Source organism: Hippopotamus amphibius, chromosome 1 (assembly GCF_030028045.1).
Source record: "Hippopotamus amphibius kiboko isolate mHipAmp2 chromosome 1, mHipAmp2.hap2, whole genome shotgun sequence".
Lineage (NCBI taxonomy): Eukaryota > Metazoa > Chordata > Mammalia > Artiodactyla > Hippopotamidae > Hippopotamus > Hippopotamus amphibius.
Genome location: NC_080186.1, coordinates 32113467 through 32227818, shown reverse-complemented (window position 1 = coordinate 32227818; position 114352 = coordinate 32113467). Strand labels below are relative to the sequence as shown.

General features: G+C 38.0%; 2 protein-coding genes across 2 annotated transcripts; both read right to left on the bottom strand.

Annotated features, from left to right (window-relative positions):
* Positions 1–5064: 5064 nt before the first annotated feature.
* On the bottom strand, positions 5065–7866 carry TMCO2 (transmembrane and coiled-coil domains 2). Its single transcript, XM_057706713.1, has 2 exons — positions 7452–7866; positions 5065–5458 (listed from the first exon to the last, which is right to left on the bottom strand). Exons 1-2 carry the CDS (start codon positions 7680–7682, stop codon positions 5144–5146), a joined length of 546 nt encoding a protein of 181 aa, XP_057562696.1. The 5' UTR covers positions 7683–7866; the 3' UTR covers positions 5065–5143.
* A 6480-nt stretch (positions 7867–14346) lies between these two features.
* On the bottom strand, positions 14347–103304 carry RLF (RLF zinc finger). The gene is made up of 8 exons (XM_057706701.1): positions 103052–103304; positions 69995–70149; positions 68977–69058; positions 65246–65378; positions 58372–58574; positions 29250–29386; positions 23934–24075; positions 14347–19469 (listed from the first exon to the last, which is right to left on the bottom strand). Exons 1-8 carry the CDS (start codon positions 103286–103288, stop codon positions 14823–14825), a joined length of 5736 nt encoding a protein of 1911 aa, XP_057562684.1. The 5' UTR covers positions 103289–103304; the 3' UTR covers positions 14347–14822.
* Positions 103305–114352: the final 11048 nt, after the last annotated feature.

Here is a 114352-nt window from a genome sequence, read left to right as displayed (position 1 = left end):
AAGTGCCCAACAAAGATTACCTACTAGCTCACCATACTTGAGAGAATTGTGCCATAATTGACCTGTCACCATGTGTTTGAGGAGATAGGGGATCAGGTATGAAGTTTCTAAAAGTCAAAACTGGAATTAACTAATTTATTCAACAAATATTGTGTGTCTGCTAAGTACCAGACAGTGTTCTAGGTGCTGGGGATATAACAGTGAACCAAAAAGAGCCCCTTCCTCTCCTGAAACTTGATGTTCTTAGTGGGCTGGGGTGGATGAGAAGTTAAGAGATAAGAAGCGTTTATGTAACAGTAAAAGCAGAGGAGGTGATAAGTGCTATGAAGAAAAAGCAGGGAAAGAAGGATGCTGTGTGTTGAGAGGGGCACTATTTTATATAAGATGGTCAAGGAAGACCTCTCAGGTTGTTACTCAAAGACTAGGTCACCTCTTCATGGATATCAAGCCAAAAAACACAACAGTGGGAATTCCCTGGTGGTCCAGTGGTTAGGACTCCATGCTTTCACTAGCGAGGGCCTGGGTTCGATCCCTGGTCGGGGAACTAAGATCCCACAAGCTGCATGACATTGCCACAAATAAAAACAAAAGACACAACCTAGCCAAAGAGTGGGAGAAGGAAGGATTTATTACTTGCAGCAACTAAGAAGATCACCAAGGATCATTCCCAAAGCAGTGTCTCCCGGAATAGCACAGTTTGGGAAGTTTCGAGCTAAGGGTACATGCATATTCATGAAGGGGCTCAAGCAGAAGAGAATTCAGCACGGAACTGGGGCAAATGTTGCCAGAGCCCAAGCTTTAGTTGACTGAAGTCACGGAGGTCAGAAAATGTCAACATCATCATTCCTTAGGTTCCACCCAGTTTGGGATTTTTGCATGTAGTGACCATCCTCCACCTGGGTGGGGACCTTAATTCTTTCTTTTTTTTTTTTTTTTAAGATTTATTTATTGATTTATCTTTGGCTGCGTTGGGTCTTTGCTGCTGTGCGCGGGCTTCTTCTAGTTGTGGCGAGTAGGGCACTCTTTGTTGTAGTGCACGGGCTTCTCACTGGTGTGACTTCTCTTGTTGTGGAGCATGGGCTCTAGGCACTCGGGCTTCAGTAGCTGTGGTGCGTGGGCTCAGTAGTTGTGGTGCATGGGCTTTGTTGCTCTGCAGCATGGGGGATCTTCCCAGACCAGGGATCAAACCCGTGTCCCCTGCATTAGCAGGTGGATTCTTAACCACCGTGCCACCAGGGAAGTCCCACTGATGTGTTACAATGAGCATATACTGAGGCTCACGGTCTAGTGAAAGTGGACTTGTAAGCCATCCTGGAGCCATTTGGTTCTAATCAGTTTATGTCACGTCCTAGGGCTATGTCATTCTTTCAAAGTTGTGCCCTGCTCCCTTCCCTCCTGTTTCAGGTTGGTCTGTGTGGAGACTGACCTGGGAGCTTCAAAACAGGCTATTGTCAGAGTTTTGCCAAAGAAGAGAGACTGAATTTGGTGGCTAAGGATTCTCCTCCCTAGAGTGGTGGCCACTGGTGTAAAGTTGTTCATCTACCCCATCTAACCTGAATGATAAAATGGCTTTCAAACCTTTTTCCTATTTTGTCTTGATTCTCTGCTTGCCAAGCATCTGAGATCTCTTAGTTGATGCCTTGGACATAAGTGATCTGATCTCAAGAAAAGAACGATCCCCCACTAGGAATGAATACTTGGTATCAATCGCTTATGATTGTGGTGTGAATCACATATCTATTCTGGGGAACTGAGAGCCAGGAACAAGCCCCAAAACTGATGCCAAAAGCTCAGCTTCTCTGTAAACAGGTGCTGAATCAAATCTTGGAGAAAAGAGTTTTGGGTGAAGTAGAAAAGGATAACTTTATTACTTTGCCAGGCAAACAGGGAACACAGTAGGCTAGCGCCTCAAGAACGGTGCCCCACCCCCCCCCCACCCCCCCCCCCCCGCCCCAGGGAATAGGAAGAGATCTTATAGTCAGGGCTCCTGGTTGGGGGTAGGTGATAAAGATCAAAGCAGTAGCAGTCTTACATTCTTCTAATGGGCGGGTGGTGAGGTAAGTAGGAGTCGGCATCATCCACCTTCAAGTCCAACTGGTCTGGGGTCTACATGCTTGCGGGCAGCACACCATCATTAATCTTAACTTCTCCCACCTGGAGGGGGTTTCAACATCTGCAAAATAGCTCAAAGATATTGTTGTGGGTATTGTTGCTGGGGAAACAGGACCTGCCCCAAGGCTGCTCTTGCCTGTTTCTGCCAGGTCTCATGCATCCCCTCCCTTCCCTAATGAACAACTGCTTGAATCTGCCTATTGGAACTCAGGGGAGGTCATGGAGGCTGAATGAAGGCTGTTTCCTATAATCAAAGACATAGGGGACACAGAAAGTCTTTGTGCCCAGGAGCCCTACAGGGTCCTGCTCCGTATCAAAACCATGTAACTCAGACTGGGACCTTTTTTTTTTTTTTTTTTTAATTGGTCACATTGGGTCTTCGTTGCTGCGAGAGGGCTTTCTCTAGTTGTGGCGAGCAGGGGCTACTCTTTGTTGCAGTGCACAGGCTTCTCATTGCAGTGGCTTCTCTTGTTGTGGAGCATGGGCCCTAGGCACTCAGGCTTCAGTAGTTGTGGCTCACAGGCTTAGTTGCTCTGTGGCATGTGGGACCTTCCCAGCCCAGGGATCGAACCCATGTCCCCCTGCATTGGCAGGCGGATTCTTAGCCACTGAGCCACCAGGGAAGTCCCTAGATTGGGACTTGAACCCACAGTCTTTTAACTGAGATCACATCTGTTCTCAGGACTTAATGAAGCTTAGGTTCTTGATGTCCCATTACAGAAAAAATTCAGTGAGAGACGAAGTGATAGGTAAGAAGTGGATTTACACACTCCACAGACAGAGGGTGGGCCATTTCAGAAGGCAAGAGCAGCCCCAGGGTATGGGATTCTCAGTTTTCATAGGGGTGGGTAATTTCATAGGCTAATGAGTGGGAGGAGTATTCCAGCTATTTTGGGGAAGGGGTGGGAATTTCCAGGAATTGGGCCACTACCCAATTTTGACCTTTCGGCCTTGAAACTGTCATGGCGCCACGGGTGTGTCATTTAGCATGCTGATGTGTTACAATGTGCATATGATGAAGTATCAAGGTCTAGTGGAAGTTGACTCCTCTGACACTTTGGACCTATTTGGTTCTAACTGGTTTGCATTGTGTCCTTGGGCTATGTCATTCTTATAAATGTTGTGCCCTGCCCCCTTCCTTCCTGTTTCAACCCCATCAGTTTCTTTTGAATCTAGCTCATTCTCTCCTCTGTCTCTCACACAGACTACCAAATCTGTTACTCCCCTGTTTAAAAACCTTCACTGGGCCATTCCCAACAGTATGGCATGAACTTGAAGGCCCTTCATTACCTGACATCACTCTACTCTTCTAAGCCCTTCTTCTGACACTTTCCTTTGATATACCCCAGAGCGGTAACCAAGACAAGAAGACTGGAACTATGCAGGAAGACACTGAAATTTAGCACAAAAAATTGAGACAGAGACTTTAAAAGATTTCACAGCACTCCTTCAGCAGCACAGTTAAAAACCTTCCCACCCACACTGTCATATAATGCACATTGTCGATAACTGCCAACTGTTCTGTTCACATCATGAATTAAAGCTGATTTGAAGATGAGGTTAATGTGTCCTTCCCTGAAGCCAAAATCCTTCATTGTAGCTCTGCTAGAGTTCTCAGTCACCCTGAAACTCTCCTTGCTCTCCACGTAAGCCATCCTCTTTTTCACATGGCTCCATAATAACCCCACCAGCAGAACTACTTTCCATTCCGTTGTCTGCTTCTGTAACCCTTTGCGGGACAACTCAATGTCATTTCCTCAGCAAAGCCCTCCTGGCCCCACCCTGTATTCACCAGCCTGTTTTTGCACTATATAGTGAAGTCTCATCTTTATTCAGGGGTTGCATTTTAACTCCCATGCAGTGGACAAAAATTATGATCAGAATTACCTACAGAAATCCCTTAGGAAGATGCCACTTGGGAGACTGCTATATTGTCTCCTGTGGAACAAGGCAGCTAGTTTTTCTCCAGCATGGCAACTAATAACTGTTTATTTGCACACCAAATAAAATCTTTCATTTAGGTGTCAGATAGTTACAAAGTGTTTCAACTATCATAATCACATTTATTGTGGCAAAATGCACACACTAGAAGGCTTGTGGAATCTGAGACCCACTGAGAGGACCATCTACCACCATCTCCCCAGTAAACCATCTTTCTCAACAGGTGGTCACACTCATTGAGTAGAATAGCGGGTAGGTGCCTCCTTCCCTTCTTCCTTCCCTGCTAAGCTAGGATTCACATGAGGAGAGTTCACCTAAGTTAAGAAGATATGATCCTTGTTCTGTCCTTTTTTTTGGTTGCGTGGCTTGCCGGATCTTAGTTCCCTGACCAGGGATTGAACTCACGACCTCGGCAGTGAAAGCGTGAGGGTTCTAACCACTGGACCGCCAGGGAATTCCCTGTATTATTTTTATTATTCCTTGTTCTGAAATGATCTGTCCAACCAGCCAAACTGAGTGCTCCGGAAGCTCTCAGGACAGATTCCCAAGGATGATCACAATGCTTTTTCAGCACAGAGTAAGAATTAGTAAAAGTCGGATAAAATCAAAGTCTCCTTTATGTCCAGCCCCACCCTTGCCCACGTCTGAATAATTAATTCAGGGAGACTCCAGGCCACATATTTACCTTTCGGCCAAGACCAGCACAAGGGCCAGCCTCCTCTCTATAGGGTAGTCCACAGCATCACCCTTAACAGTACTTTCTTGCTGTTTTTATTATATCTAATCCAACCTCTTTGGCATGGAGCTCAAGGCCACATCCCTGACCACTCTCCCTTCTTCTCCCACTCCCGTGAATCCTTTTCTATATGGCTGCTTGGGGTCTCCAGCCTGCCAAGTTGGCACCACGGTCTCAAACATTTTTAACCACCATGATCCCCCACATGACCCCACCACACACAAGTGAAAGCTGGGCCCTGCTGAATAGACAGCCAGTCCTGGCCGGGTGATTTTAATATAGTTCTCTGTCTTTATTGATGCACCACTGCACACATGAGGGAAACAGTGCTTTTCTAGAAAAGATTGGAGTCCATCACATTTCAGATGTGGATGTAAACCCTGAAGTAAGCAAGGGACTCTGGCAGTCGGAGCAGCTGCAGTAGCGCTCGGAGGAGCAATCCCTCTTTGTGGTAGGTTTTTGGGAAATGATCATCCCTTCCAGGTCCTTCACTTTTTTTTCCACCATCTGAAGTTTTTTCAGAATTTTCTCTTGCAGACCCAAAGATAGGAAGATATTATTGTCTTGAAGTGGGAGACCTTCCCCTTCTGGGTTGACCAGCAAAGCCTGAAAAAAATCTGAGCCTTTCTTGTAAAGTTTGTAGAGTGTGATTGCAAACAACAATATTTTCTAAAATAAAACAACAGAAGTTGAGCGTTACTTGTTTATTCATGTGAAACGCCACAGTTTACTGTAGATGCAAAAACAAAACACAACTCTAATAGTAATGATAATCCCTCATTCCTATGCCAAGCCTTCTGGCTAACAAACCATCTTCACACCTATTTTGTCTTTTCATCTTTAACCACAAAATGGAGTGGTAGGCAGATCAGGGATTATTATTTGCATTTAATTGATAAAGATTATAATAGTAGATACTGTTTGCTGAAAGTTTGCCTCATGCAAGGCTCTGTGCTAGGAGTTTCCTTGCCTATATGGGACCTATTTATATAGAAAAAAACATAACCAGATAATATTTAGATACCTTCCAGTTTGGACCCTGTCATTGTCCAAGGTCATATACTTGGAAATGATAGAGCCAGGACTGGAATCCAGGAATTCTGATTTTCTCTTAGGATGCAACAGTCTGAAGCACTGGGTTTCCCAGTCATAGAAAAAAAAATTTAATATGCTAGGACAGAGTTCTGCTAGGAAAAGAAAAAAAATCTTTTTTCCTTATAACATCAAAAACTAGCACTGCTTATTGAGAACTACTATGTGCTAAGCTTTATACATACAAGATCTTCTTTAATCCTCACAAAAAACCCTGAGGGAGGCACCATTAGCAAACCCATTTTACAGATAAGGAAATAGGTTTAGAGGCTAAGTGGTTGCTCTCAGGTCACACAGCATGTGGTGAAACCAAGAAGCCCCTGTAATCTGATTCCAGAGCTCATTAACCACTCTGTTAATACTACTTTTTTTTCTTGGCTGAGATGTCTGGAGGGCTGTGAATTCATCTTTCTGATTGAATTAAACAATAACCAAAGAAGAGCACAACCAAGAAGTACAGACGAGAGTTTGGTGTTTTGCCTTCTATTCTTCTATTAGCTAATTGAAATGCATGTATATGAATATGTAGAACACAAATCCCTGTTAGGGACTTAGGTCAGTTGGACTATATTAAATGAGATTTTTGGAGAAGAATTTAATTTGGAATCCTAAAAACTGGGTTCATATCTCAGCTCTGCCAGCTTTTACAATCTATGTCACCTTGGGTCGGCAATAACCAAGTTCCCTCACCTACAAAATGGAGATAATAATCCCTACCCTGCCTACCAGGCAAGGTTTTGAGAGGTTAAGGGAATGCATGTGACTGATTTCTCAACAGTAGTGACATGAAAATAAGCGAATGCTACAAAATAATCCAGTAATAACTTATCTCAGCATTTACTAAGTAAACCAGTCACTCTTTAACAAAGCTCTCTTTAAATCCCGTCTCCTTAAATTTAGGCTGAAACCTCGATGCACCTCAGTTCCCTTGTTTGTCATATGAAAATAACCTCTATCCATTTCATGAAATTGTTGGGATTCTCAAAGCATTTTAACTATATTGTAAATATAGCTATTATTATTGGTAATTAAATAGAAGTATGTAAAATCCTAAAGGTTTCTCATAATCCCAGCCAATTATACTCCTATTCCCAAAAAGAGCCCCTGTATATTCATTGTGATGACTAAACAAATACACGTGCTTCCTCATCTGTTACAGAGCAAAGGCACAGTATGAACAGAAAGGCGAAACCCAAGATCCCAGTTATACTTGTGGTGCTACTCTATAAGAGGTACTCCACATGGTGTCTGGCACACGGTTAGGCACTCAAAGATGAATACAAATACGGGATCAAATAAATTTGGAGGTAAGGCTGCCTTCTCAGGTTATGAATACCTTTCATCTGTTTATAAGACAAGCCAAAGATCACTGTGAGAAAGAGCATTGTTATGCCAAAAACATAATTGATGGAAGTTTTTAAGGATAACCTAGTTTTAACCAACTTCAGAGACAAAGGCTCACTCTTCTTCATCTGCGTGGTCTTAAAACTGGGTGGCAGCAATAGGGGAGAGAACTAACCAAATTTCAATGTATAACTATTTAAATTTCTCTGTAATAAAAGAGTATAACCTGAACGGACTGAACACTGCGTTTCCATAAGGCATATACTCCTATTCCCAGTAAAATCAAAAAGGAAATCCCCAGGATAACTTGCACAGCCGGCGCAAGATTATCTAGTAGCCCCGAATTTGTTTGCTGAGGTGCACTAGTCTCCCCCAGAAGAGTTGCTTGTAGATAATTCCACATCGAGCTCAGAGAGAGATAATCTATGATGTCCCAGATAGACGATGAAGATGACATTTTAATGTAACAGCAGCTCCAGGAACTGCATGTGCAGAGGCTTCAGGAACCTAGATGTGAGTTAGGAAGAGTGGTCTGGGAGTCCAGGTTTTCTGAGGCCATTGTGAGCTGTGCTTTGTGATGTCACTATCCTGAAGGTCAGCTTGCTTCCCACTCATCCAGTGAACCTTCTCACTCAAAACCAGCAGGGAGTTTCCTGAGTTTTCAGTTCGGTCATATCACTTTCTCCGATCTTTGGCAAGTCCTAGCTGCTAACACAGCACCGTCCGACAGAACTTTCTGCAATGATGGAAATGTTTTGTTTCTGCTCTGTCCAACATGGAAGCCACTAATCACCTGAAATGTGGGCAGTGTGGCTGAGGAACTGAATTTTACATTTTATTAAATTTTAATTAAAATGAAGTACCCACATATGGCTAGTGGTTACCCTCTTAGACAGTGTATAGAACATTTCCAACAATTTATGGGATGGAGAGCAATTATCTTCACATTCCAACTGAGAAAATTGAGGTTAAGTGGAGATTTGAGGAGACAGGATTTAAAGAGGGCTTTCCTAAAGGGCGAATAGTTTACTTGGTAAATGTGGAGGGAGGTTATTACTGGATCATTTTGTAGCATTTCCTTTTTCGTATATCACTATTGCTTAGAAATCGTGATCTTTGGCATATTTGAGCCTCGTTTTGCTCATCTGCTTACATCTCCTTCACAAGATTTATATTAGGAAAAAATGGTACACTTTCCTAAGCATTTTGTAAACAGTAGCATGCTGTACCATAACCTATATGCCACGTTATCAAATCCATTATTTACTAATACCTATCTACTCAACAAGAGGGTATGAAAATATAAAATATAAGGTCTGTTTCCAAAAATCTTATGTGAAAAAAGGTAGTTCATACACAAGTGTATAATATAGATTGTGAGATCAGTTACAAAGACAGCAAGAATCCAAAAGCGGATTTGCACCAAGAGGAGGGGAAGGGCACAGGAAGGAAGGAGAGAAAGGGTCAGTTATGACAACTTTTAGAAAAATATTGTCTGATGCCATTCCGATTTGTTCATCTGGTTGCCTGAAAGAAAACGAATAGGGAAGCCTGACAGAGAAGGAATAACTGTTTTGTTCTTGCAGGAAGGGGAGGTATGGCAAGTTGCTTGCAGTGTCAGGGACACATCTAGAAAGCGGAGTTTGGAATGTTATATGTAGCACCAACTCAGGGCGAAATGACCTACTGATTTAGGAGTGACTGTTACTGCTGTTAAAGCCATAGTCTGCTAGTGACTGACCACATTTCTAGAAAGGAATACAAATTGCTCAGATAAGACTTAGGATTTTACTATAACAAGTTAAACATAGATCAGAAACCATAAAAGAATGATAGCCAGAAACTTTTTGGAGACAAATATGGTGTGATACCTGAATCATTACCCAAGACTTCCTACACTAGATTAGATCCCTGTTACATGGTACCTGATACTTTACTTTCAAAGCACTTAACACAATTATGGTTATTTGTGCAATTTTGGGTTTAATATGTCTTCCCTATTGTAAACTCAAGGAAGACAGGGACCATGTCCATTTTATGACTACTGTATCCCTTAGCAGGGCATTCGAATATTTTTAAGTAAATACAAAGTCCCCTAGAAGAATTCCAAATATCTTTATAGCCTAAACCGTTCAATCATCAAGTGACTATCACCATATTTGTATACTTGTTGCTATAGAAGCTCTATAGAGTAGCTGTGAAGAGGATAGGCCTTTGGGAGTATAATGGATCTGGGTTCAAATTTTGGCTGTACTATTCACTAACCTTGTTACCTCAGGCACGTTACTTGAGGCTCAATGTATTCATTGGTAAAGTGAGAGTGATTCCTACCTTGTAGGGCTACTGTAATGAACATTTGATAATTTGCGTAAAAGAACATAGATACGGGTAACTTTTATTTACAGTCATGTTTATGACCAAGTGCAAGGTATTGCAGATCTCAATAACATAAAGTCCCTCAAAGAGAATCTAGTCCGAAAATCCATTTGTTTGACTTCCCTCTCGGACACCTGAACACCTCCAATGATGAAGAATTTATCACTATGGAAGGTATCTAAGCCCACCTTCAGTGTCATCCATCCATCCATCCATCCAACCATCCATCCATCCATCCATCCATCCATCCAACCATCCATCCATCCATCCATCCATCCATCCATCCACCCATCCATCCATCCATCTCTTAGTCACTTTCACATTGTGCCCTATTAGGACTTCTTGACTTACCCACGCTGCAGCTTATGATTTATACAGTGCCTACTTTCAAACCATCACTAGGTTCTTCATTGTCTTTCAAACAAAATCCAAAATCTAGATCATGGTTACAGGCATTAAAATACCTGGTTCCTGCTGACCTATCCAATCTCCTATCCCTTTTGCATTTATTCTCCGAACTCTAGCTCTACTAGACTTGTCAATGTCACTAACACACCAAGCCGTTGCACCACAAAGCCTTGGCACATAACTGGATTAACCCGACTCCTAATGCTTCTTCAGGTTTAAACATTGCTTCCTTTAAGGAAGCTTTTCCTGTCCTCTTTTTTGGTTCTCTCAGTCAGGGCATCTTTTGTAGCAATTTTATATAACAAATTATTTGTAGTGTTTTGTTTAATGTCTGTCTTCCTGACTAGACTCTAATCTCCATGATGCGTGAAACTTACTGTGTCATGTTCAACACTCTTCTCCCCAGGAGCTGGGAGAAGGTGTGTGCTTAGTATATGTTTGGCTATAGCTTTCCTATGCCTCTCGTCTTCTCTTTTCAAGGCTAAACCTGCCAAATACAGGTTGACAGGTTTTTAAATCTCCTGACTATCCCGGTTACTTCCTCAAACAGGTTCAGGCCTCCAAATGCAGGCTATCACGGACTATATTTCTGCAAGTGTAGACCACGCAGGCCTGCTAGCTCAGTGGGCCACTCTTTGTAGACTCAGGTTTACAAAATAGGAGGCTGTGTCCCAAATCAGGAGTATAAAGCCGCAAGGTCTCACAGCCTACCATGGGGGTGAAGAGGGGACTGAGCAATGTTTCTGACTTTTAGAAGTTCCTTTCAGAAAGAAAAACTGACTTTTTCATATGTCACATGTTATTTGCAGAAACAATAGTTTCCGTTTTCCACCCTTCTCAAATGAGTAACTGTCAGCGCTGGACGTATGACTGGAGTTGGAGCTGCATGACCTGGCTTTTACCTATACTTCCAACTTTATTTCCCACTACTCACTTTCACAGAAAATACAGCTTAATTACAGCACTGTGGTACTTTTGGTACTTTAAATACCACCTGCAACTTTCCATCTTTCTTCCTTCAAATTAAGTTCCCCTCCCTGATATTTTTCCAGTCAGATGAGATTGGAAACTGGGCTCCACCTCTTCCTAGGCAAGACACTTCATCTCTATCTTAAGTTTTTATCTGTCAGATAAGAATACTAACAGTACTGACTTCACGGAGTTATGCAAATTCAACAAGACAATTTTATGTAAAGTGCTAAAAAAAAAAAAGTGTACTTATCCTGCATTCTCACAGCACTTCCCACTTTGTATTCTGGGCCACTGCTTCTAGAACTTTTCTGTGCCTATGAATCATCTGGAGATCTTACTGAAATGCAGATTTTGGTCCAGAAGGTCTGGACTTGATATTCTACATTTTGAATAAGCTCCTAGGCGATGTCCATGCTGCTGGCCCACGGCCACACTTTAAAATGTTTAAGCGACCCCAGCCCTCATTAAAGCTCCATGATAGCAGATCCCCTAACAAATTTGCGTTGTTATTTTTAATTTCCCAAAATATCTGGAATGATCTTTAAATACCTGGCTAATGACTAACTCTGTTCTCCAATGACTGTCCTTGGCAGTGCAGCTCAGAAGTAGGCAACCTGGGACCGAGAGGATAGGTTGGGGATGAAATTCCTAGGAAGGCTAATCAAAACCTTTTTCTTCTCCATTGCTCCCCACTCACTTTCACACATGTGCTCATGAACGTGGGGAACCACAGATGCAAGAGAATTCTGGGTAAAATTCAAGAATCAAAGTGTCTGGCATTCAACTTCCACCTTTCATTTTAGGGGGCACAAACTCAGTGCTTCCAGGTCTGTGTCATGGCTTGGGGATAAACCCCAAAGAGACATCAAGTAAAAACGCTAGTATTAAATGCTTCAAAAATAACCCTCTGACCTGTATTATCATATAATCACACATGCTGGTTTTAACAAAACACTGCCTTCAATAAAGATCAAACAGGGACTTGCCTGGTGGCACAGTGGTTAAGAATCCACCTCCCAATGCAGGGGACACGGGTTCGATCCCTAGTCCAGGAAGATGCCACATACTGTGGAGCAGCTAAGCTTGTGCGCCACAGCTACTGGGCCTGCACTCTAATGCCCACGAGCCACAACTATTGAGCCTGAGTGCCACAACTACTGAAGCCCTCAAGTCTAGAGCCCATGCTCTTCAAGAGAAGCTATTGCAATGAGAAACCCTCGCACTGCAGCAAAGAGTAGCCCCCACTCGCCACAACTAGAGAAAGCCCACATGCAGCAATGAAGACCCAACACAGCCAATCAATCGGTCAATCAATAAAATAAAGTGAAATCCATGTCCCTCCTTAAAAAAAAAAAAGATCAAATATGAAGCAAGCCGCTGCAACTGGAAAATGATCTTAGAGCAGATTTTCAATTGGGTTCTGAAAATTAGGGTTTGGTTCCACTGCAAATGGGCTCACTCGGTCCTTCCAGAGTGAGGAGTTAGGGGTGGTCGAATGGATAGTTTTTTTTCTTTTGGCTGCATCTCGCGGCATGCAGGATCTTACTTCCCCGACCAGGGGTCGAATCCATGCCCCCCTGCATTGGGAGCCCGGAGCCCTAAGCACTGGACTGCCAGGGACCCTTTATTTTTTTACTTTAAATTTTTTGGGGGCTGGATATAGTTGAGTCTTAAATTAGCAGCTTTCTCTTGGTCTGGTCTAAAAACCTCTAGTGTGAGGAATTTTTAAAATGAGGCCACTGGTTATTTCTCATGCTCAGATCACAGATAAGGATCTTTCAAAATGATCACCTACACCTCCTCACTTCATAAATGAGGAAACTGAAGCCCACAGAAGAAATTAGCTCGATATCCCAAAAGAGTCAGTAGTGACCTCAAACTAAGATGTTCCACTGTTTCTGCCACTTTTTCTTTCAACAGAATCTTGTTTGAGAATCCTGTTACCTACTAGGAGCTGATCCAAGAAATGACTTGGGCTTGGGGAGTGCTTTAGACTCTCAGGGTGAGGAGGTGGCAGAATGAGATTCCTTAAGAGCTGACAAAACAAGGTTTAAGGGTCAGAGAAAAGATCTTAAAATCTTAACCAGAGGCATAAGAAAGGGATGTTAGGAGTATCCGAGTCATTTCATTGCTAGCTAATGAAAGCAGCTGAAAACTACAAGAACAGAGTGTAAAGCTGCTGTATTTATAAGAATACATTGCTTTCCTTGTCATCAGACATGGATGTCCCAATCTGCTGAAACTTAACACATCCAAAGACCAAACTCACCTTGGCTTTCCATCCTCTTCCCCAAATCCATTTTTCCCTTTTGTAGTCCCACCTCAATTGGTTGCATCACTACTGAATCTTAAGTTTTCCTCAGAACATCTTCTTCACCCTCCAACGCCCAATAATCTTGAATTTTTCAATTTCATCTACTCGTCCCTCTGTTGCTGTTGTATGTCTCACCAAGTTTGCCTCTATTACCTCAACAATCTTAATATCTACCGTTTCCATTTTCAGCCCCTCAAATCACACTCATTTCAAGTGATCTACAGATTTCTTTTTATAAATTTATTTTTATTTATTTTATTTATCTATTTGCTGCGTTGGGTCCTCATTGCTGCACACAGGACTTCTCCAGTTATTGCGGGCGGGGGCTACTCTTCATTGTGGTGCGCAGGCTCCTCACTGTAGTGGCTTCTCTTGTTGTGGAGCATGGGCCCTAGGCACGTGGGCTTCAATAGTTGCGGCACATGGGCTCAGCAGCTGTGACTCACGGGCTCTAGAGCACAGGCTCAATAGTTGTGGCGCACAGGCTTAGCTGCTCTGTGGCATGTGGAATCTTCCCAGGGCAGGGCTCGAACCCACGTCCCCTGCATTGGCAGGCAGATTCTTTACCACTGTGCCACCTAGGAAGTCCCTATAAATTATTAATATTAATGTTTTGTTTAAAGTTCTTCAAAGACTCTCAGCTGCCGACAGACTCAAGTCCAAAGTCCTTAGTGTTCATGGTTTGGTTCCTGCCTATCTACCTCTACAATAATCTCATTCGCTCCAGTGCTCCCCTTTTACTGCCAGCCTATCAAGTTATTTGTAGTTGCCTGGAAACATGACTTTACATCCCTGAGTTTGCTGTGCCCTTCACGTTATGCTTGGCATACCCTCTCCTTTCTACCTAGACAACTCCTGGACATCCTCTTCTGGGAGCTATCTTGGCTCCCAGAGCTAACTTACTCTATCTCAGAATTTTCTTTCCACAAAACTAAGACAACAGTCATTCAAAAGGAAGCTTCTGGGGTAAAATATAAGTGCACATTCCAGAAAATATAAGTGCAATTCCAATTTATGTGTGGCATGAAAACTCATTATGAATAAACAAAAAATGGGTGAAAAATTGTAATTTATTGAAACTCAACTCAAAAAATATAAGATGCTGTAGTGTACAATATATTACACAAAGCACCCTCAGGTGCACATTCAAGTCAAGTAAGAACTCCATATCCCTTTCCCTAGCCCTCCCACCCTGGGATCTTAGTATTTGTTCCATATACAATCATGCACACTTAATTTGAAAAAGGAAGCCCCAATATATTTTGATGTATTAATTAGCACCAAACAAGAATACAGTTCCATTTTTTTTAATAAACAAACAAAAAGAAAAAAAACCCAATCAATAAACCAACTGGAGAGCTAATGGACTCAGCCAATACTGCTGACATAGATATTATACATTCATGTAAATACACAGCCTATTCTACCCTAAACAACAGTGTGGCTGGTTCTCAGCCTTTGTTCGAGTTGGCAATTGTCCCCATGTTGCAGTGTTGGAGCCAGTCTGTTCTAAAACAAAATTGCTATTTAGGAACTTCCTACACAAAGTTCATCTGTCTTTTTTGTTGGAAACAAGTCTAAAATTGGTGTGGAAAACTTAGATCTTTCAAGGACAACCACTGGCCGAAGATAATGAAGCTGTTTTAAGGCAAGTTCTCCACAGTCTGTTAATGCTTTGTCCAATACAACCCTCAGGTTTTCCAAGGGAGGAACTGTTGTCGTCTCAGCTACTATTAAAGGTGGGATTGCAGTCAGGTTCTCATGAATTGCAGAGTCACTGGAAGAATGAGGTATGTCAACTTCAGGGTCATTGTCATTCATCATATTATTTGCCATAACACTCCCTGTTAAGTCATTACTGGGTTGTGAAGAATTACTTAATGTTAAGTGCTCTGAAGGCTCCCAATCATCAAAATCATCTTCTTTCTCTTCACTTTCCTGAATAAATTTCAGAAATGAAGATTCAAATCCCATAGGTTTATAAGTCTTCAAATCAAATGACCTGGACTGTGCATGCTTCCTAAAATTCTCTTTTGGGACATGGGTTGCATTTTTTACAGTGTTTTCTTGCCCTGAACTTTGCCGCCCGGTTTCTGAGTCTTTGATCCTTGGTAAAGGCAGCTGGAAACTTGTGAAATAAGTCCCACTTTCAGTCCCATCAGGATTAGGTATGGAATTTTCTATTTTACAAGGAGGAGGCTGAACTATATTACATTGTTCCAAAGAAGTGGTTTCTGAACTATGGTTACATTTCAGAGTTCCTCTGTAGAGCAGAGTATCTGCATCAAAAGCTGGACTGCTTTCTGTACATCCCTTCTGACCTCCATCCCTTTCACCTGGATGAAGGGAATCGGTGGTCTGGACAGGTATGCTACTGTCACCTGGGGAATGGCTGTGCTTTGTAAGCTCTGATTCACACCTTCTATCTTCTTCTTTCTTTATACAGGGCTCCGCTTCAGAAGGGGGCTCCTCCTTAATTTTGGTACCGTACTTCACACAAACAACAAGATTTTCCATCTGTTGCTCTAAATAGGCACTGCTCATCTGATGGGTACGTTTGTAATGCCTCACTATGCTGCTCTCCAACTTCACCACAGATAAGCATCCTTGAATCATGCAGGGGTACTGCGTGTGCTCAGAATGCTCCACACACATATGGAGGGCTTCAGCTCTTGTTTTAAAACTAATCGGAGCTTTCTTTTCTTTGATTAAACCACATTTCTTAGCCTTAGCGTTAAACGATCTCCTGGTAGTCTGATGTTCATGCCCCTGAGTGTGAGTTTGACACACCTTTTCACTCCTTAGTAACCTTTCATTTGCCACTTTCTGGCTTCTAAACAGATCATCATAATAGTCCTTATGCCGATAATATACATGTTGAGAATAATTACTGCGATGGGTGAAAATCTGGCCACAGCCATTAAGATCACAATGAATTTCATAATCTGAATGTATTTCTCCTTCAATATTATGCTGTTCCATCAAGTGGTGCTTCAACTTGCTGAATGTATAAAAAACAGCAGGGCACTGAGGCTGGTTACAGGAAAACCTGGCCGCTGACTCAGCTTCAGAAAGCATTTTCGGCTCTTCAATGTGATCTAGGTTATGAGAGTCACTACAGTGCTTAGCAAGGGCTTTGGAACACAGGAAACGTTTGTTACATTCCTTATATTTGCAAGCAAATATCTTTTTACATTTGACAAGTTCCCTTTTGGTTCTCGCTTTGTCTTTCTCTAAACATAACTGTTCTTTGTTGTACTGATGTACAGTCCTGTAATGGCGAATCAAGCCTTTTAAATTGGTGAATGAGGAGTTGCAAGTTTTATGGATACAATGGAATGGTTTGTGGTATTTATTCAAAATATAGCAGAGATTTCCTTTAGCAACAGTTCTCCTGCTACCTCTCCCCTCCCTTCCTTCTCCTTCTTCTCTGTGGCCACCTATTGGTGATGAAATATCAGATGTTTTACTTTCTGTTTCTTCGCAGGATGATTCCAGATCTGTTTCTGAACTGCATTCATCCTTCTTAGAGTGACAGTGTGGCTTCTCAGAGTTACTGTTGGGGTCACCTCCAAGTTCTGCAGAACAATCACCTTTCAACCTGTCTACTGAGCATGGGCCTTCATGATCACATTTTTCATTGTCTAACAGTTTCTGAGTTACTCTGTCACTGCCAATTTGATGTTTATTTTTATAATGAATCCGAAGGTGTGTTTTTCTTGTAAATGACCTTTGGCAGATATGACACTGGAATGGGGAATACCGATGTTGAAACATGGTTAACTGAAGGACCTTTTCTTTTGAATAATTATGCTTTTTAAGATAATGCATTAACAAAGCCTCTCTGGTCACAAATTCATATTTGCATCCTTGAAGCTCACAGAAAAAAGGCTTGGCTGCCAACTGTGCCAGGTACTGACTTGGCATATTTTCATCTTGATTCTGAAAATTAAGGTCTGAGATGGTAGGTGAAACGGCTTGAAGAGACTTAGCACCACTGGATGGGTACCCCTGCAATGACCCTGAGAAAGATCCATGTGTTATTGAGTTTTTCAAGCTTAAATGCTTCAAGCGTAACAGAAGTTCCAACATGGTATCCTCCGTACATGGCCTTTTAGAAGCACAAATGGAGGCTTCTGAGGAATAACCCTGATGTTCTCGTTTACACTTAGTATGAATATTGTGATCTAGACCTTCATCTGGGGAGTCACTGTTTGTATCTGAGCTAGGTTTAGGTTCTGCATCAAACTTTTCAGTTGTTGGATTATGTTCATTAGCCAAACAGGGAAAAAGATCTTTCGTCTTTATCTTTTTGGGTTTGAAATGGTATGGATGGACCTTCCTTAGATGCTTCTGCATGCCTCTTGCGTTTTTGTACGTGGAACCACAGCCATCAAAACCACAGGTAAACTTAGTCCCATCAAAACAAACTGCCATATTGGAACATTTTTCTTTTAAACCGGAGGGCACAAAGACTTTCTCGTGAGATAATAATATATCCTGCATGGTTTCAGAGTGATCCAGTGTGTCAATTAACTCTTCATTCATGGAAGCTGAAGAGCTATGACTTAACTGATCACTAGAATTACTGTCACTGTTTTCTTTCAAATTTTCTGCAGTTTCTATTTGAGAACTAGCTGATCCAGCACAGAAAAGAAGATCCTCTGGTAAATGTGATTTCTCGGTTTGGTCAAGTAGAGGGGGCTGATCAATACAATCTTGCTTTTCACCTGCTGCAGGCTCAAGTTTCACTGATTTCTTCACATCTCCATTTGAGCTTTCAACATTATGCACTGAGAGGTGATTTTGGTATTCAATTTTGGAATAATAAAACTTTTTACAGCCAACGAAGTTGCATGTGTAAGATGCATCCCTAAAGTGTTGTGCTTCATGGTGGTAAAGCTGTCCCAAGTCACTGAAAACAATATTACAGCCATTTAATTCACATTTATAACGCAGGTCATCATGTTTTTGTTTATGGTTAAGCAGTTCATTCACTGATCCAAACCTGGCATAGCAATCTATAGATACACACATATAAGGCTGAGGACCACAATGCACTTGTTCATGCTCTCGCAGGTGAAAAGCAGACATGAAATGTCGTCGACAATAGGTACACTTCTCTCTTCTATTCTTCATATCTAAGTAGTGCTTGGCATTTTCATCATTATTTTGGTGTTCAGCTTTAAGATGCACACTTAAGTATTTAAACTGCTTAAACACACGGGAACAGTCTGTGCCAGGACATGGGTACAAATCTCTGTCTTGCAGGTGGCAATCTTCTAATTTGCTGAATGTGACATATTCATGTGACTCTCCTTTGGCTTGTTCATTCAAAGACTGACCTTGCTCCAGGGTTGCAGAGGGGCTCTTGGGACAAATTCCCTTTTGAGAGCCTTTCAACAGTAATTTCTTTCTAGAGCGGTCCCTTCTGCTTGGTGGCATTTTAACATGTTCCATCACATGAGGAACAAATATCTCTTTTCTCTTGAATTTTTTAATACAAACCGGACAAGTGTAAACTCCATCTTCCATATGCATCTTAGAATGATGAAGAATCCTGGCCTCTATACATTCTCGCTTACACAGCAAACAGAAAAATTTATACTGAAGCCACCTCTGGTATCTTTCAGAAGAACCAATGGGTTTTTTGTCTCTTTTCTCCTTATGCTGATCTGTCAAATCTCTTCTTCTATATTGTTTATCTTCTTTACTTTCCTCATAGTCGCTGAGAAATGACTCTAAAACATCCGTGTCATTTATAGACATTTCATAGCCACTCAGATCGTCATCAGAATCTGAGGCTTCCTGTCCGAGAAGTTGGTGGCAGTGCCGTTTTAAAGTTTTCCAGTCCCAAAACTCAGGATCAAAAGGCCAGTGGGCTTTTAAAGCTAGTAAAAGCTCACATCGGAGAGAATTCGGAACTGGTGCATTTTCTTCATCAAATTTTTGATCTGGTTGGGAATACAGTTCTTCCAACATATTAAATCCATCCAAACTGGGTTCAATTAAGAATTCTGTAAGCTGACAGGCTCGTCTAACTTCTAAATCTTCTGGTAAAAGACAAGCAATTGTTTTACAAACTGATGCCTTCATTTCTTCATCCTCACTTGATCTGAGTTGAAGAGCTCGGACACAGAGTAAAATCGACACCCCGAGACCAGCATCTTGTGCCTGTTCAGAAAAACAGGGAAGAAAAGTTTTTTTTTCCCCAGTTTGTAAACATTAACTTTCACCGATAAGACACACACACACAAATACACACAACTTTCTTCTTAAAACTTTTAAAGTTCTTAAATTTTATCTTAAATCTTTCCTCCTGCAAGTTACATTTAGATATTCCTTGTTTCAACATGCAAAGGACTGGATTAGATGTTACAACCATGAACAACAACAATGTACATGTAAAGAATATCCAACTTTATAAGGCACTGCATGTTACAAGCCGTCCCTAACCCTCAAGGAATTTATCTATGTGCCAAATGTATACATAATAACGGCACATAAATTCAAAGGCATTCAGGATAAATAAGGTCACTGAAGGAATCAAAAAAAAAGAATTATCTCAAGCTGGGTAGGAAGGATAGGGCTTAAATGGGTGTAAGAGGAAACATATGTATAAAAGTGAGTCTAAAATTGAATTCAATTTAAAAAACTCCTATGTCATGAACGGTTAGGTGTCATCAAAACCTCAAGGCTAAAATAAATGATTCTGTACATTTCCTCCTAAAAGAACTGGTATTCTACAGTCACAGGTGTACTGAATCTCAGTTTCCCAGGGAAAAACAATAGAAAATTTCTCTATAGTGACAGGTTCTCAGTAATCAGTCAAAAATCATGAAAAAGATATGGTCGTATTTGATAAAAGGCAAGTGTGTTTACGATGATTCTTTCATGTGAGAGACTGAAAGGATACGTGAAAATAATAGGAACAGAGAAAAGCAGGACCTTATGGCAGAGTGGCTTAAAATACAGTACTTAAGAGCACAGAATTTTGAGTCACTACAGTGACAAGTTCTTAACTCCTCTAAGCCTCAGCTTCCTCATCTGTAAAATGTTAATTATAGTGGCAGTATTAGATTTTCCTCCTATTGTTGTTATAAAAATGAAATAAAGTAACATAAAGTGATTACTACAATGTTGGCACACAGTAAATATTCAATAGAACCCCATATAAAATATTTGAAGATAAACTCCACTGTTCAAACGTCAATTTGCTAAGCAATTATTCTGTGTTGGGCACCATTCTAAATGCTGAAAACACAAAGAAATAATTGCCCTCAATTTACAGAATCCTTACTACATCCTAGGCACTATTCTAAATAAACTTTTTGCAAACATTATTCTCATTTTATAGATGAAGAAACCAAGGCTCAGAAAGTTAGTTGCCCAATGTCACCAGCTAATGAGCAGAGAAGCAAGAATTCAAACTTTAAGCATCTTTTCCCAGCACCTGAGTCTTAACCACTTTACACTCTATACTGACTCCAAAGCTGAATTGACTTGGCTATATCCCATGTGCTCTTGATGCAATATGCCAGCCAAGCCACTTCTTCAGCTTCCTGGTTTTAAAACCTATCAAATTATTCATATCTATCAGTTTCTTCAAAATTCAGCTCCACATTCCATATCTTAATTCTAATTTATTCAACACTCCTTTAATAAGTAACTTCTTGGTATATCTGTTCAGAATGTATAATGGTATAGTTATTAATTTTTTTTGGAAAAGTGTTCTTAGTGATTTCACAAATTATACCATCTCAACTAGATTAGGCTGTTTAAGAAAAAACAGACATTCTTTGCTGTTTATCTCACAGTCTTCCAAAACAGGTTAAGTAACTTGTTGAGAACCTATGAATGATTTTAAAACTTAACAGACTTTCTCCAAGTTCTCTGTGTTCTGACTTGCAAATGATAACCTTAAATCACACTATGCCACTTGTCAAGATACCCATGGTCTAGATCCTTACAAGTCACACATCTCTAATTTTCAGCTTCTTTATTACTAAAGAGAAGGTATTAAACTAGCCAAGGTCATGTTTTGCAAAGCAGTACTACTTGTATGTTCCACCAAAAAGTGCCCTATGGCCAAATAAACTGGCTTCAAGATTATCCCTCTTCTTATGCCTTTCACTTCAAATATAAACAGGTCTACATCCATTTTTCTTTCATACTATTTTTAAAGTCTTGAGAGAGACCCTGGATTCTCTAAAGTCATCCCTTCCACTATGACTTCCTGAAGTCACAGAACCAAAGTTTAACAAAACATAACATCTGGTTTTATCTGGTTACAAAGTCACCTGGAGTAATCAATATATCTCCTAGCTCCCTCCCTGCAGCTAGATGTGAGTAAGTGAGTGAGTGAGTGAGTGAGTGTGTGTGTGTGCGCGCACGCACATGCTGGAAGGAGTGAGGGAAAAAGTGCGTCATAGTGTAGTTTACTCTCCACCCCACTTCTTGCTATCTGGAATGCAGACATTATAGCTGGGACTGGAATAGCTAGGTCTTAGAACATGAGATGGAAGCTAAGTATTAACAGCAGATAAAAAGAACCTGGGTTTCTGATACGTGGAGCTATGAGAGCAACCCTGGCCTGTCTTCCTGGGTTATCTACCTGTATAAGAGAGGGCGAAACTTCCATCTTCTTTATACCACTACCATTCACAGTAGAACTAGATCCCAAATGATTAGGTTAGATCTCCTCTCTTTTAAAAAGTTAGAGGTGAGTCTCTCAATTAGAAAGGAATTCCACATTCACTCCCCTTCCACCTACCAGTCCATATCTTTTCTGCCCTTCAGGACAAATATTATAAATATGGATTACAGTGGAAAACGTCCTAGACTGGGATGAAAAAGAAATGGGTCCTGGTTATACAAATGGACAGCAAATTCCCTGGTCTGTGTCAGAAACCCACCTTCCCTAATCCTCTAGAAGCCTTCTTATTTTCTGTGGTTCCTTGAGGTAAACAGAAATCTAAGATGACCCCCGCTAACCTTCACTTTTGTATAATCTCCTCACTTTAAGTATAAGCAGAACCTATAAATATGATATCATTCCTATGGTTATGTTATATTACATGGCAAAAGGGACTTTGCAGATGTAACTAAAGCCCCAAATCCACTGATCTTAAGTAGATCACCTAGAGCTGACCTAATCACTCAAGCCCTTTAAATCTAGTTCTGGAAGTCAGAGGTGGAAAAGGTCAGATATGAAAAATTCCTGCAGTGCCTTTGCTGGATTGAAAAGAAGGCATGGAATGAGGGTGGCTTCTAGGAGTTGAAAACAGACTGTGGCTGACAGCCAGCAAGAAAAAATGAGGACTTCAGCCCTGCAACTGAAAGGAACTAAATTCTGTCAACAATAAAAATGAGCTTAGAAGTGGATTTTCCACAGAGCCTCCAGATAAAAACTCAGCCTGGCCAACAACTCAATTTCAGCCTTGTGATACTGAGCAGTGAACCATGCCACACTGTGCTGGACTTCTGCCCTATGAAACTGTGAGCTAATAAGTGGGTGCTGACTGAAGTGCTAAGTTGTGGTAATCTGTTTTGCAGCAACAGAAAACTCATACTTCCCTTAAAGATTAAAACAAAACAAAACAAAAACACCCACAACTTTTTAAAGGCCAGTTGTACCACTAATTTTTTTAAACAAGGCAAGTTCTGTAATTACTTGAACATATTCTTTCTGAGATAGGAGACACAACTTCATTTGCAGTGATTGGAAATAATTATCACCTAGCTTATCTGACAGTGAATTTGCTTCTGATAACTTTTACCTTCTCCTATCTTCACTAAAGAAGACCAGATACACGTATTTTAAATAAAGTATAGGCTATGGAAGGTTACATCAAAGGAGATAGGAAGTATCAAAGATAGAACTGTGCCTTGACTTTAGTATAAAAAATTCTTGGATGTTGTCAAAGAAGTAAGCCATAAAACATACCCATAAACCATTATAGATATGGGTATATAAGGATCTCAGTCATAAGTAGATATTAAAAACAAAACAGAAACAGAGCATATAGCATAAGAATCATCCCAAATCTCCAGGCTGCCAGTCTTAGCATACATTTCTGGGGCTGAACTCAAAAAACAAGGCACTTCATTTCATTTTAGAAAATATTCTTTAAAAAAAACCAAAAACAGCAAACAACCCCCCCCCCAAAAAAACCAAAAAAACCCCTAACTTGTTTCCTAATTTGGCATGGAAGTTTACAGTTTATGTATAGTCAATTCTGGAACTGTTCTATTACTCCAAAACCCAGAGAATCTATCACTCTATACTGAAGGATATACTTTATTTATAATTATCATGTTAATTTGCAAAAGAAATATGCCTATATAAAATACAGAACACTGTTCTAGGAAAAGCAGATACAGGGTGGTTGAGGTGACAACCAAGAAACATAATCTTTCCTTCCTTCAGTGGTCTGTCACGTCAATCACTATTTTCCATGAAGAAAAATTGTAGATTCCTAGGAAGTAAGTCTGCAGAAACAGCTAGTTATGTCCAATTCCATAATCTTATTAAACCCCATTATTCCTCATTTTCCATTATTTAAAAGGAGTTGCCTGAAAATGCCCCACTCATTTTTCCCTCCACAACAATCAGCATAAAAAGCATAAATTACTCACTTCAGTTTGTATAACTCTAATCAGGCAAAATAAATGCTGCTGTGTTTTAGCTATGACACCAAACTGACGACAGCGCTCCAAAAAAGTGTCCACAGAAGGATCAATTCTTCTTTGCAGTTTACTCCAAAAGAGAGTCAATTCCCTATAAAAAGAAAGATTATGGTAAAACACTTAAAGCAACTAGTATTTGCTACCCCAATTTTTTGGTTTTTGAAAATAAGTTGACAGTAAACAACAACTAGAAGAAAAACTGTCTACATTCCCTATTGCTTCCTCTCAAACTGATAAAATTGTTAAGAATCCTCCTTGAAAATTCCCCCACTTCTTTATTCTTTGTACCTGGGCAAAAGTAAAACAACAAAAGACTACTTCCTTTATGCTGACATTTTCAAAGACTTATTTAGATCCCATCTTGTTTCAAAAGGTTTTACACCTTACACTGGTAATTATACTGACTGAATTAATAAGCCCTATCCAAGCGGGCAGGGCTTATCAGTCATTACCCTGCTGCCAACAAAGTGCATACCACTATGAAATATTCTAATGGTATAGTACTTCTCCACATTAATCTCATGGACCCTTTCCATCTCTAAAGTGTCATAATGCTACTTAGGCTTGTGTCTTCGAATGTTTAAATATTACTAATAAAATTATTAAAATGGCACTCTTGGAAATGGCTAAAATACAAGAATCCCACAAATATTATTATGAAAACAAAGAAAAGTTTGAAAAGAATAAGTTAAATAAAAGTGCTGAATGGGTTAAGAGAAAACTCTCAAGGAAAACCACTAGAAACTCAAAAATGCCCAGGATAGAAATGCTAATGTGAATATAAAATGTAAACGTAAGGAAAGTTCCTTAGCAAAACAGAAGAGAATGTCATCGCTTTAAAAAATGTGACTCTTTTCTGTACAACCTCAAAGGACACTGTGTATTTGTTAAATGATTTCCATTAAAAAATATTATTTTCACGAGCCAGTTTTAGAACACTAATATCTTATTATTGCTGTTAATACAGACTATCCCAGGAAACTGGGTACAAATCCAAAGCTTAAGAAATGAATACACCTCTTTTTATAATAGATTTAAAACACAGTTAACAGAACTTATTTTCTTATACTTTTAAGGAGGTAACTGGGATTCCCATATGGTAAAATTCTTACATAGATATAAAACTTGCTTCAAAGATTGAAGTGAATATAAGTTTCAAAAGATATATGATTAAAGCTTATAATATTTAATGATGAAAAATTTGAGCTATAGCAAGTAAAATTAACTTAAAATGCCTTTAAATATTTGTGTTTGGTGACTAGCATTGCTTTCCTAACTAGAAAAAGTAAAAACTGAGATAGGTTGGCTTTGAAAATAGGTATCAGGCAGGCAAGTAGTTGGGATGACTGTTCCTTTTTAAACTTAGATTGCTTCATTCAGATGTACGCATCTTACTCTTAAAACTTTGGAGAATAATGCAAAATTCCACATAACAAAGGAAATGGAGAATTACATATGCCCAGAGATAAAAAGGAGTACCTACCAAAATAACGTATGTGAAATCTGAGCTATTTGAAAAGAACAAAATTATCAAAACTAGTAAAACCTGATTATGAAGATAAAAGGGTAAAGAATATCTACTATCTAAAATTCATCAACTAGCTATAAGTTTAAAGTTAGGCAAATCTGATAAAACGATAAAAGGCAGGTTGAGAATTAAAGTCTCTCAAAATAATTTAAAAAAAAATCAGCGTATCCAGGGCTTGACTTATTCCAAATTAAGTATTTCAAACTCTAGTTATCAACTCCAAATAACCATGATCAAAAAAGAGCATTTCTATCATGTATTTTATATTTATACACATATTTCCACAGTTACAATTCAATGACCTAAAACTATTACCAAAAAAAAAAACCAAACAAAACAAACAAAAAAAGCTATTACCCACCTAAACATACAAACATGCCTGAAACCATGACAACCAGCAGATTACTAGTGAGAATGCCAAGATGTCACTTTAATCATCCATTCAAATCTGCACACTGGAACAATGAAACCACCAACAGCAACTTACAGCCTCGGGGATCATACACGCACTAGGACAATACTCCTTCAAACACTACAATGATGTGATTTTTAAAATAATGGACAAGCATTAAAGAATATACTGAAAATGATTCTACTATATGGATGCTTCCAATGTTCAGATGATTTACTGCACCCTCAAATTAGCCCACTGCCTACCTCAAGACAACAATTATATACAGATTTATAAAAATGGGAAAGGAAATTTAGTTCTATTAATAGTAGGAAACACATTTAGCAGACAACTAGCTACCAAGCAAGAACTTTAAACTGCACTGTGTTTCTGCAAAGCAGGAGGCCCACGATGTCACACTGTGATCCAGAATTTAGGCACTTTAGAAATGAGGCAAAGAAAATTTTGTGGAATTAAAGAATAACCACCCACTTAAAGAGGGCTCCTGCAAATATAGTTGATTCTCATGACCTCTTTTTTTCCTCTAAAAAATTCAGTTAAATAAAACACGAGTGGATATCTGCATCTGGTCTTCACCAGGTGCTGGGGACTGAACTGTAAATTAGACAATATACCTGACGACCCTGGTATGTCACAGTCTAGTTGGAGAGAACAGACCCGCAATCACATCTGAAGAAACACAAATATGCAACATACAAGATTTAAGCTCAGAGGTGTTACAGAAACCAAAGGTCAACCTATCAAATACTCACTGAAAGCTTAGTGTGGAGGTTTAAGGTTCAACTGTATGATTTTATTTTTAAAGAAGCAGCTGTAATTACACATCTGTTATATACAACTGTTCCATTCAAAATGGTTATCTTTCTCACTTGCATGGCTACTCTATGTTACCATCGCCAGACATATATAGGGAAGTCATTCCTCCAGCACTTCTTTGATTTTTGCAAACAGCCAAAAATCTTTTGGGGCCAAGCTTAATGAATAAGCTAAGTAATATACCTTTTAAGATCAGTAATACAGTAATTGCTATAAAGTAATAAGACTTTATTTTGTAAATGTCTCTGAAGGAAATTTATAAAATAAAAAACTGTTTTGGGTGATAGGTACATAGTTTATCTTTCAAATATCTTCAAGATTGACCAAATTCTAGAATGACACAATAAATAAATTCTAGTATATGTATTTAAAAATAAGTGACTGCTTTTATAATCATATTCCAACTTTACTGTCATCAATAAAATACCAATTAATAATTCTTTTTTCTTTTCTAGACAAATATTCCCATATAGCCTACTATCTTCAACACAGGACATCTCTAGCACAACAAAAGAATCTAACCTATTTGAACAGAATTCCTGGGATTCATTTTCCTTAGTAAAATTCACTCTTTTTATGTTATAGCTATTCTAACGCCAATATCCCACTACCAGTGCCTCCACCCCGCCCCCCAACCCCAAAGACTTTGAAAACAACAGAAGGGTGAAAAAAATGTTTTAAAATTCTAAAATTTTATATTCTACTTCCCTCTGAATTGCTTGGAAGAAGCTTACTTTTAAAAAAGTGTGAAGTGATTTAAAATTTTCTTTCCTTCCCTTTACTCATTATAGCTCCTCAGGAGGCCAATAAGAGGGAAATCCCTGTTAATCCCTTCCTCCTGCAGGAGAACAGCATTAATCCTAGACTCACTAAATACAGGGAAGCTGTATCAAGAATATTAAAAGAACTATGTGTATATAGTTTTAAAAACACTTTATAATCTGTAACACATCCCATATGTGACTTAATGTATTCTTTGCACTAAAAACCTAGCTATAACTAGCATGTATTTTTTCATTGTAAGCAAAGAAAATAACTGTAAAAAGAAAAAATGGGGGTTATTCCACAAGCAAATACACCTGCTTTACTGAGGTTAAATCTCTAACTCTAATGCATGAAAAACAAATTCTTCTACTTGACAGTGTTCAAAAATCTTACTGCTCTGCTAAAATTCTTTTTACTTATATCACTTTTTTTTTTTCCGGTTAGCTAACAAAATGCCCACAGTGATATTTAAGCCCCTATCCCACTATCTCCTTTCCCATAGGAGGTATAACTCTGGCATAGAGGACTTGATGGCAGAAGACTGCAATTTGAATTCTGGCCTTGTGGCAGGAAAACAACTGTATAGAAGAAAAGCACTGTATTAGGAGTCAAAACCCCTGGGCTTTTTACTCTACCACTTCAGCTCTGAGACCTTGGGCAACTGTAAGACTTCTCAGATCCCTTTGATCCTCCGTTGCCTCATCTGTACAATGATTATTATGAGGATTGGAAGAGAGAATTTACAGAATGCAAATAATATTTCTATAAAAATTAGTAAATTAAAATACAGTAACATAAAATGTTAGTAACTATAAAACTTTACAAACGCTCACAGATGCTCCAGAGGGAGATCAATAAGGGCTGAAGTATATGAAAGGCTTTACCAGGTTTTCCTATAAACAAAATGCTTATTTCCAACTTCAAGCCATCCTTAGAAGCTCCTCTAATCACGATTATGCAAACCCAACCCATTCTTTGAATTAAAACTCAAATACTACCTCCTCCCTGATACCTTCCTTAAACACTGCTGTACAATGAGCACCTTTCTCTAATCTCTTATAATCTTATCCATACCACTTAAACTGATACTTATTGACAGAATCTTGCATTTTTGAGGTTTCCTGTGTACCAGGTTTGTCCTGCTGCTCTAAGTAGTTTCAATAGAATTAGAATGAAAGAGCCATGGGTTACACTTACTGCTTCCTTTTAAGCAACTAAGTACTCTGTAGGCAAATAAGATATAAACTGAAGTAAAACCAAATAATGCGATTTTGCTAAACAGTACTATAGCTGCAAAAAAGATTACAATTCAAATGGGTTTCCTTCTTTAGTGCAAGTTTGACCTAGAAACCTAGATAATTAGTGAGTTTCCAAATACAAGGGGGAAAGTGACTACCAGAAGATGTAATAAATGTAAAAGGAAAACAACCTAACACCAATGTGGTTCATATTGCCATAATTTTATCTTCAAAGAAGAAGATATATATTGAAGTTAACAGACAACTCTCCATGAAACAATCAAGAAGAGTTCAGACTTTTTACTATTTTTGGACTCTCCTGGAAAAGACTGAAGCAATAATATTTTTAATTAAATGGGTTAGCTTGAAAGCAAGATTTAATTCTCATGTCATCATTTAATCTGCTTAGACTTTTAAGTCTGAAACAAACCAATGCTTTACATACCCTCTAAATGCTATATACTATGTACTAACAAATAAAGGGAATAAAAACTAAATATACTTACCAAGAACAATACACACTTGCAGTTTGGAGCTGCTGGGTAAGGTAAGTCGTACAAAGAACAAATGCTGTGTTATCCTGACCCTCGGATTCCAGATTACATATGATGTCTAGTATTTCCTTGCAGTCGACCTTTGCAATCTATCAAAAATGAGATGACTAAGTCAAAAAGAAAATGGTGACTTTTCTGTAAACTTTGTTATATAACATGAAGCTTTTTTATAACGTTTTCTATCTTTGATAATTGATGAGGCAAGACTTAGGGGAATATAATTTTCTTATACTAACTAATGGCGGAGTCTTCTGGAATAAAAACTTCATATAAGAAATTATTAAACAGAGAAGAGAATAGATGCTATGAGGAAGTTCCACTGCAGTCCCAACACAGATAAAACATTTTTGTACAGTTAAAAAAATCACTCATGAATATTGTTACTATATAAAAGAATCAAATTATGCATAACTTGAGGTTATTTTCACCTGAACTACCATCATCTTTTTTTTCCCTCCTGTTTTTTGTTTCTTTAATTTTATTTAAGTCACTCTAGTTACAAATAGAAAAATACCAAGCTTACCCTTACTCCCAGTAGGGCTAAAGGAGGCCAGCTGAGAAACTGTTTTAAATATAAATGCTCTATCAACATATTTTTTCATATAATTAAGGAAAAAATATTTTGTATAACTGAGTTTTTCACACAACTTTTAGAAACACATCTTTTTCATTTATACTATTTATAGGAATCTTAAAAACAAAAACAACCAACCCCTGGGCAAATCAGTAGAATTTTCTGGGGCTCTTTTTGTATAGTGGTAAAACAGTTGATTAAGACTTCTAAAGACCCTTTCTCACTGTTTATCATTTCCCTGTCTTAATAAACAGGATATGAAGAACATAATCTATTCCATGACTGTGTCGGCATTATAAATGCCAATTACCCTAGGCACCAAATACACAAAACAATGATACTTTCAGGACAAATGAAGTGTGTGTATAAGGGCAAAGGAGACATATAGTTTAGCGCATCTCTTCCAGACTGCTATGCAGAACCAGTCTGGTGGTTCTAAGTCTCTAATTTTAGTTATACCCTCAGGTAGGCACAAAAAGGCTTCTTTCTCTGCTTAGCTCAAATGCCATTTTTTCACTGAATCATTCCCTAACTGCTAAGAACATGTTAGAATCCCTGGCAAAAACTCTACTCTCAAATTCTCCTTTGTAGCATTTACCACAACTGCAATTCAATCATTAGTTGAACAACTTATTGGCATGTCTTCTCTGCTAGAATGTAAAATCCATGCAGTCAGGATGACATACATTTTGTTCAAAACTCAGCACGTACCACAGTGTCTGGAACAGAGAAGACACTCTGTAAATAAAATACATGCTGATAAATGGAATAAATGAATCAAGCTAAATCAGGGTAAAAAGTGCACATTTACAAAGTGAACCTTATTTACTTCTGTGTTTCCTAATCTTTTCAAAGACAACGCAATGACATAATAAGTAGTGTAGTGCAGTTGTTAAAAGCAATTACTATAGAACCTGACTGTACACATTCTCCTCCCAGCTCTATAGCTCTGTGTGACCCGTGATAGGTTACATAACTTCTCAGTAACTTAGTGCCTCAGTTTCCTCATCTGTAAAATGGGAATAACAGAACCTCCCTCATAGTTATTACAAATAGAATTTTTAATATGTTTCAGTATAGCAATGGTGACTACAGTTAATAACACCATAATGCAGATCTGAAAGTTGCTAAGAGAATATATCTTAAAAGTTCTCATCACAAGAAAAAAATTTTTTGTAACTATGTATGGTAACATGTTCTCTAGATTTATTGTGGTGATCATTTCACAATATATACAAGTACTGAATCAGGCTGCACATCCAAACTAACATATGTCAATTATACCTCAATTTTTAAAAATGTGATATGTGTACCTATTAGAGTTAAGTTTAAAAAAAAATGTATGTTTTAAAAGGGACTGGCAAAAAGGAAGCACTTTAAAATGCAAAATCACTCCTGATACAAATTTATATCTAACAAGTACTGGGAGGGAAAGTTAAGTTGTTAAAGCCTAAACATAATTAAATTCAGGTTTCAGGGAAAAAATAAAATCATACATTATGAAGATGGAATTTTACTGATGCCCTAAACAACCATGTCCTCATCCACAGCTGAATGAATCAGAAGGGACATCCAGAGACGAAATGCTCACCACATAGCCACTTAAAACTGTACTGATTGAAGGACCAAAATGAGAAATTCAAAGCAAGTAAAAACCGCTGTTCCAAAGCGACCAGCACCTACCATCCACACTGTGTTAAAGCTCCTGTTGAAAACCAAGAATTCTAAAATTCAATTTTGGCAGCAATATAACATTTCCAAGCTGAGACACAGCATGAGAAGCTCTCTATGGCAGACATATAAATCAGAATGGAAATAACATACAACTTACATTGCTAGAATACTTTTTATCCATTTCAAATAACTTTTATTGTATTTTCTCATTTTGTCAACATGATAAGATCTGTAAGACTGGCAAGGCAGGCAATATTTCTACTTCAGAAAAAATGAGCCCAAGAAGAGACTGTTTCCTGTCTCAAGTCAACTGTGGTAAACAAAGTGAAAAACTAATCTCATGTCATTTTATTCCTAAAGGGAAGCACTTAAATTTTAAAAGGATACATTTCAGAGATACACAGGCTTTCATCTTTTGAATCAAAGTGTTAAAAAAAAGGGACAAAAGTGAAATAAATTAGAAATATACATTTCAAGTAAAAATTCATTAAAATGATGGGGGAGGAGGAAATAATAAGAAAAACTGAATTAGTAGTTTATAAGGCATATATATAATTTCATTACTTCCATTTCCACTCTACAGAGGAACACTAATAGTGTATAATAGGCCTGAACAGCCCCTCCTCCTCTCACCTGCCTAGCCAATTCTTCTCAACCTTCAACAACCAACTGAAACTCTTTTCACATTATCAAGTCTCCACTCATAGATTACTCTAGCATCCAATGATCTCTTGCCCTGCCCCGAATTCACAGCAAGTTATCAACATTTTTAATTGGGCTATTTTTTATTCCACTTTGAGTCAACTACTGAACTACTGACTCATACTGGCCTTTATCATTTATTACTTTCCTTTTTGTGTGCTTTTACTTTGGCTCTCCAACTAGACTATGAACCCCTTGAGGACAAGAGCAGTCTTAGAGGACTTCCTAGGTGGCACAGTGGTTAAGAATCTGCCTGCCAATGTAGGGAACACGGGTTCAATCCCTGCTACAGGAAGATTCCACATGCTGTGGAGCAACGAAGCCCCTGCACCACAACTATTGAGCCTGTGCTCTAGAACCTGTGAGCTACAACTATTGAGCCCGTGTGCTGCAACTACTGAAGCCCACATGCCTAGAGCCTGTGCTTCGCAACAAGAGAAGCCACTGCAATGAAGAGCTCGTGCACCACAACGAAGAGTAGCCTCCACTCGCCACAACTAGAGAAAGTCCATGTGCAGCAATGAAGACCGAACACCAGTCAATAAATAAAAAAGAGCAGTCTTAGAAATGATATCCAAAACCCTCTGTGCACAAAATCCCCTAAGAAGGAAAACAACCACGTCAAAATGTATGTGTCTGTCAGTCAAAGCAGTGCTGCTTACTAAGTACCTGTGTACTGTGCTAAATACTGGGGATACAAGCCAACCTGATTTCCGCCACCATGGAGCGCACAATCAGGGGTAATAAATAAGCAAGGTTACAACGTATGTTAAATACCACACTGGGGATGTGCACTGTATTTTACAAATACCTGTGGTCAGAAAAATCCACTCGAAACTTTGGTGGGCCGGTGACTGGGGGGAGGTGGGGAGATGCTGAAAACAACTTTCTGGATAAAGTCACAACTAATATGAGAATTACAGGAATAAGCCATGGGAAAGAGTAGAGAGAAATAAGAAAACTGTTCCAGACAGGAAGAAAAACACGTGCAAGGGCCTAAAAGGTAAAAGTGAGCATGGTACTGAAGGAATAGAAACATTTCAATAGAGCTAAGAGTACAGAGCAGTACTGTTGGAACATCAAATCTAAGGAGTTCCTAGGAGTAGAAGCACTTTTGTTCTTCTAGTATCTCAGTGCCTTTGGAGTCTACCACAGGGAATTCTGGTAACCATGCCCTTGCACTGGACTAATCTCTAGCAACTTCTCAACTACCCCCAACTTTCTCCATACATTATACATTTTTTTGGTAAACTTGAAATACTAGCATTCTTTAGTTGTTTAATATTGTTTACCTTACATTTTAGAATACAACTATATGCCTGATAATGAAGTTTCTGACACAAGGTCCATTAACACCTAAGCACATAAACTTACACATGTTTTTATTATCCATTAACTTGTTAGTTTTGCTTCCATTAAGGTTTCTATTGAGAAAGTAGGACTATTTTATGGTGGGACCATTTAATAGTAGGACTATTCTAACCTTCTGATTAAGAAGTCATTTGCCTCACACACACTTATCTAGGCTATTAACAATGGAACGCCCTCTAGAATTATTTTCCACTTTAAGTTATTTAAAAAAAAATGATTGTTTTTACAAATAAAGTAATTGAAGCCAGAGATTCTTCAGTCTGTTATCTGTCCCCCCTTACAGATTCTAAATCCCATGAAAGCCAATACCATGCCCTTATTTCATACTTTTATCCCCCGCTTAGTGCCTGTTTCAGGATCACTGTATGAGAAATAAGCACTCAGTTAACATTTTTTTAGTTGAAGATAACCTCAGTATTTTGCCCCAAATACCTGTATTTTCTTGAATGTAGGGGGAAAAGGTACACTTTTTTAAAAAAGGAAATAAATAGAAAAATCCAGGTAAGTTAAAATGACATACTTTTAACACCACACTAATAATACAATATGGTTATACTACTTGTCCCCAGGTGTTGCAATAAATAGCTTAAGACCATACTAAAAACCAAATATATGCCACAAAATACTTTTCAGCTAAAGTAAATTAAAATGAAGGTCACTGACAAGATTTTGGAAATTTCAGTGAGTATCTAGGAAATACCTTGTTCCTCAATTGGTACTGAAATAATTTTTTTGTTCTTAAATATGATTCCTATCCCTGGGATGTACATTTTATAGCTATTAAGATAAGTATAACACATGCATCAAATAATTAAATCTTTTATTTACTACCTATCCACTAGAATACATGTTTCATGAGGGCAAATATTTGTTTCACTCACCACTGTATCTTCAGTGCCTATAACAGTGCCAGGTGCATGGAGGAATATCAATAAATACTTGTTGAAATGAAAGATAACTACAAGACAGATAGCTCAGTGGCCATAAAATGGCAGGATTAATAAGTGGGACAGACTGAAGACAAGAAGAATAACGTGGACTGGAATAAGCAAAGAAGGCTTCAAGGAAAATAGCTCTTCAGGGGATACTAGGGTCTAAATGGATAAGGGTGGAGATGACCCCCCAAAAGATGCCAGAATGAGCAAACTAATAAATGTGACAGTAATCACAGCATATGGGGGTGGGGATTATCTAATGTAACTGTAAAGAGTGATATTTACACTTAGCTGGCACTCAGTGAATGAAAGGTTGAATTAAACAAGGTTAAAGACTTAGGATAGAGCTAAATTGCACACTAGAAGATATTCCGAATAAGGCCATGTCATAGAGTTGTGCAGTTTCACATTACACAAAGGTAATTACCTAAGGAGGTAAGTAGAGGTTGAAACACAGTCTGCTTGCCAAGGCCTAAGTTTTGGCATGAGGCTCTTCCTTTCAGAAGAAGGGAGACCTCTGAAAGGCAATCATGTTAAGTGGGGCATAGTGGAGCATGGTACTTTTTGATGATTTCCATAAAGGTACCATATAGGCTAATGATACCGGAGACTCGAGGACATGGAATTTATCCTTTAGGTTTTACGGGGAATCAGAGGATTTTGCTTGTTATTGTTTCTTTTGGATATATATCTGAAAAGGATGACTTGAAATTAATATAGTTTTTAGTTTGGTTAACTTCTATTTACTAGATTTCTCCTGATTATAAAAATGTTTACAACAGAAAACGTGAAAAATACAGGGAATAAAAATTAGGTCTTACAACTCATAATAACCAATGTTGACAATACAGTGAGTTTTATTCCAGTATTTTGTCTTATACACACTAACTGCATAGCATGGGTTCAATACATTACTCCAAATACGTACCTATTTTAAAGAAAGGTTCGGGACTTCCCTGGCGACGCAGTGGTTAAGAATCCACTGGCCAATGCAGAGGACACAGGTTCGATCCCTGGTCCGGGAAGATCCCTCCCACATGCTTTGGAGCAACTAAGCCTGTGTGCCACAACTACTGAGCCTGAGCTCTAGAGCCCGCGAACCACAACTACGGAGACCATGTGCCACAACTACTAAAGTCTGTGAGCCTAGAACCCATGCTCCACCACAAGAAAAGCCACCACAATGAGAAGCCCACACATTGCAAGGAAAAGTAGCCCCGCTCGCCCCAACTAGAGAAAGCCTGGGCACAGCAACAAAGACCAAATGCAGCCAATAAATAAATAAATTTAAAAAAAAAGAAAAAGGTTGGGTTGTGTTGACTGTATATTTGTTCTTTTACCCTAATATTCTGTTGTGACTTAAGGAAGTTTTTATCAGTCCACAAGATAAACAGGAGAGGGTCAGCTGACTGTCGAGGCAGAGAGAGCAATAAGGAGATGTGAAGCAAAAAGAAAAAAGGGCAATGAAAAAGTAATAATAATGATGATAATATTTTAAAATCTCACATAGCATTACTATTATGTCAGGTACTTCTACAAATTTACATAAACATCCCCGGATCTACCCCAGATGGTCTGGCTCCAGAGTCCATACTCTTAGCCACCATGCTATACTGAGATGCTTTTAACAGTAGAACTGACAATACCTTATTACTGTGTGCTCTTTGAAGGCAAGGAACATGGTGATTGTTTTATGTCTAAGGGTAGTCAATAAACATTTACTGAATTGAAATGGAATGGACACTGAGCAGAACCAGCCAAGAACTTAGAAGCATATGAAAGACTATTCAGGCTCATTCATTCCATACCATGCTCTCACCTTAAGCCTCTTCCAAACCCTCACCAGTCCCCTCAGGTCTTTCCTCATCAAGATCTACCTCATAACAAAAGTCTGATAAACTTAATGATATAAAAATATAAACCATGCATAAGAACTATCAGAAACATTTGTATTTACCAGAATAAAAAATTTTAGGATAAAGGCTAACCCTGGAAACTCAGGTGTCAAAGATGAAAACACACCACCTTACCCTATGGATTTTATACATAATGGTTATATACTTTCCTGCCAGCCCTGATGCTGAATAAGGAATAAAAACAAGAGTTGGACTTGACAAAAATAATGTTTGAAAATTCTCCTGTGGCAAAGCACTTAGAAATCCTGGATAAAACATAACAAATATGTCTCATAAATACATAGCTGAAAACTCAAGGAAGAAGTTTAAGTGCAAACAGACAACTGCCTTAACTTGCTGAGTTGTTGATAATTTCACTAAGAGGCTTGGAGTTTACAAGTCATGGTTAGGAGACCATAAAGCTTGAACCTGAGGACAGGAAATTGGCATTGAGCCCTCTGGCATAAAGTTGGAACCCCTGAAGAGCTTAAAAACTCAGAGAAAGTGTAGACTATAAAAAAAAAGTGGGGGGGGGGGGGAGCAGGGATATAATCAGAAAATGTGTTTGTCTATCTCAACCTGGGTTCTTGTGGGATCAAAAAAATTGAGATTTTATAGTCTGTCCTCATTCAAACTTTGAGTCTGATATAATACCAGTCTGTTGTCTAAAAAACCCAAACTGAGAAAAACAAAATAAAACAAAAAGAAGATTCTGGCTGGTAATATCTTTGAATCACCTGGCAGAAGCAAACATAAAAATGATTTATAGAGATATATGTTAACTAAGGCCTATGAGAATTCTCAGACATAAAGTATTCCCTACTCCCACTCATCCCACCAAAACTGAGGCTCACGATCCCAACCTATAAAAAGCACAAATAAACAAGCCACTCCAGAAAATGTCAGCACACACTACAACAGCAGGATCAGACTCCTGAGAATTTCAGAGAACAGAATGCACAGCGCAAAGATTGAACTCTAACCATGGACTTCAGTTGGTTTAAAAAAAAATTAAATAAGGGCAATACGAGTTTGATAGTAACTTGGGAAAAAGAAAGAGACAAAAACATGGAAGAACCTTAAATGCATAGTTAAGTGAAAGAAGCCAATCTGAAAGGACTACATACTGTATGATTCCAACTACGTGATATTCCAGAAAAGGTAAAACTATGGAAGCAGTAAAAAGATCAGTGGTTGCCAGGGGCATGAGAGGAGAGAGTGAGGGATGAATAGGCGGAGTACAGGAAATCTTTAGGGCAGTGACACTATTCCATATGATACTGTGATGGTAGATATATGTCATACGTTTGTCAAAAGCCATAGAATGTACAACACCAACAGCGAAGCCTAGTGTAAACTACAGATTTTAGTAAATAATAATGTATTGGCTCACCTACTGTAACAAATCTAACACACCAATGGCAAGACGTCAATAGGTGACTCTGAGGGTGAGGGGGTACATATGGGAAGTTGGTACTTTTCACTCAATTTTTCTGTAAACCTAGGACTTCCCTGGTGGCGCAGTGGTTAAGAATCCACCTGCCAATGCAGGGGACACGGGTTTGAGCCCTGGTCCAGGAAGATTCCACATGCCATGGAGCTACTAAGCCCATGTGCCGCAACTACTGAAGCCTGCACGCCTACAGTCTGTGATCCACAATAAGAGAAGCCACTGCAGAGAGAAGCCACCGCAGTGAGAAGCCCGAGCACTGCAATGAAGAGTAGCCCCTGGTCTCGCCACAACTAGAGAAAGCCCACATGCAGCAATGAAGACCTAATGCAGCCATAAATAAAATAAATTAAAAAAAATTTTTTTTTCTGTAAACCTAAAACTGCTCCAAAAAAAAAAAAAATCTAATGATAAAATAAGACCATTGATCATTTAAAGTATTTGTCTTTTTATTACTGATTTAAATTTTAATATACATGTATAATATATATATATACAGTTTAAAATATTTTCTCCCATTCTGTGGATCAATTTTTCACTTTCTTGACTTTGACACACAAAGTTGGATGAAGTCCTATTTACTTTTCCTTTTGTCACCTGTGTTTTTGGTGTCAGATATAAGAAACAACTGCCTAATCCAGGGTCTTAAGGATTTATTCCCATATTTTCTTCTAACATGTTACAGTTTTAGCAATTACATTTAAGTCTATGATTCATTTGGAGTTAATTTCTACCTGTGGTATTAAGGGTGAAACTTCATTCTGCTGCAAGCAGATATCTACTTCTTAAAGAACCAACTACTGAAAAGACTATTCTTCCCCCACTGAATTATCTTGGCATCTATGTAGAAAATAAACTGGCCGTAAGTGTGAGGGCTTATTTCTAGACTCTCTTTTTTTTTTGGCTGCACCCCACAGCATGCGAACTTCCCCAACCAGGGATCAAACCCACGCCCCCTGCATTGGAAGCACAGAGTCTTAACCACTGGGCCACTAAAGAAGTCCTATTTCTGGACTTTCAATTTTAGTCCATTGATCTTTTTGCCTACCCTTCTGTCAGGAAAACACCGTCTTGGTTACTAAAAATTTTTAGTGAGCTTTGAAATAAAGAAGTGTCAGTCCTCCAACTTTGTTCTTTTACAAGATTGTTTTCGCTATCCAGGGTTGCTTGAATTTCCACATGAATTTTAGGATCACCTTGTCAATTTCTGCAAGAGAGGAAGGTAGAATTTTGACAGAGATAGCATTAATCTGAGGATCAATTTGGGGAGTACTGTCATCTTAACAATATTGTCTTCTGGTCCGTGAACATGGAATGTTGTCCCATTTACTTAGAGTTTCTTTCAACAATGTTTTAAAGTCTTCAGTATACAAACAAGTCTTGTATCACTTTTTAAAAATTTATTCCTAAATATTTTATTCTTCTTGATGCTATTATACATGGAATTGTTTCCTTAATTACATTTTCATATTGTTCACTGTTAGAAGTATACAAATAAAAATGATTTTTGTACACTGATCTTATTAGGATCGTTTATATACAATATCATGATATATGCGATTAGAAATACTTACACACCTTCCTTTCCAACCTAGATGCCTTTTAGCTATTTTCCTGCCTAATTGCTCTGGCTTAAATTTCCACTACAATACTGAATAGAAGTGTCAAAAGCAGACATTCTTGTTTTGTCCCTGATATTAGGGGAAAACCACTCAATCCTTCATCATAAAGTATAATGTCAGCCATGGGTTTTCACAAATGCTCTTTATCAGGGCGAGGAAATTTCCTGCTTATTCCTAGTTTGTTGAGTGTTTTTAACACGAAAGAGTGTAGGATTTTGCTAAATGCTTTTTCTGTCTCTCATGACAAACACAGCTTTTGTCTTTTATTCTACGGCATACAGTATTTACATATAATCTACACACATCTTTCTGTATATTTTAAATTACCTCTAGAATACTTATAATACCTAATACAATGTAAATGCTGGTATAAATAGTTGTCAGAGGGGACAAACTCAAGTTTCCCTTTTTGGAACTCTCAGGAAAATATTCCCGTGAATATTTTCAATCTACAGTTGGAGACAGAACCCATGGATACAGAGGGCAGACAGTACTCCTTTTTCTATACTGCTGGATTTGTTTTGTTGGGTTTTGTTGAGGACTTTTTTTTTTTTAAAGAACTACCTTTGTCTTTATTGATGTTTTACTTTGTATTTTATGCATTTTTATTATTTTTTAAAATAAATTTATCCATTTATTGGCTGTGTTGGGTCTTCGATGCTGCATACGAGCTTTCTGTAGTTGCAGTGAGTGGGGACTACTCTTCATTGTGGTGCGCAGTCTTCTCATTGCGGTGGCTTCTCTTGTGGAGCATGGGCTCTAGGTGAGTGGGCTTCAGTAGTTGCGGCACAGAGGCTCAACAGCTGTGGCTCTTGGGCTTCAGAGTGCAGGCTCAATAGTTGTGGCACAAGAGCTTAGTTGATCCTTGGCATGTGGGATCTTCCTGGAGTAGGGATTGAACCCGTGTCCCCTGCATTGGCAGGTGGAGTATTTTTTTTTTTTTTAAGAACTTTTATTGAGATACAGTTAAGAGACAATAAACAGCATGTATTTAGAGCATATAATTTGGTACCCCAATCTCTCAATTCATCCCCCCCCCCCAAACCTCCCTGCTTTCCCCACTTGGTGTCCATGTGCTTGTTCACCACATCCGGGTCTCTATTTCTGCCTTGCACTTCCTCTTTCATAGTTGTTAGCATTTGCCTTATGTATTGAGGTGCTCCTATATTGGGTGCATATATATTTATCATTGTTATCTCTTCTTCTTGGATTGATCCCTTGATCTTTATGTAGTGTCCTTTCTTGTCTCTTGCAACATTTTTTATTTTAAAGTCTATTTTATCTGATATGACTACTGCTACTTCAGCTTTCTCTTGATTTCCATTTGCATGGAATATCTTTTTCCATCCCCTCACTTTCCGTCTGTATGTGTCCCTAGGTCTGAAGTGGGTCTCTCATAGACAGCATATATATGGGTCTTGTTTTTGTATCCATTCAGCCAGTCTGTGTCTTCTGGTTGGTGCATTTAGTCCATTTACATTCAAGGTAATTGTCGATATGTATGTTCCTATTACCATTTTCTTAATTGTTTTGTTGTTGTTTCTGTAGGTCCTTTTCTTCTCTTATGTTTCCCGCTTAGAGAAGTTCCTTTAGCATTTGTTGTAGGGCTGGTTTGGTGGTGCTGAATTCTCTTAGCTGTTGCTTGTCTGTAAAGTTTTTGATTTCTCTGTCGAATCTGAATGAGATCCTTGCTGGGTAGAATATTCTTGGTTGTAGCTTCTTCCCTTTCATCACTTGAAATATATCGTGCCACTCCCTTCTGGCTTGCAGAGTTTCTGCTGAGAAATCAGCTGTTAACCTTATGGGAGTTCCCTTGTATGTTATTTGTTGTTTTTCCCTTGTTGCTTTTAATAACATTTCTCTGTCTTTAATTTTTGTCAGCTTGACTAATATATGTCTTGGCGTGTTTCTCCTTGGATTTATCCTGCCTGGGACCGTCTGTGCTTCCTGTACTTGGGTAGCTATTTCCTTTCCCATGTTAGGGAAGTTTTCAACTATAATCTCTTCCAATATTTTCTCAGGTCCTTTCTCTCTCTCGTCTCCTTCTGGGACCCCTATAATGCGAATGTTGGTGAGTTTAACATTGTCCCAGTGGTCTCTTAGGTCTCTTTCATTCTTTTTTCTTTATTCTTTTCTGCATCAGTGATGATCACCATTCTGTCTTCCAGATCACTTATTTGCCCTTCTGCCTCAGTTAATCTGCTACTGGTTCCTTCTAGTGTGTTTTTCATTTCAGTTATTGTGTTGCATATCTCTGTTTGTTTGCTCTTTAATTCTTCTAGGTCTTTGGTAAACTTTTTGATCTTTGCATCCAGTCTTTTTTCAAAGTCCTGCATCATCTTCACCATCATTATTCTGAATTCTTTTTCTGGAAGGGTGCTTATCTCCTCTTCATTTAGTTGTTTTCCTGGGGTTTTATCCTGTCCCTTCATCTGGTACAAAGTCCTCTGCTTTTTCATTTTCTCTATCTTTCTGTGGCCGTGGTTTTCAGTTCCACAAGAGGAAATACTGCTGATAGTGCTTGATACCGTTGTCTGCCCTCTTGTGGAGGAAGCTATCTAGGACGCTCATGGGTGCTTGCTGATGGGAGGGACTGATGGTGGGTAGGGCTGGGTGGGCGGAGCTCAGTAAGACTTTAATCTGCTTGTCTGCTAATAGATGGGGTTGTGTTCCCACCCTGCTGGTCTTTTGATCTGAGGCTACCCAGCACTGGAGCTTACTGGCTCTTTGGTGGGGCTAATGGTGGACTCTGGGAGGGCTCACACCAATGAGCACTTCCCAGAACCTCTGCTGCCAGTGCCCCTGTTTCCTCGATGAGCCACAGCCACCCCCCCACCTCCACAGGCAACCCCCCAACACCAGCAGGTAGATCTGGTTCAGTCTCCTGTGGGGTCACTGCTCCTTCCCCCTGGGTCCTGGTGAGCACACTTTTTTGTGTGCCCTCCAAGAGTGGAGTCTCTGTTTCCCCCAGTCCTGTGGAGGTCCTGCAATCAAATCCTGCTGGCTTTCAAAGTCTGATTCTCTGGGGATTCCTCCTCCTGTTGCTGGACTCCCAGGTTGGGAAGCCTGACATGAGGGGCTCAGAACCCTCACTTTAGTGGGTGAATTTCTGCAATATAACTGTTCTCCAGTTTGTGAGTCACCCACCCAGCATTTATGGGATTTGATTTTAATACGATTACACCCCTCCTACTGTCTCACTGTGGCTTCTCCTTTCTCTGTATGTGGGGTGTCTTTTTTGGTGAGTTCCAGTGTCTTTCTTCAATGATTGTTCAGCAGTTAGTTGTAATTCCGGTGCTCTTGCAAGAAGGAGTGAGCGCACGACCTCCTACTCTGCCATCTTGAGCCTCAACTGGCAGGCAGATTCTTAACCACTGCACCACTCAGGAAGTCCCTGTTGAGGATTTTTGCATCCATATTCATTACAGATATTGGTCTGTACCTTTCTTTTGATGTCTTAGTCTGGTTTTGGTTATCAGAATAATAATGGCCTCACTGCATGAGTCTGGAAGCATTTCCTCCTCTTTCATTTTCTGGAAGACTTTGTGAAGGACTAGTGTAAATTCTTCTGTATATGTTTTGTACAATTGACAGTGAAGCCATGTGGGTGTGGGCTTTTCTTTATGGGAAGTTTTATATTACTTACTCAATCTCTTTACTAGTCACAGGTATATTGTTTTTCTATTTCTTTGTGAGTTAATTTTAGTAGTTTATTTCATTCTAAGATTTGTCCATTTCATCTTAGTAAATCTAACTTTTGGCATATAGTTGTCCACAGTATGCTCTTATAATCCTTTTTATTCCTGTAATATCAATAGTAATTTCCTCTCTTTCATTCCTGATTTTAGTAATTTGAGTATTTTTTCATATTCAGTCTAACTAAAAGTCTATCAATCTTGTTGATCTTTAAAAACAAAACCAACTTTTATTACTGTACTTCTCACTACTGATTTTGTGTTCTCTATTTCATTTATTTACACTTGGATCATTATTATCTCCTTCCTTCTGCTTGCTTTGGGTTTAGTTTGCTATTCTTTCTAGTCTTTTATGGCAGATGGTTAAGTTATTAATTTGAGTTTTTTGGTTTTTTTCCGGCCACACCATGAGCCTTGTAGGATCTCATTTCCACGACCAGGGATTGAACCTGGGCCACAGCAGTAAAAGCCCAGAATCTTAACCACTAGGCCACCAGGGTACTCCCAAGATCTTTCTTCTTTTTTTAAGATTGACATTTTACAACCATAAATGTCCCGTAAGTGCTGTTTTAGTTGCATCCCATAAATTTCAGTATGTTGTGTTTTCATCATTCATCCCAATGTGGTGTGTTTTTTTTTTTAATTAATTTTTTTTGGGAGGGCTGCATTGGGTCTTCACTGCTGTGCACAGGCTTTCTCTAGTTGCAGCAAGTGGGGGCTACTCTTTGTTGCAGTGTGCGGGCTTCTCATTGCGGTGGCTTCTCTTCTTGTGGAGCACACACTCTAGGCATGCAACCTTCAGTAGTTGTGGCTCTCGGGCTCTGGAGCGCAGCTTCAGTACTTGTGGTACACGGGCTTAGATGTTCTTAGGCATGCGAGATCTTCCCAGACCAGGGATTGAACCCATGTCCCCTGCACTAGCAGGTGGATTCTTAACCACTGCCCCACCAGGGAAGTCCCCCAATGTGCTTTCTAATTTCCTGTGGCTTTCTTCTTTGATCAATCACTTATTTTGAGGTGTTGTTTAATCTTTATGTATTTGTGAATTTCCCAAATTTCCTTCTGCTACTGATTTCTAATTTCATCCCACTGTGGCCAAAGAACATACTCTGGATGATTTCAATCCTTTTCAATTTACCAAGGTATGTTTTATGGCCTAACATATGTCAACCTTGGAGAATGTTCCATGTGCATTTGAGAAGAACGTATATTCTGCTGCTCTTGGATAGAGTATTCTATAGATGTCTGCTAGGTCTCGGTGGTTTACAGTATTGCTCAAGCCTTCCATTTCCTTGTCTAGTTGGTTTATCCACTATTGAAAGTGGGGTATTTAAGTCTCCAACTATTAGACTTGAATTGTCTGTTTCCCCCTTCAACTCTGCCAACTCATGTATTTTGGGGCTCTTTTGTTCCTCAAATTTAATAATCTCAATTGACTTCTTTAAAGGTTTGCTAATTCTTTTTTCTGCTAATTCAAGTCTGACACTGAGCCTCTTTAGTGAATTAATTTCAATTATTGTACTTTTCTACTCCACAATCTCTATTTGGTTTTTTTTTCTATTTCTTTACTGCTATTGTTTATGTCTTGAAATATTTTTCTCATGCTTTTCTTTAGTTGCTTTAGTTCTCTGAATATACAGTTTATCTTCATTATTTGCAGATTCTGTACTTATAAATTAACCTACTTGCTAAAATTTATTTTTAACCCCAAAAGTCAATACTCACACAGTGCTATCACAGTCATTCATGAACATGCACATAATGGCAAAAAGTTTGAGTCCTCTGCTGAGCATGTTTCCAGCTAAGGTCAAACAAGGTGCTACTCTGCCTTTTTGTTTCAGTTCTCATACTGTAACAAGCATCTTTTTCATGTTCAATTTAATGCCACTTTTTAACGTTTTCGTATTTTTCATTGGTGATTTCACTGTTAAGAATAGCTCCTAGTTGCAGTGCTGAAGTGCTGTCTAATTTCCTAAGTGCAAGAGGCTATGATGTGCCTTATGGAGAAAATACATGTATTAAATAAGCTTCATTCAGGCATGAGTTACACTGCTGCTGACTATGAGTTCAATGTTAACGAATCAATAATATAAATTAAATAAGGTATCTTTAAACAGAAGCACACACAAAACAAGGTTATGTATTGGACAGTTGACAAATATTACGTGACCAGAGGCTTGCAGGAACCTAACCTTGTATTTCTCCTAGGAGCAATAGTTTCAGCATAAGCTAATTTAGTGTTTGTGGAAACTATATAGAACACAACTACCATGAATGACAAGAATTGAGTGTATCTGCAATAACTGATTTAAAGTCCTTTTCTAGCAAGTCTAATACCTGGGCATCCTAAGTTTCTGCTGGCTGCTTTTTTCCCTGTATATGGACTACTGTTTTTCTTTATAATGATAAGTGGATATTTTAAATAGTACATTGTGGCAACTCTGGAAATCAGAATCTTCCACCTCTTTGGGGTTTATTATTGTTACCATTCGTTTTAGTGACTTCCTTGGAATAGTTCTGTAAAGCCTGTATTCTTTGTCATGTGTGGCCACTACAGTCTCTGCCTGGTTAGCTTAATTCAAGATGTTGAATATGCTGCTTCAATGCCTTGAACAAGTAAGTCTCTCAGCTCTGGGGGCTGGGGAGGGGAGGGGTTGGGGACCCTTCTAATATTTCAGTAGGCAGTTTACAGCTCTGCCTTGCCTTTCATTTCCTACTTGTGTGGAGCCTCAAGGTAAACAATAGGTGAGGGATTAGAGCCTTCTCAGGTCATTTCTTGGCAGACATACAGCACTATACATTTGTGCTACCTTCCAGAGTACTAGGAATATATCAGAGGTTTTCAAAGTCCTTTATGGACGTCTTATATCCCAGTTTTTGTTTTTAATTTTTTGGTCAGTCTTTTGTGAGCCCAACTGGTAATTCCTCCTCAGACAACTGTCATGTTAAACAACTACCAATGATTATTTTTGATAAATGCCCTGGGACAGAACCTTTGGCAGAGGGAGTTCTAAGTCAAATAAAGACAAATCCTGAGAATACAGCTTTTCAGAAAGTTGCCAAATAGGTCAAACGGTGACAATTCTGTGGGGATGGGCTTTTGCAGAGTTCCAAAACCATTCTGCTTCCTCAGGTGGCTGCTAGGCTGCTGGTTTTCAAGGTTACTGTGAAGCCAGGGAGAGGGAAATGAGAAGCAGGGCAAGTTAAAATGCTACCGAGCTCACTCTTCTGAGATTCATGCATTTTTCTTGAATAAAACTTCCTAGGATTGTGGTAAGCTTTTAGTTAATTTTCGGAGTTCTAAAAACGTTAATGCCCTCCACTCTCTGGTTTCAAATGCTGATACCTTGGAACTCAATTCCCAGTATAGACCTTTCCCCAAGTCTCACATTGTGTGAATACTATCTGCTGTTGCTTTCCCTTGTGTCTTGTTCATCTCTTATTCCCAGTGCCTAGCACAGTCTCCAATGAATATATATTAAATGACTGGAAGGCATGCCTATATTATTTCTTACAATAACATGTGAATCTAATATTATATTCTCTCAAAATAAAATTTCTAATTTTATTTAAAAAAGAAAAAAGACCACCTCAGCTATTGTAGAAAATGATTTTGGGGACAAGAACAGATCCAATTAGAAGGCTTTCATAATAATCAGCGAATTAAACACCAATGGTACAACAGGTAGCCAACTGACATAAGAGAAGGTAGGTAGAGATGGCTTATTTGTCTTCTTAAGCGATCTTCACGCTTAGGCTACAAAGGTAAACAAGTATCCTGGCCAGTGCCATTACCGGAACATTTTAATATTTATCTTTCTCTAGAACAATGGTTTTCAATCTAGTATTTTCCTGATTAGTTCTGGGGTATAATGAAAATAATCTGTTCCTAATAATAGATTTTAAAACACAAGCTGGTAAATGTTTTTTTTCCAAAAAGGAATCAAAGTGGATTTAAAGTTATCCATCTAATAAGATTTCTCTCACTTGCATCCCTGAGTAGGAGAAATAGAGAAGTTACAGTTAGCAAGCCTCCATTTCACATAACCCTGGGTCTACTTTGGGAGAATCATCCCTGTAAGGTTCACAGACTTCACCTGGAAAAAAGGCTGTGCTTCTAAAAACCAGGTTTCTTTTAAACTGCAGCAATACCACAGGCCAACACTATCCTATCAAGTGGTCACTTGTTTCTTAAAGAAATAAATGATCACTGATGTTTTTAATTAAATCTTATGACTGAGTATCTGAGAGAAGCCTCAATTGTCCTACTGAATTCTTGCAAATGGCTGAGTCTGACTAACTCTCCATGATGACCCCTCCAGTATAACTGAATATCAACCAAACTACCCACACAAAACCCATGAAAGTAACAGTAGAGGCAAGATCCAAGTACATAAGTTCTAGGAAGATGTCTCTTCAAAGCTATTTAAAAGAACTCTGCTTTAGGAGATATAATATTTAAACAGGCAAATCTTCCACTTCTTCATACAGCCTTTCTACCTTTAGTGTATTTTCTGAATGTACATCTCACTCACCATATGACCACAAACATACATAATGTAAAATTATCCAGACTTTAATTTTCATTATACACTCTATTATTTCTTGTTCGGGATCCATTTTAATCTTCTTGTTTAAGCTAAACTTGGAATTTCTATGCTTTTGTTTACTGTTTCTTCTACTCCCAAACTGAATTCCCAATGGGTCCTGTTTAAACGCATTTGCTCTGTTTATCATTTATATACCTAGTGACTGTGTCAATTCCCAACAGTGTTAGATTGGTGAGTAAATCGGGTCTTGTTTGTCTTTTCCTTTCCTCAACAAGAGAAGAAATAAGCCTCATAACCACGTTAGACACTGAAGATGCAGTTCATTCAGGGGTCAAGACTGAAATGAATCCCTACCTTATCTGTGCTGAGAACCCTGAAGACAGATTTCTTGCTCTTCATAATAACAGAAGTGCTTCATGTTTAAAAACATCATCATCCTCTATACTATATGTGGAAAACTTGGCCTTTGCAAAGATTTCCTCTTTCAGTAATAAAAAATATACATACAGGAAATATTCACTTGGGACACTAGGCCATGGCCAAGTCTGTAACTTTCATTAAAATCCTTTCATATGTAGGGGACTTCCCTAGTGGTCCAGTGGTTAAAGACTCCATGCTCCCAATGCATGGGGGCCGGGTTAGATCCCTGGTCAGGGAACTAGATCCTGCATGCCGCAACTGGAGATCCCACATGCTGCAACAAAGATTCTGCATGCAGCAATGAAGACCCTGTGTGCCACAGCTAACATCCAGCACAGCCAATTAAATGAATAAATATATAAATAAATATTTTTTAAAAAATCCTTTCATATGTAAAATAACAGTGTCATCTCATCCAATTCTAAATAAGGTATTTACAACCTAGAACTTGAGGATTCCATGGAGTTCTAAATTTTGGGTTCTGAATTCTGGCTTTCAAGCTGACCCCATCAATTAATCTTAATTGTAGGTGTCTGGCTAAATCTTCCCCAGCAGAGGTTTCCCATTACACACACCCATTACTGTGATACCCACAGGTGCCAATATATAAGTACTTTTATTCCCAGCTGTTGCTCAAGTTAATCTGGCTCTTCTCCTGAACTCAGCTGAAGTAGATGGCAAATGTGTGTATAACTTTGCCGCCTTAGAACATATGCTGATTTTAAACTCCAATTAATGAACATCTAATGATTCACTGGTCCTTTTCCAAAGCAAATTTTAAAGATTTCTTTAATTCTACTCTCACTTGCAAAAGAAAGCATCACTGGATAAGAGGCTAATTATAATGGTAACAGTGTTCCTTTTAAAATAATTTTATGATGTGTGCCAAATGTTTTCACATTGACATACTTAACAAATTAATCCCAATCATTATAAAAATATTTTAAGTTGCACCTATACATAAGGGGATAAATATGACTGGAATGAAATACCGCAAAAAATGTTTCCTATTAGAACATAATTCATCAGTGTTTACCAACTAGAAATAAGTTGTACAGTGTAAAAAAAGCTGGCCGGGGAGCCAGGAGGGCAGCGTTCTAGCCTGGGCTTGGACTTAATAATTAGCTTAATGAAGGAAGGGCTTCGGAAACATTAACTCTTGGCCTCAGTCTTACCACTGGTAAAACATGGAAAGTTAGACTAAATGATATTTAATGGTTGTAATACACAGGAAATCTGAATCTTGCATAGCAAAGGTCAGCAAATATTTTTTGTAAAGAGCCATACAGAAAATATTTTCAACTTTGCAGGCCAGATGGTCTTCCTTACAACTATCCAGCTCTGCCACTGCAAAGCAAAACAAGTCATAAACAATAAACAAATGGGCATGACTGTTCCGGTAAAACTTTTATTTACAAAAAACAAGTAGCTGGGTGGATTTGGTCCACAGGCCATAGTTTGCCAGCCCCTGTTGTAGAAAATCAGATCACATTTCCAATAACCCAGTTCCTTGCATTCTCAACAAATTTGTTGAAAAGAATTATACAACTTCAGGAAGAAATCCTGTTTTCTTGCTCTGTTATTAACAAACCAGGAAAGATCCTGTACAAAGTGTCCCATATCCTCCTTGTTCTCCCATACCCCCCATTCTTTGCCATTCTTGTCAATAGCAGAGCACCCCCATTCTTCCAGTCTCCCAGGTCTCATGAGTCTCCTGAAGGGATCTCTGCACATTATCCTCTATTTCTGTCCTGTCGGCAAGTCCCGTCCTTTCTCCTCTTGCTAACTCTGATCTCTTCTCCTAAATCTAATATATACTCTTTCTGCCTATGCTTCCTAAAACACTGTTTCAGTCATTTCACTTCCTATCTTCAAAACCTTCCTAATTTGTACTGCATCAAATCTAAGTTCAAATGCACTGGAGTTTCCAAGGCCTTACTTTTCCCCATCCAACAAGTCTTATTTCTCACAAAACCTAAACATCCACTCTCTGCCCCAGGCAAGATGTTCTCTAGTGGTTCCTTACAAAGTGCACATTTATTTCTGTATCTTTACTATCACAGCCAGTTATCCCCAAACCATTCTTTCTACCCACCCCACCATTATTTCAAGGTCCAACTCAAGGATCAATTTTTATAAAGCCTTATACACCAGTCTACAAAGATATTCTCCACCTCTACACTTCTATGGAATGTAGGGGCACTACTATATAGCTTACTACTTATCTTCCTGTTTCTAGCAACAAAACTAGTTCATACATACGCTTATGTATTTGCCAATGCCTAATACAATGCTAAAGACAAAATAGGTTTTAAATAAACAAAGGTTGAGAAATTAAAGGAAAAGTTGTTATTGTTATAGGAGAAAGGAATCAAATCCAAGCTCTAGCACTTTTGCTTCTGAATTCTTTTGGCATATATCAGGTGCTGAGAATAACCATTACTCCATCTTACTCTGATTAAGCATCCCAAACACACAATATCGCAGCTGTTATTAGACGTAAGCAGTCTCCCATCTCCATACCCTTTCCAACACTGCAAACAAACAAATTAACATACAGGCTTATACTTAGTCCCTACTGTGTGGCTATGTATTCTTCTAGAATGTAGGGATACAGCAATGAACAAACTTATGTCCCTGTCCTTACAATGTTTTCAATCTAGTGGGAGGAAACAGAGTAAGCAAATATGCTGTCTAGAAGTAGTGATATGTACTATAAATAAAAAACAGGTAAGGGGGCAGAGAGTGATGGAGGCCATTTTAGATGGATTTGCATATGTTTATAATAATTGATAGAGATGTTTATTGAAGAAAAACAAGACTGAGTAGTGAGAAAGGGTATTATTTTAGATGGGACAGTGAGGAAGGCCTCTCTGATATGGCAATATTAAGGAGAGACGTGAATGAGGTAAAGGAATGAGCTATCCAAATTATCTTGTGGCAGGTCATTCCAGGGAGTGATCTAAGGCAAAGCTCTAAGGTAGGAATATGTCTGCCTTTTGCAAAAAAAAACAAAAACAGCAAAGACAAGACATCTGGAGAGGAATGAGCATTAAGTTACAAGATACAGTCAGAGATGGTTACACAAGTAGCCAGGGGCCATGGCACATGGTATATAAAGACTTCTGGATTTATTCTGAGCAAGACAGAAAGCTATTGAGTGGTTCTGATCAAGGGAATGACATTGCCTGATTGAAGTTTTAGAGATTATCCTGGCTACTTTAGGGAAAAATAAAATGTAGAAGGTAAGAGTGAAAGCAAGCACACCAATTCAAAGGCTTCTAGATTCACCTTTGTATCTTCAATGCCTAAGACAGCATATGACATATAGACACTTAGGTACACACCACCTATAATACTTTTCATTCTATATCTTTAATATAATATCAGTGGTAGTATACCAAACTCAGGTTTGGATCTCAGCTTACCTGCTTTAAGTTTTGTTTTTTTGTTTTTTGTTTTTTTTATTATTTTATTTTATTTTTTTGGGGGTACACCAGGTTCAATCAACTGTTTTTATACACATATCCCCATATTCCCTCCCTTCCTTGACGCCCCCCCCCCCGTCGAGTCCCCCCCACCCTCCCTGCCCCAGTCCTCTAAGGCATCTTCCATCCTCAAGTTGGACTCCCTTTGTTATACAACAACTTCCCACTGACTATTTTACAGTTGGTAGTATATATATGTCTGTGCTACTCTCTCGCTTAGTCTCAGCTTCCCCTTCACCCCCCGCCCCCTCCCATACCTCGAGTTCTCCAGTCCATTCTCTGTATCTGCTTCTTTGTTCTTGTCACTGAGTTCATCAGTACCATTTTTAGATTCCGTATATGTGAGTTAGCATACAATATTTGTCCTTCTCTTTCTGACTTACTTCATTCTGTATGACAGATTGTAGTTCTATCCACCTCATTACATATAGCTCCATCTCATCCCTTTTTATAGCTGAGTAATATTCCATTGTATATATATGCCACATCTTCTGTATCCATTCATTTGTTGATGGGCATTTAGGTTGCTTCCATGTCCTGGCTATTGTAAAGAGTGCTGAAATAAACATTATGGTACAAGTTTCTTTTGGGATTATGGTTTTCTTTGGGTATATGCCCAGGAGTGGGATGACTGGATCATATGGTAGTTCTATTTGTAGTCTGCTTTAAGTTTTGTAACCATGAAGATATTACTTAACCTGAGCCTCACTTTTCTTACCAATAAAATAGAGCTACCTAAGAGTTGTTGTGAGAATTAAATGTGACAGTGTATATACAGCATTTAGCATAGTGCCTAACACATAGCAAAAGCTCAAAAAAAGTGGTAGCTGGTATTCTGTACCCGCCTCCTCCACCTCCAACAATGAGAATATAGTTGCAAGGCAACAGACTTCATTTAAAAGAAGGCTCATAAGGGACCTCCCTGGTGGCACGGTGGTTAAGAATCCACCTGCCAATGCAGGGGACACGGGTTCAATCCCTGGTCTGGGAAGATCCCATACTCCGTGGAGCAACTAAGTCCCTGTGCCACAACTACTGAAACCTGCATACCTATAGCCTGTGCTCCGCAACAAGAGAAGCCACTGCAATGAGAAGCCCATACACTGCAACAAAGAGTAGCCCCCGCTCACTGCAACTAGAGAGAGCCTGTGCATAGCAATGAAGACCCAATGCAGCCAATAAATACTGAAAAACAAACAAAACAAAGATTTAAAAAAAAAAAAAAAAAAAAAAAGGAAAGCTCATAAAGGCAGAACAAAGCCCTAATATTAGGAATATCAGGAGCTTAGTTATGGACATGTTAACTTAAAATGCCATCAGCCGTGCAGAGATAGTGATTAAGCAGTTGAATATATGAGTCTGGAGCTAAGAGGAGATGCCTGAGGTGGAGATAAAACATTTGGGATTCAGACCATAACTGGCATTTAAAGCCACGAGCCTAAATGAGATCACATGTAAATAGAAAAGAAAGGACACAAAGAGAGTCCTAGAGTAATATAATATTCAATCATCAGAAGAGAGGAAAAGTAAGAGCAAGCAGAAATGCGAAAGAACAATCAGCCAGGTAGACAGAAAATCAAGAGTGTAGTACCCTAGAAGCCAAGTGGAAAAATCAGTTAAAAGTTTAAAAATCAGAGTTAATAAGTCAGATGCAGTAAGATGGGAATTGGGAAGTCATTGTTGGATTTATTTTTTTTCTTCCAGTTGTATTGAGATTAATACTGACATATAGTACAGTATAAGTTTAAGGTGTACGGCATAATGATTTATTTGGATTACATACATTTTGAGGCGCTTATCACAGTAAGTTTAGTGAGCATCCATCACCTCATAAAGATGCAAAATTAAAAGAGATAGAAAAAAATTTTTTTCCTGCGATGGGAACTCTTAGGATTTTCATATATAACATACAGCAGTGTTAATTATATTTATCATGCTGTACATTACAATCCTGGTACTTACTTATCTTATTAACTAGAAGTTTGTACCTTCTGACTGCCTTCACCCAACTCCCCTTCTCTCCACTCCTTACCTCTGGTAACCACAAATCTGATCTTTTTCTGAGATTGTTTTTGAAGTGTAATTGACCTACAACACCATGTTAGTTCCTGTTACACAACATAGTGATTCAATATTTCTATACATTTCAAACTGATCACCACAATAAGTCTAGTTACGCTATGTCACTCTACAAAGGTATTAGTTACTGACTATATTCCCCACACTATATATTTCACACACAATACTAATTTATTTGGCAACTGGAAGTTTGTACTTCTTAATCTCCCCCTTCTATTTCTTTTCTCCTCCCTGCCCACTCTCCTCTGGCAAACACCTGCTTGTTCTCTGTAACTACAACTCTGTTTCTATTTCAAGTTTGTTAGACTTAACATATAAATGAAATTACATAATTTGTCTTTCTCTGTCTGAATTGTTTTACTTAGCATAACACCCTCTAGGTCCATCCATGCTGCAAAAGGCAAGATTTCATTCCTTCTTATGGCTGAGTAATATTCCATTGCTTATATGTAGATACACAAACAATGTGATATCTATATCACATCTTCTTTATCCTTTCATCAACTTAGGCTGCTTCACATCTTGGCTATTGTAAGTAATGCTGCTATGAACATAGTGGTGCATTTATCTTTTCTAACTAGTGTTTTGGTTTTCTTCAGATAAATACCCAGAAATGGAACTGCTGGATATATGATACTTCTATTTTTAATTTTCTGAGGACTCTCCATACTGATTTCCATAGTGGCTGCATCAATTTACACTCCCACCTGTGGTGCATGAGGGCTCCCTTTTCTCCATATCCTCGAAAACACTCGTTATTTGTTGTCTTTTTGATAACAGCCATTCTGACAGGTGTGAGGTTATACTCATTGTGGTTTTGGTTCACAGTTCCCTGATGGTGATGTTGATTTCATGTGCCTATTGGCCACCTGTATGTCTTCCTTGGAAAAATGTCTATTCAGATCCTCTGTCCACTTTTTAATCAGGTTGGTTTTTTGGTGTTGAGTTGTATGAGTTCCTTCTATATTTTGGATGTTAACCCCTTATCGGATTAAAATGTAAAATGTAAATGTATTTTCCCATTCAGTAGGTGGCCTTTTTGTTTTGTTGATAGTTTCCTTCACTGTGCAAAGCTTTTTAGTTGATGTAGTCCCACTGCTTTTGTTTCCTTTGCCTGACAAGAAATATCCAAAATATTACAAAGACCAATGTCAAAGAGTGTACTGCCTATGTTTTCTTCCAGAATTTTTATGGTTTCAGGTCTTACATTTAAGTCTTTCATCCATTCTGAATTTATTTTTGTGCATGATATGAAAGTAGTCCATTTTGATTCTTTTTACATGTATTCTTTTTGCTGTCCAGTTTTCCCAACATCATTCATTGAAGAGACTGTATTTTCCCCATTGTATATTCTTGCCTCCTCTGTCATAGATTAATTGGCCATATAAGTGTGGGTTAATTTCTGGGCTCTCTATTCTGCTCCATTGATTTAGATGTCTTTTTTTTGTGCCAGTACCATACTGTTTCAATTACTGTAGCTTTGTAGTACAGTCTGAAGTCAGGCAACATGATACCTCCAGCTTTGTTCTTCCTTCTCAAGACTGTTTTGGCTACTCGGGATCTTTCATGTTTCCATACAAATTTTAGAATTCTTTGTTCTAGGTCCATGAAAAGTGCCACTGGCATTTGATAGGGTTTGCACTGAATCTGTAGTTCACTGTTAGCATACAGAAGTGCAACAGATTTCTGTAGATTAATTTTGTATCCTGCAACTTTACTAAACTCATTGATGAACTCTAACAGTTTCCTGGCGGTATCTTTGGATTTTCTACATATACTATCATGTCATTTGCAAACAGTGACAGTTTTACTTCTTCCTTTCCAGTTTGGATTCTTTTTATTTTTCTTGTCTGTCTGTTCTGGCTAGGACTTCCAATACTATGTTGAATAAAAGTGGTGAAAGTGAACATCCTTGTCTTGTTCCTGATCTTAGAGGAAATGCTTTCAGCTTTCAACCACTGAGTATAATGTTAGCTGTGGGCTTGTCAGATATGGCCTTTGTTATGTTGAGGTATATCGTCTCTCCATACACTTTTTTTGAGAGTTTTTATCATAAATCGATGTTGAATTTTGTCAAAAGCCTTTTCTGCATTTATTGAGATAAACACATAATTTTTATTTTTCAATTTAATGTGGTCTGTCACATTGATTGATGTGTGGATACTGAACCATACTTGCATCCCTGGGATAAATCCCACTTGATCATGGTGCATGATCCTTTTAATGTACTGTTGACTTCAGTTTACTAATGTTTTGTTAGGAACTTTTACATCTATCTTCATCAGTGGTATTAGCCTGTAATTTTCTTTTTTTATGGTATCTTTGGTTTTAGTATCAGGGTGATGCTGGCCTCATGTAATCAGTTTGAAGTATTCTTTTCTCTTCTCTGGAATAGTTTGAAAAGGATAGGTATTAACTCTTCTCTAAATGTTTGGTAAATTCACCTGTGAAGCCATCTGGTCCTGGACTTTTGTTTATTAAACAGTTTTTAAAATTATTGATTCAATTTCATTACTGGTAATTGGTCTGTTCATATCTTCTATTTCTTCCTGGTTCAGTCTTGGGAGATGGTAAATTTCTAGGAATTTGTCCATTTCTTCCAGGTTGTCCATTTTATTGGCATATAGCTGTCTGTAGTAATTTCTTATATCTTTTGTATTTCTCTGGTGTCAGTTTTGATTTCTTTTCCATTTCTGAATTTATTGATTTGGGCCCTCTTTTTTTCTTGATGAGTCTGGCTAAAAGTTATCAATTCTGTTTTTCTTTTCAAAGAACCAGTTCATTGAAAGTTTCACTGATCTTTTCTATTGTTTTTTAAATCTCCATTTCATTTATTGCTGCTCTGATTCTTTATGATTTCTTCCCTTCTACTAACTCTGGGTTTTGTTTTTTTAGTTCCTTTAGGTGTAAGGTTAGGTTGTTTATTCAAGATTTTTCTTGTTTCCTGAGGATGCTATAAACCTCCCTCTTAGAAATGCTTTTGGAGTTGGATTTAGTGATGTGGACTGGCACAAGTCAATGCCATATTAGAATACGTTCAAGGAGAAAAATGTTAAACAGTAAATTCAGACTATTCATTCAAGAAATTACACTGAAAGGGCAGGAGAGAAATGGGGTGGTAGCTGGAGGGAGAAGGTGTTTCTTTTTTAAAAATGGAAGAAATAACAGCATAAATGCTGATGAGGTGGTTATAGCAGAGGGTGAAATTGACAACACAGTAGAGGAAGGGAGAACTACTGCAGCATTATCCTTCAGGGGGCAAGAGCAGATGGGATCTGATACTGAAGTGAAGGGGACTGTTGGCCTTAGTGGGGGAAAACAGATATAGTTTATCCTTAGTAACAGAAGAAAAGGTATAAATGCATAAATGCAGGTAGGTGAAGAGATGTCATGGAAATTCTCTTCCAACTGTCCCAATTTCCTCAGAGAAACAGGAAGAAAGTTCATCAGTAGAGACAGACATGGAACAGGAGGTACTGTAGTATAGGTCTAAAGAAAAAGGAAAAAGTATGAAATAGTAATCTAAGAGTGTGGGAGAGTGAATGGACTAAAGAAACACAGTGTGACTGAATTAAAGTAAAATCAGTTGGCAGGTTATTCTCCACATAAGTTTGGCCCTACTGGTGCAGGTAAAGATACAAAATAGGTGTAGATGTATGGATAATGAGGACTTGGGTTAGTCAAATGAGTAAAATTAAGGAAGAGACCAGCAGAGGAATTGAGGGTGTATGCAAAGGAGTGCTAATAATGATTGAATATGGAAAAGCAGAGTAAGGAGAGGGAGAAGTTGATAGGACTGACAGATTGTTGGTCCTGGTGTAGTCTATGTATTAAAGGAAGTGAATTGGAAAGATGGAGTTTTATTTGGAGAGTAAGATATTTACAGCTGAAACTGTCATAGAAGTTTAAGAATTACTACAGCATAGAACCAGATCCTTGGGATTCCTACATTTAATAAGAAAGTTCAGTGTAGAGGTAAAATGAGAATCCATATGTAAAACCTGAATGGCGGGTAAGAGAATTAAAGGCAGATGGTGGAATACAGCCTTCAAATTCCTCATTTTCTCTGTATAATTTATCAAAAACTCTTACAGAAAACTAATTCCAACTTTTCTAAGGAACACAATGATTCGGGTTAAAAACAAAACAAAACAAAACCCTGTTTGTCTACTTAATCATTGTTCAAAATGTATTCATGGTTTCTAAAGTTCTACACTTCTCTGTTTACAGAGTTAAATGTATAAAAAGTTAAAGTTAACTGCCATTCTCTTTAGTTTATCTCTTGACACCAGTATTAATAATTTCCACATTTCCCAGAGAGAAATCATTAGTTTTAAGAAGAAAAAGCAACTTTCACATTTAAAGATTTCAAAGCAAACTGTCACCCAAATACATAAACATTCATCTGCATATTCTTTAATTAGCTACTTTTCAAATCCTCCTACAAGACATAACTTTATATTCAATCTGTTGAACAGTTAAATATACAATTAAAACGGTACTTTTCAGTAGCCTGAAAAAAAATGAGTCTTGGTTGTCAGCCTGGCATGCAACAGTTATCAAAATCCATTAATTCATAGTTAGTGTGAATGACAACAGTAGTTATTTGCTTTACTTACCTCCTTAATAGCATCTTCATTAGGAAGAATGGAACATAGGCATGTGATATAGGCTTGCTGAAAAGATGACACATTTGAAATTTCTTTAGATTCTGCACACAGTTTTGATAAAGCAGTAGCCTGGGGGATGCAGTTAGATTTCAACAAATGTTTTATTCGCATTTGCAGAAAGAAAGGTCCTTCTTGTGCAATCAATTTATTGACTAGAAAAAAGGAAAAATAAAAGTTTGATAACATACCACATAATATGTCAAGGTTGTAAAGATGAAAATTTGATATCTCTTGTTGTTTGTTTTTAGTGGACAAAAAGTCAGCTGATATAACTAGAAGTTTATTCTGATCTCAGTACTCATCCAATAGAACAGAGAACAAAATAATGTTGCTAATTATTCCCATATTACTTAGTAGTTTTATTTTGAACACCAAATCTTTTAATAAAGCTACTACTAACATTTCATCAAAATTCATTCTTTAATCTTCTCCTTCCTCACCTTTTGATAAGGATAGTAAGGAACAATGAAATGAACTACAAACATAAGTACAAGGAAAAAAGGCAAGTATCCTGTGTAATATTAACAACTATCACTTGAACACTTATGAGGTAAGAAGTTTTAAGCTGAGTGTTTTTATATACCTCTCATTTATCTTCATACCACCACCAAGGCAAGTATCGCTATCCCCAGTTTAAAGTTAGGAAAATTAATACCCAAGAGAAATTAGGTAACTTGCCAAGGATTCCAAAGCCAGTGGTGGTCTTTCCTCTAAACCCGGCATTTCTCAAAGTGTGTTCCACCGACCAAAAGACCTGAGAGATAGTCCTAGAAAAAAAAAGGATTCCTTGGTCAAATCTCTGAACAGTCCTGCAATGAAGAAAACTGTTCACTTTTATTTAACCCAGTGTTTCCCAAACTGATTTGACCAGAGAACCCTTTTATACATATCATTAGCACAACGTAAAATCTATGTTCCTGGTTCAGTACACACTTTGGAAAATGCTGCTCTGAGCAGTACTCAATATTAAGCATCTGAACACTTATTTATACAGTGTTCTGGACAAGCCCTCGATTTATAAACAGTAAGTATTCAACAAATGTGTGGCGTCATTACACAGTATTATTTAAAGAATAGAGGTGGGAATATACACATCAAGATGAGTGGCAAGCGAACAAACTGCTTTAGGTGGTTCACCTAAAACAGTGTTTCTCAAACTTGAAAGTGCCTTCTGAGTCACTGGGGGGATTGTATTAAAATGCAGATTCTAATTCAGTAGGTCTGGGATGGGACCTGAGACTGTGCTTTTGTAATAAGCCTCTCAGGTAATAGCCATGCTACTAGATCTACAGGCCACATGTGGAACAGAAATCATTAATATTAATTTTAAACCACTGGGCCTGGGGGTGGGGATGGGGGAAGAGACCATTGGCTCAATCTTAACTACATATCAGAATCAACTGTAGAGATTTTTAAATTCTCTTCTTAAAAAAATAGGTAACACCATATATGCATATGACACAAATTTCAAAAGGCAAACAAAAAGGGTGTACAGTTAAAAGTTGTTTCCCTTCTACTCTGACTCCAGTCCCCTAGTCTCTCTCCCTAAGAAACAATAACTGTTTCCAATTTTTTGTTTATCCTTCTGGAAACATTCTGAGTATAGGAAACATATTTCTTTTCCCACTTAACAGATCATACAGATTCTACCACATCACTGTACAATGAGAGCTACCTCACTACTTTTAACAAATGAATATCATTCCACTGTATGGATGTAATACAACTAATTTAACAAATCCCCTCCTGATACACTTGTAAGCTGTTTCCAATCTTTGGCAATAGTCAACAATGCTACAATTTACAGCCCTGTATAGAGGCCATTTCATACATGCATGACTGTATCTATAGAAAAAAAATTCCTAGAAGTGAAATTATTGCCAAATTAATCTCCAGAGATTATACCCATGTATACTCCCAGCACTTATAGGTGGAAGGTGCCCATTTCCTGTGGCACTTCAAAAAGGTCTGTATTCCAGAGCTCCAACTCTGGAGATTTTGATTTAGCAGGTGGATCCTGAACGTGTGTGTGTGTTTGTGTGTGTGTGTGTGTGTGTGTGTGTGTGTGTGTGTTGGTTTTAAATTCCATAGATACTCTAATGCACAGTCAAGGTCAAAAGGCATGAACAGAAAATAGATCACTTGCACTTGGACTTCTCTATTTTAGTCTCATAAGCACTAAATTCCACAAAAGGAACTCACAATCATATCTCAAATAGCTCCTCATCCTTTACTTCTATTTTCAGTAATGGTATTCTCTCAATCATGAAGAAATGAAATTTTGGCATTATCCTTCCTTGCCAACTCCTCTCCTAAGGAAATCAACTTGGTTACTGTGTCCTAGCAATTCTTTTCTTAATTCTCTCCAACCTAATTCCTCCATATTATTTCCTGCCACATCTGTCTCCTACATCGTAAACTGCCTAACATCAGATTATGCTCTATTTATCTGCTCTACCAAGTTGTATGCATTTTCACAAATCCCACACCTGAAAACAAGTTATCTATACAATCCACTCCCTTATGAATTCCCACAGCATTTTACTTCTTTTACACTTAGGTTTCTCTTTAAGTACAGTAATAAATGATTAGAGTGTACGAAGGTTAAGAGCTCAGGTTTTAGAATCACAAAACTGAGGTTGAATCATGACTCTCACACATATTAGCTGTGAGGCCCTTGGACAAATTAGTAGACCTTTCTGGAGCCTCAAGTTTCTTCATCTATGAAAAGGTTAGTAATATCTACCCCACAGAGATGAAAGAATCATAAATGAATACCAGAATGCAAGTAAGACACTGAGCACAGGTCCAGGCAGAGTAAATGCTCAATACTATTAGCTATTATTTGTCTCTGATATCTCCCTTACTACACCATCAGCAATTTGTGCACAAATACCATGTCTTGTTAACTTCTGTGTTCCCTACAGCACTAAACACAATGCTATATTTATTACAGATATTTAATAAAACCATGTACTTAGCAACCAAATGGTTATCACTTTACTCAATCAAAAACTTTTAAATATCTCCTCACCTGGGCTCAAATTCTGCTTTCGCAATTTTAACTACATGGCCTTGGGCATATGTAATCTCTCGCCTGTTTAATGGATTAAATGAGATGGAAAGTACTAATACAGTGCCCATCACATAACAGGTGCTCTATAAATTGTAGCTATTATTTCTATGAGGTAAAACGATTTTACTCAACATATTACAGCCACAGTTAAACCACTATATCAATTTTTAACACAGAGATCAAACTTGCATTTTAAAAATCATTTTAAGTTATGTTAAAAGCAATTCTTACTTAACTGTATTTTTAAAAAGGAAATCCATCCTTACACTTAAATATTTAAAATGACATAATAAAGTGTACCCTAAGATGTCTCACTCCCAATTGTGATCCCTTCTGTATTTTATTTTTTCCAAACATTTTAATACAAAAAATTGTTTAATCATATATCCTCTCCCCCATCTAGATTCAACAATTGAACTGTTCTGCTATATTTCTCTGTCTAGCTTTTATTTTTCTGAGCCACTTAAAAGTAAGTTGCAAACATCATGACAGTATACCTCCTATATACTTCAACGTGTGAAAAAAACCCGCAACATTTAAGGCCCAGCTAAAAATTTTGCTTTTTCCTTTTTTAACAGAAAAGTGTTTTTGTTTTTACTGAAGGCTCAGGTGGCACATGACAATTCATAAAATGGCTTCAGGGGCAGGTGGTAGAAGGGAAACAAAAAATAAACTGGGGTGGGAAAGAAAAACAAATAGGAAGAAGTAAGAGCTGGCTGGGTCCTTCTCAGCTTGATTTAGGGGAGGAAGTGAGTGCCTCTGAACAATTAGGATGGATCTCTTCCGTCAATCCTTGGTAGAGGGGAGAAAAAAAAAAGCAAAATGCTGTTGCTTTGGCCCTCCTGAGTCTCAAGGAAAATGAGGAAAAACCAGTGTTTTGATGTCATGAATTAAGGGGGGAGGAGGGTCCTGGGTAGGGCACAGGTCAGCTGGAAAAACTGGCAGATACCAGATGGTATTCTGGCTTTCCTCTAGTTGGAACACTCTAGTATAGTGGAAGGGAGGTCTCCAAGGTTTACAGGTCTGAGGTCTCTGGGGCTGTGGGCTGTTGCCATCACCACTGGAAGTAGGGGTGGTTTGTGCGCACTGGGGCTCAGGCCAGGAACCATCAGTGGGACCTTGGCTGGGCTTGGTCTTGCCATCCCTATGTTTTGTGGTAGGCTGCTGCGGTCACCTGGGGTAGAAAAGCCTTTTGATGCCTGGGTGGGAGGACCTGCTCATTTCCCTGCTGACCATGCCAGGCAGAAGTGTCAACAACTGGTAGTTATTACATACTTAAGTAATAAACTGTTTTTTTTGATGGGGACGGGGTTAAAAAATTGAAGAATTCATGGCAGGGGGCTTCCCTGGTGATGGAGTGGTTAAGAATCCACCTGCCAATGCAAGGAACACGTTTGAGCCCTGGTCTGGGAAGATCTCACATGCCATGGAACAACTAAGCCCTTGAGCCACAACTACTGAGCCTGTGCTCTAGAGCCCACAAGCCACAACTACTGAAGTCTGCACACCTAGAGTCTATGTTCCGCAACAAGAGAAGCCACCACAATGAGATGCCCATGCATCGCAACGAAGAGTAGTCCTCACTCACTGCAACTAGGGAAAGCCCACACAAAGCAACAAAGACCCAATGCAGCCAAAATAAATAAAATAAAAAATAAATAAAAATTAAAAAAAAAATTCATGGTAGGAAAAATAAAAATCTTACACACTTTTTTTTTTTTTAAATTTCAAAAAACGAAACCAAAAAGCACTGAGTTACTTGGAGGTTAAAATTTTGTACTTTTGTACTTCTGATTACTAATTATTGAAAAAAGGCAATCAATGAAATGATAGTCACTACTTTCTAGAGTCAAATATGCTAACATCTGGGTTGCAAGGGCAATGGAGCTATAAAGGAGGCTTTCTAAATCTGTTGACCTGAAATTAGTAAGGGCCAGTTGCAAAAAGGAAGCAGGCCACAGGCTGCCCACCACTTATACTGTGGTTCTCAGAAAAATTCCTTACACATGTAGGTACCCTATACCCATTCAGAGTTTCATAGATAGTGGGTACTTAATCTTTACTGAATATATAGGATACCATGGGATATTAGGTAAAGAGTGCTTCTCCCCATTTCTTGATTTTTTTCTATCTTAAAATAAATTGAGTACTGTTAACTCCAGGGGGGAGAGATGTATTTGATTAGTACACTGGGGAAAATAAACTGGAGATATTTAATGCAACTCCTTCTTTTCCCTCTGGGGCTTGGGCTTGTCTACAAAGGTCATGCATTCTTCACTCCTGAAGCCTTAACTGGACTGGGATCTGCCTAATTCTGAGGTCCTTCTACAACTATTTGGCTCTGTCCTCTAACAACTTTTAATTGAATAAAGGCACTAATTTAGCCTCCACCTGCTTATGTTTACAAAAGGATGCCATTTATCGGGAATCAACAGAAAAAAATAAAAACCAATCTATTTTTTATTTAACAGCTCTTTTCATTATTAATTTTTTTCTTGTCAGTATAACTGATAAGCAGTAGAATTATCAGAGGAAAGGGACCAAGAGAGAATCTAAGCACTCATTATCAATCTTCTCACTAAACAGAAAAACCCAAACAGCATGTGTATAATAGGTTATCAAATCTAGTGAATCAATAAGCTAACTGTAATATTTTTTTGTTTGTTTGTTTGTTTTGGCACACGGGCTTAGTTGCTCCGCGGCATGTGGGATCTTCCTGGAGCTGGGATCGAACCCGTGACCTCTGCATTGGCAGGCGGATTCTTAACCACTGCGCCACCTAGGAAGCCCCAACTGTAATATTTTAAGACATCAACATTCAAAAGACCTGTCCTGAGACCTGAACTAAAGATATATCAAAAGTGTAAATAAAAACTGTTCTGAGGGACTTCCCTGATGGTCCAGTGGTTAAGAATCTGCCTCCCAATGCACGGAACATGGGTTTGATCCCTGGGTTCAATCCCTGGTCAGGCAACTAAGCCCACATGCCGCAACTACTGAGCCCGAGCACCACAACTAGAAAGGAGCCTGAGCACCGCAACGAAAGATCCCACATGCTGTAACTAAGACCCGACGCAACCAAAAATAAACATTAAAAAAAAAAAAACTGTTCTGAAACTCATTCTTATTCCAGAAATGTATTTCACAGTACTTGACCCTTTTTAGCTTTCACTGACTTAAAGCAAATGAAATCTTAATTTTATTATCTGTTGGACATATAAAATGAGATATTTTGTGTGTCGAAGATGCAAGTATCAACTCAAATTCATAAATCTTCTGGTCTTAAACTGACAACTTTGTAAATAAGAATTTTCTTTCTTTGCATATCTTTATAAAATGCTAAATTCCAATGTCTCATAAATTTAAAATAAAAAGTAATTATTTTCATAGTCCTCAGCTGTAACCAGTAAACAAAGCTGTAGCCTGTAACCAGTAAACAAAATATCAACATAAGCAAAGCTCTACTATATACCAAGGACTGGAAGCAGATTATTAATTTCTATCTCAGGAATTCAACGCAAAATTTAAAAACAAATACAAAGGGATACTTTTAAAACACTACATAAAAATTCAAGAATCCTTAAGCAAAGCATTAAGTGCTAATGGTTAGTTTTTACTGTTCAAAGGAGAACAGAATGACTGGTTATAGATACACAGGTGAAATTCACAAAATTTTAACCCAGAAAAAAATTTTAATTCTCTCAGAACTAAATCCTCCTTCAATAGTCAGTATAGTTTTAAGCTTACCTTCTTCTGTTTCTACTGGCTGTTGAGACAGAATTTTAAGAAGAACAGGGTTTTTCCACACCCCCTCCTTGGTAACATGAACCAGTATTTGCAGGTTATTATTCCCAAATTCCAATAATGCATCATGTGACTCCTAAAAAAAAAAAAAAGGCATATCCAGAAAACAGGCAATATAAAAAGTCATCTTACCTTTTCAATATATCTGAATGTCTATGAGAAGATCTAATCTTGGATTTCCTAAAAACAAATAATCAGAGAAAAAACTATCCTCAAAGTTTTGTGAAATTCTGTTGCTGCTTTTTAAAAATGAAACTAGGGCATTTTCACTAAGTTAAAGAGTACCAAAATGTTTTCCTGAATATCCCTAGGTAAAATTATCACCACAATTCAATTTACATCCTTGAATTACTAAATTATTTTAAGGCCACTGGCACAGATTTTTTAAAAGATTCTTCAGTGTTCACCTATTCCTTCTAACAGAAGTATGACTTAATGATACCTATTATTATATATCTTTTTAATTGTTTAAATTCTTCTATCAAAGGACTTTTTAAATGATAGATGGCCCCAGGGACTTCCCTGGTGGTCCAGCAGTTGGGACTCTGTGCTTCTAATGCAGGGGGCGCAGGTTGAATCCCGGGTCGCAGAACTGTGATTCCACAAGCCGCGTGGCCAAAATAGTTTAAAAAGTACCAAAAAAAAAAAAAAAAAAAAGGCTCCAGATAAAAGTTATGGAAAACCTAGGTTATTAACTGTCATTCTATTTCCTCAGAAAACAAAACATAATTGCCAAGTTTATTCTTTAAAATATTTATAAACACAAAGGGTGGGGAGAAAAGGGGTCAGAAATTTAACTTGACAATAAATGATTAAGCATATATCTCACTGTCCTCTATTACTAGTGAGGATTACTGGTTGTTTCCATATTCTAAAATTTTAACTTGTTTTCCCTCATTTTAGACTGCTGAAATTCTCAAGGAACATAAGCTTCCACTGGTAGCACTATTTCTTCGGAAAATACAGGTTAAAAATGCTCACAGACCTAAGATTATAATCTTATATTCACCTAAGTGAAATATAAAAAATAAAGTTCACTTTTTTCCTCTTACTTTTCATGTCAGAATGACAGGGTTTTAATCCACCTCCCCCACCCACCCCTACCCCCGCAACATACTGAGTTGTTTTCTGCTGAGAAAGGGTTTAAAATATAAAACCGACACAGAAAGTGACATTTCCAATTAACAATTTACTAATAGTAATATTTAAATACTGTAATTTTCCTTTAATGACCTGACCTGTCTTCGGGCTTCAATTTTTCCTTAACTTAGGACAACAGGCATTTACTTTGCAGAGAAGATGAAGATTCCATGTCAGAATCTGCTGTGTCTGGTTACCATATTTGTAATTTCTAACAGACCCATACAACATTACACTTTAGCAGAATAGTGTCACCCCCATGATACACAGCAACTAAAATAAAAAGCCACTGTTTGGGTTAAAAACAAAACAATTTTCTAAATTTTCATTTGTTCAAAATACAGTTTACTCTGAGTAAGAATGATGTGTATAACCCTTTATTACACACACACACACACACATATATTATAGCAAAGTTACTTTTAAAAAATAACATTAGGGAATTCCCTGGTGGTCCAGTAGTTAGGACTCTGTCTGCGCATGGGGCATGGGTTTGATCCCTGGTCAGGGAACTAAGAGCCCACAAGCCGCTCAGTGCAGCCAATCAATCAATCCATCAATCAGTAAGTAAGTAAAGACTTTTAAAAAATTAAAAACAACATTAAATACAGTCTTTAAAAACTAGGGTGGAATTTTAAAAATAATTTAAAAACTTAGACTTGTTTCTTTTTTAAGGTAAAACTATCCTAAGTTCACATCTTGAAATCTACAATACAGAAATACTAGTGCAAGATATTCACTCTAGCACTATTTACAATAAACAGCAAAGAGATTTGGCCAAATAATTTGTGGTGCAACCACGTAACAGAATCCCAGGCAGTCATCGAGGGAAATCTACATATGCAATCCTAGACATATGTCCATGATAAAATTATGTTAAAAAAAGTTGCGAAAAAATAGGATCTCATTTTTATTTAAAATTTCATTTCCGAATGTATTTTTATATCCATAAAGAAAATGTCTGGAAGGGTTACACAAGCTGTAAATAGTGGTTGAGAATGTTCTTTGTGGCCTGCTCTGTTTAAACTATCCTATTACCAAAAGGTTTATCCTCAAAACGACCTGCTGCCTTGTCCATTTTATCACCTAAAATAAGAAAATCTCAAGGTTTTATGTTTTAGATTTCTACAGGGACCATGTCTTTTATCTATCTGTACGTCTACTGCATTTATTTTATTGAACACATATTCAGAAATGTGAATATATATACTAAATGTCTGATAAATACTGGGCAAAGTTACACACGTGGTGGGGAAGGCAAATATTTTATTCAGGCATACAAACTAAGAAAAGAATGAAGAAATACGAGACTATTCTCTCTGAAAAGGATGCTAATAAAAATAATAGTAACAGCCCTAATAAGTACATTTGCCCTTCTAGAATGTCATATGCCAGGACAAAATTACTGGCAGCCCTCAAAACAGAATGACAAAATCCCATATGCTGTGTATGAAACATGATTTTAACAGCTGTATGAATATGTGAAGAGTTAGGACATTACAGGGATCAAAACCAGGCCAAGAACATGACAAAGAACTCTTTTCCTCAAACAGAAAACCTAAAGATTAACATTAGATCATTTCATTTTGGATATTTTATCCTAGAGGAAAGAAAATTTCAGATAATGAGGTATGTCTGTTAACATGCAAATCTTTACTTCTGCCTTCATGAAACAGGTCCAAGCTACTATGGAGTTTGTGTCCTCAAGGAAGCAGTTAAACAAAGCAGGCTCTAGGTATAAATCTAGGTGTGACTTTGGGCAAGCTAATTCACCTCTCTATGCCTGTCTCCCCATTTGTAAATGGAGATTCAAATGGGCTCTACGTTACAAGGTTTGCAATTTGATTAAAAGATACAAAATGTAAAAACAACGTAAAGCAGTGTTTGGCACAATGATAATAAATAAATGATAACTATTTTACTTATTATGTCTATTTTCTTTAGTTTTTCTCTCTACTGGTAACAAGCAAATTTGCTTCCTATTGTGTTTCCTCTTATCTTACTCTCCCCTCCCCAACTTGCTACTTTCTGATCTGCTTATCTAAGAATGTTGATAATCAAGCCAATATAAGAGCCAACAGTAGCTCTCCTGTAAGTAAAATGCATGAACAGAATCTCTGAGGACTATTTTGACAGTTTAAGAGACTTAGCATTATAAGTCTCTGAAGTGTGAGGGGGAAATTACTAGATAAATGTACTATGAACGAGCCAAATATTGCTACCTTATAAACATGTACAATTTTATATTTTTAATAGCTTTATTCTCCCTAAAACTTTGCTTTTGAAGAATGAAACCTTTTTTGTTGATTTCTAAGCTATGTAAAGGCTAACAAAACCAAATGAAAGGAAAAATAAACTACCATCTTTAGCACATTCCCTTCATCTGGAAGGCCTCTCTCTCATTTCCTGAACTTAATACCAATATATAATGAACTTGTTTTCATTCTAAGTTTCCAATTTTAGTTTGCTGGGAGAAATTAACTATGTGTCTTGGATACCTAAACAGAGACATTTCTGAGGCCAAATCAACTTACCTGTAAAGACTGAAGGAAGAGTACCCAGGCTTCACATGGCAGTTCACTTTCAGACACTGAAAGCAGTAATTCAAAACAACTCCTAGAATATGAATAACTAAGTCAGTATATAATGGTGTTTATAGTCATAATCAAGTACAGTATGACAGTGGTATTGAATATACATTTTACACTTATTTAGACTATTTTAAATTTATTTTTCACTCTTCAAAATTTTATTCAATACTGTTACACTAACTTTTCAACTTTAAAAAAGAGAAAAAAGAAAAACTACGAGGCTTTAGAGGAGGAATAATGGGATTATAAAACTAGGAATGTTTATATTCCAAAAAAAAAAGTATGATGTTACAGGTTTGGGGTTTTGGAAAATAGGAAGGAAAACAGGTAAGACCAGAGAAAAATATAATGGACCACCCAGACTAGAATTTATTCCACCAATCTGTAAACTGAATCAAGGTGATTCCACAACTAAAAACTCAACAGCTGTTGTATTTTTTCAATTTGCAAATAAAATGCATTAAAGGTGTAATTCTGTCTGCTATTAGGCAGCCAAATATTAAAATAGCAGCTAGATTATCATGGACTCTTGGGGTGGTAATCTTATACTGTACCCTGATATTTTCTGCTGGTAAAAATCTTAGTTCAAATAATATAATTGAATTGCAGAATTTCACAGTGTTTCCCCCCAAATTGTTCCTTAAAGACCACTACAGCTTCCAGATACTCTGTCACTTTAACTGAACTATACCTAAGGACAGAGAGAAAATGCATCATTCTAAGTCTGAATAGGAAAAAGAGACTCTAGAGGCAAATAAAGATTATGCTGGTTGGCTGGAGCTTCATTTATACATTATCTCCTGAAAATGTGAATAGAAAGGCTCAGATCAAAGGAAATCTCATTCAAAGGTATGACCCTGATGATGCTTTTGAACAATGTGACACCACAGTAAAGAGAAGTCAGGCAAACATGACAACCAAAATACTCAATTTTAAGAGTGATTTAAGTTCTTAAACTTACAGTACTAATCTGCCAAGCACTAAGAGGACATCTTCACATTCAGTAGTTAAATACGGGCGAGCACTGGCAAAGCTTTGGATGGCAAGTCGATATACCTCCAGAAGATACACAATATGTTCTGATGCATTCTTGTTGCTTGCATATTGCAATAAGGTCTAAAAAATAAAGTTAAAGTTTTAATTATTTAAAAAAATAAAGAATGAAAAATAAGACTATCTTTGTTCTCAAATGCACTATCTCCCTTTTTTTCTAACAGATGCATACTCCTTTTATTTGCCCTTTTAGACTCTGTTTTGTTTAGAGGATTCTATTTTTATCGCTTAATGAATTGTTTCTACCCAGTTAAAGAAAAGGCAGAACTGCTCTTTTGACCTTAGAATAAATCTAAGAATAAAGCCATAACATGCCCACAGTTGTTCTCACTAGAGGTCTGGAGTTACCATCTCTGAAATTCAGTAATGCGTTTCATTAATACAACATTAAATGGAGCACCAACAATGTGCCAACACACTGGGTATATAAGAATATGATCCCTGACTTATACAAAAGACTTACTGCTAAGTGTGGCCCTCAGCTCTCTTTTTCTACACACACAGAACTGATTAGGCTTAATTTACACTTACCAATTTATAAAAGGTTGAGGTTTTTATTTTCAATGAAGTTTATTTCAAAAATTAACACATATGCCAAATGCCAGTTTGTTTACAATGGGGGAACAGTCATATTACCACCTAGAGTACCCCATTCCTCATACTTTGATATTAGAGATTATCTGGTGAGTTCAAAATCTAAAACAAAGGAAAACAGAACAACAATAAAGTCTGATAAATTACATGTGTTCAAATGACTATGGAAAGCTGGCTTCTGTTCTCTTGGGACAGTGTGGAAAATCTGCCAGATTCTGGTCTGGGGTCTCTCTTTCTAGGTTACACAAAGTTGCTCTCCCTGCTATTAATTTATTTCTTTCCTCTAGCAACTGAATAGGTTTTGCTTATGCTTAATTGATCTATCTTGTTAGACTAAGATTTGAATCATGCATGTTCCGTGTCCCACCCCCCCCACCCCCACCCCCCGGAAGACACACTCTAACTGGGTAGGGAGTTGAGGCTACTTCAAGAATAATTTCTTCCAACTTCCTGTCTTTGGATTTTTCTGTCTAGCAAACTACAAATAGCTATGGTGGCACTGCAGGATTCCACTGATCTTCTGCAGTTTTTTCTGCAGTTTTCACAACAACAGTTCCTATATCAGTTCTGATAATTAAGAACTGACTGGTCTTGATTATTAAAAACAAACAACCAAGAAACAAAACAAAACTTAACAGGGAAATATATGATAAACTATTATACCATATACAGTAAAAGCTCTCTTACTTCACACTTTGGATTATCTGATCTTTGCATACTTGAATGACCAAGCAAGTTAAGCTATTCATTCAATTAGTTATCTTGCTGCTTTATCACAGTCACTTTAGAGAAGTGGGCTCTTTCTGTATTTTCAGAAGAGCATTATGTGTCCACCTAATCAAATCCCAAACTTTAATTAAATAAGAAGAAAACTGAATAACAGAGGATCATAAAACTGACCCCACAACAATCCTTTCTAGCTGAATGACTGAAGAGAAGGAACACAGAATTGTGTGCTTATCAGTTACGTAAATAAGATTTCACATAATCTCTCAAGAAATTTATTAAAATCTATGTCAGAAAGAAACTGTTTTAGGCCAGCAAATTACTTATTGTCTGCATTGGTTAATCTGAGAATCAGAGGGCTTTAAAAATTTATATTCAGTACCAAATTTTATGCTCTGTTGAGGTCAAATATTATCTTATCAATCTTTACAGGCCTAACACTCCTCCACCCACTTCCATCTCCATAGGACATTCAAATCTCACTAAATGTTTACTGAGTAAATTTACCATTTTACTGAATAAACTCATCATTTTATTCACTTGACAAATATTCTTTGATAGCCTACTCTAGTAGAGAACCAGGTACTGGGGGGAAAGACATGGGGGCTTATCCTCGTGAAGCTTTCAGAATGAGTCAACGCAACATGATAGTTGAAACCGCACATGCAAATGAACCAAATACTGGCTAAAGTATGCAAAGGGCAGAGTGCATGCAGATGAGGTTGTTCTTTCCACAGTCCACCTTCCCACTCAGAAGCTCCTGCCACCAATCTAACACCTTCTGACAGCAGACATTCCATTAAGACTCCCAACAGTTACACAATTTCAAAGACTCAATACCCCGTATTTGTTTACATTTTCCCCATACTGATTTATATATTTTTTATATTCCTAAATCTTTTCCCCCTAATGTGTTAATCGCATTAAGTAGGTGTCCTTAACATAACCACTATGTGCACAGTTTGGACACTGGAAGAATCACTGAACAATCTTCATCATCATCTTTTTCAAAAATGCAAGATTGAGCTGAATGAATTCTAGCCATCCAAATAACATTCTAAGTACCTCATATAAACAAAATTCCATCAGAAGCAGAAAAGAAAAATGGAAGTCTCTTATTTCTCTTTAGAAATTTAAATTTTAGACACCAACAAAACTGAATAACAAAGGGGCAATAAATGATAACCATGACTCTCTCAAGTTCACTGGCATTCTCCAGAGAACAAATTAATGGCCTCTTCTCTTTGTTTCAGTAAATTCACTTACTCTACAAAAGCTTACTATGTGGCAATACTGTGCTGGGTACTGGAGATGGAGATTCTACTCCTGCCCTTAAAGAACTAAGTACACAGAGAGGTCAGATAAATCAGCCCAATCAGGTACCATCTTTGATTATTTTAAACATTCTTACTGGGGTGCTCTCATTCATATCCCAGGCAGATTATCTCTCAAGTCCTTGCTATATACCTCAAATGTCTGTTAGACATTTCCATCTGGATGTCCTATTCAAATCTAAAATTCAACATGTTGAAAACAAACATCTTCCCCAGCAAATATGCTCTTCCTCCTATGTTCCATCTGTCTCTTTTCAGGAGCCAGAGCTAAAAAAAAACTTATCTTTGAAACCACCAAATCAAAGTTTGTTGATTCAACTGCAGAAATACCTTTGTCCCTGATCTTATGCTTTATTTCTACAGCCAGTGACCTAGACTAGGCCCCCAACATCCCTCACCTGGAATGCTACAACAGTTTACTTCTCTAGGCTAAACATCCTTCAGTTCTGTGTATGTGTTATAATCGTAACTTACTTGCACATAAAAAATTAATGCACAGGGAAAAAACCAGAAGACACTCAGCTAATATGGTTATTATCACTGGGGTAGTAGTAGGATTATAAACAATTTTCTATCATTTTTACATGTTTCTGAAATTCTCCCCAAATTTTCTTTAATAAACATTATCATGTTTACAGTGAAGAAAAGAATCTTTCTGCTATCCCAATTCTATCTATATTCCTCACTACACGGTTTCGTACATTCCTCACTACATGGTGTCAAAGAGGTTGGTAGCATCCTGACTATTCTCTGAAACATCAAGGAAGGAGAACTTTTTTCCATGATGGTCGTACTTTATACAGGGATGCATTCCAATTTAAAACTCAAATGGTTCAGGACTAATTTTTCCAGTGGAATAATCAGTTAATATTTCTGAGCACACAGTACGCACTAGATATTTTCCTAAGAGCTTTACATGCCACTAACATTTAATACAACCCAAAGAGCTAGGTGATTTATCATCAGCCCATTTTTTTTAAATTAATTAATTAATTTTTTTGAGGTACACCAAGTTCAATCATCTGTATTTATACACATATCGCCATATTCCCTCCCTCCCTAGACTCTCCTCCACCCTGCCCGTCCCAGTCCTCTAAGGCATCATCCATCCTCGAGTTGAACTCCCTGTTATACAGCAACTTCCCACTGGCTATCTATTTTACAGTTGGTAGTATATATATGTCTATGCTATTCTCTCACTTTGTCTCAGCTTCCCCTTCACCCCCCGCCTCCCCAAACCTCGAGTTCTCCAGTCCATTCTCTGCATCTGCGTCCTTGTTCTTGTCTTGTCACTGAGTTCATCAGTACCATTTTTAGATTCCGTATATGTGAGTTAGCATACAATATTTATCTTTCTCTTTCTGACTTACTTCACTCTGTATGACAGACTCTAGGTCTATCCACCTCATTACATATAGCTCCATCTCATCCCTTTTTATAGCTGAGTAATATTCCATTGTATATATATGCCACATCTTCTTTATCCATTCATTTGTTGATGGGCATTTAGGTTGCTTCCATGTCCTGGCTATTGGAAATAGTGCTGCAATAAACATTATGGTACATGTTTCTCTTGGGATTATGGTTTTCTCTGGGTATATGCCCAGTAGTGGGATTGCTGGATCATATGGTAGTTCCATTTTTAGTTTTTTAAGGAACCTCCAAACTGTTTTCCATAGTGGCTGTACCAACTTACATTCCCACCAACAGTGCAGGAGCATCAGCCCATTTTTAAAATGGGGAAGCAAAAGCACAGAGAGATTAAGTTATTTTCCAAAAGTCACCTAGTAGTAAATGTTGGATTTAGGATTTGAACTAGGGTCATCTGACTCCAGAGCCCACACTTAATCACTTTCCTACAAGACTTTTCAGAATGCACAATTCTACAATTATTTTAGGTGTGTTTTTAAATTCTGCTTCCCCCACCAGGCATGAGCTTTAATCTTTTACAGCAAGTAGTATCATCGTCATCATTTGGCCTTCTTCCTGAAGGTTTATAACATTTAATTTCTATTTAAAGTGATTGCTTCTGGGGCAAGTTTTCTAGCAATAGTGCTGACTGACACTCTGCACTTTTAGAATGCTGGTGGTTTCACAAAGAAATGACAAAAAATATCTGGTACTTACTGTTAAAGCTGCATGTGCTATGGCAATCAGAAGTTACGTGACTTTTAATTGAGGAGGATTTTCATTATTTCAAATTTTGCACATAAAGCGTGAAATCTTATTGATTTCAATTTCTCAACACGTGAAATTCCCAGAACTAAATAAATTCGAATAAAATGTGATTGCACTATGACAGATAGACTTCCAGCAGGGGGTAGCACTTGAGCTGGATTTCTGAGGTACAGATCAAGTTTGAAAATGCAAAAGTGAGGGGAACAGGACTCCAAGTAGACAGCAACTTGAGCAAAGTCAGAAAAGACCAACAAAACAGATAGGGCAAGCAGTGACCAGACTTAACATCAATTGGTGAGGAAGCACGGGAGGTTTCCCTCGAAGAGACTAAGCTGGGTATGAGATGAAATGGGAAGAGAACTGCTGGCTGCTTACATTCAGAAAGTGACTACAGTAAATTACAACTTTTAAGTCTTTTACATATGTCACTATTAGACCCCACCTCACACCTTCTATATTGGTAACAGTTGTTCTTTTAAACCCACAAATATAACTTACTTATTACTCCATCTACCTACCTATTCATCTAGCCTGATTAAATTTCATTGGATTCAGTCCATCATCCCAGCCTACCAAGATTATTTTTAGAGAGTGATTCTGTCATGGGATTTAACTATGCTTTCTAACTTCATTTCATTTTCAAAAATATATTTGCTGTTTTCTTCCATAAAGTTAATATCCTTTATTGTTTAAAAATATAGATTGAAAGAGAAGTAAAAATAAAAATGTCAATAATCTATGCTACCACTACCCAAAACCAGACCACTGTTAACAGGTAATATTAAGTTTGAGGTGTTTTTATGCCTAAATGGTAGCATTTTAATGGACTCAAACAACACACTGTTTTGTAAAATTTGCTTCAACATCAATATTTTTATAGCTCATGTGTGCACCACAATTTATTACTCAAGTTTCTGTTTCTGGACATGATGGTTTCTAACTCTGCATTATTATACACAATATTTAGGACAATGTTCTATAAATGGAATTGCTGGGTCAAAGGACTCATAATTCTTAAGACTTTCACACAGTGCCAAATTCTGCACCAGAAAATTTGTTTCAATTTACTTTCCTATTACTTATGTAAGATAAGTGACAGATTGAGGAACTGTCACAATTATTGTAACTACAATCTAAATACAATTTTTTGAGGGTCAGCTGGATAGGGGAAATACAGTATTTTGTTTATTCAATTACAGTCCTTTCATTACTACTGTCATTGAGTAAAATTTTTCATGTTTCTTTTACAGCATCTGTATGGTATCTTCATCATAGTTATCAATAACAGTAAGGAAGAGAGCTTGATGAGAACAGCTTCAGCAGTTAATCGTCCCAAAAAACTTAAGAGGGAATACATCCTAACTCATTCTATGAGGTCAGCATTCCCTTGACACCAAAGCCAGACAAAAACTACAAGTAAAGAAAACTACAAACCAATATCCCTTACAAACACTGATACAAAAATCATCAACAAAGTGACTAGCAAACTGAATTCAAAGGCATATTAAAATGGATCATACACTGTAACCAAGTGGGATTTATTCCTGGAACGCAAGGATGGTTCAGCAAATGAAAATCAATTAGTGTACTACACCACATTAAGAGCATGAAGGGAAGAAACCTCATGTTATCACCTCAACTGATGCAGAAAGAGTATTTGAAAAATTCAACAATCTTTCCTGATTAGAAAAAAACCCCAAAACAAACAAACAAAAAACCCACTCAACAAACTAGGAGTAGAAGAAAACTACCTTAACATAATATAGACCATGAAACAAAAACCCTAACATTATACTCAATGGTGAAAGACTAAAAGCTTTTCCTTTAAGGTCAGGAAGAAGGAAGTCCACATTCACCACTTCTATTCAACATAGTACTAGAAGTCCTAGTGAGAGCAATTAGGCAAGAAAAAGAAAGAAAAGGCATCCAAATTGGAAAGAAAAGTAGAAGTATCACTGTTTGCAGATGATATGATTTTATATGTAGAAAATATTAAAGATTTCACACCAAAAAAAGCTATTCAAATAAACAAGTTCAGCAAGGTTGCAGGATACAAAATTAACACACAAAAATCAATTGTGTTTTTGTTCTTTGTTTTTGTTTTTGGCAATGCTGCACAGTTTGTGGGCTCTTAATTCCCCAACCAGGGATCAAACCCAGGCCCACAGCAGTGAAAGCGCAGAGTCCTAACCACTGGACCACCAGGGAATGCCCTCAGTTCTGTTTTTATACAGTAACAATGAATAATCTGAAAAGGAAGTTAACTATTCCATTCACAATTGCAACAAAAATACAGGAATAAACTTAACCAAGGAAGTGAAAGACTTGCACACTGAAAACTATTAACACTTCATGAAAGATATTAAAGAAGACACAAGTAAATGCCAAGACATAACATGAAAATGTCCATGGAATGGAAGACAATATTGTTAAGGTGTCAATACTATACAAAGCAGATTTGATGCAATCCCTATAAAAATCCTAATGATTTTTTTGGGGGGCAGAAATAAAAAAATCCATCCTAAAATTAATATGGAATCTCAAGGTATCTTGAATACTTTCTGATTTCAAAATTTACCACAAAGCTACAGTAATCAAAGCAGTGTGTACTGGCATAAAGACAGACAAACAGACCAATGAAATAGAAGAGAGAGCCCAGAAATAAACCCTCTCATATATGGTCAAATGATTTTCCAGGGTACCAAGACCATTCAATGGGGGAAAGGACAGTCTTTTCAACAAATGGTATTGGGGACGTCCCTGGAGGTGCAGTAGTTGAGAATCCACCTGCCAATGCAGGGGACACAGGTTTGATCCCTGGTCCAGGAAGATCACATATGCCAAGGAGCAACTAAGCCCGTGCAGCACAACTACTTAGCCTGTGCTCTAGAGCCCCAGAGCCACAACTACTGAAGCCTGTGTGCCTAGAGCCCGTGCTCCACAACAAAAGAAGCCACCGCACTGAGAAGCCTGTGCACTGCAACGAAGAGTAGCCCCTGCTCTCTGCAACTAGAGAAAACCCTCATGCAGCAACGAAGACCCAACGCAACTAAAAATAAATAAATAAATAACAAAACCAAAAGGTGTTGGGAAAACTGAATATCCATATGCAAATGAATTAAGACTCCTACCTTATACCATATACATAAATTAGCTCAAAATAGATCTATGATCAGACTCTGAAGGCAAAAGCAATAAAAGTACAAATAAACAAATGGGACCTAATCAAACTTAAAAGCTCTTGCACAGCAAATGAAACCACAAACAAAAAGAAAAGACAACCTATGGAATGGGAGAAATGATGTGACTGACAAGGAACTAATATCTAATATACCAACAACTCCTACAACTCAATATCAAAAAACCAAACAACCCAATCAAAAAATGGACAGAAGACCTAAATAGACATTTCTCCAAAAAGACAGATGACCAACAGGCACATGAAAAGATACTCCACATCCCTAATTATTAGAGAAACATAAATCAAAACCACAATGAGATTATCACCTCACATCAGTCAGAATGGCTTCAAAAAGTCTACAAATTTGGGACTTACTAGATGGTGCAGTGGTTAAGAATCCACCTGCCAAAGCAGGGGACAAGGGTTCAATTCCTGGTCCGGGAAGATTCCACATGCCGCAGAGCAACTAAGCCCATGTGCTACAACTATTGAGCCTGCATTCTAGAGCCCGTGAGCCACAACTACTGAGCCCACGTGCCGCAACTACTGAAGCCCCTGCACCTAGAGCCTGTGCTCCATAATAAGAGAAGCCACCACAATGAGGAGCCCGTGCACCACAATGAAGAGTAGCCCCCGCTCTCCACAACTAGAGAAATCCCGTGTGCAGCAACGAAGATTCAACGCAGCAAATTAATTAATTAATTTGAAAAAACTCTACAAATTTACAAATGCTAGACAGAGTGCAGAGAAAAAAGAACCCTCCTACACTGTTGGTGGTAATGTAAACTGGTGCAGCCACTATGGAAAACATTATATAGGTTCCTTTAAAAACTAAAAATAGAGCTACTATATGATCCAGCAATTCCACTATACATCCTGAAAAGACAAAAACTCTAATTTGAAAAGATACATGTACCCCAATGTTCACAGCAGCACTATTCACAATACCAAGATGGAAACAACCCAAGTGCCCACCAACAGATAATTGGCTTAAGAAGATGTGGTATGTGTGTCTACACACACACAATGGAATATTAGTCATAAAATAAAATGAAATATTGCCATTTGCAGCAACATGGATGGACCTAGAGAATATCATACTAAATAAAGTCAGTCAAAGACAAATATCATATGATATCACTTACATATGCAATCTAAAATATAATACAAATGAATCTATATACAAAACAGAAACAGGCTCACAGACATAGAAAACAAATTTAGGGTCACCAAAGGGGAAGGCGGTGATAAATTAGGAGTATTATGGGATTAACAGATATAAACTGCTACATATAAAACAGATAAGCAACAAGGATTTACTGTATAGCAGAGGGAATTACATGCAATATCTTGTAACAATCTATAATGGAAAATAATCTGAAAAAAATATACATAACAATAATTTTGCTATACACCTGAAACTAACACAATGTTGTAAATCAACTACACTTCAATTAAAAAAAAGAGAGAAAAAAAGGAAAAACTAGATCTAAGTGCCAAAATCACAAAATTCTTGGGAGAAAACAGTGGAAAAGCTTCACGATACTGGACTTAGAAATGATTTCTTAGATACGATACTAAGAGCACACATAACAAAAGTAAAAATAGATAAACTGAACTATATCAAAATCAAAAACTTTTGTACCCCAAATTTGGACACTAGGTGGTAAAAAGAAAACCTGCAAAACAGGTGAAAATATTTGTAAATCATCTGTTAATGGATTAATATCTAGAATACATAAAGAAGCTTTAAAACTCAACAACAAAAAAACAAACAACCCAACTAACAACGGGCAAAGGGATTTAAACAGACATTTCTCCAAAGAAGATACACAGGGCTTCCCTTGTTGTGCAGTGGTTAAGAATTCGCCTGCCAATGCAGGGGACATGGGTTCAAGCCCTGGTCCAGGAAGATCCTACATGCCTTGGAGGACGCCCGTGTGCCACATCTACTGAGCCTGCGCTCTAGAGCCCACGAGCCACAACTAATGAGCCCAGGTGCCGAAACTACTGAAGCCCGAGTGCCTAGAGCCCTGCTCCTTAACAAGAAAAGCCACCGCAATAAGAAGCCTGTGCAATGCAATGAAGAGTAGTCCCTGCTCTCGCTGCAACTAGAGAAAGCCTGCGTGCAGCAATGAAGACCCAATGCAGCCAATATAAATAAATAAATAAATAAATAAATAAATAAATAATTTTTTTTAAAAAAAAAGAACAAAAGATACACAAATGGCCAATAAGCACATGAAAAGATGTTTAACATCAGTAAGTAGGAAATGTAAATCAAAATCAAGAGATACTTAACACCCATTAGGATAGTTATTATCAAAAACAAACATACAGGAGCTTCCCTGATGGCACAGTGGTTAAGAATCCGCCTGCCAATGCAAGGGACACAGGTTCGAGCTCTGGTCTGGGAAGATCCAACATGCAGCGGAGCAACCAAGCCCGTGCACCACAACTACTGAGCCTGCTCTCTAGAGCCTGTGAGCCACAGCTATTGAGTCCATGTGCCACAACTACTGAAGCCCATGCTCTGCAACAAGAGAAGCCCTGCAAGAGAAGCCCGTGCACCACAAAGAAGAGTAGCCCCCACTCTTCGCAACTAGGGAAAGCCAGCAAGCAGCAATGAAGACCCAACACAGCCAATAAATAAATAAATAAATTTATATATATAAAAAAAAAAACAGAAAATGATAATTATTTGCAAAAATGTGGAGAATTTAGAACCCCTGTGCATGGTTGGTGGGAATGCAAAATGGTGCAGCCACTGTGCAAAATGTATGATGGTTTCTCCAAAAATTAAATAGAATTACCATGTGATCTAGTAATTTCACTTCTGGGAATATACCCAAAAGAACTGAAGAGCTATTTGTACCCATGCTCAGAGCAGCATTATCCACAATAGGTGGAAGAATCCAAGAATCTATCAAGGGATGGATGAACAAATTGTGGTATATAAACACAAAAGAATATTATTCAGCCTTAAAAAGAAAGGAAACTTGACACATGCTACAACCTCAATGAATCTTAAAGCCATTACACTAAGTGAAATAAGCAAGTCAAAAAGAGACATATGCCCCCCCCCCCAAAAAATAAAGAATAAACCAAAAAAAAAAAAGAGAGAGACATATGTTTCCACTTATACATGTACCATAGTCAAATTCACAGAGACAGAAAGTAGAATGGTGGTTACCAGAGGCAGGGGAGAGGGAGGAATGGGGGATTAGTGTTTGATGAGTTCAGAGGTTCAGTTTCAGAAAATGAAAATGTTCTAGAGGTGAATGGTGCTGACGGCTGCATAACATAATATACTTAATGCCACTGAACTGTATATTTTAAAGCAGCTAAAATGGCAAATTTTATATTATGCATACTTTATCACAACATAAAAAACACCAAAAAAGGTTAACTTTATATCTTGAGATTTAAGAAGAGCAATTTTCAAGAAACAGAAGTGGTGAGCATGATTAGAAAGACTGGGGAAAGAGAGAAAGATAAATTCAAATATCCCCCATTTCTATTTTAGTAAGTCACTATTACTAAAGAGACTGATCTAGAATATTTCTTAGGTCTGGAGATTTTAAAATCCAAGCTTTGTCACACTAGGCAAAAGGATTACAACTCTGAAGCCACTGTGTAATAGAGTGAAATAACATGCCTTTCAGCTGTGGATTCAAACTTCTACCGCCATCATTTGCCAACTAACCTCTCTGGGTCTTGATTTTTTAAAATCACTGAACTGAAATGACTGAGTACTCATTTTGCACCACACATTGTGCAATATAACTTAAAAAACAAAACAAAAAACCTATAGCAGAACACACGTAACAAAATTTACCATCTTAACCAATTTTAGGTGTACAGCTCTGAAGCATTAAGTGTATTTACACTGCTGTGTTACTATCACCAACATCCATCCACAGAACTTGTTTCATCTTGCAAAACTGAAACTCAACCCATTAAACAATAACTCCCCATTCCCCCTTCCCTCCAGCCCCTGGCAGCAACCATTCTACTTCCTGTCTCTCTCTGCAATATAGCTTTCATAATATTGTATTTTCTGTTTGAAAAAAGCAACCCAAGAGTGTGGTAATGGCATCAGTGTATACAAATAGATCAATGGAACAGAATAAAGTCCAGAAATAGACCTACATACATATGGCTAATTGATTTTCAGCAAAGTGCAAAGGCAATTTCTCAATTCAATAGGAAAGCCCTGTCTTTTCAACAAATGATGCTAGAACATTTAGATATTCATATTTTTTAAAAAAAGAACTTCTACTTATCACACAATATACAAAAATTAACTCCAGATAACAGATCTAAATGTAAAATCTTAAACAATAATATTTACAGAAGAGAATACAGAAAATCTTTGTGCTCTTGGGTTAGCAGATTTCTCAGATGTAACATGAAAAATATAATCAATAAAAGAACAGGTTGATAAATTAAATTTTATCAAAATTAAGAACTTGTGTCCTTCAAAAGACACTGTTAAGAGTGTAAAAAGACAAGCCACAGCCTAGGAGAATACATGCCAACAAGCCATGGCTTGGCTGCTCTTGTGCCCATCTAGTAATGTAGTACAACTTTTCTTTCCTGTTAATGTCTCACCCAGTTTTTCCTTGAAGTTCTTGACAGTGCCTCATGAGTTTACCAACAGTTCTGTCCACAAAATATGAATGCCACCATGCTGTTCTATGTCAGTTCATCCTTGTCATGATCTGCTCCCTCTAAGCTGGTAGAGAGCACCTCAGGCTTCCTCCATGCCCACATCAACACAATGGAATCTGTGTCATATCCAAGGGTGTTCCCTCCAGAGATCCCAGTGAACCAGAGGCAGAACGTGTGTAACTTATAAGTGAGACAAATCATCATCCACAATCTGTCTACCCTTTGCCATCTAAGCCACATCATTTGCAAAAGGAAAAAAAAGAAAAAGAATATAACTGGATAAAGGGCTTGGTTCCAGAAACACACACAAGCCCCTCTCAAAACTCAATAATAAGAAAATAAACAAAAAAAAAAAAAAAGAAAGAAAAAAGAAAATAAACAATCCCTGTAAAAAATACAAACACATGGAGACTAAACATACGCTATCAAACAACCAAGAAATCACTAAAGGAATCGAAGAGGAAATCAAAAAATACCTAGAAACAAATGACAATGAAAACAGAACAACCCAAAACCTATGGGACACAGCAAAAGCAGTTCTAAGAGGGAAGTTCATAGCAATACAGTCCTACTTAGGAAACGAGAACAACATCGAATAAACAACCTACCCTTCCACCTAAAACAATTAGAGAAAGAAGAACAAAAAAACCCCAAAGCGAACAGAAGGAAAGAAATCATAAAGATGAGATCAGAAATAAATTTTAAAAAATGAAGGAAACAATAGCAAAGATCAATAAAACTAAAAGCTGGTTCTCTGAGAAGATAAACTTGATAAACCATTAGCCAAACTTATCAGGAAAAAAAGGGTGAAGATGCAAATCAACAGAATTAGAAATGAAAAAGGAGAAGTAACAACTGACACCGCAGAAATACAAAAGATCATGAGAGACTACTACAAGCAACTATATGCCAATAAATTGGATATCCTGGAAGAAACGGATAAATTCTTAGAAAACTACAATCCTCCATGACTGAACCAGGAAGAAATAGAAAATATGAACAGACCAATCACAAGGACGGAAATTGAGACTGTGATTAAAAATCTCCCAACAAACAAAAGCCCAGGGCCAGATGGATTCACAGGTGAATTCTATCAAACATTTAGAGAAGAGCTAACACCTATTCTTCTCAAGCTCTTCCAAAATACAGCAAAAGGAGGAACATGCCCAAACTCATTATAAGAGGCCACCATCACCCATACCAAAACCAGGCAAAGCTATCACAAAAAAAGAAAATTACAGGCCAATAACACTGATGAAAATAGACGCAAAAATCCTCAACAAAATATTAGCTAACAGAATCCAACAGCACATTAAAAAGATCACACACCATGATGAAGTGGGGTTTATCCCTAGAATGTAAGGATTCTTCAATATACACAAATCAATGTAATACATCATATCATCAAACTGAAGGATAAAAACCATATGATCATCTCAATAGATGCAGAAAAAGCTTTTGACAAAATTCAACATCAATTTATGATAAAAGCTCTCCAGAAAATGGACACAGAAGGAAAATACCTCAACATAATAAAAGCCACATATGACAAACCAACAGCCAATATCGTTCTAAATGGTGAAAAACTGAAAGCATTCCCTCTAAGAACAGGAACAAGACAAGGGTGCCCACTCTCACCATTATTATTCAACATAGTTTTGGAAGTTTTAGCCACAGCAATCAGAGAAGAAAATGAAATAAAAGGAATCCAAATTGAAAAAGAGGAAGTAAAATTGTCACCCTTTGCAGATGACATATTATACAAAGAAAACCCTAAAGATTCTGCCAGAAAACTGCTAGCACTAATTGATGAATTTAGTAAAGTACAGGATATAAAATTAATGCACAGACATCTCTTGCATTCATATACACTAACAATGGAAAAGCAGAAAGAGAAATTAAGGAAACTCTCCCATTTACCATTGCAACCAAAAGAATAAAATACCTAGGAATAAACCTGCCTAAGGAGGAAAGAGACCTGTATGCAGAAAACTATAAGACACCGATGAAAGAAATCAAAGATGACACAAACAGATGGAGAAACATACCATGTTCTTGGATTGGAAGAATCAATATTGTGAAAATGACTATCTTACCAAAAGCAATTTACAGATTCAACGCAATCCCTATCAAATTACCAATGGCACCTTTCACAGAACTAGAACAAGAAATCTTATGATTTGTATGGAAACCCAAAAGACCTGGAAGAGCCAAAGCAATCTTGAAAAGGAATGACGGAGTTGGTGGAATTAGGCTTCCTGACTTCAAACTAAACTACAGGGCCACAGTGATCAAGACAGTATGGTACTGGCACAAAAATAGAAAGGAAGATCAATGGAACAGAATAGAGAACCCAGAGGTAAACCCACACACATATGCGCACCTTATCTTTGACAAAGGAGGCACGAATATACAATGGAAAAAAGACAGCCTCTTCAATAAGTGGTGCTGGGAAAATTGGACAGCTACATGTAGAAGAATGAAATTAGAACAATTCCTAACACCATACACAAAAATAAACTCAACATGGATTAAAGACCTAAATGTCAGGCTAGACACTATAAAACTCTTAGAGGAAAACACAGGCAGAACACTCTTTGACATCCATCAAAGCAAGATCCTTTTTGACCCACCTCCTAGAATCATGGAAAGAAAATCAAGAATAAACAAATGGGACCTCATGAAACTTAAAAGCTTTTGCACAGCGAAAGAAACCATAAGCAAGACAAGAAGGCAACCCTCAGAATGGGAGAAAATACTTGCCAAAGAAGCAACGGACAAAGGATTAATCTCCAAAATATACAAGCAGCTCATGCAGCTTAATACCAAAAAAGCAAATAACCCAATCCACAAATGGGCAGAAGACCTAAACAGACATTTCTCCAAAGAAGACGTGCAGATGGCCAACAAACATATGAAAAGATGCTCAACATCACTAATCATTAGAGAAATGCAAGTCAAAGCCACAATGAGGTATCACCTCACACCAGTCAGAATGGCCATCATCAAAAAGTCTAGAAACAATAAATGCTGGAGAGGGTGCGGAGAAAAGGGAACTCTCCTGCACTGTTGGGAATGTAAGCTGGTACAGTCACTATGGAAAACAGTTTGGAGGTTCCTTACAAAACTAAAAATGGAACTACCATATGACCCTGTAATCCCACTACTGGGCATATACCCAGAGAAAACCATAACCCCAAAAGAAACATGCACCATAATGTTCATTGCAACATTATTTCCAATAGCCAGGACATGGAAGCAACCTAAATGCCCATCAACAGATGAATGGATAAAGAAGGTGTGGTGCATATATACAATGGAACATTAGCCATAAAAAGGAATGAAATTGAACTACACGTAATGAGGTGGATAGACCTAGAGACTGTCATACAGAGTGAAGTAAGCCAGAAAGAGAAAAACAAATACCATATGCTAACTCATATACACGGAATCTGAAGAAATGGTACTGATGAACCCAGTGACAGGGCAAGAGTGGAGATGCAGATGTAAAGAACGGACTTGAGGACACGGGGCTGGGGTAAGGGGTGGGAGATGAAGGGGAAGCTGGGACGAAGTGAGAGAGTAGCATAGACATAGATACACTACCAAATGTAAAATAGATAGCTAGTGGGAAGTTGCTGTATAACAAGATGATAGGTGATGCTTTAGAGGGCCAGGACAGGGAGAGTGGGAGGGAGTCGCAGGAGGGAGGGAATATGGGGATATATGTATAAATACAGCTGATTCACTTTGATGTACCTCAAAAACTGGTACAAGAGTGTAAAGCAATTATATTCCAATAAAGAGCTTAAAAAAAAAAAAAAAGAAACAATCCAATTTTTTCAAGTGGGCAAAAGAGTTGAAAAGATACATCCCCAAAGAAGATACACAGTTGGTAAATAAGCACATGAAAAGATACTCAACAGAAGTCATTAGGGAAATGCAAATGAGAACCACAATGAGGTGCTGCTAATTTCAGAATGGCTAAAACTAAAAAGACTGGCCACAGCGAGTGTTGATCAGGAGGTGACAAACTAGAACTCTCATACATGACTGGTAGGACTGTAAAATGATACAACTACTCTGAAAAACCTGACATGTGACCCAGTCATTCCAGATATTTACTCAAAAGATAGAGAAAGCATTTGTTCACACAAAGGCTTATATGTGAATGTTCATAGTAGCTTTGTTCATATTAGCCCAAAACTGGAAACAAGCCAAATCTACCAACAGGTGAATGAACAAATAAATCATGATAAAGCCGTACAATGAATGCTCAGCAATAAAAGAAATTAATTATTAATATATATGACATAAAAGAATTTCAAAATAATTATACTGAGTAAAAGAAACCAAAAAGAGACTGTATAGATTTATTTATGTAAAATTCTAAAAGTGCAATATAATCTATAGAAAGAGAAAGCAGCATAGCTGAGTAAGGATGGGAGGTTATGTACAGGAGGAAAGTAAGAAAGAGGAAATACAATGGGAGGAGAAAGAAAGTTCTAGGAGTGATGAATATATTCATTATCTTGATTACAGTTTCATGCGTATACAGATTTGCCAAAGCTTATTAAACTGTTCATTTTAAATATGAGCAGTTTAATGTATGCCAATTATACCTCAATAAAGTTTTTTTTAAAAAAGACAATGGTCCACAAGATGCACAAAATTATAAAAGGAATTTAAATAAATTTTACATTTTAATTGTCAGAGTTACTATTTTTACTGCAATAAAATGTAAAAATTCTGTGCATAAAAATAAAAAGTGAAAGATAAACTGAAGAAAAGATAATTCCAAAGTAATGACCAACAAAGAATTCATGTTTAGAATACAATTTCATAAAAACAGTTAAGAAAAAGACAAGCCAAATGAAAAATGAGCAAAAAATGGGAAAAGGTAATTCACAAAAGAGGAATTCTGATTACCAATAAATATAACCAAAAAGAAACAACTCCTCACAAGAAAACAGAAAAAAAATTAAAACCATGAGATACCACAGTCCATCCACCAGAATGGCTAAAATTAAACTGTCTGATTATACCAAGTATTGGCAAGAATGTAGGGCAATGGTAACTTTCATATACTGGTAACCGCATAAACTGCTAAAATACTTTGGAGAATAACTTGGCAGTATTTATTATAGTTGAAGATAGGCCTATATATGAACCCAGCAATTCCACTGTAAGCATATACCCTAAAAGAAATTCTTGCACCCACTTGTAAACATAAAAGGAAAAGATGTCTACCCCAGCAGTTAATGTAATGCCTCTAAATCCATCAATAAAGGAACAAACTGTGACGTATTTACATAATGAAATATTACACACCAGTGAAAGATCAATGTATCAAAACTATACATACCCAAAAGTATACATACATACTAGATAAATCTTAGGAACATTATGCTGACTTGAAAAAGCTTCTGAAGAATACACACATCATTTAAGCAAAGTTGGAAAACATCAGAAATAATACTACACATTACATTAAAATACACAAATACAAAGTAAAGAGATGCAGGAGAAAGATTAAATACCAAAATCAGGATAATGGTGGGAGGTAGATGATACCTATAACACAGTTAAGTAGCTTCAATTATCTTATTTCTTAGGTTGTGTTCCTTTTTATATGCACTTTATTACTTGTATGTTAGAAATACTTGATTTTTTTTGAAAAGTAACATACCCTTCAAAGTTCTAAACAAAACTGCTTTTCAACTTAGATTCCTATACCCAGCCTAACTAACACAAAAGAGACAGGAAACCTCCTTAGGAAGTTACTGGAGAGTAACTCCTCACACCCCAAATAGCGGAGTAAAACAAGACAAAGACATGAGGGCCAGGAAACAGGATCTAACAAGGGAAAGGAACAAAGACAAGTACTGAAACAAGAGTTGATACAATGAAAATTAATTTAAAAGGATAACATATAAGTACAAACCCTACAAAAACACAAGAAACATAAAGTGAATGTCCCACTTATTCTTCATTGAAATGCAACAAATGATAACACTTCAGTAACTGTCATTCAAAACTTCTATACATCATTGCTTTATACAATGGGATACTATAGGTTTCTAACTTTTTTTAAAAACAGATCTTGGATATCCTTTCATATTGATACATATAGCACTACATTTTGCCTGTTTACATTTTATTTGAAAAAATACTGCAATACAGGAGATAGGATTAAGATGGTGGAGTAGGAAGATGTGCTGTTCACTCCCTCTTGCAAGAGCACCAGAATTACAACTAAATGTTGTGTTGAACAATCATCGACAGAAAGACACTGGAACTCACCAAAAAAGACACCCCACATCCAGAGACAAAGGAGAAGCCACAATGAGATGATAGAAGGGGTGCAATCGCGTTAAAATCAAATCCCATAAATGCTGGGTGGGTGACTCACAAACTGGAGAACAGTTATACTGCAGAAATTCACCCACTAAAGTGAGGGTTCTGAGCCCCTCATGTCAGGCTTCCCAACCTGGGAGTCCAGCAACAGGAGGAGGAATCCCCAGAGAACTAGACTTTGGAAGCCAGCAGGATTTGATTACAGGACCTCCACAGGACTGGGGGAAACAGAGGCTCCACTCTTGGAGGGCATACAAAAAAGTCTGCTCACCAGGACCCAGGGGCGAAGGAGCAGTGACCCCATAGGAGACTGAACCAGACCTACCTGCTGGTGGTGGAGGGTTGCCTGAAGAGGTGGGGGGGCAGCTGTGGCTCATTGGAGGAGACAGGGACACTGGCAGCAGGGATTCTGGGAAGTGCTGATTGGCATGAACCCTCCCAGAGTCCACCATTAGCCCCACCAAAGAGCCAGTAAGCTCCAGTGCTAAGTAGCCTAAGGCCAAACAACCAACAAGGTGGGAACACAGCCCCACCCATTAGCAGACAAGTAGATTCAAGTTTTACTGAGCTCTGCCCACCGAATTGGATTAAAGTCTTACTGAGCTCCGCCCACTCAGCCCTACCCACCATCAGTCCCTCCCATCAGTAAGCACACATGAGCCTCCTAGATAGCTTCCTCCACAAGAGGGCAGACAGCAGTATCAAGCACTATCAGCAGTATTTCCTCTTGTGGAACTGAAAACCACAGCCACAGAAAGATAGAGAAAATGAAAAAGCAGAGGACTTTGTACCAGATGAAGGGACAGGATAAAACCCCAGGAAAACAACTAAATGAAGAGGAGATAAGCACCCTTCCAGAAAAAGAATTCAGAATAATGATGGTGAAGATGATGCAGGACTTTGAAAAAAGACTGGATGCAAAGATCGAAAAGTTTACCAAAGACCTAGAAGAATTAAAGAGCAAACAAACAGAGATATGCAACACAATAACTGCGATGAAAAATACACTAGAAGGAACCAACAGCAGATTAACTGAGGCAGAAGGGCGAATAAGTGACCTGGAAGACAGAATGGTGATCATCACAGATGCGGAAAAGAATAAGGAAAAAAGAATGAAAAGAACTGAAGACAGCCTAAGAGACCTCTGGGACAATGTTAAATGCACCAACATTCACATTATAGGGGTTCCAGAAGGAGAAGAGAGAGAGAAAGGACCTGAGAAAATACTGGAAGAGATTATAGTTGAAAACTTCCCTAACATGGGAAAGGAAATAGCTACCTATGTCCAGGAAGCACAGAGAGTCCCAGGCAGGATAAACCCAAGCAGAAACATGCCAAGACATATGGTAGTCAAATTGAGAAAAATTAAAGACAGAGAAAAGTTATTAAAAGCAACAAGGGAAAAACGACAAATAACATACAAGGGAACTCCCATAAGGGTAACAGCTGATTTCTCAGCAGAAACTCTGCAAGCCAGAAGGGAGTGGCATGATATATTTCAAGTGATGAAAGGGAAGAACCTACAACCAAGAATACTCTACCCAGCAAGGATCTCATTCAGATTCGACGGAGAAATCAAAAGCTTTACAGACAAGCAACAGCTAAGAGAATTCAGCACCACCAAACCAGCCCTACAACAAATGCTAAAGGAACTTCTCTAAGCAGGAAACATAAGAGAAGAAAAGGACCTACAGAAACAACAACAAAACAATTAAGAAAATGGTAATAGGAACATACATATCAATAATGACCTTGAATGTAAATGGACTAAATGCACCAACCAAAAGACACAGACTGGCTGAATGGATACAAAAACAAGACCCATATATATGCTGTCTATGAGAGACCCACTTCAGACCTAGGGACACATACAGATGGAAAGTGAGGGGATGGAAAAAGATATTCCATGCAAATGCAAATCAAAAGAAAGCTGGAGTAGCAACAGTCATATCAGATAAAATAGACTTTAAAATAAAAAATGGTACAAGAGACAAGAAAGGACATTACATAAAGATCAAGGGATCCACCCAAAAAGAGAAGATAACAATGATAAATATATATGCACCCAATATAGGAGCACCTCAATACATAAGGCAAATGCTAACAACTACGAAAGAGGAAATGCAAGGCAGAAATAGACACAGATGTAAGAGAACAAACACATGGACACCAAGTGGGGAAGGTGCAGAGGGTTGAGGGGGGATGAATTGGGAGATTGGGATACCAAATTGTACACTCTAAATATATGCTGTTTATTGTCTCTTAACTGTATCTCAATAAAAGTTCTTTAAAAAAATACTGCAATACAGCAAAAAAGGGAAATTCACACATAATCCTACCACTTTAAAATTTTGTATGCAATAAAGAAGTGAAAGATCACACCTGTGTTCCATCAAATTCTACTCCTATTCTCTATCGCCAAATAACCCCAGTAAATACAACTTGGTACGCATGCTTTATGTACATAAACAAAAGCTTTCTAATTCTTTGTAATAATCTCCTGGGCTCAAATGTTTTATGGCTCTGGGATATTCAAGGGGTACTTATTTTCTGTTATTTCCAAATCTAAAATATAAAAGCTCTCATCCAGTCCAAGATGGATTCCTGGCACTCCTGCTCTCCCTTAAATTAGTAGGGTCTTCCTTTCTTAATCACACACTTGCTTCAAATTTTCAGTTTGGCAACTAACACCAGTGAAGCTGATTATAGAAAAGTGGCATGGGAGATCATTTCTTTATAATTTATACCAACTGGAAAGAGCAATAATGTTGCTTACTCAAAACCATTTATTAGACCTCAAAATTATTATGCCATAGTTAGGCAAAGGAACTGTTTTACTTATGTTCCTGTTACCTAAAGACAAACTAGTTGGAAGGAGGATAAATAAATACAACCATCAAACGCTGACTACTGCTCTATTGTACCAATAAGCAACTGTAATAGGAAAAATTGCTCAATATTTATCTTCTCCACTAGATAATAAGCTCACTATAGACCAGAATCCCGAGTGGCACATAACAGGCATTTTGTAATTATTATAATATCACAAAATAGTGATATAATTATTCTGATCGTCGGCTAACATCCTCAACTGAGAGGGAGTTTCCAACTTACGAGTTTTAAGCTGGAAAGGGAATAGAGTAGATAACCTTTCAGAGTTCTTCCCCCATACATAAGATTCTACAATTTTATGAAAAATGGCCAACTTTTCCCCAAGAACTCAAATCCAACGTGTTACAAATTCAAATCACTTTTGATATACGCACATTTCAATGAACTGAAACACATAACTTAAATGCCAAACAATAAATCAAGTTAAAGCCAACAGCCAAATGAATAAAAAATATTTCATATAGAATGATCTATTAGTTGCAACAGGTCAAACCCATTATACCTACTATCAACCCCAAAAGGCATCCATATTGCTTCAATGTAATAGAAATTCACTGTAAAGTACACCTCCAGTCTACAAAACTCATCACGGGCTCTCTAAATCTAAAACTATGCTAGCAAATGCTCTGAAGGCACTTAGGAAACTCCTTTCTTTCAGTGAGCTGCACACTGACGGAAAATGGAGGAAAACCACACTTCTTGAAAACAATATTCAGTACAGAAAGAAATAAAGAAACTGACACACTGGGTACCTATCTGCGGCTACCAAAAGCTATGCTAAGGGCAGTGTAATTCTGTCCCACTTGATCTTCACAACCATCTACGGGGTAGTTTTCTATTACCCCCAATTTTATAGACAAGAATATAGACCCACGCCAAGATTTAAGGTCACAAGAGTGTCAGAATGAGGATTTAAAGTGAAGCATCTTAACTTCAAATGTACTTTCTATTGTATATGTTCTCCATTTCATAAGACAATAAAACAATTAGACTAACCAAACATGACGTTTTACCCACATACACTGTTAGAACTTCATGGGATAATTTGCTCAAGGTTTAACATTTTCATTTACCAAGTCGTTTAAACACCAAAATCAAGATTCCACCATGAAGGAAAGAGCCAAATAAGGAAAGTGAGCATAACAACTAATGTAAACAAATAATTTCAGCTCAATTCAGGAGCGTAGTTTCCACTGGGATGGCTATTTACCCTAGAGGGGTAAATGATAACCCACCAAGGGGCAGAAATATAATACTGAAACTTTCTTTTAAATTAATTTTAAAAGTCTCATCCCTTTTATACTTTTGTAATTTGTATACTGGTACTGCATAAATAAAACATTTAATATTCATTTATTTCAATAAGGATGCACAAAGGCAAATGTTTGAGGTGACTTAGAAAATAATCCTTAGCAAATGTTTCCCAGTAGAATTACATAATTTGGGAGGAGAATCACACCTAAAAGGTCATCTCTTTTAAGTAGCAATTTGAGGCCCCATAGCAAACTGATTTGGCCCAAGGTAATACATCCATTCAGTGACACTTTATTTGAAAACATAGAAAGATGACAACGTAAGGAAAAGTTAGCTAATGGAAAGCACTAGGGTCTTTCCATTTATTCAGCTATGACTTAGTCTTCCTAAAGATTACCAAATCTCCCCAAAGTAATAATGATCAATAAAAGTCTGTTGGAAATGAGTACACCGACAAATCTCTCAAAGCAACAATTAATCACTAAATTGTATCATATATTTCGACAGGCTCAGGTTAGGCTGCAACTAACTATAGTATGTTCTGCTTCTTGAGAACCTCAAAGCAGCATGGAATCTTAAGATTACAAGGTCACAATGAGTGATCAGACACAATCAAATTTTAATGACTTTTAACTAATAACATTTTAAAACAGAAGTATGCTAAAAAAGTAAAGACAAACCTCACAGGAAAAAAAAAAGTAAATATCTAATACACATGAAAAAAATAACAGGCACTTCCTTGGTGGTCCAGTGGGTAAGACTCCACACTCCCAATGCAGAGGGCCCGGGTTCAATCCCTGGTTAGGGAACTAGATCCTGCATACATGCTGCAACTAAGAAGTCTGTGTGCTGCAACTAAAGATCCCATGTGCCACAAAGAAGATTCCACATGCCACGACTAAGAGCGGACACAGCCAAAATAAAGAAAGAAAGAAAAATATTTTTTTAAAAAAGAAAAAATACACAAATGCTGTTAAAATGCAAATTAATAGTGTGATAGTAATTATCTGCCACTATCAGATGGGCAAATATTAAAAAGTTTAGTAATACCAAGGTTGGCAAGGATACAGTGAAACAGGGACTCCATAACACTATTGGTGAAAGTATATAAGTACATATTCAACTTTTCCTAAGCCAGTATCTATCAAAATTTTAAAAAAACATTGTCTTTAGTTCAGTAGTGTAATGTCAATTCCAGGAATTTATGCTATAGATATAAGTAACTAATGCTTAATGTTTAAGGCTGTTCACTTCAACATTATCTGTGATAACAACAGAAGAGAATACGAATTATTTAATTATGGTAATGTCCAACATGTACTGATACAGAAAGTTGTTCCCAATATATTAAATTAAAATGTAAACTGCAAAAGACTGTATATTTTAATTTTTAAGAATGCACAAGACACTGTTAACTCCTCTGGGGAGTGACTGGCAGAACTGAAGGCAAAAAAGGGCTTTTACTTTTCCCTTAAACCTTTCTGTAGCTTTATATATTCTGCCTTAAGCATTGCTTTTATAGTTAAAAAAAAAAAATTGTGTTGAAGGTTTTGCTACCTGCACAGTTTAAAATCAATGCAGTTTTCAATGAAATACTATGCAGTTATATTTTTTAACATAGTTAATGTGTGTTCCACATGAAGATATCTACAATACATTAAGTGAAATAAGCAAGTTTTAGTATATAAATTTGACACTATTTTTCTAAAAATAGTACATATCATATAGAAAAATTCTGTTAAGTATACATTCCCAAACTGTTAACCTAAGAAAACACAGTACTTAAGTATAGAGAGTGTGCAATAGTTTTCATCTTTACTTTCTCTTCTTTTACATTATTCTGATATTTTACAGTTAGAATGCGTTCATGAGTTGCTTGGGCAATTAAAATTTTTAATATTTATATATACACATAAACTATATGTACTTTTCCAAAAATCAGGATAATACACCAAGTTATTAACAGTGAGACTACACACTATGTTCACTTTCTGCTTTATGCATTTATACATCTTGTCTTAAGCTTCTAGAATGGGCATGTATCAGTTTGGAGTCACAAAAATCAGAAAACATACATTCAGTTTTATTACTTTAAGATACCTTATATATTTTAAACATATATATGAAAAAAGAAAATTAAATCACAGATCAAAATATGCCAATTTTATACAACCATATATCATAAAAATACAATTCCCAAGCTAAGTCATTCATTCTATCATATCTGGTAATAATTCTTTTAAGTGTCCATATTAGAGGGCATTACTGGGACTTCCCTTGTAGTTCGATCCCTGCTCAGGGAACTAGATCCCACATGCATGCCGCAACTAAGGAGCCCACCTGCCGCAACTAAGGAGCCTGCCTACTGTAACTCAGACCCACTGCAACCAAATAAATAAAGAAATCTTCAAAAAAAAAAAAAAGAAAAAGAAAGAAAAGCATTACTGTGCTGGCTAATGTGACACACTCAGGTTATTTCTTTGGGAGTAAAAATAATATGAAATCAAATGTCAGCACAATAAGCTACTAGATCCCCTCCAAAACGACAAGAAAAGTCCTCAGTAAAACACATTAGAGAAATCAGGCATAGCACAAAAGCAAAGAGAAACAGACAAACACATTAGTAGTCCCCAAGCTTGCTATGTTGCAGAAATATAGGTAAACCTAGATGAATAAACCTGAACTGAAAATATATCTGAAATATAATTCATTCTCAACTTCCAAAAAGTTGTAATACATTAAAATATTTTTCATTTGGGACAATAAGTATAATCTAAAACCTGCAAAAAAGACTTTAGAGGGAAATTTTTCTATTAAAAGCTCACAGTCATGTTCAGGCTGAAACCAGGAAATCAAAACTCAGTGGTGTACAGGAACATAAAGGAAAATCAACTCTTCACCAGAGTTATTTGCTCCACTACAATGAAAGTAAAGCATGTGATTTAGGGGCTGATATAAGGTTTAGAACATGGCAAAATGTTAAATGTTTTATTTACTTATTTTAAATTAATTTTTATTGGAGTATAGCTGCTTTATAATGTTGTGTTAGTTTCTACTGTGGAGCAAAATGAATCAGCTATACATATAATCTATCCCCTCTTTTTTTGGATTTCCTTCCCATTTAGGTCACCACAGTGCATTAAGTAGAGTCCTGTGCTATACAGTATGTTCTCATTAGGTATCTATTTTACACATAGTTATCAATAGTGTATATGTGTCAATCCCAATCTCCCAAACCTTAAATGTTTCAGACACCCTAATTTTGGCACATGTTGTACATTTAAATGCCTCTCTAGGAGAGTCACAATGTGTCTTCTGTTAAAAACAACTTTTATCCCTACATTATTCCAACTTATATGAACAGATAATCCTTATTTCAAGAAGTGCTTATGAATACATATAATTCATGGAACAAAACATAATTCAGGAAATGCTGATGTAAAAAAAACAGCACTGACTCTGGAGTCAGACTTCACCACAGTCCTGTGATCCTGGGAAAGTTACGTAATTTCCCTGGGTCTCAGTTTTCTATCTGCAAAAGGAAAATACCACCACCTACCCAAGTGCCTGGTACACAAAGATGCTCAATAAATTAAATATCCCTCTATTTTTTCGTATGGTTTCTATGTGGCTTATGTCAGCAATGAAAGTTTTAGGAATCTATTTTTTATACCATCTTGCAATCTATGTTCGGGTTTTCAAGTATGGTGTCAATCATATCCGAAATAAATGCTTCAATCTGGCTAAGCAAACCTTGCTGAAAAATTCACTACTTTAAATGTCTGTGGAATATAAGCAACCAGGGGAAGTTCTTGGAAAATATAAATAAAATTAAAAGGAGGTTCTACTCCTAGTTAATTAAGATACAAAGAACAATAAGACCTGATCCCTACCAGGAAGCAGCACAGACTTCTTGATTAAAAAGCTCCTATTTCTTGATAAAGATAGGTTAAGACTTGCTTGTTACTCTCAAGAAGTCTAGTCAAGGATTTATGGAAGGAAGGAGATAAAAGATCAACAAATACTGACTGAGTAGCCATTAAGTGCCAGGACTAGTCTAGGCACTGGATAAACAGAACAATAAACACCCTCATGATGCTTACATTCCAAATGGGTATACAGACAAGTAGACATTCAGACAGTAGTCAGTGATTAAAAGAAATATAAAGCAGTGTTAAGGAGTCAAAAGAAGATGGGGAAGTGCTGTTTTACATAAGATAGTCAAGGAGAGATGACAGGTGTCTCAAACTGAATGAAAACAAAGCACATTTTAGTTTGCCAATGCCTTTACAGTCTTGAAATAAGTGGTGTTTTCTACTTAGATCTTTTTTCACTAACATTGCTCAGAGAAGCATGATCCACAGGTAGACACAGAAGTCACGAGGGGCCACAGTGCAAGAGTGGGTGGCACTACAGTAAAAACGACAGCACCCGCAGTTCCCACTGCTTCACAGGTCTCATTTGTAATAATAATGTTTTGGTTACACACACTGAAAAGCTAGCTTTTGCTATGATAACTAACTGTCATCTAGTTCCTATTTAGACATCTCCCAAGAGAAGGCAACACAAGAAGAAAAGCTAATGCATTTAATAAAAACCCTTTAAAATAAGTAACTGAAAGAGGTGAAAGTAAATGAAAGAGGTAATGCGCAAGAGTGTTCATGGCCACCAACCTCAAGAAGTTAGGAAGACTGACCCCCCTCTCTCAACATCTTCAAACTGTTGTTCTATTAAACTGGTCAATTCTTCCTCAATAATCCATAATGCCTCCTATTTTCTCCTTCCATCAACATTAGCCCTCATCCCACACGTGTAAATGTATATCTTATTATATGAACGTAAGCTAAGTTGACAAGTAATGTCTCTAAGAAATGACCAAAATCTCCTATGCTGTTCCTTTACAGTAATTTCTTATGGTAAAACTGCCTTTTAACATACTAGATTTTACATTAGGTGTTCCTTTTGAAGTACTCATCTTGAGTATATTATGAAGTTCCTACAATATAATTCATTCAACAAATTAGTTTTGTGGGCCAGGCATTGTATTAACTGCTAGGTACTAAGTATACAACAAAGATTTGTTGGCTTACCAGTCAATACAAGAGATAAACATGGTAAAAAAAAAAACATTCAGGTACCATGCTGATGTACAAGATGCTATTGGAGTACATATTCTAAGTGAAAAAATCACCTCATTCTGTCTGCTAAAATCAGAAAATCCTCTAAAAAACTTATTATCTGAGTCAGATCTTAAAGGATACATAAGCAGATGAGGAAGGGAGGACCCTGAGGTTAATCAAGCTGACTGAGAGATGAACACTGGGGTGAAGGCAAACAACAACAACAAAAAAGTTGGGTGTAAGGGGTGGAGCAAGTCCAGATCCTAAAAGGCTTGCATGTCAGGCTGATAAGTGTGAATTTTATCTTGCCTTTGGGGCAAAAAACCATTGAAGAATTTTAGGGAATAAAGTAACTAACAAGATCATAATTTAGAAGGAACACCAAAATGTGTTGTAGATAAGGCCAGGCAGAAAGCAAGGAAGATGAGTGAAGAGTTGCTGCAATAGGACATTATGAAGCCTGAACTAAAAGTGACAGCAAGAAAAAGAGTTAAAACCATGGGCATGTGCAAAGTGTCAAAAGAATACAAACAAATAAGAGGAAATCTACCTAGTAAAATCAAAGAGAGCTTCATAGACAAGGTGACATTTGCACTGGGCCCTAGAGAAGGAAAACTTGCCATGCAGAAAATGAGAGAAAAGGATGGAACAGCACAATGAAAGGGAGAGACATAAAAATGCTTAATGAGCTGAGCTCTTGTTAAAGTAGTAATACCATCCTTTTGTAGACCAGTCGCCTGGGAAAGATTTACTGAAAGCCTCACATGTGTCTTGGATCTTGAAGAATCGAATGGAAATGAAGACCATCTTTCCCAAAATAATGCACCTGGAAATTCACACGCAAATTTTTAATCACAGGAGTAACTGAGATCCCACTTTGGTCCATGGACTCCAAGTAAAGTACTCCTGAATAAGTAACACTCGAATGGGGGTGATGGGATTGGCTAAGTAAGAGCTGAAAAGTAAGCTGGGGCAAGGCTGTTAAGACTTTTAATCCAAGAAATTTGGATAACTCAGATAATTCTGAGGCCATTGCTTTTTACAGAGATCGTTTTATTTAGTCCACACAACAATGTATTTACATGGAGAACAATAAGTACCGTTATTATTCCATTTGCAAATGAGAAAACTAAGGTTTAAAGAAAATAACATGCCCCAAGGTCACACAGCTAGTTTAAATGGTAAAGCCAGTATGCCTATCTGACTTAGGCCCTTTGAACTCAATCACTAATCTAGGGAAAAATGAAATATATTCAGTACTGACCTATTTTAACATTTAAAAATCTACAAAGTCACTGTTAGTCCAGAACTAAAAGTGTGTCATAAATAAGGTTTACTCGTAAAACTATTCTGCTTGATATTCGCAAAGTATAATTCCAAGTTTGTTAATGAAGTCTACTCTAAAAGTGTTCAAAATTTATGTTACAAATACAACAACCAGTTGGGAAACTTCAGGAATCTGGGTTCCCAAAATATAGCAAAAACCTGAGAGGATACCATCAATTTTTCAGCAAAACAAAGAAAGACTGTTTTCTGGAGTTAATCTTATCCACACTGTCTGTCTGGCAGACAATGTTTTCAGAAAAGGAATTGAGGGAGAGGGGAAAAAAAAAAAAACAACAAAAACCCACATCCCACAGTCACTGAGTACAAATTTTCACTGACTACAACTTCATCTAAATATCATTTTCTTAGTAACTATTACTTCTGAAGTTTCATTTTGATCATCTTCACAAACTCCTGAAAATTGAAAACATGCCCAGAATGAAACAAGCTTCTCTATCCTTTCATATGCTAGTTTATTTCTTGATTTGGTGCAATTCCAAAGACAGAGCCATTTCTTTTAAGTGCTGCAAGAGCTGGAGAGAATATGGTCCCAGCCTGTTGCAGGAGGGCTCTACTTGGCACAATCTAAACCCTTAGGACAATACCTCTACACTAAACACATGATGAAAATACTTTTGTGGCAGTTTAGCATCCCAGAGAGGACAGGTCAGGCCTTTAAGATAATGTAATACCACTACCTCTCTTTACACATTCATTAGGTGCTCCTGCACGGGAAGCTCCTATCTCCGGCACTTGGTGCAATATCAGGCACACACACACAATCAGTAGATGAATAAATCTTATTCTGCCTTTCAAATGTGAAACCAAAAGCTATTCAACCAAATTTGGATAGTGAAATTATTCCTACTTCATCATAACATTAAAAAAAATTTTTTCTGTATCTAGTAAGAAAGGACACCCTATTGATTTTACCTGGGCTGTGGGAAAAATGTGACAAAAATATTGTGAACAAATACTGTGAAGAGTTGAATATAAACTTTCTGTTCTATTGTTCATATAAAGCACTACAAGAAGATAAAGGTCAGAAAACAAAACACAATCTCATGGTCATAGTTTGCCTAAGGTTATTAGCTAGTAAGTGGTAGAGTCACAATTAAGACCCAACTGACTCCCAATCGAATGTGCTTTCTATTACAACATACCGTCATAGATACTCCTTTTACTTTATTAGTGCAAAAAATGTGTTTTGGGAAAATTTCAGACCAAAAAAAAAAAAGAAACTTCATAAAAAAGACAAATTACAGGGACTTCCTAGGTGGCGCAGTGGATGAGAATCCGCCTGCCAATGCAGGCGACACAGGTTCGATCCCTGCTCCGGGAAGATCCCACAAAACAAGGCAACACAGGCAACCAAGCCTGTGTGCCACAACTACTGAAGCCTATGTGCCTAGAGCCTATGCTCCAAACAAGAGAAGCCACCACAATGAGAAGGCCATGCAACGCAACTGAATAGCCACCGCCTGACTCAGAGAAAGCCTGTGCATAGCAACGAAGACCCGATGCAGCCAATAAATAATAAATTCATTTATTTATTAAAAAAAAATAAAATCAGAGCTGATATATATATTATAAATACATATATCATCCTCTGACAAGCTTCAATTTGATTGGTTATATCCATTCTTGCTATACTCCTAGGAAGACAACACAAATTTAGAAAGCTTACCCAAAACCAACAGTTCTGCTCTCCTCCTCACTAATCCTGGTCCAATCAGCTCCCTCTTCTCCCAAAGCATTGTTTTCCTTCTCATCTCCACCTCTGACACTGGAATGCCATCCCCTTCCCCGATCTTCCAAGACTCATTTTCATCCCCTCAGCCACAGAGTTTCCCAGGCCACCCCATCTAAACTGGTCTCTCCCAGTGTTTCTACAACGCCTCCTCTTCCATCATTACTAAAACTGCACTGGCAATACTGTTATTTCTACTACCACCTCCCAACTGTAAGCTCATCAAGGGTAAGTGCTGTCTTATTCATGTTTCCTCAGCACTTGGTAGGGTTTGGCACCATCCTATGGAGTCAGTAAAAGTTTTTACACAAAATATGTGTACTAAGAATGTTCATCGCTAGTGAAGAAGCAAAGAACACCTTAACGCTTCATAGTTCACGGAAAGGGTGCAGGTTGTAGACATAAAAACTGAAGTTCGGGATACAATGTATGGAAAAGATCAGCAAGGACAAAATCCATTCAGAGATGAAGGGCTTCGGGCTCAGCAGAGAGCAAGGAGAAAAGCAATCAATCAAGTCAATTTTTGATTCTCCTCCGGACCAACAGAGCAAATTGTTCCTCAAAATCATAACTTTGGCACACTGCGATTTATTCAGCACACTCAACTACTCATTAGCAGCCCAAATGCCAACATACTACGATTGTTTTGCAGTCTCTAAGGTGCACCAGGTGAGAAGCAGAGGGGCGGCTCCAAAGTCTGATTAGTACAAACAAGCAGATGCAGAAATAATAATGGCACATCTTTAAATTTATAAAGAAAAATCTCGGCGTGATCATGGAAACGAAACTAAGCATACCAAGAAATATGTAATCATAGGTTAGCACCTACTATGGCACAAAAATGGTCACAGAACTGCCAAAAGAGACCACACTCCACATCTTTCCCAATCCTCTTTTACTCTAAGAACCTAATAACCACTACAAGGATTACGAACCTCAGTTCTGACAACACAATTCTCAAAGGAATATAGAAGAGGCTAAAGAACAGCTTTTATGCCCGCACCCCCCACCCCCACCCCCCGCCACAGGGCAGCAAAAACCAAACAACCAACCAGCTCCACAATCCCTAAGCAGAAAGCCCTAGACGCCTTTCAAGGCCAACTGTCATACTTTTTGGGGGCCCAGAAGACGTTGACTCCAAACATAAGTCTCTGGCCCTAACACATATCTCCGGATTATGTAGGAAAACCCAGGTTTTCCAATTTGGAGATCTGCACTCTACTCGAAAAAGCAACTCCTGGCAAGAACGAGCACTCAATCCCTCCGGAGGCAATGGCGCTTCAACCACCCGGCCGGAGGACAGGCAACGACGACAGGGCACAGCCCTTGCAGGGAGCCTTCGGCTCCCTCCCGGCTCTTAGTCTGACCCAGCGCAACCAGCCCTGGCGGTGGCCAAAGTCGGGCAGCGGCGCAGGGGGGCCAGCGGTCGGGCTTCCGAAATGGGCCTTCCCGGCCCGGGGGCGCGGCAAGGCACGGAGGTGGCGCCTTTCAGTACGGCCCCGGCTGCAGAAACGGATCCGGGGCCTCTTCCCCTGGCCTCCCCGCCCCGCCGTCCTCAGCCAGCCAGTCCGCCCCTCACCTGGCAGAAGCTCCGGCAGTAGTTCAAAGATGAGACCTCCGACACCTCCTGCTCCCTCAGCTCTGTCTCCAGCTGCCACAGACACGGTCGCAGTCCCGAGGCTCCCGGCGCCGGAGATGCGGGGCTATGACCCCGAGCCATGGACTCAGTCTCGGTTCCGTCTCCGGCTCCGGCTCTCGCCGGAGCCTCAGCCCCAGCCCCGGCGGCGGCGGCGGCGTCTCCCTTTCCGTCCGCCATCTTCCCACGGCCCAGCAGCGCGTAGGCAACCGAACCACGTGACTCAGACCTGGCCCCGCCCCCGGCCGACCGCGCGTGGTGACGCACGCCGCCGCGACGCTGGCGCCCGCTGGATTGCGTCACTGGAACTCGGGATGCTCCTCCCCTCCGCGGCCTCCCAGACGCAGCCCTGGCAACACCCTGGCAACAACTGTCCAGGGGTTCCTGCCCACAGCAGTCCTTCCAGACCTTTTGGAGTTATGGGGTCGGCGAGACGGAAATACTTGTAGAAATAATCTAGTTATGAGGGAATAACATTTGAGCTGCGAGGTGAAGAATGAGAGAGATGTAGCCCTGAGAAGAGCCTTAAGGAAAGCATCCCCAGTAGAAGAAAAATAAGCAAGGTTGTGGACGTTGTGAGGCCGAAATGAAGACTAGCCCATGGAAACGTGGTTTATAACGGAGAGGGCATTACGAGTCAGTAGGTAAAGGATGAACTTTTCAATAAATGGCGCTGGAACATTTTTTTCCAAAAGGGAAAAAATTAAATTGAATTTTTACCTCAAATCATATCCAAAAATTAAATGCTGGATGGAGTAAAGAAAACATAAGTATCTTTATGATATCAAAAAAGAGAAGAATTTCTTAAGATCGAAAAAGCACAAACCATAAGGCAAAATATTGTTAGATTTACTGCATTAAAATGTTAATTCTGTAATAACAGAACTTTTAAAAGATGGCACACAACGACAAGCCAAAGACGACACAATATTCACCATGTACATAACCATCAAAGGATTACTATCCCAAAATTTCCCAAAATAAAAAGGAAAAGAGCAAACAATCCAATAGAGAAATAAAGAATTTAGTAGATCACCAAAAAAAAAAAATCTGAAAAGCCAATAAACCTATGACAAGATACTTAACTTTACTGTAACTATCAAAGTATAAACTAAAACTACAGTGAGATATAATTTCATACCCATTAGATTGGCAGAAATTTTAAATTAGTACCATATGTTAGGAATAAGGAAAATGGAACTTATATTCTACTGGTGGAAATATAAATTGGTACATCATTTAGGAGAAGAATGTGTAATACTTAAAAAAATTAAAGATGCACATGTCCTGTGACCTGGCAATTCGTAATAATAATAGTGATCATCAGCAGCATCTATATTCATCGAGATTTAATATGTGCCAGGTACTTTTCTAAAATCTTTACATATATTAATTCATTTAATCCTACTAAATAATGCCATGAATAGATACTATTATTATCATCATTTTACAATTCAGGAAACAGAGACACGGAATTTAGAGAACATGTGGCATATATGTACAATGGAATACTATTTAGTCACGAAAAAAATGAAACTTTAGCATTTACAGGAACATGGATGGTCCTGGAGGGTATCATGCTTAGTGAAGTAAGTCAGACAAAGAAAGGCAAATACTGTATGTTATCACTTATATGTGGAATCTAAAAAAATAAAACAAACTGGTGAATATAACAAAAAAGAAACAGACTCACAGATATAGAGAACAAACTACTGGTTACCAGTGAGGAGAAGGAAGGAGTGAGGGACGAGATAGGGGTAAGGGATTAAGAGGTACAAACTACAATGTCTCAAATAAATAAGCTATAAGGATACATTGTACAGCACAGGGAATATAGCCAATATTTTATAATAACTTGAATTGGAGTATAATCTATAAAAATTTGAGTGACTAGTTGACACCTGAAACTAATATAGTATTGTAAATCAGCTATACCTCAATAGAAGAAGAAAGAGAAGAAGAAGGGGAGGGGAAGGAGGGGGAGGAGGAGGAAGAAGAAGAAGGTTTGATTCTCCTGGAAGACATCCAAATGGAGATACCAGATAGGAACTTGGATATATGACTGTGGAGCTTCAGAGAGGGCAGGGCTGGAGATGCAGAGCCATCAGTTGTTATGTCCCCTGTTATTAGACCAAAACTTTTTTCCTCGACTTCACCACATCCTCCTCCACTTTTCATCCCACTTCTATGCTCTCTTTTATGGAAAACTCCTCTAAAGAGGTGGCCAAACCCTCTGTTTCCACTTACTCTTTTTTCATTCTCTCTTGAACCTTTTTTAGCCAGGCTTTCATTCCCCACTACTCACTGAAACTGCTCTTTTTTAACGTCACCAATAATTACCACTTTTGCTGTGTGAAATCATGAATTCTCAGTCCTCATTTATGCAGTCTCTCAGCAGTATTTGGCATGGTTGATCATTCCCCAACATTTGATGTCACTTGTTTTCCAAGTCTACACATTGTCCTGGTGTTTTTTCTTGGTTTTGTTTCTTGTTCTCCCTTCTCTTTCTGATTTCTAAATGCCTCAAGCACAGTCATTCAGTCTCTTTTTTATCTACGCTCATTGGTATACTCACCCAGACTAATACTATTTATATATCATTTATATACTTATGATCATTAATACTACCCTCAGCATAGGCAAGAGAGACCCTCCCCTGGCACAAACCTCATACTTTCTCTCCCTCTCTCCCTCCCTCTCTCTCTCTCTCTCTCTCATGTGCACACACACACACACAGAAAATATAACTATATAAAAGAACACATAGCTGCCTCTATCATGCAAGACCCAGCATTTACCACTAAGTTTGACCCTAAATGCTTGCTTTTATAACTAACACTATTCAGCCTCCAGGGAACCCTCTCTCTCCTCCATATCTCGCTGTGTCCTCAAAACAGAATGCACTAAGTAAATTGAAAGCAGGACGTTAAACACCTATTTGTATACTCATTCACAGCAGTATTATTCATAGTAGCCAAAACACAGAAACAACCAAATGTCCATCAATGGATGAATGAATAAACAAAATGTAGTACATATAGACAATGGAACATTAATCAGCCTTAAAAAAGGAGATCCGACACATGCTACAACATACTTGAAACTTGAAGACGTTATGCTGAGTCAAATAAGTAAATTACAAAGAGACAGGTACTGCGTGATTCCACCTATATGAGGTACCTAGAGTAGTCAAAATCATAGAGACAGAAAGTCAGAGAGACAGAAAGTTGCCAGGGGCTGGAGGGAGAGAAGAATGGGGAGTTAGTGTTTAATAGGTAGAGTTTCATTTTGGGAACATAAAAAAACCTCTGGAGATGTGATAGGAATATGATGGAAATATGATAAGCTTAGGCAGAAAAAACACCCAATTAGGAAAATTTAGGGGCCCAGTTGTATACATTTCATGTATCTTGGAATTTATGACCCTTTCTCCTAATCACACAAACTGAACAGGAGTGGTGGTTAACAGGTGCAGGGAGGCATTCACTGAACTTTAAAGCTCTTACATTAAAGCTCTTTGGTGATTATCTGAATGTCTGTGAAACTTGCAAAGAGAAATTCTGAATCTTGTGAGCTAATTAACATCTCTTTTGAGGGTATATAAGACACACATGTACACCCCTTCGGGGGTCTCTCCACCCCTTCTGGTGTCTGTGCCAGAAGCTATTGTACTCTTTCTCTAAATGCTCTCTAATAAACAGTTACTTTTTACTTAAACCTGAGCAACGACTTGTTATTGATCCTGGAGAGAAATTCTTTTCTTCTGGAGATCCCGAATCTGCACCCCTAGACGGATTTCACTGGCATCAGGTGGACGGTGGTGATGGCTGAGCAACAGTGTGAATGTCCTTAACGCCACTGAACTGTATACCTAAAAATGGTTTAAATGGCAAATTTTAGAACAATATAAAAAAACTGAACAGTAATTGCATCATAATGACTTTAAGGTTTTGTGTTGTGCCGCTTAAGAGAAACAGGCACTGCTTTGAACTGCCAAGAGAATTTGAACAGCAGAAGCACTTAGATAAGAGAAAACACAAATGAACTTGTCATACCCTCCCTCGCAGGTAGCACAAATATATGCAATATATTCTTGCATAAGCAAGTATTGTTTCCTAGTTGTAGTGAATGTTCTTTTATTTTATTGCATTTCTTCATGTTCCAATTCACAGTTCGGAAACAACTGATGAATTAGCACAATGTCCCATGGCAGCTGAAGAAAATTTTGCAATATTAAACAATTCCTATGACCCTTAAATTATTTATGTATACACACACACACACACACACACGTACACGTGTGACATGAGTAGAGGAAAAGACTGATCCTTTACATTATCAGTAGATGAACAATGAATATTAACCTTGCGAACAATTTTGTTTTTATAAAAATAATAATACTTAAAGTAGTTTTTAAAAACCAAATTTATATTTCCAGTATTGTTTATACAATTTTGATTTAAATTTTTGATAACTTAAAAAAATATTTATTTATTTGGTTGCACCAGGTCTTAGTTGCGTCAGGCAGTCTCCTTAGCTGGGGAGCACCAGCTCCTTAGTTGCAGCATGCATGTGGCATCTAGTTCCCTGACCAGGGATCCAACCTGGGCCCCCTGCATTGGGCATGTGGAGCACCACCAGGGAAGTCCCTAAATTTTTATAATTTTGTATTTTGTTATTTTGCATTTTAATTTTCACAGATGATGTGAATGTTTTAAGACAAAAATAACTGTTTAGAAAACATGAAGAACAATTTTTTGACATTTGACATTTTAAATTCTTTATCAAAACATATTTATTTTGTATTATCATTGTATTGTATTAATATTATATATAAGTACATTATTTTGTACAAAAATTCTGTATACTTTGAATACAACTACATTTTACTTTTAATCCTTTTTAGCTCGTTATTACCATAAACACAAACTATGGGAAAAAATGTATAGCAATATAATTAGTGATTTTGCTAAGGCAAGAAAAATTAATTGTATGAACAAAATATGTAATAATGTATTATGTGTTTTATCTAAAAATCCCTGGCCCATCAATAGAGTACCCAGAAATGTACAATAATTAAATTCAGTCATCTTTGATATTTTGCCAATTTTCAGTCACATGCACAAAAAAATCACACTTTTGTAATGTATCTTTTATAATTTCATAGTTGTAAAGGTGGATTTATTAAGTTAGAGGGATAGAACGTATTTTCTCTAACAGTGTGTTGTTAGCTTGGTTATAACTCTAAATAGTTAGACATATGGTGTGTGTGTGTCTCCATTTATGCTCATGCTTCCAGGCCCTACAAATAATAAAGATGAAGCTGCTATCACCACGGCCCTGAAATCTAGGCTCTGCCCCCTAACTATCTGCTTTAGCTATCTAGTAGGCATCTCACAACAAAACATGTCCGAAACTGCTCCTCTCTCAGTGTGACCCCTCCATTCAGGTACTTAAGCCAAAGACACTGGAGTCATGCTCAACTCCATGCATTTTGTCACACTCCATATCTAATCCCAGCTCTCAACTGAAAATATATTCTCAAATCTGACCCTTTCTCACCTCCTCAAGATCTAGCACCCTAGACCCTTTCACTAATACCTCCCGTCTAAACTTAGGTAATAACCTTTTCAGTGAACTAGCTATTTCTGTTCTTGTCCTGCTGCAGTCAGTTCTCCACAGGATAGTCACATTACTCCATGTAAAACATAGTTCAGATCACATCACTCCTCCCCCTGCTCAGAACGTTCTAGTGGCTCCCCATCGTCCTCACCAGAGCCTACAAAATCCTATTTGTATCTGTCCTGTTACCTCTCCAAATGTACTTCCCATCACTTCATCTCACTGACTTGGCTCCAGCCACACTGACCTTGCCATTCTTAAACAACACAGACAAGCTCCATGACTTTTGCACCTGCTGTTTCCTCTCTCTGGGAAATCCTTCCTTTTTTTCGTTTCATTCAGGTTCAAGTATCACCTCACAGGGGCAGAGTAGCCTGTCTAAAATAGCCTTCTTTATCCCCTTGCTCTCTTTTCATTTTTTTCATATTAATTGGCTTTACATTACACTATCATGTGTGTCTCATACTAGAAGGTAAAATTTTTTGAAAGTAGGGTGACTTATTTTATTCAGTGCTGTGTCCCTAGTGTCTGGTAAGGTAGTTCCTGACATATTGTGGGCACTCAATATTTGTTAAACAAAAGAAGAATATGTAAAAGTTTATGGTAGTTAAAAGGGACTAGATGAGATCACCTGGGGAAAGTATAAATCAGGAGTCATGAACTCATATTCCTACGTGACTTGGGTGACTAAATGAATAAAGCTGGCTGGATATCAGATGTTTGGAAGTAGTTAACTGACTAAGCAATGACCCAGACACGCCAGCGAGTTCCCAAGTTTGGTAACTTTTAAAGAGAAATATAAAATCTTAAGCTTATCCAATTTAACCTTTAAAAGGAGTACCATGTCTTTATTCAAAAATTACAACAAATATAAGATAGTAGAAAGAACATTGGATGAGAAATTGGTAGAACTGGGTATGGTTCTCTTTTCAGTAACTAGTTTTATGACCTAGAAAAAGTTGCTGAGGCTCTTGGCGCCTCATTTTTTTCCAGGTGTCATATAAAGCCCACTCCATGCTCACTCACTCATTCTTTCAAGAAACACTGATTACCCCTAACTTGTGGAAGGTATTGTCATGAGAAGTGAGATGACAGGAGATTTTGACTTTCTACTTATACATTTCTGAATATTTTGATTTTAAAAAGCATAGATTACTATTATAATCAACAAAGATCATAAAGATGTTATGGGCTGAATTTTGCCCCCCAAAATTGATATGTTATAGCCCTAACCCCCAGTATCTCAGAATGTGACTATTTTTGAAGATAGGGCCCTTAAAGAGATAATTATATTAAAACGAGGTTGTTAGGGCCCTAATCCAATCTGACTGGTACAAAGAATGATATTAACCCAATCTGACAGTGTCCTTATAAGAAGAGGAAATTTGCATGCACAGGCACCAGGGATCCATGTGCACAGAGGAGAGACCATGTGAGGGCACAGTGAGAAGGTGGCCATCTGGAAGCCAAGGAGAGAGGCCTCAGAAGAAACCAATCCCGCTGACATCTTGATCTTGGGTTTGTAGACTCTATAACTGTGAGAAAATAAAGGTCTGCTGTTTAAACCACACACACACACCACACACAGAAATGACCCATGAAGAAGGTACTCAGCTCTAGTAAATTACAGCCGTGTAAAAATACAAACCCCATTCTGCTAGATCTTCTAATTCTCCAAGAGAAATTGGATATATGGGCTTTTCAAAAGAAAAACCACACAATTCCCCATTTTAAAAACTGCAGGACATATAATACCTACCTGTGAGTTCAGTTTAGGTGATGAGCTGACAGTTTGTGACCTCAAACAGAAGAAAGAGGAGAGTCCTGGACCACTCCAACATCGACATGTCAGAAGATTAGGATCCAGCCAGCAAAGAATATTGAGAAGGAGCCACCAAAGAGATTGTGGGAAAACCAGAAGAACGTGATATTTCTGAGGACAAAAGAAGAAAGTAGCAGGAAGAGAATAGTCAGCTGTGTAGACCGCTAGCAAGAGTTTGGGTAAGATGAGGACAGAAAGTGATCATTTGATATGACATCATGAGTATTGTTGATAACCTTGACTACAGAGGTTTCTGTGGTTGCCTGGTATGGGCCTGACTAGAGAGGGTTGAAGAATTAATTTAAGGAGAAGTGAAAAACAAAGGGATGGAGTGGGGGCAATTAACCACTTTTAGAAAATTTTTCTGTGAAGAAGGGCATAAAACTGGGGCTATGCTATAAGGGGATGTGGGGCTTTAGAAGGAATTCTTAAAGATAAGGAAATTCTAGAGTATGGTTGTATGCATATGGAAATGATTTAGGAAAACAGAAAAAATTATGATGCAGCAAACGGAGGGGAGATGACTGCAAGAGAAAACTCCTCTTGAGAAGGCAGGAGGAGATCGTATACAGAATGCAAGAAAAAGTTGATCTAGGATAGAAATTAGAGACACTTTTTTTTTTTTTTAAACAGGAGGGAGGAGAGGCAGTGTTAAACTTTTGAGGAAATAGAAAACACTTTATTAGGATTGTTTCAGAGTGTGATAGGAAAGAATACTTACTAGACCTGTGTAAGAAGATTGTAGGGCAGTGTTGAGTGGCATTCATTCATTTAACAATATTGGGAATTCCCTGGTGGTCCCGTGGTCAGGACTCTGTACCTTCACTGCCATGGGCCTGGGTTAAATGCCTGCTCGGGGAGCTAAGATCCCACAAGCTGTGCAGTGTGGCCAAACAAACAAACAAAAAATTAATTGACAGGCTACTAGGTTTCAGGTACTAGGGGCAGAAACATGACATGAATAAAAGAAGTCTCTGGGTTTGTATTCTTTTTTTCTCAGAAGTTACAATAGTTACAATACAGTTAATTTATTTGCACCTTTCTTTGTTCATATTCCAGTTTCATGGATACTCCCAGTTCCCACTGAGTGAAGCTGGGTATTTTTCAATACACCATCAGTCTCACATTTACAAGTGATGACTTAGGGTAGTTTCATTTTGCAGGTTCATCTATTCAGATTCAAAAACCATTGTGGATGCCTACTTTCATAGTGATAATTTCATGTCAATATAGGTAAAAAGCAGAGGGTTCTGGGGTCAAATTTGCTGGGTTTGAATCCCAGTTCCATTGCTTGTTAGTTGTGTGCCTTTAGATCATTTAATTTCTTTGAACTTCAGGTTCTTAAAATGGGCATAATAATAGCCTGCTTCTCACAGGGATGTCACGAGGTCTAATAAGACATATCTAGGGCTTCCCTGGTGGTGCAGTGGTTAAGAATCTGTCTGCCACTAATCATTAGAGAAATGCAAGTCAAAGCCACAGTGAGGTATCACCTCACACGGCTCAGAATGGCCATCATCAAAACATCTAGAAACAACAAATGCTGGAGAAGGTGTGGTGAAAAGGGAACCCTCTTGCACTGTTGGTGGGAATGTAAGTTGGTACAGCCACTATGGAAAACAGTTTGGAGGTTCCTTAAAAAACTAAAAATGGAACTACCATATGACCCAGTAATCCCACTACTGGGCATATACCCAGAGAAAACCATAATCCAAAAAGAAACATGTACTATAGTGTTCATTGCAGCATTATTTACAATAGCCAGGTCATGGAAGCAACCTAAATGCCCATCAACAGATGAATGGATAAAGAAGATGTGGCACATATATATGATGGAATATTACTCAGCCATAAAAAGGAATGAAATTGAATTATTTGTAGTGAGGTGGATGGAACTAGAGTCTGTCATACAGAGCAAAGTAAGCCAGAAAGAGATAAACAAATACCATATGCTAACTCACATATATGGAATCTAAAAAAAATGGTACTGATGAACCCAGTGACAGAGCAAGAATAAAGATGCAGATGTAGAGAATGGACTTGAGGACACGGGGTGGAAGGAGATGGGTGCAAAGGGGAAGCTGGAACGAAGTGAGAGAATAGCATTGACATATATACACTACCAAATGTAAAATAGATAGCTCTTGGGAAGTTCCTGCATAACATAGGGAGAGAGATAAACTCAATAATGGGTGATGACTTAGAGGGCCAGCATAGGGAAAGTGGGAGGGAGTCTCGGGAGGGAGGGGATATGGGGATATAAGTATTCACTTTGGTGTACCTCAAAAACTGGCTCAACAGTGTAAAGCAATTATATTCCAATAAAAAGCTGGGGGAAAAAAAAGAAAAAAGAATCTGCCTGCCAATGCAGGGGACGTGGGTTTGAGCCCTGGTCCAGGAAGATCTTACATGCCACAGGGCAGCTAAGCCCATGCGCCACAACTACAGATCCTGAGCTCTACAGCCTGTGAGCCACAGCTACCGAGCCCCTGTGCCACAACTACTGAAGCCCATGTGCCTAGAGCCCGTGCTCCACAAGAGAAGCCACCGCAATGAGAAATCTGCGCACCACAACGCAGAGTAGCCACCGCTTGCCACAACTAGAGAAAGCCTGCAGGCAGCAACAAAAACCAATGCAGTCAAAAATAAAACAAATAAATAATAAAATAAATCTTAAAAAAAAAAGATGTATCTAAAGTACATCTTTAGGAGAGACACAGAGAAAGAACTCAGTAAATATTACTATTACTTCTATGAGGTTCAGTCTCAGAGAATAACTTTAGCTTCCCTTATTGTAGACCCTTCTGACACACACACACACTGACTTTAGAAATAGTTTATTTTCATGACTGTCCTGTGAGTATTGTGGATCATTAAAGGAGTTGATTAGGTTAAAATTTATTTATTTATTTATTTATTTATTTATTTATTTATTTATGGCTGCACCATGAGGCATGTGGGATCTCAGTTTCCAGACGGGGGATCGAACCCTGTCCCCTGCATTGGAAGGTGGATTCTTGACCACTGGACCACCTGGGAAGTCCCCAGGCTAGAATTTCTGACTTGCAAATTCAAGAACTTGATTCTATTATTTCACCTAGGTAGTGATTAAATCACAAGAGCCCAATTTACTAATTTATCCTAAGAAATATAATGGCATCCCTATAGAAAAGTTCGCTTGGGAAACATTAGCATCAGAAAGTTGCTTAGGGACTTCCTAGGTGGCGCAATGGTTAAGAATCCACCTGCCAATTCAGGGGACTCGGGTTCGAGCCCTGCTCTGGGAAGATTCCACATGCCACGGAGCAACTAAGCCTGTGCCCCACAACTATTGAGCCCATGTGCCGCAACTATTGAAGCCCATGCACCTAGGGCCTGTGCTCCACAACAAGAGAAGCCACTACAATGAGAAACCTGCATACCACAATGAAGAGTAGCCCCCGCTTGCAGCAACTAGAGAAAGCCCATGTGCAGCAACGAAGACCCAACACAGCCAATAAATAAATAAAAAAAGAAAAAAAAAAAGACTTGCCCATAAATGGCAGACTACCATTTAAAAAAAAAAAGAAAAGAAAGTTGCTTAGGGAGGGTAAGAATCAGTGTAGAGTCAGCTAGAAGATCTTTTTTTTTTTTTAAGCTCTTTATTGGAATATAATTTCTTTAGCTAGAAGATCTTAAATCACCCCTCCCAACACCCAGTCTTCTCTTGTAATTATTTTCTATTCTCATTCCTTTCCTCAAAATCTAATCAGGTTAGATGCCAAGTCCTATCAATGTGTCCTCAGGAAATTTTCTTCTAC

Bases quoted from the DNA above. Each gene is read 5' to 3' on its own strand.
- RLF (XM_057706701.1), bottom strand. From the start codon at position 103,288: ATGGCGGACGGAAAGGGAGACGCCGCCGCCGCCGCCGGGGCTGGGGCT. The intron at 65,379-68,976 runs GTAAGTTGATTT...TTTTTTTTTTAG, and splicing joins TCTTCCTTCAGTCTTTACAG to GAGTCACATGATGCATTATT. The intron at 58,575-65,245 runs GTAAGCTTAAAA...CCTTTTTTCTAG, and splicing joins GCCAGTAGAAACAGAAGAAG to TCAATAAATTGATTGCACAA.
- TMCO2 (XM_057706713.1), bottom strand. From the start codon at position 7,682: ATGTCATCTTCATCGTCTATCTGGGACATCATAGATTATCTCTCTCTG. The intron at 5,459-7,451 runs GTTATACTCTTT...GTTTTATTTTAG, and splicing joins GCAGTGTTCAGTCCGTTCAG to AAAATATTGTTGTTTGCAAT.